The following is a 141923-nucleotide window of genomic DNA, read 5'->3' on the forward strand; positions in this document are numbered from 1 at the left end:
AAAGCTTATCAAGTCTACTTTCTGATCGAGAAATTATCTGTGATTAAAATTGGCATCGCGCCCTCTGAAGTCTCAGGGCTGTGGTGAGACGAGGAACACGGGTATGCACATACTGACATCCATGTCGTGCCTCACGAGCAGCCGAGCCAGCCGGTTCTGTGCGCCTGAATCTACGTTGCCCTTCGCACCTGATTTGTGGTCTCAGTTTTTCTTCAGAACTGGTTAGGCCAGCGTGACGGCCTCTCTGTGAATTAATCAGTGCATGGTCGGTGTTTGACGGCGCTTACAAGCTAATCAGATGAGAGCTGAGGAGCTTCGAGAGACTGATCCTGTTCATGGATGGATTGTCTCTCGTGTAGCTATCATATATGGCCCATGGTGATGTCAAAGCCAGCATACAATAATAGATAACTTCATATTTTTTCCACTACTTCAACACGAATCTCAATATAAATGAACAATTCTGATAAGACGTGCGAACGTCCATAAGGACTAGTAAAATTTTTATATTCTACCCTACATGCACGTGTAATGTCTTTTTCTGACTAAAAAAACTTCAGAATTAAAAAAATAGAACATTGTTTGGCGAAGCTGCTGGAATCGCCGCCCCACGAAAGAGTTGCTTGATTAGACTATGGAGTCGCTCGGCTGAGTGTTTTTTCTTTCTTCGTTGTCTTGTTGGCAGTGAAGGCCCCACGAAAGGTTTATTACCAAGAGCTCGTACTTTTCATGTCCGAAATGTTCGGAGTTCAGGGACTTACTCGCCGGCCGTGGATGACGCCGCCGCCGCCGTCGTCAACGATGGGCTCGTCGCCGTGCGGGTGCGGCTGGCTCCCCGGCGGTCGTCTCCAGCCAAGCGGCGCGGACCCGACGGCCGAATCTGCAAGCGGTTGCAGTGGGCCGAAAGCCAGATTAGGCCGAGGTGCCACAGGATTGGCCTGTACGATTTGTCATTAATGGGCTCAAACTCCCTCGATGGCGACCCCAAATTGGATCGCGATCCGATTACCAGGCCGAGATGGCCCCTGATGCGGCCCGTTTCTGAATTTCCACCGGGCCCATTCAGCTGAGCGCCAGCACTACAAGGTTTATCGGACGGACTTTTTATTTTTATATTTTTTTAAATCGAAAAATTGTAAAAATAGGTGTTTGTTTTGAAAAATATGTTTAAAAATAAAGAATTCTATATTCCGTTGCTCTCAAAATTCAAAAACCATAGAAATAGTCAGAATTTTTTTTAAAAAAATGATGATGTAGAGAATACTATTATCCAACTTTAAAAAAAAATTAGATAAAAATAAAATCTGTACAAAGAGAAAAAAAAAAGGCATGATGGGGCAAAACCGTGGCCCATTTCCTAGGAAAACCCGACACGATGCCAGCCGTACAAGCTTGATCGGACGTCTCTCGACTCTCGAGACACGATGTGGGGCAACACCTGCGATTCGTGGCTCCAGAGGTCATACCTGCAGCCCGTGCCTCCGTTCGGCCTTCCCGAGCAAGAGCTCGCCGGAGTGGATGCTAAGCTCTGACAAGTGAGCTGAATGTATAAACTCAAATGGCACGAGCTTAACTTCTGCAAGTTGGTTATTTTTATTTCATTCTTGCAGTAGCCACTCCACCTCTCCAACGAAAACAGCACAACTAGCCATTCCTTTTCTCTTCCGCCATGGCCCATGGCCTCCAGCTGCCCTCCTCAAACCTCGCCGCGTTAGCTCCGAATCAACTCCACCACCAGGATCTGAATTTGATGCGGGACCGAGGTCCTGTTTGGTAGAGTTATTTCTGATTCAAATTCTATACGAAAAATGATTTTTGTGTAGAAGTGATTCTGTGTCTAAAAGTATTTCTCTATAATAAATTATATGGAGTAAGTAATTCTATGAGGAAAATAAATTAGTGGAAACTATTTTTTTTCAGCTATTCAGCTTTTAGTTCATTTCATATAATCACACTTACGAATTTCATTTAAGAAGCTAAAAGCTGAAAGATACTGTTTGACAAAACTTCTCTGACTCTAACCGAGAAGCTGCTCCAAAAACTCTGCCAAATAAACCTGAATCTCAAAGTAGTGTTGCGGGCGGATTCCTACACGTCGAGCTCGTACATCCTTAACTTCAAGGATGGTGGCTTCCGGTTTCACCTGCTCAGAAGCCCCTACGACGAGGACTGCTTCGGCGAGATGGCGGCAGTCGGCTGGCAGCGCAAGGCCCTTCCTCTTCCGTTTGCAAATTTGAGCGCCCCCCTCTGGATGTGCCTTTGTCGCAAACATTATTTAAATTTGTCGTGAGCATTTGTCTGAAATGTTGCAGATGTTGTTTTTATTTTTTGCAGATCTTGCGTGTTGTAGATGTTTATCTTACACTGTTTCGGGCATTCAACCGAATTGTTGCAATAGTGAATTTGATTTCTTGCAACGTGGTTTTTTTGGGCGTGGTCGGTATTGTTGCAACAGTGTCTTGGTTTGTTGCACAAGACCTGATTTCTTGCCTTTTTGCTGCACTGGGAGATTCGAATTCTGTTGCGGCGCCATTTCCCTGTTGTTTTTAATAGTTTGAAACAACAGATGTTGCAAATGATGATTATTCTTTTTGTTGCAAATGACTTTCACGAATGTTTTGATGGGCTCCTGCTCAAGGAAGAAGACGATTCACGGTAATGTTGCAAAAACATATCAGTATATTACGGTGGGATATTTTTAGTTGGAATTGGATAATGTATAGTTACCCATCTTCGACAATATAACGGTTGTGCATGCGTCCAACGCTAGCACCCGAGAGACGCATTGTAAATTATTAGCAAAAGCTACCGTGTTTTTCATACATAAAGGAATCACCTCTAAGAATTCCAGTTCCTTGCCTAAGACAACCGATAAGATTTTTAGTCCCTGGAACTCAACACGTCGTTAAACAAGCAATTTTCTGGGCCATGGCATCTGATACGACTTCAGTTATTTCTGCCGAGAGCTACAGTGTTTTGCCATCAAGAACTGTCGCGATTTTACCGTGTGATCACTGCTCATGAATAATACTTTATTTGTTTCACTCTGCACAGAAACTATAGGAGAGAATATGAGCCATACAAATCAGACCATACAACGCAAAATAGTGTGAAGTTCTGGTCTTTGACTTTACCTCTTGAAGTTAGAGAATCCCAATCCAGCTTTACAAGAGAGCAAAATAGATTTTGAAATAATTTTTGGTCCCTTATTCCAACATAAGTTTAGCCATTTTTCTGGGTCACACCTTCAAACACAATCACAGGAAAAAAAAAGAGAAATTCTACTATTTGCCATCGAATAATTACCGATTCTACGATTTACCATCGAATAAATTCCGTTTACTTCTATACCATCGAATAAATAGTTCAGTTACTTATCCGCCATCGGCTCGTCTGATTTTTTAAGAATTCTGACACTACCCTCCGCTGACTGTTCAGCTCATTATGAACAGTACCTAAGAGCTCAAAAAAGTCAAAAGAAATATGTGGATTTTTGTGCACACTCTATAATTCATAATCAACCCATTTTAACTGTATTCACCTAAAAATACTGTATAGAATTCAAACTAAAATTTCTCAAAATGTGATACTTTTGTAATACTGTGCATTACAAAGAACTCACTTTTTCACCGCGGGAGATAATTTTAGAAATTATTACATCACATCAGAGGAATATTAGTAAATTTTCTCAGATTTTTTGTAAATTTTTATGAGGCTTAAAAATTGCAAGAAGTTACAAAAGTAGCGCATTTTGAAGAATTTTAATTTGAATTTTACACAGTATTTTTAGGTGAATACAGTTAAAATGGGTTGAGTATGAATTATAGAGTGTACACAAAAATCGACATATTTTTTTGACTTTTTTAGCTCTCGGGTACTGTTCATAATGAGCTGATCAATACAACGGAGGGTAGCGTCAGAATTTTTAAAAAATCAGACGAGCCGATGGCATATAAGGAACTGAAACATTTATTCGATAATATAGAAGTAAACAGAATTTATTCGATGACGAATTATAAAATCGATGGTTATTCGATGGAGAATCGTAGAATTTCTCAACAAAAAAAGAGGAGGACTTGTACCCGAACAACTGAAGGATTGTCAATGACTTACTGCTCTAAAGATCAAGTCACGAAGTGATGTCACTAACATTTTGGGGGCCCTGGGCACAACAACGTTGGAAGCCCTTAATTCTAGCATGAATATGGTTAGGGAATGCCGCAATACGTAAGTGTTAGGAAGGCATGTAACCCTAGCAAATATGCATATATGAGGAAGTCAAAATAGTAATAACAATTTCTATTTTTCCATGTTTCTATTTTAGCCCTCCATGTTATGTATCACTCTCTTGCGGTGGAAGGAATTAAGGGCAGTGGTTTATCTGCCTATTTTTGTGTCATGAACATACACAATTTATATTTTTCATGTTATTTTAGTATTTGTTCTTTAGTACCAAGTTGGTTTTCATGCTGATCAACTATTAGATGATCTGATGCAGTCTTTTTTCTAATTTATACTAGATCTCAAGTTCTTAATGAAATATTAAGTTGTGGCCAATTGCTCGTTGTCATTGAAATATTACATTCCTAATTGTGAATATGAAATATGTCTGTTGAGCCATGCTTAAGCATTTAATTCAAAATGCAAACTATGCCACATTGTACCTTGTTGACAATATATCTAAATTGTTTTAAGTTTCATGTATATTCTGATTTGTAATATGGTATGACCAATACCAACAATTTTTGATGTACATTAGCTTATATGCGGTTGTGTGATTGTGCATTTTAAATTTCTGTACTTACTCATTGTCAGTAAGTGCGAGGATGATTTATGAATTATTGTTAGCAACATCAGGTGATGTTTGTTTACTTCAGATACTAGAAGCATCCATGCCAGGAGCTATTCTTGTCAAATTATGTTGAGCCTTCAGAATAAAATGTCCGGCTAAAAATCCTCCATTGCTTTGTTCATGTTTTGTGTTGTCTTGTGTGAGTAAAAGGGGTCACCATATTGTATTATAATGAAATTCTTGTGATAGCTCAATTGTGTAATGTAAGCACATACACATGCAATTCCTAGTGTTGCACACCATACATGTAGTATTGATTAGTGTGTGCTCTGAATCAACCCTGGCCCAATCTATATTGCACAATGGTCTTGAAGACTTAAAACAGTATGCACAGATTGATCCATGCTTTGTAAGTTCCCGTCCTAATTTGTACTTTGTTACATGTATGAATCTTTGTTGTATCGGGAAATCCATGCCAATCCAAATGAAACTTAGGAACTAAAGGATTAAACATTAGGGAGGGGGTTGGATGGTGGGAGGGGATCAACCCAATTCCCCCTTGGGTTGGTTCTCCCTTGGATGATTATCCCTTGTTGCCAAACAAAGCCTCGGTCGGAGTGGGTGGAGTCCAAGGATCCAACTCATGAGGGAACTAAGTCGGTGGAGCATAGCTACTGTGGGTTGTAGCATTGGATGCTCAGGTGGTGCGGCTGTAGTTAAGGAAGACTATTTATATACTAGTTCATGAACATGTGAAAAATAAGTTTATGTTACTATATAGAACAATTTGGCTCCAATTATGATCTTGAAGCATCTATATTAATGAATAAAAGCATTGAACTTTCTTACTAAAACAAACATTGACTTAATGCTTTTAAAATTATAGACGACCTAATTTAGAGCGAGGAATCTAATCGTTTATTCCCAAAAGCTCCCATGTGTGTGTATCACTCCATCTCTTTGACTTCGTTTAGCATATCTGAGCAAGAAAAGATAATCCCTTATGTGATAGTGACATTGTTTTACTGACCTTAATATGATTTTCGATCCTTAAAATAGATAATTAATCATTAGTTCATGCCACAAGCACATGAAACAATGTTCTTTAATATTTATTGTGCAACTATTTACCTTTTTCTTTTAAAAATGGAAATAGGAGAGTCTGAACTAATCAGGACATCCAATTGCTTAAAAACAGAATGACATAAAAATGAAGCAAAAATAGTATGCCCAAAGTTTTAGTTGCCAAGTTTTTTTGAGATAGGAAATAGCTCAAACTAAGCTAATACTCCTTTTTTAGTTGTCTATCCAAACTATTCGAAACTGAAAAATGGGCCATGTGGGAAACAAACTCTGTCTCTTATTGGAAAAAGGGAAAGCTTGAATTTCTTCATCAACAAAGTAAGCTCCTCATCCGGAATGCACTTTAGTTGGTCACTAGCTAAAATCAAAGAAGATAGAGATAACTCCATTGAAGACATGCTGTGTGAAGGGTTAGTTCCAATGAAAACATTACCACCATTACCACTAGCAACACCTTGTGAGCATGAAATCAAAGCCATGCTAGAAGAAGATTGCTTCTCAGAAGTAGGCCTAGACATTCTAGAGAGCTCATGAGATTTCAGTTGCTAAACATTTGCTCACAATCAAGTTCACAATATTTCTTCAAGAATAGAAATCTTAACACACCAAACATTTTGATCAAGGCATAGAGCAATTGCTTAGCTCTCTCATTGTCTGTGTAAGCCAGTTCACCACAAGATCTCAAGTTACTCATAGTAGCCTCAAACCTAGCAAATGTATCATCTAGTGATTCTCCAGGTTTTTAAGCAAAAGCTTGGTATTGCCTACTCTAAGTGTCCTTATGCATTGATTTTATTTGATTAGTGCCCTTAGGCCACTTCCAATGCTTTGTTTTTTATGTGATGTCTAATAGGGGGGGGGGGGGGGGAGAGAGAGAGAGAGAGAGAGAGAGAGAGAGAGAGAGAGTAATAAATAAATGTTAAGAAACAAGCTTCCAATGCATGCATGTATCTTGCTAGTTTTTTTAGTCTTTCAAAGCAATTTATTGTCTTACAATCATCTAAGATTGTTCAAAGAGCTAGATCTTTCATAAGAAATAAGTTCATTCTCTTTTATCTTTAAATTACTTGCCACATCATCTTTTTATTTAGGTGGATACCTAATTAATATCTAAGAAACTAGCATTGAGATTGGCCTTATGATAAGTGGAAAGCTTGGTCCAAATTGCATGTGCGGTGTTAAGATGCAGTCAAATTCTTTTCTACCTAATGCAATAAGTAGAATATTGGCAGCCTTGTAATTGTTCTCAAATGCAGTTACTTGACCAAGAGAGGCTCTTTCCATGTCATTTGGGATTTCATAGTATTGTTGCATAATGTTCCAAATTGAAACCCCTTGATTTAGAATATAAGCCCTCATCCAAACTTTCTAATTGGGAAAATCTTCGTTACTGAAGACCAAAATATTAACGCTACTTTTATCCACTGTCACCTTCGGATCACAAACCGATAAAGGTCAACAGGTGATCATAATTGACTCTGATACCTATTGAAGGACCGACAAGGCAACTAGAGAGGCATAAATAGGCACCTCACCAATTTCTCGAATGGTCTTTCCCGAATTTTCACCTAACACACCTCTCTTCTAACTTTGGACAAGACCATGTTGTAATGAAGGAAATATTGTCCCTAGGATCCATGCTAGAAAAGCTTCGGTGCAAAGCGGAAGCACACATTCAACAAAAGTAACCAAACATGACACTAAACTTAGTTTCAGCGGTCTAACCGAGCTTCCTAGCGGTTTGACCACGATGGGAAACAGAGAGGGTTGAAGCTATGTTCCCTCTGGCAGTCTGATCGTGGGTCCTGGTGGTTTGACCGCTACCCGTGGTGGTCTGATCGCACCTGTGGCGGCTGGACTCCTAGAACAGGCCACGAAACACAAAAATGAACATCCCAGACTAATCTCTTGGTGGTCTAACCCTAGGTCTGGTGGTTTGACCTCAGGGACTTCTAATTTGCTAGTGGTCTTACTCCTAATCCTGGTGGTCTGACCGCTCGGATTGTAGACAGAAAATCAGCAGCGGGGAAAACGAGCTCTAAATGGTGAAATCCAATCAAACGGCAATAAAATTCAATGAAATGTGAACCATATGCACATTTAGATGTGGAGAATCACTACCAAAAAGATCAAAACTTCACCACAGATTTCATGAATTTTAGGGAAATCGAGGTGACGGGTCGTATATAGTCCAGTCAAAATATTCCATTGCATTAGCCTATACTTTTTCTTATGATTATCCCCCTGCCAAAATAATCTGGATCGTATATAGTCCAATCTCTTCAGCACCCCTCGCGGAATCTCAAAGAAAAACATCATAAACATGGGAAAGTTGCTAAAGACTTAGTTTATGAGCACTAATCGGCCCCCTTCCGACATTAGTTTTCCTTTTCAACTGCTCAGTTTCTTTTCAAATTTCTCTTCTAGTCCCCTCCAATCCATGTTCTTCAGTTTTCTATAATGCAAAGGTATGCCAAGATATTTAAATGGGTGATTGCCAATATCACACCTGAATAACTGGGTGTATTGGTCTTCATATTCCTTAGCATCATCATAACAGAATAATTCACTTTTGTGGAAGTTTATCTTAAGCTCAAAGGGTTGTTCAAAGACACATAATAGGAGTTTCGTATTTTTTTTTTGCATTCTCCAAGTTATGGTCTATAAAAATGATGGTGTCATCTGTATATTGCAGGATGGACAGTCCAGCATCCACAAGATGTGGCACAACTCTTGAAATGTGTCTATCATATTTGGCCCTTGAAATTATTATTGCAAGCATATCAGCAATAATATTAAAAAGGATTGATAAGAGATGATCTCCCTGCCTAAGTCCTTTATATGTTTGAAAGTATGGGCCAATTTCATCATTGACCTTAATCCCCACATTCCCTCCTAACATAAAGCTTTATATCCATTCGCACCATTATGCTGGGAATCCTTTCATGAGTAAGGCTTGTTGAAGAAAAGACAATTTAATCTTGTCATAAGCTTTCTCAAAATCGATTTTTAATATCACATCATTCCCTCCTAACATAAAGCTTTATATCCATTCGCACCATTATGCTGGGAATCCTTTCATGAGTAAGGCTTGTTGAAGAAAAGACAATTTAATCTTGTCATAAGCTTTCTCAAAATCGATTTTTAATATCACATCATTTTGCTTTTTACTATGTAGTTCATGAATGGTCTCATGTAGGATAATAACTCATTCCATTATATTTCGACCAGGCATAAAAACAGTTTGTGTAGGTCGCACCACTTTTTCAACAACCCTACCGATCATGTTAGTACCAACTTTAGTGAATATTTTAAAGCTAACATTAAGCAGATATATTGGAAGGTATTCTTGAATTTTTAGTGCTTACACTTTTTAGGTATTAGTGTAATAACACCAAAGTTCAGGCTAAAAATGTGTAATTTTCCTTGGTGGAAATCAGAAAACAGAGCTATGAGATCCCCTTTGATGACCTCCTAAAAGACCTAATAAAATTCTACTAGAAAGCCATCTAAGCTAGGAGCCTTGTTATGCTCTATCTGCATGCCTCACCTCCTTTTCATCAAAAGCTTTAGTGAGAATTTCATTCTCTCTATCACTTACTTGCGAGATATCATCTCGATTAGATTCATCCATTGCAAAAGTATTATGTTTGGACTTGCCAAATAATCTCTTATAGTATTTTATGATATACCGCTTGAGTTCGACTTCCCCTGTATAGGTGCTTTCCTCTTGATCCAATTTGTATATCCTTTGTTTTCAGTGTTTGCTATTGGCCACGAGTTGGAAGTATTTAATATTGCTATCTTACTCAAGTAAGCTTTTTACCTTAGCTCTTTGGTACCATTTGAGCTCTTCTTCCCGAAGTAAATGGGCTAACCTCTCATTGAGGTATTATTTAAGGTGCACTTCATTGGTCATCAATGGAGTAGTTTCCGCTTTCTTATCAAGCTCATATATTTTCATTATCAGCTATTTCTTTTCCTTTTTTAAGTGCCAGTGGTGTGTTTGGCGCATCCCCTCAAATATTGTCGAAGTGTTCTAATCTTATTATGCCACTGTTCAATGGTATTGGTACCTCATTGCTCCTTTTGCCATATATTGGTGACCATGTCAAATAAGCCATCACGAATTAACCAATCAAACTCAAATTTGAATAGAGGTTGTTGTCTCATGTGAAATGATGTTCTTGTATTGAGCAACAACAGGGTATAGTCTGATCTTGATCTATCCAAAGTCTCAATCATGACCTTTAGGTATTTATTATCTCACTCGGTAATCATAAGCACCCTATTAAATTTCTCGAAGGTTGAAGGTTTAAGTCCATTTGCCCAAATGTATTGATGGTTAGTAAGTTATATTTCTCGTATGTCCAGTGCCAGCATCACTGGTTGTGTTTTTGATTTTTTGCATTTAAATAAGAGCTCGAGCGCGGTGCACAATTCAATACGCGATTTTTGCAATCAAATAGGAGCTCGCGGTGCAAGCGTGCAATTCTATAAGCGACTACTTTTGCTTTCAAATAAGAGCTCGTGATGCGATTTTCCATGGAGCACTAGAGGATAGCTCCCTGAAGATCTGCCCCGTTTCCAAAACTAACGAGATAGAAACCAACGGCAACTTCCAGCTTCGCTCGCTCCTCCGGCAGCCGCGCGCGGCCCCGGCTGGGCGGGTCCCACCCGGGTGGGTCCGCGCGACCGAGCAGCGGCGGTGATTCTGTTCCTGGTGGGGCACGTGGAGGACGTGGTGGTCGACGCCGCCGCGCGCGGCTGGGGGCTCGGGCTCCGCGTCGTGCACCACCTCGGGGAGGTCGACAAGGAGGCCGGCTGCTTCAAGGGTTTGAGCACCAGCTGGTCTTCATCTCCTCCAGCGGACCGCCCGACGTCGCCTCCTCGGTCTCCGCCTGGAAGCCCTATCTCTTTCCGCAGGCTGCCCTGCTCCCGCCGTGCCTCCCCTTCCCGTTGGTCACCACCAGTGGAAATGGGTTAGCGCTGGGTGGAGGCTCGTGGTGCGGTGGGAGATTTAAGGCTCTTACTGGCCATAATCTGAAGCTCAAAGATGGACACCGCTTCTGTCCTCAGAAAGGACTGGGACTTTGATGCTGGGAAGACTTTTCAAGCAAAAGTTGCAGCTCGTTTCCTCTCCTCAGTTCATCATCCTTCCTCCTCCACACATGGATGCTTCTTCCTCCTCACATACTTCCGTAGATTTACTTTTCGATTGATGGAAGAATCTGTGAGCTTGGCTTTGCATTCGATCCTTGGAGGGACACCGGCTGGATTTCATGTGCACTATGAGCGTGAAAGACACTTCCGTTTCTCTATCGCATCCAAAGTAGTTGGATTCCATGTTTACTCTCTCAGGAGGGTCATTACAAATCATTTTGATGTTTATTTTCATCTTTGGAGAGATGGCGACGCCAACTGGCAGAGGGAACTTAATGCTTGGAATGCAGAAGAAGAGAAACAATGGTCTAAGATCTCTTACAAGAAACCTTCCAAAAAAAATCGTTCCAGCAAGAGAGTTCTTTTTGCTAGCAAGCTTGTCCAAGATTCTCCGGTCAGAAAATCCTCTCCGGTTCTGGCCTCTCGGACAATCAAGATTGGTGGTATTCTTTGTCCAATTGCTAATGGCAAATCGAAACTCAAGTTTGGGGGCAATCTTTCAGACCAACACAACCTTGTTCAAGCAAGCAAAATCTTCGAAAAGCTGAAGCACGCGCTTCACTTTCAAGTGACAGATGCACATGCCACCCGTTGCAGCCAATCACCTGAGGTGCATGATAGTTCCTCGTGCTCTGCACCCCCCACTGGTGCCACCTCCCTACATCCTTGGTGCTCTAAGGGTTCAGTTGCTTCTCATCTCACTTGTTTTAACTGCCTTGGTTTGGGTCACTTCGCTAGGGATTGCTTGCAAGAAGTGAGATGTCAAAGCTATTTCAATTATGGGCATCAGGCAAAATATTGTTTTAGAAGAAAACACAAAACAAGGCTGATATGGAGGCAAAAGGCCAATATTTGCCCATCTTCCTCCTACGTGGACAAGACCCATTATCAAGGAGCAAGTATTAAAGACATTCCACCAGGTGGTCCAAGTGATAGAGAGAATGGTCCCAATAGGTATGATCAACTGGGTAATGGGACCTTTGAATTCCATGGACATCAACTCCAGCTAGCAGAGCAGGGACTAGCTCAACCTCAGCAGCAAAACATGATGATAGATGATCAGGCTCAGCAGGAACACCATGAGCAAGTAAAGCAAGTAAAACAATTTGATCTCAATATCCCACAGATAAACAATTTGAACATTTCAGAGCTTGTTCCAGGAGAGGCTTTCCTTGAAGCCAATGTTTTTATAGCAGATGATGCTGGGCTGAATAATGACCAGCAGAATGAAACTGATGGTGATCATTTGAACTTATCACTGTCTTCGTCATCAGCTCCAACCAGTGTCTCCTCTGATAGTTTAGTTAACAATGCCCCCCTACCATATCTCAATCTTGATATCGGGGAACCAATGCAGCTTGTATTGGCCCTTCCTATTCAGCAGCCAGTTTCCCTAGCACATGAGGAGCCCCTTGAGGCTATGGTTGAAGATCAACTAGCGCCAGAGATTGTACAACAGCCTCCTCAAGCTCCTGGTTAACAATTTGATTTTCACCTACAGATAGGTGCAGTCCAGCTTGTCAGTGACCAAGAGGCTGATCCAGTGTTTGAATCTTTCTATAATGAAATTACACCATGGGTTCCAAAGAGTAACTCAGATAGCAGCAGACTCTGGGCCAAGCACTTTGCTCCTGTTGGGCTCATAGGTCATATAGTGGATATTCCAGAAGTCTGGGCATCTTTCTTCACTGTCATGCTTCTATCACCAGCCCACTTTGATTGGGCCAACAAATTTCTTTCCTCAAAGGCCTGGACCATCATGAACTCAGTGAACCCTGGCAGCCTATCATGCATTTTCAGCTCCCTTCTCAGTGTCCAAGAAACTACATACCACGTTGTGCTTATATTGAGGAATATATGGAACTTGATATTACTATGCAAGACAGAGGGAAAAGCAAGGCAGATGAGCTGCAGCAAGATGAGGGAATTTCAGACCCTTCCACCCCCAATAATTTCAAGATGATAGGGGACATTACATCTACTAGCACCTCTACTTTATATTTGAAAAAAAGAAAGGTTCCTTATGTCCCTTTGGTTGAATCAGATGTTAGAAAAAGCTTAAGGCTGAAGAATGGTGGTTTCAAGAAGAATTCATGTCCTGATAAGAATTGTTTTGCATGCACAGTTCAGCCTCCCACCCTCTCTACCAAGGTGATTAGAAATCTGGGAACAGATTTTTGTAAGATGGGACCTGTGGCTCTGTCTGATGAAGCCTTGTAGAACAAGAAGAAGCCTGCTAAAGTTACAGTGGGGAAGACATATGTCCCAATCAAGCACAAGTCTGCCAAGGCCAAGCCTACTGTCCCACCTCAAAATGAAGATGCAGTTAACAACAGCAAGAATCAGTGACATGATAAGAGCACAGAAGGATACTTACTGCTTTTGTCAGAAGATAACTTGCAGTGGTTATTTTGGGTTCTTTTGTGTTAGTAGGCTTTCTCAAATATCCTGTCACTATAATGTTGTTGAGTCTCTCCCTCCGTATAGCCCTAATGTAACAATGGTGTATTGGGACTTCTCTGTCTGGATTTTCATTTGGGTCTGTTGGTACTGTGGCTTTCAGTACTTTTGTTCCCTTTTACTATGTAATTGGGTAGAACATTCAGTGGTGCCTTTGGTTAATGGATCAAACTAGTTCAACTCGTGATTGGCGTATTCTCTGCTGGAATGTTCGAGGAATCAATTCTGAGGGCAAATGGAATGCTATCCGAAGCAAAGTTAGAGAGTCTGGTTGTGATATCATCTGTTTACAGGAAACCAAAAGAGAGCACTTTGATTCTGTCTATGTTAGAAAATTCTACCCCTCTGGTTTTGACTGTTATGAATTCTTGCCATCTGAGGGAAATTCTGAAGGTTCAATTGTAATTTGGAAAAGCTCTCGTTTTTTGGGGTCTTTATCTTTTCAAAATGGTTATGCAACCTCTATTGATTTCTTGTCACTACATTCTGGAGCTAGGTGGGTACCGACTAACATTTATGCTCCTTGCACACCTGAAGGCAAACTACAATTTTTGGAATGGTTCAGAAATATTGAAGTTTCAGATGATGTTGTTTGGCTAATCCTAGGAGATTTTAATCTGATTAGAGATCCTGCAGATAGAAATAAACCAGGTGCTAATGTTCAAGAGATGTTTGCCTTCAATTAAGCTATAAGTACCCTAAGGTTGGTTGAACTCCCCCTTATAGGTCAGCAATACACTTGGACAAATAAGCAGCAGAACCCTCTCTTGGAGTGTCTAGACTGATTTTTTACCTCAAATGCCTGGACTTCTAGTTACCCAATCACTCATCTAACAACCCTGTCCAGAGACACTTCTGACCACACTCCATGCTTGGTGAATATAAGCACCCTAATCCCTAAATCGAAAGTGTTTAGATTCGAGAACTATTGGTTGGAGCATTCAGATTTCAACCAAATAGTGCAACATGGTTGGGCAGTCCCTGTCTTTCATGCAGACAAGGCAAAACGTGTGGTGGGAAAATTTAAAAACCTTCGAAGAGTTCTCAGAGCTTGGCAATCTCAACTGTCTAATTTGGCTACGGTTATTGCAAATGTCAAACAAATCATTGTGTTCTTAGACACCATGGAGGAGTCAAGGGATCTTTCCATAGAGGAATGGAATTTTAGAGATATCCTACATCAACATTTAGCTTCACTTCTCAAACAGCAGTAGATTTATTGGCGCTAGAGGGGCACAATCAAATGGGTCAAATTTGGAGATGAAAGTACAAAGTTTTTTCATGCAAATGCAACAATCAAGCACAGAAGGAATGCAATTACCAGGTTGCATAATCATAATGGCAATGCAGTCATGGACCATCACAGTAAAGCATCTCTTCTTTGGGAGACATATAAAGAGAGGTTAGGCAGCACAGAATATCAGTGCATGCACTTTGACTTGGCCACCCTTCTCACTCCAGTTGATAATTTGCAATGGTTAGAGGAACATTTCGCTCATGAGGAAATTAATAAAGTTATTTCAGAGCTGCCAACAAATAAATCTCCTGGCCCAGATGGCTTTAATGGGGATTTTCTTAAGAAATGCTGGAATATCATTGCCACATATTTCTATGACTTATGACAGGCTTTTCATGATGAAAACTTATGTATTCAAAGCATAAATAGTTCCTACATCACTCTAGTTCCCAAGAAAGACAATCCAACCCATGTGGGGGATTACAGGCCTATTTCTCTGCTCAATTCATCTATCAAGCTAATTACTAAACTTTTAGCCGATAGATTGCAGCAAGTAATTTTATCTCTGCTGCATAAAAATCAATATGGTTTTATCAAGTCCAGGTCCATACAGGATTGTCTAGCATGGTCTTTTGAGTATCTGCATATTTGCCATAAGTCTAAGAAGCCAATTGTGATTCTTAAATTGGATTTTGAAAAGGCCTTTGATAAGATAGAACATCAAGTCATTCTAGATATTCTCCAACATAAAGGTTTTGGAACAAAGTGGATTTCTTGGATTTCTGGTATCTTGAAATCAGGTACTTCTTCTGTGATGCTTAATGGTGTGCCAGGCAAAGTGTTTCATTGCAAAAGAGGAGTCAGACAAGGAGATCCTCTCTCCCCTCTGCTCTTTGTTTTAGCAGCTGATCTTCTACAATCAATTGTGAACAAAGCAAAAAACATGGGCCTTTTGCAGTTGCCAATACCTTTAGCAGCTGGAACGGACTTCCCAATTGTGCAATATGCTGATGATACTTTGGTCATCATGGAAGCATGTCCAAGGCAACTTTTTGTTCTCAAAGCTCTTCTTAATACATTTGCAGATTCTATTGGACTGCAAGTAAATTATTGTAAATCCATGATGCTCCCTATCAATGTGTCTGATGACAGATTAAGTTTGCTTGCACAGACCTTTGGATGTCAAATAGGCACTTTGCCTTTTACTTATTTGGGTTTGACTAAGCCAAAAGTTGAGGATTTTATACCACTAGTACACAGAATTGAAAGGCGCCTAGTTTCATGTTCCATTTTCTTAACCCAGGCAGGCAAGTTAGAGATGGTCAACTCTGTCCTTTCATCTCTGCCAACATACTATATGTGTATACTACAGCTGCCAGCTACTATTAGCAAGCAAATTGACAAATATAGAAAGCACTGCTTATGGAATGGATCTGACCTAAATGCTAAGAAGCCTCCTCTTGCAGCATAGAACATGGTCTGTCGACCCAAAAAAGAAGGTGGCTTGGGAGTGATTAAACTTACAGTTCAAAATAATGCTTTACTCATGAAAAACCTGCACAAATTTTTCAATAGGGCAGATCTTCCATGGGTTAATCTTTTATGGCAGAGTTATTATGTGAATGGTCATTTGCCTGGCTTCAGAAAAAGAGGTTCTTTTTGGTGGCGTGACATCATTAAGCTTATTGATACTTATAAGGGGCTGGCAGCAGTACAACTTGGCGATGGATCTTCAGTTTCCTTTTGGCATGATCTGTGGAATGGGATGATCCCAGCCTTCTCCTTTCCACATTTATTTTCTTATGCATCTAATGTTCAGATTTCAGTTCAAGCTGCTGTAAATCTTGATCATCTGCAGCAACTCTTTCAACTTTCGTTGTCAGTGCAAGCGCATGAGCAGTTCTTGCAACTTCTAGAAATAATGCAGGGTTTGATAATTGAACAAGCACCTGATACTTGGAGATAAATTTGGGGAACTAGCAGCTACTCCTCATCTAAGGCTTACAAGCAGACTATTGGCCATACTCCGATTCATCCAATATATAGTTGGTTATGGAAGTCATCATGTCAACCAAAGCATAAAGTCTTCTTTTGGCTTTTACTAAAGGATAGCTTAAACACAAGAGGGCTACTAAGAAGGAAATGTATGGATTTACAATCATATGCATGTGAAAATTGTATTCTGCAGAGAGAGGAAACTCTGCCTCATCTTTTTCTTAGATGCAACTTTGCTCGAAGATGTTGGGCTACCTTAGGTTTGCAGGTGCAAAGGAGCCTCCCTTCTCTTCAAGTCTTCAAGAGATTTAAAGATCAATTATCAGTTCCTTTTTTTATGGAAATTATAGTACTCATGTCTTGGAGCATTTGGACAGTAAGAAATGAATGGATCTTCAATGGGATTGACCCAACAGTCCAAGGTTGTTACGCTAGATTTAAGTATGTTTTCGGAATGGTTATCCATAGAGCGAAGAAGAAATATTTTCCTCAAATTGAAGTATGGATAGAGTCCTTGTAAATCTTCATTTTTTTCTTTTTTTCTTTTGATGTTCCTTAATAACGTTTGTACGTAACCAGTAGGAGAAGACCCTACTGTTCCATAAAAAAAAAGAGCTCGTGACGCATTATCACAATTAGGTAGTTGTGACAGTACCACTCGTACGATTTTGTCGAACATCAACATGTGACCACCAGCTGACTAGATGATTGATTAGATTAGTTTTGTTCTCTTCTATGTATTAATAAACCATCCTTGATCTGCACACCAATAGCATCATATATATATATATATATATATATATATATATATATATATAATCATTTAGAGGCTTACGGCCAGCTCTCCCTAGTCCCTCATACATGCCAATCCGCCATGGCTCAAGGACAAACTGAGACCAAACACAGCGGCGGCCTTGAGGAAGAAGAGAGCCTTACGTCCACGCTTCCTATGAGAGAAGGATGGAGGGAACCGTTCTTCTTGTTCCAAGGCTACTGGCTCATGCCCCAAGCCGTAAAGAGCGTCGCGCTCATGCAAGCCCAGTTCGCGCCATGTCCAGACGCCATCATCCTCGGCATATTCCCCAGCTGATGCGGTGTTACCAACACTACTCCAGGAGGGCAGGACCAAGGTGATGCAGGCAGGGGAGCTGAGGACCAAGCCAATGCTGGAGAGAACACTGATGCTGAAGAATCGAGCAAGTCTGCATCCAAACACAAGGGCTGGCAAAGGAGGCCTAATTTGAGAGTGTTTGGGCCGGAGTGGAGTAATTGAAGGATAGCCCATGTAACCTTAGGCCTGTGAGTATTGATGAGAAACCTGTTAAGACAGGAAGCTCTGGTCGGATAAGATTAAACGAGAACAGAACGAAGAACTAGAAAGGAGAATAGAGCACGGCTCGTTGCCGTGGCTCTGAACTAACCCTGATCCCCTTTGTTCTTGCTTAGATGCCTTAGCGTTCTCGTAACAATTGGTATCAGAGCTACGATCCTGGCGCATCACCACGGGACAAGGCTCCAAAGCAAGATGAAGACCGACGAACACTACTTGGAGTTGATGGCTGTGTTGAAGGATCAACATGCGGAGACTCAGCAGTCGCTCTCAGAAATGAGAACGGCAATGGCGGAGTTGAAAGTAACCAAGGGGGATTTCGAGCAGTGGAAGCCACTGGTCGAGACCAACCTGGTGGATCTGCAGAAGATCGTCACCGATCTCCGTGTGCAAGTGGAGCAGCTCCATCCGGTGCCAGGATCTGATGGAAAGAGTGCGGCCGAGACCTCGCGTGTTCGGGCATCCGAAGCTGAGGCGATGAAATCAACTGGAGCGCTGGCCACCGCTCATCTGGGGGCTTCCTCACCCGAGGCGGCGTTCGGGCCGATCGGCCACCGCTCTACACCAAATCACCGGGGGTATGGTTTTGGGGTGCACGCCACCCTGACACCACCTCCGGTCACAGGTGCATCTAACTCACACGGATACACTTCTATTCCTCTACACTTGCGTGATTCAGTTGCCCCTAGTGCTATGAGTATGAGTTCCAGTTTATTAGCTGCCATGCCTCAGCTAAATTTTCCGCAATTTGATGGCAGTAGTCCTAAAATGTGGATTAGACGTTGCGAAACCTTCTTTGATATCTATGAAATTCCACCGCATATGTGGGTTAAGCTGTCTACCATGCATTTTATTGGCTCAGCTGCATTTTGGTTACAATCCTTGGAATCGGTCATTCATCAGTGGGCTTGGACAGATTTAAGTCTTGCTGTATGTCATAGGTTCGATAGAGACCAGGGGAATCTTCTGATTCGACAATTCTTTCATATCAGTCAATCTGGGACAGTAGTGGATTACATAGAACGATTTGATGATCTTATCCACCAACTTCTAGCTCATGACCCCTCTATGAATAGAGCTGTTATTACTAATCGTTTCATAGATGGGTTAAGAGGGGACATCAAGTATGTTGTATTACTGCATAGACCCTTAGATCTCGATACTGCGAGTTCTCTTGCTCTATTGCAGGAAGAGGTTTTGCAAGAAATGCTAAGAAAAGAGACAAGGAAATCTGAAGGATTATCTTATTCAAGAACTCTGCTCAGATCCCCTATCACTGGGCCAGCTACAACTCTCAAGGGTCAAAATACCCATGCTATTACTAAAGATAGGAAGTTGAATGACATTTCAAATGTCAGAGAAGTAGGCACAGATGATAAACTGTCCAACTTAAGAGCATATCGTCGAGCAAAAGGTTTATGTTTCAAATGTGAAGAAAAATGGGGTTTAAACCACAAGTGTTCTACAGTGGTACCACTGCATGTAGTAGAGGAGTTGTGGCAGTTGTTACCTGATGACACAAGTGATAAAGATGTTGTTGCACCGTTGAACAAATCAGACTTTGAAGAAGATTTAATGGCCATTTCACTCCAAGCCGTAAATGGAACAGATGGTAATTCTACAATCAGATTACCAGGCTATCTACATCATAGTGAAGTGCTTATGCTAGTGGACTCAGGAAGCTCTCACTCTTTTATCAGGGAGCAGTTAGCAGTATCTATGACTGGCTGGACAGAAATTGGTACTCCTATGAGGGTAAGAGTGGCTAATGGCCATATCCTTATGTGCACTCATGAGTTGCAGGAACTCAATTGGGTTGTCCAAGGACACACCTTCACCAGCAATTTCAAAGTTCTTCCTCTCAGTTGCTATGATATTGTTTTGGGTATGGACTGGCTACAAGCCCACAGCCCTATGCAGGTGCACTGGCTTGAGAAGTGGATGATATTCAAACTCAATGGAAAGGATATCAAATTACAAGGACTTCAATCTCAAGCACAAATTGGAGCACCAATATCAAAGGCACAGCTCCAAGCCATACAAAGAACAGACAGTTTCATCTATATGTTACAACTCAATGCAGTTGAGCTAAATCCAGACAAGTCTGATGCTTGGCCAGCTGAGATAAAGGAATTGATAGAGAAATTTTCTGATATCTTCTTGGAACCCACTGAATTACCTCCACAAAGGCAATATGACCACACCATACCATTGATACCTGGAGCACAACCATTCCGAATTTGCCCATATAGATACAACCCTGCTCAGAAAGATGAAATTGAGAGGCAAGTCACTGAATTACTTCAACATGGTATGATTCAACTCAGCTCTAGTCCATTTGCCTCACCTGTTTTATTGGTTAAAAAGAAAACTGGTGAATGGAGGCTCTGTGTAGACTATAGAAAATTGAATGCTTTGACAGTTAAGAACAAGTACCCATTGCCAATCATAGATGAACTTATGGATGAACTATTTGGTGCTTGTTGGTTCACATCTTTGGACTTAAGGGCTGGGTTTCACCAAATTCGGATGGCTGTTGGTGAAGAAAGCAAAACAGCCTTTCAAACACATCATGGACATTTTGAGTATAAGGTCATGCCTTATGGTCTTACTGGTGCTCCAGCAACCTTTCAAGGTGTCATGAACCAAGTCTTAGCTCCTCTTCTCAGAAAATGTGTAGTGATTTTTATTGATGATATATTAATCTATAGCAAATGTTGGGAGGATCATTTGCAGCACATAAGTCAGGTGTTCACAATTTTGAAGGATCATCAATTGAAAGTGAAGCTTTCTAAGTGCCACTTTGCTCAACAACAGCTCTCCTATCTGGGCCACATAATCAGTGAGAAGGGTGTTACAACTGATCCAAGTAAGATCAGTGTGATCAAGGAATGGCCTACACCCACATGTGTTAAGGAACTCAGGAGCTTTTTAGGCATGGCTGGGTACTACAGAAAGTTTGTGAGGCACTTTGGTCACATTAGTAAACCGTTGACAAATTTGCTCAAAAAGGGAGAGTTCTTTGTTTGGACAAAGGCAACAGATGATGCTTTCAACATATTAAAGCAAGCCTTACTCTCTGCCCCTACTCTGGCTCTACCCAATTTTCAGCTACCTTTTGTCATTGAAACTGATGCATCAGACAGAGGCATTGGAGCAGTATTACAACAAAATGGACACCCTATTGCTTTTGTAAGCAAAGCTCTAGGGCCTCGAAACCAAGCACTCTCCACATATGAAAAGGAATACTTAGCAATTATCATGGCAATGGACCATTGGAGATCCTATTTGCAACAAGCTGAATTTCTGATTAAGACTGATAAAAAGAGCCTGATCCATTTAGAAGAGCAACGATTGTCTACACCTTGGCAGTACAAAGCATTGACTAAGCTGATGGGTCTTCAATTCAGGATAATCTACAAGAAGGGGACTGAAAATAGAGTGGCAGATGCACTATCTAGAGCACCTCATGCATCACTTAACACTCTAGTATCTGTAGCACAACCAGTATGGCTGGAGGAGGTAGTGGCTGGATATCAACAGGATGCTCATACACTAAAACTATTGACTGAGCTGTTGGTAAAAGGAACAATTGGACAGTTCACTCTCAAAGAAGGGTTAATCAGGTATAAGCAACGAATTTGGGTGGCCAATGATCCCTCTATGCAGGATAAGATACTGCAAGCTTTACACTATAGTGCTATTGGGGGTCATTCTGGAATAGAGGTCACCTATCAGCGAGTTAAAAGTATCTTTGCTTGGCACAAACTCAAACAATCAGTCCAGCAATTTGTCGCAAATTGCACCATTTGTCAGCAAGCTAAGCCTGAAAGAACAGCTTATCCAGGACTATTATCACCCATACCAGTCCCTCAAGGTGCATGGCAAGTTGTCACCATGGATTTCATTGAAGGACTCCCTAACTCCTCTAGATTCAATTGCATTTTGGTGGTAGTGGACAAATTTTCAAGGTACTCCCATTTTATACCCTTAGCTCATCCCTTCACTGCCTTTCAAGTTTCTATGGCCTTCATGAACAATATATTTAAATTACATGGATTGCCTAGAGCAATAATATCCGACCGAGATAGAATATTCACTAGTTCTGTGTGGCAAGAGTTGTTTAAATTAGTGGGCACTGACCTGAGAATGAGTACCTCTTACCATCCACAAACAGATGGCCTCACTGAGAGAGTGAACCAATGTTTAGAAACATATCTTCGATGCTTTGTTCATGCTTGTCCTAACAAATGGGTTCAGTGGCTTTCTTTGGTTGAGTTCTGGTTCAACACTAGCTATCACTCTGTTTTGGGAAAAACACCTTTTGAAGTTCTCTATGGCCATGAACCAAGGCACCTTGGGATAGATAGAGTTGCAGCTTGCCAAATTCCTGACTTGCATGAATGGCTCAAAGACAGGAAACTGATGCAAACATTGTTGCACCAACATTTGTTGAGAGCTCAACAACTCATGAAAATCCAGGCTGACAAGCACCGTTCTGATCGCCAATTTGAAGTTGGAGATTATGTCTACTTGAAATTGCAACCCTATGTACAATCTTCAGTTGCAGCTAGAGCACATCACAAATTATCATTCCGGTATTTTGGCCCTTACTTGATTCTCCAATGTATTGGTGCAGTGGCTTATAAATTGCAACTTCCTCCATCAGCTAACATTCATCCAGTTTTTCATGTCTCACAATTGAAGAGAGCTGTGTTACCTCCTAACCTGGTAAGCACAGAGCTGCCTTCGAGTGTCTCTCACATGCAGGTACCACAAGCTGTCCTGAAGCGCCGACTTCATCGCCATCAAAACCGAACGGTGCCACAAGTGCTGATCAAGTGGTCCACTTGGCCGGCGTCGTTGGCTACTTGGGAGGATGAAGAAGCAATTCGCCAACAATTTCCCAGAGCACCGGCTTGGGGACAAGCCGTTGCTAAAGGAGGGGAGTGTGTTACCAACACTACTCCAGGAGGGCAGGACCAAGGTGATGCAGGCAGGGGAGCTGAGGACCAAGCCAACGTTGGATAGAACACTGATGCTGAAGAATCGAGCAAGTCTGCATCCAAACACAAGGGCCGGCAAAGGAGGCCTAATCTGAGAGTGTTTGGGCCGGAGTAGAGTAATTGAAGGACAGCCCATGTAACCTTAGGCATGTGAGTATTGATAAGAAACCTGTTAAGACAGGAAGCTCTGGTCGGATAAGATTAAACGAGAACAGAACGAAGAACTAGAAAGGAGAATAGAGCATGGCTTGTTACCGTGGCTCTGAACTATCCCTGATCCCCTTTGTTCTTGCTTAGATGTCTTAGCGTTCCCGTAACATGCGGCACCGCATGGCTGAAGGCCCTCGCCTTCACGGTCGCCAACAACCGCTCCGGCCACCCGCGCTGCTCACCCACAAGGCCACAACCCTCATGGCCTCGTGCCGTTCCTCGAGATCGATGTCTGACCGAAATTCTGTCGGATTCCGATCGAATCCCTGGTCTAGAGAGTATTGGAACTTCGTCAGACTCGCGGTCGCTCTTGCACGATCGAACTAGCAGCAGAAAGAAGCTCTCTTATATTTTGTGATCGCCTGCTGCCTACATGGTTCCAGCAGACTTGGCGATCGAGTTGCAAGAGTGATGTGCAGCCGGCGCCAGTTCTGTTTTGCGAGGCCGCAATTTGCTTTAGTAGCTTCACGTCACTCTCAAGTCTCATGCCATGCATGCGCCGGTTCTTTCTGCATGGTTTCTTATTTTCTCTTGTTTGTAGTGGAGACGTAAAGGCTAATATACTGTAAGAGCCAAATTTTGAACCCGTAACGTGAATCTGTTAAACCAATAATATACGTAACCTAACGCAAATGATTTTTTAATTCTGCCTTTCATACTTCTCGGAAACGTCAAAAATTTCTTGCATGGAAACAGTGCACGTAAAATCACTAAAATTCTACAGTAGGCTCCAGAGTTTTTAAGCACGTCTGAACTGGATGAAAATCGAAATAATTGTTAGAATTTTCTTGCAAAAAAAGAAATAGTTGTTGGAATTAAATTAAATCGAAAACCAAAAGAAATTAGTATGTTCGAGGCTGAAGCCCATATGAGCACAACCCTATTTTCTCTTTCCTGGGGCCCAAGCAAGCCCACTCCGACCGAGGAATCGTGCTCGACGGCTAGAAAAGCGATTGAATTTTGAGAGGATTTTTTTTTTTGGCGGGTAATGGTCGGAGTCTTGCCTAAATTAATTAAGAAAAGGAGAACACAAGTAGTGTCGGATAACTTTGAGAGGATTTGAAGCCGAACCATATTAGAAACCTGGTCATCTACGACACATCAACGGTGGAGAGCTTATATATAGCAGGAGAGGCAAATCCGCTTCCCTCGTTAAGCCCTTGTTGTGTCTCGTCTTCGTCCTCCGGCCGCGACAGCAAGACATGCCTTCGTCCTCCGGCCGCGACGGCAATGCCGGCTTTCCTCTTCCTCCACCAACACAGCCACATGGGACGCGAGAATGGGCAGCGCTGCCGTGCGACGTCATATGGGACATCTTCTGCCGGCTCCGACACGTCGACATCCTCCGCGGCGCGGGGCTCGCGTGCGCGTCGTGGCGTCGCGTCGCGGTCGACGAGCCCACGCTATGGCGGAGCATCGACCTCGCCTTTGACGAGGACGACCGCATCGACGATCAAGCGTTAGTGGTACGGCTGGCAATGGGATGCGCCGCCGTGGACCGCAGCGCCGGCAGGTGCGAGTCTTTCCGCGGCCCCGCCAATCGCCACCTTCTGGCCTACCTCGCCGCCAGGTACATTTGCTCTGATACGATCCCAACTCTCTCCTTTTCTTTTTACAGAGCGTATTAAAATTTTAAAAGGTTAAACTTTATAAATTTTAACTAACAATTAATCAAATTATATATGTGTTTAATATATATAAGTTATATTAATAGATTGATGATATTAATTTTGAAACGATTATTAATATATGGTAAGAAAAATTAATGGTAAAAACATATTTTGAAGATCTTTTCAAATTCTAATACCCCTATAAAAAAAAGGAGTACATGCATAATCATAAACTCGTGGACATCGCATGCAGCGCACCGTCGCTGAGGAGGCTCCACGTGACGGCGGCCTGGTGCGTGCCCGAGGCGTTCGTCGACAGGGTGATCACGAAGCTCCCGATGCTGGAGCGCCTCGCGCTGTCGGCCGGGCTCATCTCGTTGTCCACGATGCGCGCGCTCCTCAAACACTGCCCCTGCCTCGAGCTGCTCGACGCCGGCGACTGCTGGTTCGACCGAGCCATGGGGTACAAGCTGTGGCGGAGGTGCTGTAGGAAGATTAAGGTTCTCAGTCTGCCAAGGATGGTCTGCAACTATTGCTTCTGCAGGATATGCTATACTGAGAATCACAGAGGAAGAAGATAGGACGTGCCAGAACAGGTACAATGGGATATTTACAGGTTGTGCTTATGAAAAGAAAATCGGGTTTTTTTCATGACAATAGCACATGTGTTTAGACAGAAGGTAAGATGCTTATTTAAGCACCGTTATTTATATTAGTATTAATATAGTTATCTATATTTAAATATATATAGTCTTTGTTTGCATTAAAAAAATACAATTTTTATATAAGTGTCTTTTTTTTCTTAAATATCTGACCATAAACTTTCATACCCTCACAGGTGCGATAGCGTGCATGCATGATTCGTGCAACCTACGTGCGCCTTTAGTTTTGAAAGCATGGAGAAATTATGGAGTAAGAAAGTTACTTAGACTACTCTCAATGCTAAAGCTCTAGCACGGTTTCTATGTTATCATTGACATAACATTAAACACTTATCACCCAATGTATTATTCTACAGCTAGCCTATCTAATAAATACCCCTCCATCACAGTCTGCCTATGATATCGTGCTAGAGTTGTATCTTCTACAAAATATTGGCATCTCCTCTCTTTTTTTAATTGCTCGACACATCAGTCAGAAATCCTACATAACACCTCATTTATGTACATGATACCCTGCACTTATCAACCATCTCAATCTGTTTGAAAATCCCTGACAAATCTTCTGCACGGTAGTTTGTGTTGCTTTTTCTTTAGATTATTTATTGTTCACGGCTAAAAACCCCAGTTCCCCCCTTATGCTAACATGAACACAATACTATAACGGTGCCGATTTAATTTAAAATCTGTCTATAATTTGAGTACAACACACTATTAGATGAGACATAAAAGATGTCCAAAGTTTGGAAAGAACACAATACTAGATGAGACACATCACTATACCATATGGAAAACCGATACCTTCATTTGGGAAAAATGGGGCCGCCGCTGCTGCAGTCATCATCCCAAGAATTAATACAACTCATTAGCTTTACAAATCCAACTATCAAAAAAGGGAATAAGAAAATAGAAAAAAGAGGTACAAAACACTAAAAGGGAAGAAGAACTGAAAAATCAAATGGTGGTGAGGTACTGAGGTTAAGCACCACGTCTTCCCCGATGCATGAAAGGAATGTTGGTACTGGGCCTGTCCATGCACGCTCCACGCCTCATGCTCAACGGCTGCCGTCATTATCGGGAAGAAAATAAATTATCACATGTCACATTATGAATTAGATCTATGCTCAATTACATAAAACCAGGTCTAGGACGCTGTGTGACCTATTTGGCGCGTCGCCATCAGAGCAGAGCAGGAAAGCGGCATCGTCGGGGTGATTCAGAAACGATCCTCCATCCATGCGTTTGGTTGAAGGAATGGATTGAATGAGAAGGGACCGATTCATACACTTTTGTACCAAAAAGCTGCATCCCTCCGTTGGAAAAAATCATCCGAGCGAACGACGCGGTACGTGCAGTGGGAGAACCAATGCCCGCCTACGCGATGACCCTAACGACGGTGGCAACTAGCAAGCGGACCTTCGCATCAGACCTGACGATCGTTTTGGTGCTTCATCTTCATGTAGTTGACATGAGCAGGGTAGTCAAATCGCGCGCATGCATTCTTCATAATCCTTTGGCACGGTGCAGTCCACTCCAATCGATATCGACCCCTTGCATTCTTCAAGGTAGGGCAGTCTCCTGCGATCATGTCTTTCTTTGTCCTTCATCTTCTCGGTGCGACTCCTGTTCTGCCCTGACCCAAAGCTTTGCAAAACAGGCAGCACTTTGTCCGTCTATGGCTAAAAAAACTTGTCTTTTGGTTTACGTTTTCAAGCCGGTTCCAGCGAGGTAATGGCTAGCTAGCTAATTTGTGCCAGGTCTCAACCTTAACCGCCGCTGCTTTGTTTGTGCCGGGTCAACCAGGCCACCCTCTTTCCTGTGAAATTGAAGAAATTTGGTACGGAAGGACTTGTTTGCAACAATAAAACCTATAACTAGGGATGAAAATAGATGAGAACGGTCAGAAAAACCTCCTAACTGTTTACATTTTTTTATTTTTCTCTCGAATACGGAATAGAAAACGGGAAAGTCGAAAACGGGTACGAACTCGGGAATATCGGGATATTGAAAACAAACCAATTCGAACAGAAACACGCCGGTATCGGTCGGGAACCGATAATTCAAACTAGAAACACCAACCCATAAAACCATGACTTAAAGCATCGACATGACACATAATTAATTCATACCAATAAAAGTAATTCAAACCATTTACATATAGACCTTATAATAGTACAAGTCTCAACTGAAAAATAATCATCATGTCGTAACTCGATTACTTGACACAACACACAGTCACAAAAAAGACTAGGGTTAGAGGCGGCCTAGGAGGTTAGACGACATCAGCAAGTCAGCAGTCGACTGAGACTGGGCCACTGGGGTCTAGGTGATATTTGGGCTGACTGACTGGGTTTGGCATGTGGGCTACATTGTGATTTGTGAAGTTTGATCTTAATTAGAAAAACAGGAATCCCGACGAGAAATTTTTGATTAAAAACAGGATACTGACAATACGATCGGGAAAACAACAAAATTGTTTTCGTCCCATTTCCACATAAGTCCCGAAAATCTGAAAATAGTCAGAAAAAATATAAAAAATGAATCAGAATGGGGCAGGATTTATCCCGTCCGTTTCCATCCCTGCCTATAACTAGTGCACACACCTGCCAATGTAGCGGGCTAACAATGCCACGCCAACTTCATTTGCCATTTGGATCGTTCCACGTCAGAATTGCACCCACGATTTAAGATATACAACATACTTACATGGTTGTACCCCTAATTCCTCCGGCAGCTCGCGGACCACCCCCGTGCGTCTGCGGACCAATGTTGGGTTTCTTGACGCCCAGGACCACTCGTCGCAACCAGTTCGTGCTCCTCGAGTACGTGGTCGACCAGGAGCACGACCAGCGACCACGCGATCGACCAGTCCACGCTTGACTACGCAAGCGACCAGCACGTGCACGACCACGTGAGTACGTGCTCGATCACCCTTGTAAGACCCGCGTTGCCGGGATCTCCTGTGCCTCCTGTATCAGTCCCTGGATTACGTAGCTGATACGCACAGTACAACAGTTGTAGTATCACAGTCGAACTTCGTACAATACATTAACGTACAGTGTACTTTAAGTTACAACCCATATTGTCTTTTACAAACATGGCCTAGCGGCCTTCATGAAAAGCACAGCGGAAAAAGGATCCAAGCCACAAGCAGCGAGGGTGCGAACACGACACTTAGACTACTCTTCGTCTCCGGCTTCGCCCCCGGCAAAGTCGGCATTATCTTCTTCATCTGAATGACAACAAGAGTGAGTACAAAAGGTACTCAGCAAGCCCTATACTACTTTCAAGGGTTTGATAGATGCATAATGAAGTATTTCAAGGATAAGGCTTTACGGAATAGTTTTAGCGTAAAGCAATTTATGCAGGTATTCAGTTGTATCATCAATGATTAACTTTAAAACCGTTTTAATAGTTCAAAACAAGTAACAAGTTTTATCTAGGAGTTTTCGGTCCTGGGAGGGGCTATACCTCACTCCGCAGTCCCTTTTATCACAACTGGTGTACCTCTAGTACCACACAGCTTCTAGCGGATCGAGCCAGGAACATTAACATACGGACATCTAGTCCACACACTCACTCATCAAGACACACGCACCCTGAGTCTAGTCAACGCGATTGCTGCTTTCGCATGTCCATAACCGTGGACACGGCTATTCGAATAGTTTTACACTCTGCAGAGGTTGTACAACTTTACCCATGCGATATGCTCAGCCTCCCACGGTTGCATGCAGGGGAGCGAATCATACCGAGACTCTCCATAACACTTTTCCTGCCGGGCTTTTCCATGAGACACGCCCAAGTACCAGAGCTGCATGCTTCCGAAGGCCAGCATCCCTTTTTAAGCCTTGGCCGGTACTAGAAACCTCCAAGCATGCGGGACAGGATAGTACTTGTCTGCTCGTTGCTCTCAGCCTCCTGGTATGATGTCCGACCCAGTCCAGTGAAAGGAAAGTCAAGTCCTGCCCATACAGGACGCATGGTTGTACGTAGTGGCTAGGCTAGACGGGCCGCAATGACTCGGTCCTTAAGCGGCCGGGGTGGGCATCTCCCAGCACGAGTATTCCCACAATACCACATGCCCCCAAGAGCATCCCTTCCCACAGAGGACTACTCTACCTGCCCCCGCCAAAACAGTTTTCACTAATTTTTACACACCACCCACCATATCCCACACACCGACAAGGATCTCACATCCATCACGAAATTCATATCCATCAAGGATTCATGGTATATGACTTGTCATTGGATAATGATAATTTATCATCCCCGAGGAGATGCAATTTTAAAAGCAACGCCTATGAGGAGACGTATTCAATTCTAAGCATGCTAGATATCAAGACGTCTTCCATCGTTAATATAAATAACAATAGGTAATCCTAGGGTGATATGTATTCTGGGTGAAGTTAGTTATGGCATGGCAAGTGTTGATAGGATTAACTACTGCAAACAATTGTAAAAGCGTAATACATAGCACATGCAGTAGTATTCTCAGTTTTAGTTGAGCATGCAGATTATCGGAAAACATAGGTTCAATATGATCAAGGAAAATAGGACTTGCCTTCTCCGGAGTTCTCCTCTTGATTTTGGTCAAAGTCAGGATCCTCCTCAGCCCGAATAATCCCAGCACAGATCTCGCAAAACAAATGTCCTTGTTCCTGCTCTTGCTCCTCTGTAATTCACAATTACGATCAATACGGCTAAACTAAAGAAGAATCGATTAACACCAATTGAAAGCCAAACAAGCCCTAACAGACAACACAAGTTGGCCAATGAGCAGATCTTGATTTTTAAGGAATTTCGGCGAAAGAAACGCCGAAATCGGAGCCAGAACGGAGAAGTTACGGCTCCTGGAAGATTTAACTCAGGAAAATATGAAAAAGACACTATTCATAGGTGGGGCCCACTGAACAGTGAAAGGGCCCATATGAACAGGGACCAGGTGGGGCCCACTTGGGCTCCATCCGGGCCTGGATGGGCCGGGCCTGGGCCGGGCCGGGCTCATATCTACAGTAATGGGCCCGCACAGTGTGGCCTACAGAGTCATCGGGCCGGCGGTCTATGGCCTCTAGAACCTGGGCCGGCCCAGGGGGCACGGCCCATTTGCGGTACAGGCCGGCCTGGCCGACTGGTCGGCCGGTGGGCCAAGTGGGGGTGCGTGGCAGGGCAGCCCACAGCGCACGCGCGCAGCGTGCGGCGGAGGGGAGGGGATTTGGCGTCGGCGGCGAGGGCTACGACGGCGTGGCACGGAGAAGCTCGCCGGAGACGAAGCTCCGCTTGGGTTTCGCCGCGAGAGCTAGACGCCGGAGCACTACACGGCACGACAAACTCGACTGACAGCACGGCGACGACGGTGAGCGGCGGCGGCGGTGTCAGATCAGTGCCGGAGGGGGAAGCGGCAGCGCGGCAAAATTTGGCAGCACCTCCCCTGCATGGGGGAGGCGTTCTTCCTGCAAGAAAACGGGGCTCTAGGTCCCGAAGACCTTGGCACGATGGCCGGAGAACACACATACGACGCAGGCACGCGCCGGCGGCGACCAGACGCTGCGGTGGGAGAAAAATGCTCGGCGGCGCGTGACTAATAGCTTCTAAAGGGCTCGGAAACTCCCACTAACTAGCCTAGGGGGATCCTAGGGGGCAAGGGGCTCACCGGAACGGCAGGGACGAGACGACGGCCGGCGGCGAGTTGCGAAGAGCGGTGGCAACGCTTGCGGGCTCCTCTTCGCGGACGGCTTGCGTCGGTTTCTGACGAACGGGAGGCGGCACGGGAACGGCGTCCGACCTCTGATACTCCTTGACAGCCCGTCGACGGTGTCGACTAATCGGTGAATGACGGTGGCGTAGATTGAGACGGAGGCGGCGGTGTGGATGAGGTACGGTGGGGGGCGAAAAAGGGGGGAAAAAAGGGGAGCCAGAGGCTCATATTTATAGCCGGAGGGGAGCGGGGCAGCGGCAATGGTGTGAGCACGCGGCGCATTGTGCTGGCCCGGTGAGTACGGCGGCGAGCGGCGTGGAGGGCAGCGAGGCACGCGGTGTGGCAGCTTCGCGCTACTTCGGTATGGGCGCGGGCGCAGAAGTCTCCGCGGCAGGGCATGGGCGAGTGGCGCTGTGAGAGGGAGGGGGAGAGAGAAGAGAGAGCGGTAGCTCAGGGAAGTGAAGGACGGCGGTGAGCGGCGTCCTCACTGGTGGCGGGAGAAAGGAGAGAGGAGAGAGGAGAGAGGAGGCACTTGGTCGGGCGGCTGGATGACGCGCGTCGCGGCGAACGGCTGAGAGGAAAGCGTACACGGGCGCGGACGCCTTCATGCGCAGGCGTGCCAGCGGCCGAGACGCGCGGCGGGCTGGGCCGAAAGACGGCCCAGGCATGGGGATAGGAAGGGCGGGGCGGCCGAATGGGCTGGGAGACGGTATGGGCCGCGCCAAGGAAAAGAAGAGAGGCCGATGTGGGCTAAGGGAGAAGAAAGGAAAAGAAACCGGCCCATGGGGAAAATTAGAGAAGTAAAGAGAGAAGAGAAAAAGAAAGAGAGAAACAAACATGAAGTTTGAAAGAATTCAATTTGGCAATTTTTGAATTTGGAATCCTGACTTTGGATTAAGATCAACTTCAATTAAATTGAAGTTGATCCATTTTGGATATCTGGTTTAAAGGGGATTTGAATCTGAAATTGATTTTTTTGAGCTGACCAGAATCTAAGAGTAGGTTTGAGTTGAGAGACATTCACATCAAACCTCCACACAAAGAATCATAAAATCCAATAATGCATGACAGTCAACCTAATGCAGTGATCTTGCTAGAATTTGCACTGGTAAACTTTGGAACAACTAGTCAACTCCATACCTCCAACATGTGTGAAGGTGTATGTACTGGCATACATACACATCCCTGTACATGTACTAGCTTACTTAGTTATCCTCAAAAAGTTTTAATTTGGAGCTAATTCTGTAATTATACAATATGCTAAACACAGGGTGTTACAACCCTGCTCGACCAGGTGAGCGCCTGATCACACGAACAATCCGACGAGAAGCAAGACGGACAATCCGTCAATCTGAACTCGATGAGAGAACACAAGAACACACAAATTTCTAAGACCGCGATAGCTTAGCCTTTTCTTTTCTTCTATTTCTTCCGAAGTCTAGATTCGAGATCCGAGCTTGCTAAGTACTTAACTGAGTACTTCAAGCTTTCCTCGACCCGATTGTAGATTCGAGCTCTCCGAGTACCTAATCAGGTACTTTGAGCTTTTCACGATTCGATGCCCCGAGAAGATCTGAGCTCTCCGAATACCTAACCAAGTACTTTGAGATTTTCTCCTTGATGCATCTAAACTCCTATTACATGCCCTTGCTTATATAGACCCTGAGTACTCAACCCGCCAGACATACAAGCTAACCGACTTGTATCTGGACTCTGTGCTCCTGCACGTGTACTTTGCCATAAAAGCATACAGACTCCGACTCGAACTCTACCACCTGGACACATGCAAGCATACGACTCGGACTTGATCGGCCGCCGTGTATTCCGCGGACTCGTAGACCTTCTATACGAGTACGTATATGACAACTGACCAACTAACACTATCCTAGCTTTCTACGTGCATGCATCTGACTTGCCTATACTAAATACTTAACTTACCTAAAGACATCAAGTCGGAGATGATGGCTTGTACGTCTGGCCGGTCATGTACTCAGGGCCTATATAAGCAAGGGCATGTAATAGGAGTTTAAAGGCATCGGGGAGAGAAGCTCCAAGAACTTGGTTAGGTACTCGGAGAGCTCGGATCTCCTCGGGGCGTCGAATCGTGGAAAGCTCAAAGTACTTGGTTAGGTACTCGGAGAGCTCGGATCTACGATCGGGTCGAGGAAAGCTCGAAGTACTCGGTTAAGTACTTAGCGAGCTCGGATCTCGAATATAGACTTCGGAAGAAATAGAAGAAAAGAAAAGGCTAAGCTGTCGCGTCCTCGGAAATTTATGTCTTCTTGTGTTCTCTCGTCATGTTCTAGTGAATCGTCGAGTTTCGGTTGACGGATCATCCGTCTTGCTTCTTGTCGGGTTGTTCGTGTGGTCGTGGCGCTCACTTGGTCGAACAGGGTGGTCGTGCACGTGCTGGTCGCTCGCCTGGTCGTGCGTCTGCTCGCTCGCGTGAGCTGGTCACGTAAGCTGGTCTCGTGATTTGCTCGTGGGAACTAGTCGTGGTCGTGTGGTCCTGGTGGTCGGGGAAACCCAACAATTTGTTGGAAATTAATCTTGTTTTGGTATTTTTAGGTAAGTTAAGTATTTAGTATAGACAAGTCAGATGCATGCACATAGAAAGCTAGAATAGTTTTGGTTGGTCAGTTGTTGTATACGTACTCGCATAGAAGGTATATGAGTTCGCGGAATACACGGCGGTCGATCAAGTCCGAGTCGTATGCTTGCATGTGTCCAGGTCGTAGAGTTCGAGTTGGAGTTTGTATGCTTATATGGTAAAGTACACGTGCAGGTGCACGGAGTCCAGATACAAGTCGGTTAGCTTGTATGTCTGGCGGGTTGAGTACTCATGACCTATATAAGCAAGGGCATGTAATAGGAGTTTAGATGCATCCGGGAGAAAAGCTCAAAGTACTTGGTTAGGTACTCGGAGAGCTCGGATCTCCTCAGGGTGTCGAATCGTGGAAAGCTCAAAGTACTTGATTAGGTACTTGGAGAGCTCGGATCTACAATCGGGTCGAGGAAAGCCTGAAGTACTCGGTTAAGTACTTAGCAAGCTCGGATCTTGAATCTAGACTTTGAAAGAAATAGAAGAAAAGGCTAAGCTGTCGCGGCCTCAAAAATGTTGTGTGTTCTTGTGTTCTCTCATCGAGTTCAGATTGACGAATCGTCCATCTTGCTTCTCGCCGGGTTGTTCATGTGATCGGATGCTTACTTGGTCGGACAAGGTGGTCGTGCCTTCGCTGCCTCGCTAAGACCTCGGTCTACCCCAGCCCACCGTTGCCTCCCCGCGCTGGCTCGTCTCAATCTCTCGCGGTTGTGTACTTGTGTCTTGTGGATGGCTGGTTAGTTTTTTGTCACAGCTCGCAAAGCCGCTTTAAAAAGCAAAAGCGGCTTCGAAGGCACTCGCAGTCATTTCCTTCCGTGGTGTCCAAGAAGCTAAACTTTCACCACTGTAAAAACTGAAAAAAGAACTACCGATGCTGTCACAGGATTCTACCGCTAATAGAAGCACACATTTTTCGTTACTATCAAGAGGTAAAAACACATACCACCCCAAAGTTTGTTTGATACCAAAGTTTTATTATTATTTTTTAAACAAAACATGCAAAGGAGCTACCTATTTATACTAAAAAGTAGAAGTAAAGTTCAGCCAAAATACAAGTGGCAACAAGTCCTGCAAAAAAAAACTATACTCTCGGGTTTAATCGTCACCCACCGATAAGATCCCCTGCTCTGGTCACATTGTTTACCATGATGATGGACAATTGCGTGGATATCCCTTTGTGTCAACATAAGCCCCGCGATGCACTCCTCGTCTAGCAAGAATCTAAATGTTGATAATGTTTTATTCCACGGAAGCATGGTGCCTCCTCACATCAGACCTATTAATTACACTATTTTGACAATGACCCTCCGAGTAGTCTACCATTGCTCCTTGCTTGCTTGTCAATTGATACCACCATGATACAAACATCAAACTCTTTGGATGCCTCTGGTTGGCTAGGCCGCAAATGGAGCAACCCCGAAGCCACCACTTCTTGTAGGCTGATGACACCTTCTCCAACTAGCTCAATTAGAGATGTTATTCATCTGGAGTACAAAACTAAGTCAGGGCACAATCCAAACAAGATAGGTCATATTGAGATACCACAACCAATTGGTTGGTTGCTGAGTACTTGGTGCTCCTAAACCTAGGGTTTGCTGCGTGACTCGAGGGCGGTGCTAGGTCTAGGGTTTTCCTTAGACAACCGGACTAGTTCTCCCTCATTTTTCCACAGATGTTTGTAATAAAGTAATTTTATCGATGTTCAAATCGCTTATAGGCCTAGATGTTTGTAATAAAGTAGCCCACAAACATGCTCATCTAGGCTCGATGATGGAACCGAATCCCTTGATGTTGTGGCACGAGTCGGCTCCTATTGATGTGATGTCGCTGGTCACCAACGATTTTGCTGGCCCATTGGTTTAATGGAATACAAAGCAATTCCATCAAAAAAAATTGGCTGGTTGCTAATAATCAACAAACATACAGGACTTCATCGTTTTCCTTTTTAGAAAAGCAGCACTTCATCATGAAGCAACGGCCGTGTTTAGATACCATACCACTGTGAAATCACGAAAAAGAGAGAGAACTATTTCATGCATCTACACACAACCTGCGAGATGGTAAAAAACCACAATGCCAACGCATGCCAGCAGTAAAAAAGACACGCGTACATCATATCAAGCACCACCAAAATCAATGGCACGACATTTACCGTTGAATTAAGAAGATAAGTTAGCAAGGACTGAAATAACTTTGGCAGGTAGTAATAAGTACATTTATAGACTACACTTTTGACTGCAGTAGATAAAGTTGCAAAGACACACATACACTGTTCTAAAGTAAAGCAGAACGAATTGGAGGATTTTATCTTTTTGTGTGACTGTTACTGTTTGAATGCGTGTCCTTGGCCTCTTAGATGTGTGGCTCTTTTGCCATATCCAGGGTTGTTATAGCTATGGATTGTTTGCACTTCTAAAAATACATACTAGTTTATATATATATATATATATTTATATATTTATATATATATATATATTTATATATATATATATATATATATATGATAGAGCACATACTTCTACTATAATATACTTAAATAAATGAATTGAATATACTTCTTTATCACTATGAGTATACTCATATACTCATTATAAGATGTGTGTGTTCTTAGATGTGTCATGCCATGGCGGCCGGCAAGTCGAAGGCAAATCAGAGACAGAGAGCATAATCGAGCGAGCACGACACGGGGTAGGTAGGGAGGGAGGGCTACGCTACTTCTTGTCAGGTAATAACGCTAAAACCGAATGGAATAATGGCAAAAGTACTTACTCACTGATGGGTTAAAGAAAATAAGTTGCCCAAGGCTTCAAATTACTTTGCTAGGGTATAAAAATGTAATAGAAATGCATATGGTGCATTACAGGCTACACATTTTAACTGTGGTGGATAAGCATGCACCGAGCAAATCGGAGGCTTTTCTTTTCTTCACATCTGGCTACTGTTTGGAGGCCTCTGTCTGTGAGTGAGGCCTGGCCTCTTTACACGTGCATGTTTCTGCATGCACAGTGCTCATGTGCTGTTTGTTGATTTACTTTGTTATGTCTTGCAGCAATCGTTCGCTTCCGCCCGGTCTGTCTCTCGTTACCCTGGTTTGATTTGATTACTTTACGGTCTCCCCTCCCCGAAAGGCTAAAACCCTGGCCTCCTCATCGCACACCAGCGCTCGAAAGCGGAGGAGAGGGGGAGCAGAGATGGTGGTGCGGATCCGGCTGGCCCGGTTCGGCTGCCGGAACAAGCCTTTCTACTGGGTGATGGCCGCCGACAGACGCTCCCCGCGCGATGGCAACCACCTCGAGGTCCTCGGATACTACAACCCGCTCCTCGGTTTCGTCTCCCTGCTACTACCCCTCGTTTTCCTCCTCCCTTATTAGGCTTAAATTATTTCTACCCCTTAGTTCCGTATGCACGAGTTGCTGTTCTGTTTAATCGTTTCTTGAACGAATTCTTGGTAATTTTTAGTCGACGTTGGGAGCATTTTTAAGAAAATAAGTTGAAATATGCCTTAGTTTACTTGCGATGAGTGATTGATATTGTCATTTATTTGGTTTGATGATCTTTGGTTTTGCATGAGCTTTGATGTGATTTGAATTGATTTGGGATTTTATTTGAACATATTGATTATGGACTAATTAAAATTGGAGTTGAAGATATGTGTTTGCTTGTCTCATGGTGTGCATGTGATGGATGCAACTTGGCGGTCAACAGCGGGATAATCGGAGCCAAACGGAGTGCTTGATGCCAGAATATCAAGGATGCCGAGTGGAGTCAAGGGTGATACTAGCTGAACACGTAGATGTCAAGCAAAGCATTGAAGATAGATGGAGATGACGTGTTGACAAAGTCAAGCAAAAGAGATACCGGTGCAAGTGACAAGGCGATCCAAGGGATCGAGAGCAGGAGAGATTTGCCTACGGTCAGAATCGCATGACGGAGTACACGTGTCGATATCGAAGCGCTTGCTTAATGTGTAAGCAAGACAGTGAGTCACGCTTTGAGAAGCGTGCAGGCGGTTTCACGTTTTGGTCTCAAAACTGTGGGAGGACTGGAGGAGTACATGGCATCATAGTGAAGCTTGCGTCGAGACGAAGCTAAGTCGTGAAGGCGCCGCGGCCGTCCCCTGAATAGAGAAGAAAATAGACTAAAATACCCTCGGTGATAGGTAGGAGTGTACTACAAGAAAGGGGTATTTTGGGAAAAATTTATGAAACTTAGTGGTCAAGTTTCCTATGCCTATAAATAGAGTGGGGGCTATGAGAGAGTTTGAACCAGCCACTTGAGCCATATTTGTGCTACACATTTGAGAGCTTATAGCTAAGGTTTTAAAGGAGTGCTTAGCCTATGTAATATGTGAGAGTTTTGAGAGTTAAATCTTTGTAATCCGTCTAAAATATGGTTGATTTCTTTGAGTAATAAAGTTTATGTTTTTACATATACTTGAATTCCCCTCCTTCTAGTTTCCCTCTATTGGTTCACTTGCAAGTTTTCGGTGTTTCTTTATGATTTTCGTTTTGATTTTTGAACTGAATTTTCAGCACCTTGGGAGGTTGCTCTTATTGTTGCTAGAGGCATAAAAATTCACATACGAGTGTACACTCATGGGTCTTGAGTACACTTGCCTCTAGATCATCAACTAGGAGAGGTTCCTTGTCTAGTGAGCTTTTCTTTGAGCTGCAGTTTTTCACATTTACAGAGTTAGTTTTCTTGATGCTAGTGGCTTAAACACTCACATACTCATGTATTTGAGCGGGTCTTGAGCCTCCTTACCACTAGACTATCATCTTGAAGGATAACCTTATCTGATGACCATCTTCTCTAATTTCTATCTAGTTTCTATGAAAGTTGCAAGTTTTTGTGCACAAAGATACATGGAATAGTTTTGAATGAAACCTATGGTTTATATTCCATCAGTGGAGTCATGTTACCATGGAACTAATCTTATTGTTTTGTCTCTCTGATTCTTTTGCTTCCGCTTGAGCATTTTGAGATGCGTTGGGTGAGAAATAAGAAAATACCATCTATTTCAAAAGATATTTGTTGAAATGGCTATTCACCTTCATCTAGTAGTCATTCTCGGTCCTACAATTTTATCTTGTAAATCATGTACTAGTTGTTTAATTGCGCACTGTTGGTATGAGTAGAGTATATGTCATGGAATTATACGGTGAGTCGGTTTCTTTCTCGAAATGGGGTATTACGCAGCTTCAATGGTTGGAACCAAAATAACAGAATTTCACAACGGACAACGGTGAGTATTGATAAGTTTGCTGTTTTGTGTTGCTGTTTGCAGGGCAGGATGTTGGCAAGAGGATGGGGTTGAAATTCGATCGAGTGAAGTGAGTACACCTGCACTCAGTTGTCCTTTTGTTACAGAAAACGATTATCGAACTAGTTGGTTAATAGTCATGACCTACTTATCTAACTGTTTGAGAACTTGGGATGTGCAAAGTGCCAGAGGATTCCTAGCATTACCTCTTTTTCTTTTTTGGCTTTGTTATTGAACTAGCTATTTGACTTTTTTTCTTTTCTTAGAAGAATACGTTTTTAATCAGTCAGGCTAGCTACATGACTAGTCATTAGTAAAGATTCTTTCTGATTTTTTGACCTTTGAGATGAAGAAAATATCAAATCACGACTAGTTCACCCATCCACAGTTATTGTTCAAAAGTTCCAAATCCAGTGTTGCTAACCTCTAAGTAGTAGTTTCCATATCTCAAATGATTCACTGAGTGCTTAGGACTTTGCATGTCCTGTTGCGCTCCTCTTATGGATATGTTCAGGAAGTAGTTTTTTTGCACGACGCAACCTTGTACCCTTTTCAAACCTATCGACTTGACATCAGTCAGTAGCAACCAGCTTGAAATGTTATCCGCATTTTAGTATCGTATCCTTTCTATCTGAAAGCTCAAATGTTATCTGGAGCATGATAGCAAAGAGTACTTTGAGGTGAATTGCCTGTTGAAATTGCGCTACTACGCATAGACATAACAGGCATAACACACAGAATCAGAATTGTCATTGAGCACTATGTTTTTATAACCCTTCTTCAAGGGTTACAGCAGATGTGTGATCAAACATGCAGTAACTGCTCCCATGGTTCAACCCAACTGATGATTCGGTACCCATAAATATTCCTCCATTGTGTATCATTGTATCCTCTAGGCAACTACCAAGCCGAATGGCATTCCTCCCTTGCTAGCCAGTTTTGTGATTGTTTATGCTGTTGTGATTTTTGAGTTCATTATTACTTTGGGTCCTACAAAGTATCTGTTTTCGTACTTGTTACTGATTAGTGGGTACAAAAAGAAACATATGTTCGGACTGTAGAGACAGTATTTTTCTTTAGAACATGTATATGTCCAGATACATGGCCACGATGTGTAATAAGTGCTGTCTTCAAATGGAATGAAGCTAGAATAATTTACTAAAAGTGTTATTAGGTTGTTATTCTCTGATAACTATTGTCTTGCTGCAGGTACTGGCTGTCAGTTGGGTCACAGCCATCAGATCCTGTGCAGCGCATACTCTTTCGTGCAGGAATTCTACCTCCCCCTACCATGCTAGCTATGGCGCGCAAGGGCGGGCCTCGCGGTAGACATCCTATTGATCTGATGACTGGACGCCCTTTGGATCTTGAAGGTGTCACAATTGTGAATGATCCTAGCACTCCAGATGTTGGTGATGGAGCACCCAATGTGGCTGCATGAATGAGGCATGACAATTCTATGTTTTAGTATAATTCTGCTTGATAAGGACTTGTTTTACCATTTATTCCTTCTGATTGGGCTGTGAGCTTGCCACTATTTCACAATGTGAGAACCTTTTTAGCCAAGTGACAGCTGATCACTACTCTGTGCATTTGAAGTTTACTCTATATATGCTCTTCTAGTTTCCTTGTACTTTAATACTCTTCATTATATCTCAATGGAATTTGGACCTGAAAAATTCATAGGTTGATCTTTGTTGACTATTCATTCATAGGCTGTATGTGAGGTTTAGAGATTTTTATCGTTTGTCGTGCTAGTTATTGTCCTCTTCAAGGGTGGTGTGACGGCTAAGCAAGGCTTATTCTGAGTATGAGTATATGTGATAATATTGAGAGATACTTTTGTTGTGAGGTATATACTGTGGTAGCTGCATCATAATTAATTTCTTTGAAGCATAAAGTTAGTTGTCCATGGATGGTTATTCTTTTTGTCATACCCAGTCAGAAGCGATGCTTTTATCCGATCTGATAGGAAAGATGATATTTTTGTTTTCTGGATCTACAAAGGTAGCAGGTGGCCTCTATTTAGATACCTATGCTGCTGTTTATACTTTATATTGATGAAATGATTCAGTAAAGTGAAGTAGAATGAGTACCATTGTGTGTCAGAGATTGATGCCTTTCTTGTACTGATCTTACTGCTGCAAGGCAAGTTTGCCCACCTGAAAGCAATGTTCAGACTTCAGATTGATCTAGTGTTCTTTTCTTTTGAGGACTATTGATTCAGTGTACTGAAATCGTCATATGCAAGTAGGGGGGTGGTACAATCATACAGGTCGTACTTGTGGATCATACATGCAGAGAACATGAATAAGTGTTGTTTTGGTTATGATCCTTATGTACAATATAGATTGGTTACGATTGATAAAAACAACGTATATCTAATAAGGAATTAAGGTATATACACTGTGACAAGTCCTATTAGTAGGGTCCTAATACCATTTTTCACTTTTATCCCTTGCATTGTTACATAAGGTATTTCTTCTCTCTGAGGCCACCCCATGCATGCAAAATTCTAAAGCAAGCTCACCAAGAAACCTTTTCTTTGGCATCTGCAACCCAAAACATTTTAAAGCATGCACCCATGTCCCAAATCTCTCCTCAATTGCCTCCAGTCCTGTCAAGAACATAACGTGAATTAGTGACTAGTGAAATTCAAGTCAAGAGTACTTCAAGATCTGCAGTCCTGCACCATGGAAGCACCAAGAAGTTGCAGCTCACCATGCTGCTTGCTCATCTTTGTGTTAGCACTGGCCCGTTGGTGCAGCATCTCAATGGCCACCTGTACCTTCACCATATCGAACTACTGCTCCCAGCCCATATGGCCAGGGACACTCGCCGGCGCGGGCACACCGCAGCTGTCGACGACAGGGTTGAGGCTCGACCCTGGGCAGACCGTGCAGGTTCCGGCGCCGACGGGGTGGTCCGGCCGGATGTGGGCGCGTACTGGCTGCGTGTTCGACGCGAGCGGCATGGGCGCGTGCCAGACCGGTGACTGCGGCGGGCGCATGGAGTGCGCCGGCACCGGCGCGACGCCTCCGGCGACACTGTTTGAGATCACGCTGGGGAAGGGCGCCGCCGACCTGGACTACTACGACGTGAGCCTCGTGGACGGGTACAACCTTCCGGTCGTCGCCGTCCCGCGGGAGCGGCAGGGCGGCGGCTGCAACGCCACCGGCTGCACGGCCGACCTCAACCGCTGTACGTGCCGCGCACCATTCATGCATTCATGTCGTGTAACACGTGCTTGTTTTGATATGTGAAACCTGGTATCTGTGTGTGTGACGCAGCGTGTCCCAAGGAGCTGCAGGTGGACAACGGCGGCGGAACGGTGGCGTGCCGGAGCGCGTGCGAGGCGTTCGGGCAGGACAGGTACTGCTGCAGCGGCGCATACGCGACGCCGACGACGTGCCACCCGACGGCCTACTCGTCCATCTTCAAGTCGGCGTGCCCGCGCGCGTACAGCTACGCCTACGACGATGGCTCCAGCATCTTCACCTGCAACACCGCCGACTACACCATCGCCTTCTGCCTCCCTCCCTCCGGGTAATCTCGCCGGCGTCTCAGAACACTGTTTGCTGCCAGTAACACTGATCGGAACCAAGAAACACTGACATGCGCTTCTGATCTCACCAATTCTGACGAACCAACCAAGAACTCATCCTTGACGTCTGCCAAAAGTTCAGACTTCAGATTCAAATGGGCTTTTATCTTGATACAGGTTGCAAAAGTCTGATCCTGTTCCGCTCGGATCGCCGCCGGCCGATGGGCAGAGCACCAGTGGCGGCGGCGGCCCTGTTTACAGCACGCCGCCTCCTACTACCGACAACAGCGGCGTCGGAAGCACCAACCAGCAGCCGCCTCGGACTGCCAATGGTAGTGTTGGAAGCACCTATCAGCAGCAGCCGTGGATGATGCCGTCGTCAGCGAGCACGCGACGCAATCAGTTGTGGCTTCTGCTGCCTGCAATGCTTCTGTTCCTTTCCTGATCGCACTCTCACCAGGAACGTATTCAGGCACAGATCTTGTAGATTCACTGACAGTAGTTCCCTGGACTCCTCGTGTATAGTACAGCAGTGGTAAAATCTGTCAAGCAACTCGATGCTGGTATTTCAATAAGAAGGAAACATGTACAGATTGGATTCATTTATGTAGATTATGGGAAGTAAAATAGAGTAAAAATTATTCATTTATTCCATGAAATTGCAAAAAAAAACCAAAAGTAAAATAGAGTAATAAACGAGCTGCACGTCTTTTTTTTTTTCAAACTTACTCTCCATGAAATATGATGCAAATGATATTATTTTTGAAAACAAATTTCACAAAATGTCTTGAATTGTCTCTAGTTTTTTTTAGAATTTTTTGTGATTTTTTTTTTTGAATTTTTGAGGATGTTTTTGCAACAAAATCAAACCTTTGGGAGGAGGTTGCAACAAAACAATTTTTGGGGAAGTCAAAACCCAAGTGACTTTTGGGGGGTTTTGCATTTTTCCCTTGTTTTTATGTGGATTTGTAATTTTTCAGAGCCCACCTGTGACCTTAACTGTGTTAAATAACTTAAATCCACTGAATGTTCACCGCAGGTTAGTGTTAAATCTCACCTTAACGCTGATTTCTTTTTTCTTGTGAGGAATCAATTCTTGAAGAAATAGGATCTAGGATCACAATTCACAAGCAGACAAAGAACCAAGACAATCAACTAAGTTTACGTAAAAAAACAGCTTTATTATATAGAATCTGTTTTACACGTAATCTACTGTAATGAAGGAACAACAATAGGAGCCGGAGGCACTGACGGCTCCAACGGCCAGCATTCCCAGTCGCCATTCTTGTTCTGAGACAGAGAGAAGTGCTTGGGTATCCAGACCTCTCCTCTCTCATTCCTCTCCTTCTGAAGCTTCCTGGCTCTGTCTTCTACTCGTCGCTTCGCCTGGTGAGCTTTCTCCCAGTCCTTTCTCCAAATAGCCTCACTGACTTCGCCCCAAACCACGGCAGATTCTGAAGATGACAAGCCCTGTAATAACATGATCAGCATCAGCATAAGCATTACTCTTTTGCAACTATGTCAAACTGTTTCTTTCCTAGAGATGACAGATGTGTCAGGCAGAAAGTGTATAATCTCAAATTTTATCTTGCTTCAGACACTCGCATGAACTTTCAAAGAAAAGCATGTAAATTCTACGGTTCCAGTACGCACAACTGACAATGCAACGATTATCAGTAAGACGTTAACGCCATTATCAATAAGACTGAGACAATGTAATTTATGTTCTTACAGAAGAATTTTTTTACCTTTTGGTCTTCAACCACCGGTGTACTGAGGTTAGCAATGGCGCGCTCCGCATCATACAAAACCGAAACCTTCCCAGTGCTCACATCCTTCAACGAAACAGTTCTATCCCAATGCCCATCAATCTCGTAGACAGCATCACCTGATCCTGAACGAAAAATTCTGCCCTTCACGCATGTCGCGTCGCCTCCGAAGCCGAGAAAAGATCGGCTTCTGCAGTAGCTCAGTTCAGCCTCAAGCCCGGAGTCCTTGCAGACGACCCTGACGTTCCCTGACCACTCCACGGACGGAGCCGGCAGCAGCCTGATGAGTAGGTTCGGGCAGTCCACCTCGTACCTCTCGTTGAGCTTCAGGAGCCTGACCTCCCTCTTGCCTCTCACCGTTGCTTCTACGCTGGTGCCTTCAGAAAAAAGGAAAATGTTCAGATATTCAGGTGAGCAAAGCTCATGTTGCTTCAAGGGCAATGCCGTGATGAAAATTGGGGATTTCTTCGCTGTCCAATTGGCGTACCGTAAAATTTTGGGGCTGGGCTTTGGCACCACACGAGCTCAACGTTTCCGCCGTCGTCGGTCGCGTGCAGAGCAGAGACCGGAGGATGATGGGAAACCTGAAGAAAAAAAAACTTTTTTTGTGAATACTGCAGTTTCTTTTATACAAATTTTCATCAAGAAATCGAGTGTGAAGAACTGCAGAAGGACACATGTGCCTGAAATGAAAATGCACCTGCTCGAGGAGGACGTTGAGTGATCCTGTGGAGACGTGGTGCGTCTCCCCGAGCACCGGGTTGTACGGCGCGAAGCCGAAGATGGGGGGCCTCGTCGTCGAGATGCTCCACGCGACGACCGACGTGAGCCGCTGGAGGCTGTCCTTCCCCCCGGCGCACCTGGCCAGGTAGTCCTCGCCGGCGCAGTAGACGCCCTCCCCGTACATCTGGAGCTGCGATTTCGGCAGGTTGAACGTCGCCGGCAGCTGAAAGTTTCAGAGACAACGGCAAGCATGAACGCATGATTATTGTGACTACACATTGTTAAAATGCTATAACGATCGTGATCGTCATTTCCAGTGCAGATTCTCTTTCTGACAAAAGAAAACCTATCACCAACTCCTGACAGTGAGGTGCATGGAAAGGACCAACTACAACACGCTGAAGTCGCATGTCGAGTTGTCGACACCACAACTAGCTCCACATCATCTTGGGAAGTTGAACTCTAGAGCGGTGGTCAGTGAGATGAAACAGTCACATCCAAATTCAAAGTCGTGCATACCGCTACCGTTTTGAAACTGAAACTCGTTTCGTTGCTTAGTTGACCCTCACCTACTCAAAATGGCGTAGCTAGATCTTATTTGACAGAGCTCAGCTCCGAGATCTATATAAGATTTTAAAATTTATATAACAAAATAAAGTAGTTTAAATATTATTTTTAATCTAAAATAAATAACCTGTCTATAGATCTAGCTTCAAGAATTTCTAGAACCAACGAAGACTTCAAAAATTTCTAGAACCAACAAAGACTAACTTTAGAAATTCTTAGAGCCGTAGCTCTACCAAACAAGACTTTAACCTATCAGCATCCCCAAATTATACTGATTTTAAGCGAGTAAATTACTAGTCATCCAACTTGTGTTCTTCCCCTCTCGAGATGGGAGCTCCACTTGGATCGATGCACTTTGGAAGGTTGCTCAGCATTTAGCCAGTAGGATCAAAAGTCTGATAGACCCGTACACAAATGCAAGTTTCAGTTCAGTGAGCAGGTTTGAACTTTTGATAGTACCTCGAAGTGTGATAGGTCGGATCCTGGCAGAACGTTGCGGAACAGGCTGAGCACCCGCTGCACCAGGTTCGCCGGCCGGAGCTCAGCCGCGAGGCCTCCTTGCAGCGATAGCGGCGGTGTAAGCACCGCCGTGCATGTCGCTGCCGCCGCCGCGTCGCCCTCCGACTCAACCTGCATCAATCAATCAACGCTCCGTTAGGTTCTGCAGAGCTTGCTTCATTTCACCATTAGATTATCATTGCTGTCATTAGTAGATCCTAATTAGAAATGGGCGGCCAGGATCCGAGGGTCGGGAAACGGCAGCGGAGGCAACGAGGTGGGCAGGGCACGCTCTGCATGGCGGCGCGGCGCCGAGACCCTGACAGTGTTGGAGCAGAAGTGCAGAAGAAGACAGGAGGGAATAGTGGCAAGAAAATATTTGGCAGGGCATGCGAAGGTTCCAAATGGCAAGGTAAAGAAATGGGTGGCAGACTGGCAGTGTCCCTTGCGCGTTGCTCTCGAGGCAAGGCAAGCAAGAAACGGCTAGGAGAATGGCGGTCGATCCAGAGCGGCCGGTTCCAAGAAATGCCTGGGCCCCGTGTATTGACCAAGAAATCTTCTTGTGTAGCATGTGTACTGTACGTTGTAGGTAAAGGGTATACAATTGGCCCGTGTATGTTTGTACTATTTTTTTTCATAAAGTCTCTTGTGGAAAGGGAAGAGCAAATTGGAAAAGGAATATCACAGATATTATTGAGAGGAAAAGGAATATCACAGATATTATTAGAAAAATGCAATTCTACGAATGTTCTATCTCGATCTACTATCTCTCTAACTTGATATTTATCTATCCATTAATTTTTTCATACCTCTATAATTTATTTATTTATTTCACGAATGTTAAGTAAATGAACGGTAGCCGTCGACGCCGGCGTAAGCCGCGCCGATGGTCAACTGGCCACCGGCGCAAAGGTTCGCGGCAAGGAAAGGAAGGAAAGCAGGTTATTTCTTCCTCGAAACAGCGACGGAAAGCGAACGCCTTTGTCGTGCAATCGTGCCCGTCGCTTGGAGAGCGCTCGGCGTCGCGCTCCTGGTCGGTCGGATTTGCCGGCCGCCGTGTCCGTTCGCTATTCATGCGGCTGACGACGAGGACCAGGGAGCGCGGCTCTCGCCAGCGCAGCCAAGCACTCAAGCGCGGGCCCGGAGGTCGGCGGAAAGCGCGCCGCGCGGCGAGGGGAAAGGGAAGCTAAGGACGAGTGGACGGCGCGGATCCACAAACAATTGGGGGAGCGAAACGAAACGAAGCCTTTTCTTTTAGACAAGGCGAAAAGCGATCGAGGGAAGGAAGGCCACAGCTCGCCGGGCACCGAGGGAATCTTGGAGCTGCTGCGGCCGCTGCCATCGCCGGCGCCGGAGGGGGAAGGGGAGAACGCGGCGTTTCATTCTCGGATTAAACCGTGCTGCTACCTGCTAGCTGCAGCTCGAGAGAATGGAATCGAAGAGCAGGCGGCATATGCACACGTACCATTTGGACGGGCGCGGGGCGAATCTGATTCCAATCGAGCTACCTGTGGTTGATGATCAGTCTCCTTCGGCTTCGATCTCTCTTTGATTTCTTTCTTCCTCCAAGCTAGAAATAAGTCCTCCCCCCCCCCCCCCCCCCTCAACCCTCTTCTCGGCGCGTGTTCGACGCAATATTAAGCTCCTCCAATCCTCTCCTCTCCACTCCTTTCTTTGGCACCTCACTTCGGATGCGCGGCCACGTCTACTTATATACACGGCAAGCTAGTCGCTGAGCCGGCGATGACGTCGTCTCCTTCGTGTCGACTCCCGTGTGAAACCAGTTCTTTGGACCACATATATATATTGGATATACAGATGTATCTTGCTCGAAGCCGAAAGCACGACGTTATCTCTCCTCCATGTGGAAGCTTAGGGGCCGATTGATTGCCCATCGGAGGATCATGTCCCGCGGATACATATAAGGAGTGTTTAGTTTACCTGAAGAGATTTTACAGGACTATATTGTACGCTGACACATATAAGGTGTGTTTAGTTTATTGGAGGAGATTTTATAGAGCTATACTGTATAAGTAGGTTGAGCGAACATGCTGAGTGGGGTTGTTGAAAAGAATAATATTTATTTGGTTGTATTTGTTTAGATAGATTGAGTTGATTTTTTGTTTGGTGGCTTAAATCTGAGGTCACATGAGCGGATGTAAGAGTTAAGATTATGATTAGTTATTCGTACTAATATGATTTTATGACACTGATAAATGAGTGCTGCCTGTATTCTTCGGGCTAGACTGCAGAGTGAAACTTGAATCGAGCTTCACTCTTGAGGTATGATAAGATCGTATATTTGTATCTGTTGTGCCAGGCTAAAACAATAGATACAGATAATAAACACTCTTTTATATGAGATTATACGTATCTATCGAGTTAAGATGAGGAAGATTAAAACAACCAAACATATAATCTTAAGTAGGAACGTCTTTTGTTGCTCGCACGCACTATTCTAGCGTGACTTGATATATGCAAATATATGTTCTCAGTCTGACCTAATGGATGCAGACTACTTTATCCACTCATCTAGATGGATCCACTATCAAAAAATTACCTTCATACAAATAACCTATCACGGTCTTAGTTTTTATATTCATTCATACGACATCAGACTCAGTCAACTAAATAAAAATTCAATTCAAACTATCCTAATAGATATAAACAATCAAATAAAATATTTCTTTTAATAAATATAACTCTACTCGATCTATATATACAATTCATACGAATAACCGATTACACCTTTAGCTCCGTCGTCCTCGTCGTTGCAATCAGATGGAGTTCTGCTCCTATCTAGTTTAATCAAATCTGTATGTGAAATAGACCTATTCCCTGCTGATTTTCTGATTAAACTAGTCAGCCACTTGCTGACTCCTGCATGCCCGTTGTTTGTTCTAGTTCCGGTGCTTTGGTTATTCTAGATCTCCTTTTGCTAAAGCTACGTCGGTTCTTCCAATCCTCATCAGGTGATGGACATCAGGATATGGTATTGTAGCATCAGTACACACTAGTTAGTCATGACGCGCATAGAACTAGACGGCGGATGGATTAGTTACCTGTCTTCTGTTGCTTGGTTCGCTTCATTGCTTGCCCCTGTCTGTCGCCGCGGGCGTTGGTCGGTTGGAAGCGGGCGACGACGCGGGGACGCCGCACCAGCAGCGGAACCGAGGGAGTAAATCTAACATAGTTGTACTTTCTATTTATTACTATTTTTTTACATACGTCTTTCTACTGCATAGTCTACTTTAAAGACTATTTAAAATATGGAACAAGAGTAAAACTCTCACTAGCTCCTTCTAGTTATGAAGTTTTACAACTGAGTTACTTATTACATATTAAACTCTAGATTCGATCTTTAGCTGTTTTGTTAAATTAGATTTTTAATGAAAAATGATGTACTTATGGATAGCGAGGCATGATAACTTTTTCAATCTTCAAATTCTGTTCACTAGATGATGCGGGAATATGAGCATGCGTGACTCTACTTAGTTGTGTACTGGTGTTAAAAAAAGAGGGGATCATGAGAATCCGCAGACGCTAATTATATTTCTTTCATTTCGTTTTTTTATTTATTTTTTTTCGTTCTTATTTCTTTTATTTTCTCTTATCTTCAACAACTTCCTTTCGAAAGAAATAGCGAAGAAAAATAAGAGAGAATTTTGTCCTGAAAGAAATGATCTTGAGAATCCCGTCGTAAAATGAATCGTGAAAGAAAACCGTTAGAGCGCTAAGGGAACGAAAATTCTTTCACGACGAGAATCTCACCCACAAAGAGAAGCTGTTGGGCGTGACTAACTGATCTGGTTTGGTTCGGAGCCACGGCAGTGCATCGCTTCCGGCATGAGTGAGAAGGAATGCAACCAAGGAACGAGAGCGTGGTTGGGAAACACCGCACCGGTCGCCGTGGAATCTGGCTGCTCGTCCGGTCTTTTTCTGTGCTCATGGCCATCGCAGTTTTTCTCTGATTCGAATGCAAGAATTTGGAATCTAGTTGCGAGAAGGTTTAGACTATTCTAACAGTTTTTCTTCGAGAGTTACGTTCCATTTGTGAGAAGATTCTAGTGGTCCTTTTTAATGCTTTAACGATTTTTTAAAAAATCATTTTTTATTTTGTAATTATCTCTATTTTCATTTCGTGAATCTTTCAAAATGAAACTATTGAAGATGAACGAAAATAAAGAGAATAAAAATAAGAAAGAAAATTATGAAGATAAGGAAATGAAAGGAAAATTGTTGGAGATGGCGTTACTATGGCTTGGCTAAGCGTACACAATGGACTGAGCGTAAAAACATCTTACCAATTCGGAATTTGTTTTTTTATAACAAAATTGAAATTTATTATTTAAAGAGAATTTAGAATTTGACATGAGATTGCTTTGGGACTTCGAGCCCATAAGCATAGCTTTCACAATAACCGGCCCAACAGCCCCCCACGAATCTAGGCCGGGCCCAGTTCTCATCCGGTTTTAAAACCGTGACTTTTTATATTATTTTTAAAATTAAAATTTTAAAATATATTTGTTTGTTTAAAAAATTATAAATCTAAACTCCTATCACCCGAAGGTAACAAACAGATTTAAAAATATTTTTTTTATTCCAATACTCTCAAAATTCAAAATACTATTGAAATAGTTATAAAAATTCTTAACTAGTTTTGGTGTAGAAGATGCTATTATCTAACTCTTAAGCAATTAAAAAATGATTTATGTAATAAGAAAAAAATAAATTTTAAGGATCCTGAAATTTGTTTTTTCCTCATTGTACAATACAAAAATTGTTTTTTTTTTCTCATTGCACAAGTAACTTTTTTTTAAGAGTGAGATGATAGCATCACGTACACTATATAATTTTTTAGATTTTTTCATAATTATTTCAATAATATTTTAAATTTTGAGATCTTGAACATAATATTTTTTATTTTTAAACGTAGGATGGACGACATCTGTCAGAGTCTAAATTTACATATTTTAAAACAGGCAAATATATTTACAAATTTTTATTTAAAAATTATATAAATAAAAGGTCCCAAAACCGCCTCCTTCCCATGGGCATCGCACGAATCGCGAGCCAATACAGTCCACCACCGATCCGGAATCCTCTAGGCTCGCTCCGCCGCTCCCTCCACAGAGGCCACCGAAGCCTCCATTCCCCGCCAGATCCGAGCAGGACGACGGCGAGGATGACGGGGGGCGGGGGTGCGGCGTCGCAGGCGTACGGGGAGGCGTGGTACTGGGACGAGCGGTACCGCAAGGAGGCCGGACCCTTCGACTGGTACCAGAAGTACCCCGCGCTCGCGCCCCTGCTCAGGCTCTACCTGGCCCCGCACCGCCGGCTACTCCTCGTCGGGTGCGGCAACTCCGGTGAGTTGAATTGAGTGGGTGAGCTTGCTTCTTGCCGTCTCGCGAGGGGAGCTGGGGAAGGGAGGGGCTTCGTGGCTGGCCGGGTGGTCACCGATGGCCGGTCATCTCCCCTCTCACGGCTCTTGGCTGTCGTGTATAGCGCGAGTGTTGATCAGCGCGGAAGCGGAGCGTCGGTTCGTGCTGTTGGAAGAGGGAGGCTATTGATTCGATCAACGTGGGGCGCAATGTAGCCGTACTGTAGATACTCTGTCCGTTCTTGGATAATTTTGCAATGTACTAATCAATTTTATTGAAAGGCTTTGATTGCATGGCCTTTGACCACCGGTTTGTCTTAATCGAAGCAATACAATGAACGGTCTAATTCGCTCGCGTACCCCTTGTTAAACTCTTCAGCTTTTTACCGGACCGGAGCCTCTGTCGCACTTTTAAGGAACTTGGTTTAGTGTGGCTTGTTTTGAAGCATGCCAATATTTTGGCGCAAGTAAAGAAAAAACAACGAGGGCAATCACAAACATTTGGGTGCATGAGTTATGGATCCCTTCATCATGGGTAATTAAGCAATACAGTGATAGCCCTCACGTTTCAGGGCGCCAGGTAGCATCTCTGCATCATGATCGTTGTGGAATTCGACAAAGTACAATGTGGTGGGTCAAATTAGGAAACCTGAAAGGCAACTAGTGCGTAGCTTTTATGTACTTCACGTGTGCGAACCTACCGTTTTCACCTGCATATTTTGCAATGTTTGCCTATAATTTTACATGTTTAGTGAAAGCATTAATGAATTCTATGATGTTTGAACTTTTTAGTACATGTGAAGCTGAAAACAGTACCTTACCATATTAAGGTGGTGTCTTTGTAGAGCTACAGTAGAGTTTTATAAGGCACCACAGATCACATGTTGCACATGCACTAAAACACATGCGCTGGATCCCTCTAAGCAAAACTGTACTAGTATTTTGACCCTAGCATTAGTCTTTCAATGCAGATAGAGATTCCTGATTGGTTTCTTGACTTATCACTTGACAATGGTTCAAGGGGAAGTTGAAAACTACGATTAATATGGGGTGCAATGACTTAAGAATCATGCACCCCGCCATTCATCTTCAGCCACTGTGATCTGCCACTTATTTTTCCCAAGCTTAACTTTTTGTTCAGGGAACAGGTCTGTAGTTTTTTTTTTTTGGTGGACCATAGGTTTTTCAAATAAAGAAATCTTACCTTTTTCTTTTATATTTGCAATGTATGATAATCTGTGCACCAATTCTTGCTTTGCTTACTAATTATATGGTTTGTAGTACAAACATAGATGCGCTTTCAGCTATTATTTTGAACAAGTAATTCTAACCATAAGTGCTAAGCAGTTTCTGAATTCAGGTGTCTATTACATTAGTTCATGACTCCATGTTCTAGCGGACATCACTTATGTGGTTTGTATTCCTTGGATTGTTGCACAGTCTTTGGTGAAAACATGGTTGATGATGGTTATCAAGACATTGTCAACATCGATATATCTTCGGTGGTAATTGAACAAATGAAAAAGAAATACCATGATAAGCATCAACTTAAATGTATGCTCTTTGTTCCCAACCTTCTTCTGTTTTTGAATTCCTCCGGAGTATATCCTGCTTAATCTGCTTTCATTTACTATCATGATTGGCACAGATATGAAGATGGATGTAAAGAACATGTCAGATTTTGAGTCTGGTTCATTTGATGGTGTTATTGACAAAGGTACCAGTATCATTGCTGTACTTGACAGCATTATGGGAGAAACTGCTACATGCATATGCAACATGGCATTGGGTTCTAACCCCTTTTGTTGTTTGCAGGAACACTGGATTCTATTATGGTGAGTCAATTTTTGCCAAGACACTTTGACATTCTCCAAATGTGATACTCAATAGCGCTTCTTGTATTTCAGTGCGGCCAAAATTCACAAGAGAATGCAACTAAGATGCTAGAGGAGGTCAACAGGTAACGAGTACACTGATATTTATTTTTGAGATCTCTGTTTAATTGACTATAGCTTCTGTTTATTTCTCCTACCTGCAGAATCCTCAAGGAGAATGGTGTCTACATTCTGGTAATTTGACCTGTCTAATTTTCAAATACTTAAATATTTCATACCCATCTGGTGTTTATAACATTTTTTGAGTCCCATAATGCTATAGATCACTTATGGAGATCCAAGTTACCGATTGCGTCTCCTGAAGGACATGCAACATTGGGCAGTAAAGCTTCATGTCATAGGTTAGTGAGTTATGCCACCAGATCAACTTACCCGTGCCCTCCAATATCTCCAGAGCTCCATTCGCGTCGACCTTTTTCTTATACAAGTATTTTTTTTAAAAAAACTTACAAACATTTATTGTCATTCATAATTACTGTAAATGCTTTGCTCAATATTTATTATCATTGCAGTAAAATTCTTGTGTTTTGTAACTTTGGATCAACACTGGGATTATTGCAGATAGATGGGAAAGAAGTTCCAATCAGAATAAATGGGAACTGACAAAACCGTTGCCTCTAGATGATGATAGCACATCAGTAGTTGCACTTCTTGGCCCGAAACCTGATGTTCACTATATCTATGTCTGTGTAAAGGTTTGCCGCTAACAATCCCTTTGGAATCCCCCAAACTTGTTTTCTGAACTCTTCATAATACCATTTAGCTCATTTGTATTCTGCTAACGGATGAATCATTGCAGAGTAACAATGGTGCAAGGGCGGATTCTAAAGTTGAAGAAGCCATCACTTGATTTCACCATATAACCGTTTGAACCCTAGTGCATAATCAATGTAGCGAATAATGTATAAGTATAACAGATATTGTACCTCTAATTGTTGTTGCTTCATGAATTCATTTCATGCTCAGTGAAGTTGTGTTAGATGTTTCTTTTTAGATCAGTTGAATTAGATATTTTCATGGTTCTTGTGATTACCTCTTTCACAACAGAAGGTACTGTGTTTGTGCACCCATTAAATTCCGTCTAGGCATCCATGCTGTTTCTTACAAATTGTCAACCGTGGGCAGAATTTTTTCCTGTTCTCGAAAAACCTTGGAAATGTACGATTTTGTAGGCATCCATTCTGTTTCTTACAAATTTCCTACAAGCTCGTATTTGCCAAAAAGAATAATAAGTTTGAAATGAAAGAGCACAAGAGATGAAAGTAGAGAATTCTTTTTTTAAGTGGAATTCACCACCCATGAGAAAGGGAGACACGAGGAACTCTGATTCTGTTTGTTTTTACTATGAATTGTCACAATCTAAATTTTGCAAAGGAATTCTTTTCTATTAGATTGTAGGTTTTGATTTGTGAATTGTAAATCAATGTTTATATTGTGGTAATTTGTTTTTGCTTTTTTAAGAATATAACTTATAATCAGAATAAAAAAAACAGGGTATAGAATCCCTAAGGAATGAAAGTTGAAAGAAGAAAGAGGGTGGTCCCCATCCAATCCAACGCTTCCTGTGTGGACTTCTCCACAACCTCCCCTGCAAAAATCCCAAAGAGAAACCCCTTTCTCCTTTCTCTAGCCGCCGCGCCGAACTCTCTCTCTCGTCCGTCGCTCGCCGCCTTTTCGCTTCCCCCATCTCTTTCTCTCTCCTCTGACCACAATGGAGGCTCTCGCGGTCTCCGCCTCCTCCTCGCTCCTCCCCGCCCACCACCCTTCCTCCCGCCTGGCCCCAAACTCTCTTGCGCTCCACCCCCATCCCAGCTCCTGCGGGCGCATCCGCGCGACCCCCGCCGGTGGTGGCGGTGGGAAGGACGATGCCCAAGCCGGCGCCACCCCCAACGGGTCTCCCGTCCTCAAGGTAACAATTGCTGTGGTGATATTCTCCCCGGACACGAGGTTGCGGTTTTGCCGGGGTGTAATGGGTTGATGTGAGCCTGTGAGTATGGCAGCCTAAATGAGATGAATCTGGAAGGATTTGGCTTGTGTTAATGGAGTTCTGTTAGATGCCCGATTGGATGCGCGGTATGGGGCATGCCGAGATGGCTGGATAGCTTGGTGTGATTGGAACTGGTTCAAGGGGCCGATGAGATGACTCAAAAGAAGATTTTTTCTCCATTACTGGTCTACTGTTGTAACGTATTCAGTTATCTAAGATTGAGAGTCGTGTCTCTGGATTAAGGTTTACAAGAAATTACTTATCCTCCTGCTGCTAAAAGAACAGTATATGCGAATGCAACAGTTTATTTCTTGTTGGATTTACCTTTTGGTCTGCTATGCATGGTTGATTATACTAACTGCTACTTAACAGCTTAAGAGCGACTCAAGTCAAAATGGAGTTCTACCGATCACGGCTGACAAGTCACAGAAGGCTTCATTAACCAATACTAATACGGACTCAAGTGGATCTAGGGCTGGCCTATTTAGAACACCTATATCTGGTGGTGTGCAGAGTGCAACTTTTGCCCATGGTTTGCCCCCACCGGCTTTGGCTGTTCGCAATCTGATGGAGCAGGTAGGTTCTGCTAGTTGGCCTCTTGACTTTTCTGGTGTGCGGGACGAAGTCTCATATTTCTCTTATCTACTTGACTCTGTGTACCAGGCGCGGTTTGCTCACCTGTGCTCTGTCATGTCTGGCATGCATCACCGGCGTACTGGATATCCATTTGGTTCACTTGTCGACTTTGCTAATGATTCAATGGGCCGTGAGTTAGCTACTTGGTTAACTTTTGGGTAATAATGATACACTCTGCGAGATCCCCATAGCTAATTGTTTGGTGTTGATGTATTGTGCAGACCCAATATTCTCGTTATCACCCTTAGCAATCCATACGAGGAACTTGCTCGCTGACCCAAGATGTACGCTTGTTGTACAGGTACGAAGTTTCTCCATGTGTTGTACTGGAGCATAAGCTTTGTTGGCTATAATACCTTTGTGTGCCCTTTTCACAGGTACCTGGATGGAGTGGACTGTCAAATGCACGTGTCACAATATTTGGTGATGTCTACCCTTTGCCAGCTGAACAACAGGTGTCTATTTAGCTGCCTTTGTTATTTGATGTTGCAATGAGCTAGGTATTTACTTTTCTGTTGATTACTGCCATGCTAGTCTGTCCTACTGTGAAGCAACTGTTGTTTGTAAGTCTTTTCTGGATTATGATATTTTTCAACAACAGCTCCAAATTGGTAACTCCTGTTGAGTTCTGATGGAGTTTAAGGAGTTTAGTTGCTTTCTCATGGCTCTTACTGTCTCACAGACATGATTTGAATTCGGAATGCATGATATCTTCAAAACAGTGAATTTGAAAATGTTGGGTCCTACTTTATTCTTCTGCTCTTGGTTTTAGAACATTCATAAACTAATTGATTACTCACATTCGTTAGGAATGGGCCCATAAGCAATATGTAGCAAAACATCAACAATGGGCATCACAGCAGTGGGGAAATTTTTACTATTACAGGATGCACAACATAAGGTCTGTGACTTAAAATCTGATGGGTTATTCCCTTCTATCATTTCATGTTTGCCGATCCGTTTATCATTTAAGTTCAGGACTGTAGTTTCTAAAGCACATCTTGAAATATGCGCTTCTCTCTTTCATCAGAAAGCATTTTTCTTTTTCTTGCTTATCATTAGCCTTGTGTAAGTTAGAAGTTGTGATGAACTATATTAACTAATTACAGTGACATATACTTTATCGGAGGCTTTGGAACTGTTGCATGGGTAGACGTAAAAGAGTATGAAAATATTCAACCTGACACGATAGCAGTTGATGGTGGTGAACAAAGCTTAAAGGTAACCATATCAGATCACTGATACCTTGTTTATGGTATAATGACCGCATCAGATTAGCTTGATCATTGGGCTAGGTATGTGCCACTCATTGGTTAGTACAGAAAAAAATCTCAACTACTTCTGATAAACGCCCTTTGTGTAGGAGTTGAATGCAATTTTCTCTAAACCACTTCGAGAGTTTTTGTCATCAGAAAGGGAGGTTGATGCTGCTGCTCTTATATCAGTAGACAGCAAAGGGATAGATATACGGGTTCGCCAGGGTGCACAGGTAAAATATACTCATAATTTCTTACCATCAATGCCGTCTCAAGGAAGAATACTTGTCCTTCAATCTGTATTTTCTTCTGCGCAGTTCAACATTCAGAGGCTAGCATTTGATGTCCCTTACAAGGTTGAGACTCTAGAGGAAGCCAAGAGAGCACTCCACAAGATAATCAAGACAAGCAGCAAATAGAGTGAAGATTGCAGAAGCTGGCTTTACTCAATTTTGCTAATGGTGTGAGGTTTTTATTACAATCCAATAATGAGAACTGAGGACGATGTAATGTAGCAAGTAGCATCATAAGCGCAAAATACGCTGGATATCTTTTTAATAACGAACATCTCTGTCCAGTGTGGCGAATATTGTATATATAGTCGTGTTACTAGGTCAATAATGATGCTTATGCTAATGCTGCTTGAGGAAATTGGATATCTGCCGTTGGTTCAGGAAACGGTCGATTTCTGCACAGCAGGCTATCAGCATGCAATTTTGAGCATGCGTTGATACAGCTAGAAGTTTGATTATATAATTTATGTGACAATAATAATGTCTAATGAGATTGGCGCTAATTTTCATTATCGAGCATATTCAAAATGTTGATTAGTTTGCAATCCTGCTGAATGCACTGCATCTTTGAGCAGGACCAATGCACACATTGTTGGTGTGCTACTTTGTTGACCCCTTTACATGCAAACTGTATGCAACAAAATGGTTCCTCTGCAGTTGCGATGAGAATGTTGCCTGGTTGGGGCCTTGGGGGTGTGTAATCCACCTGCGATTGCGCATGAACCTGCATCTGGAAACTGTCCTTGTTGAGAGTGCTACCAACCTGTCGAATCTGCCGTACTGCATGTGTAAAATGTGTCCTGTTTTGCTTTTTTGAGGTGGTAGGATGTGCTTGCTATTTTGCCAAATGGATCGTGGGCTACCGAACAGTCTGCTAATGTTGGGCATGTTCAGAATGCGTGAGTAATATGAATTTGGCGGAAAGAGAAAAATCTTCTATGATTAATATGAAATTCAAATGTTCCAAACGGAGCGTCGTGTAGCAATTGAACCGTCTTTCCCTATAAAATTTCTTTTATTGTTTGGATAGATATAGAACTTTTGGATGAATATCTAACTTTCACTTTCCACCCCATGAAAGAATTCTACACTGCAAATATTTACATGTTTCGTCTGGAAAAACATACTGCATAACACTTTATACCCATCTAAGATGAAGAAATCAGATCTTCAAACTTTAAGCGAAAGATCTCATGCGGTCATGCTTCTATCAACCAAAGCCAAGCAGGTAAGCCCACTTCTAATGCACTGTTTCTTATATGATGTCTAAGAGAAGAGATAGAATAAGAAATTACTATTAAGAAATAAGCTTCCAATGTATATATGTGTTGATAGTTTTTTTTACTCTCAAGATAATTTATTGTCTCACACTCATCTAGGATTGCTCAAAGAGCTAGTTTCTTTAATAAAAAAACAAACTCATTCTTTCTTATATTTAAATTATTTGTCACATTATCTTTTTATTTAGTGGACATCTAATTAATATCTAAGAAACCAGCATTGAGATTGGCATAAGAATGCAAGTTTTATATTTTCTAAGTTATTGGATCGGCCAAAAACTCAATTAAACTAAAAATTCACCTCTACTTAATTAACTTAACAAAAAATAAACTAAATAATGACCCAAAAGATTGACATCCACTTAATTAACTTGCATGCTACAGGAGGGTCAATTCCAGTACAGTATGAGTAAAGAACATCTCTATGCCAGGTGGGCCCAGAAACCTTGTCCCCACACACCAGTCTCCCAGGGACGATTCAATGCCGACCCCGCATGGACACGTCACAAAAAATTTCGCTGCGCGTTCCTCGCACGCTCTCGGCTCCTCGCTTTCCGATTGATTCCGACCCGACCCGAGAATTCCTCCAGATCAAGGCAGCCGAGGCCACCAGGGAGCCCTAGCTAGGATCTCGCTCCGGCCATGGCCGAGGTCGCCGACGCGTCCCCTCCCCCTCCCCCCACCGGCGGAGGCGACCGGAAGCGCGGCCGCGCCTCGCCCGTGCTCCCGCCGCCGCCCCCCGGGCCCCCGCCGCCGGGGCTGCATAGCAAGAGGTACCGGAGGGACGAGGGCGGCGGAGGGTTCGACCGTCGCCGGCTCGGGCTAACCGGCGGAGGAGGGTACGACCAGGACGACCGGAGGTGAGTGGGCGGGGTGGGGAGTTCGGCTTGGTAGTTGGAACGAGCGGATCAGAACTTGCTAGGTGCTTTGCTTGTTACTGCCAGTCGAGGTCGGTCGGTGCTACCTGGAAATCGCGGCCTTAGTTTGGTTTAGCTATGTCAATTAGAGGTGTTGCGACCTGCAGCGTGCGGTATGACCATATGAGGTTTCACTGCATGCCATTTGTGCTAACTGTGTTTTGAGAATTGGAGCAAAGTGAGAGAGGAGGCTTGTTATTTCTAGGTTATTTGTCTATGAGGACATTGATTCATCACATTATGCAAGTGTTCCATTTGCTGAATCCCAACAACACCATCAATGTCCCAAGCTTCCTGCAATGACCGTACTTACTATTCAACTGAATGTGCTATTAATAATTTGTATATTCAAAGGCTCATGATGCTCCTTTTTCCATGTGAAGAATGCATATTTGTTTTTGCTTTGAAACTGCCGTACATGTTTGGTAGCTTTTCGCATTTTTGTATGCATGGGTTTGTTGTTTTGATTTGGGAACCCAACAGAACGCTGTAGTTATGTGCAGAAAGGAAGGAAACTATGTCATGGTTTTGGTATCTGCTGGTCTCTTGAATCCCCCCTCCCCTCCCCCACAGTGGTTTGAGTGTTTGTTGCAATTTTTGAAGTTGTTGAGATTTCTCTCCCAGGCATCGAAATGATCATGGCAGCATAGGAGGAAGAGGTGGTGATGGCCAATACATGAATCGTGCACCAGGTATGAATTAGTTGATGAGGGGGTTGTCCATTCTCCACTACTTGTCATTTTGGTACAGATACTAGTAGTTTTAAGCTTTTTAAGTCTTAAGTCTCCACAGGAGATTTAAAAAGTTGATCTAGTTCATTTGCCCCATAACCGATCTGATATTATTGTCTTGATATTTGTTGAGTCTGTCATGCGTGTGAGTATGTGACACATAATATCTTCATTGAATTGTATCCTAAATCATATAAAATGTTTCTTTCTGAAGAAAGAAGTAACATACTAGAAAAAAAAGTTGGCATTGATTAAAGCATGTGGGGTACAAAGTATTTGTTGTCAGTTTAAGCTACTTACTGATAAAACTTCTTTGTAACGATATTCATTTAATTGCTACCTTTCCATATGTTATATAGATTGGTCAGATTCTGGACGCAATGGATGGAATGAAGGCCCTAATAATGCTCGTAGGTACGTATACAAATCTTGATTGGTTTCATGTGCTTCTATGATTCCATTTCTTATTTATTCGGTGAGAAAATATACTTTCTGAGGATCAACTCTTGTCAGGCTTGTACATGGTATGCATTATGTTATACAAATTTCACTATTTCAGAACTTATATAATTGGTCCATCACTGACGTGATGAGCAGCTGAGCATGTAGTAACTTTCTTGTGGCAATTTTGGCTATAAAGCATGTGCATGGAATTTTCTTGTGCATTGGGATGTAATGTGAAAGAAAAACTAGACCACCTAGGAGGGACTAGGTCATTTCGTATTAAGAAGAAAATAGGCACATAATTTGAGCTGAAGATGACTTGAACCTGAGTGGTCGGGGTGTACATCCACATTTCACACTTGTCATAACGTGAAAAACTAATGGACTCTGCAGTCTGTACTTTATGCAATCTGTACTAAATACTAGAAGAAAAAAGATAGCAGCTGTCCTCATTGCGATATACAGAGTAATTAAAGAAGCAATGATCATTGCAAAACATCTCATGTGAACACTACAAAATCGTGTTTGAACCATTGTATGGATTAAACGATAAGAAAAGAGATGATCGTCGCAACACCTTTTGAATGAACCATGTAGAATTCACATCTTAGTTTCTATTCATCTCTCTTTAAAAATAATGAAGTGTGATCAGGTTTGAAAGCATAATGACCAAATTGGATAATTTTAAAGTAGAGGAACCACATTAACTTCTTAGTAAAACAGAGGGACCTAAATGACATTTTACTAAAGTTTGGTTAGCTCTTACTTGTGTTCCCTTTTCGCACAATATGAAAAACCAGAGTGATCAGCACTGATGCTCTACAGGGAAGGCCTGATGTCGTACAAGCAGTTCATTCAGGAACTCAAAGATGATATTTCACCAGTTGAGGCTCAAAGCAGGTGTGCTATGCTAGACCTCGTTTTTATTGTTGTGCAAATTTCTGGAAGGCATATATTTCAACTACAGCCAGACTTTCTCCCTTTACATCAGAAGAATCATTGCTGCTGTGTGCAGTATGCTTTCTGTATGGTTGATTTGAAATGCAATTTGACATTTCCGTTCATCCTGCTTATCTTTAGATATGAGGAGTACAAGTCAGAGTACATCACGACTCAGAAGAAAGCATACTTTGACCTCCATAAGGATGAAGATTGGTGATACTTCTTTTGGATCACGATGTTGTGATATATTATCTAGCGTCTTATTTTCTTCAATAATTTTTTAATTTCCCATCTCTTGCTTTTGTTGTAGGTTGAGAAACAAGTATCATCCAACAAACCTTGAATCTGTCATAGAAAGGTTTGCTATTTTCTTAGTCTAATTTTGCCATCTTCTAGTCTCCCTTGTGCTGATATTCTGGCATTTTTACAATATCCTTTTCTTTGATATTCTTGCCCATCTAAGCTGTAATTAGCTTTGTTTTCACGCAGAAGGAATGAACTGGCAAGAACTACTGCGAATGAAATTTTCCTAGATTTACAGAATGGAAGTCTGGACACGTGAGATTCTCTCTCTCTCACACACACGCGCACACGCACACGTGCGCGCGCTCACACATGGAGTATGGTTTTTCCTTATTTTTGTTTGTACTGTGCAGTGGTCCAGGATTAATGGGTTCTGCAGCGAGCAAATCGGGAAATAACAGTGGTAAAAGTGTAGATGATGCGGATGCAGATGGTAAAAAAGGGAAACTTGGAAAGGGCCCTGATGATTTATATTATGCTGCTCCCAAGGCTCACCCAGTTAGTTCCGAAGCTCGGCGAATTCGAATTGACATTGAGCAATCTCAAGCTCTCATTTGTAAACTTGATTCTGAAAAAGGTATTGAGAACAATGTTCTGTCGACTAGTGACCATGACAAGTCAGAAAGGGATAGGTCGCATGGTTCGATGGGGCCAATTGTTATAATACGGGGATCATCTACTGTGAAGGGTCTTGAGGGTGCTGAGTTGCTGGACACTCTTGTTACCTATTTATGGCGTATCCATGGTGTGGATTATTATGGTATGTCCGAGACAAATGAACCCAAAGGCCTAAGGCATGTGAAAGCTGATGCAAGGACATATAATGAGGCTAGCTCAAATGCAACCGAATGGGAGAATAAACTTGATTCATTTTGGCAAGACAGGATTCAAGGTCAGGATCCGTTAGAGATATTGAAAGCAAAGGAGAAGATTGATGCAGCTGCTTCTGAAGTCTTGGATCCATATGTGAGGAAGATAAGGGATGAGAAGTATGGGTGGAAGTATGGTTGTGGAGCCAAGGGTTGCACAAAACTTTTCCATGCTCCTGAGTTTGTCCAGAAGCATATTAAACTCAAGCATGCAGACGTAGTGGTTGAGCTTACTTCAAAAGTGAGAGAGGATGTTTACTTTGAGAACTACATGAAGTATGTTTCTGTACTTTCGTCTTTTGGAATAAGCTAATTTTGAAATTGCATGACGATTATGGGCCATTTTATCTTGAATGCAGTGACCCAAAAGCGCCTGGTGGAACACCTATCATGCAACAACCTGCTCCAGTAAGCATCATCACTAACTTTATACTCACTCACAAATTGGTGACCCTCTTGTGTAATTGTTTGTATTGATCACTGTTCAGAGGGGAAAAGGCAGACACCGGCCACCAATAGAGAGTCGGCTGAGAGATGAACGTGGAAATCATAGGTTTGACAGGAATGCTGATTCACCGCCACATGATGGGTCTGGTGAAAACCTGGATGATCCTATTTATGATTCGTTTGGTGATCCAATTATGCATGGTGCCTTTCCTCCAGACATTCCTGCTCCTCCGGTGCTGATGCCTGTGCCTGGCGCTGGGTAAGTCTGCAACTTCTGCTTGCTTATAGTGAACGATGTACTCATGACCCGTTCATCGCCATTGCAGTCCGCTAGGACCGTTTATTCCTGCACCACCAGAAGTTGCCATGCGTATGATGAGAGATCAGGGTGGGCCACCTCCTTTTGAGCCAACTGCGGGTCCACACCCTAGGAAAGCGGGGAGGGGTGGTGGTCCCCCAATGGGTGGTCCATCCCCAATCTTTAATGCTCCTCCTCTTCTGCACGATCCTCGTAGAATAAGAAGGTTAATACTTATATCTCAATCTCTTTGCAGTTTGCACATATGTTCCCAGAAAGTACACACCATTAATGTAAACATTTCGTTTTCATTCTGAGAGGTCAACAGCAACAAAGATCCTGAAACTAGTAGTGAAAAGGCATTCTTGGTTATATGTCTCCGGCCAGTCCTTGACATCGTTGTGTTTTACTCCCTCTATTTCATAATATAGGGTGCGGTTTGACTTGGCACAGTCTCCAAAACCGAACTTTGACCGTTCGTTTCTCTTACTGTATATTGTTGCTCTTACTGTATATTGTTGATAGCTGTTATGAATAGCACTTGTATTCATCATGGGGGCTCTGGGCCCAAATATATACATGTACAGGTGTGGGAAAATATGCAGGAAACCCCTTATACAATGGGGAAGAACACTGAGTTTGGAGAGATAAAACTTGTGCTGAGCTCTCGTCTGTGCCTTTATGAAGAAATCTGCCAACTGAAGCTCCGAAGGCACGTACCGAAGAGCAATCACATTATCCTGTACCTGTGCTCGTGTATAAGAAGCATCAACACCAATATGCTTAGTGAGCTCATGCTTCACCGGATCACGAGCAATACTGATAGCACCTGTACTGTCAGACAAAAGAGGAGTCGGTATAGTAACAGAAACACCAAAATCCTCAAGCAACCACCGTAGTCAAGTAACCTCTACTGTCACAAGAGCCATAGCTCGCAACTCAGCCTCTGCACTCGAACGAGAAACTGTTGTCTGCTTCTTAGTCTTCCAAGCAACGAGGGAACCACCAAGAAAAACACAATAGGCAGAAAGAGAACGATGATCAGAGGAATCACTAGCCCAAGTGGCATCTGAATAGGCCTGAAGGTGTAAAGAGCTGGAGCGCGGAAAGAACAAACGACGAGAGATAGTCCCACGAAGATAGCGTAGAACCCGAAGAAGATGACTATAGTGGAGCTGAGTGGGAGCTGAAACAAACTGACTGAGGATATGTACAGAGTATGAAATGTCAGGACGAGTAACACCAAGATACACAAGACTCCCTACAATGTGACGATAGCGTGTGGGATCAGAAAGAGGCTCACCATCGGTGGCACAAAGATGAACATTAAGCTCCATGGGAGTCTCAACAGTACGTTGGTCAGTGAGAGAAGCACGATCAAGAAGTTCCTGAATGTACTTTTCTTGGGACAGATAGAAACCCTCAGGCGTGGAAGAAACCTCAATTCCAAGGAAGTAACGAAGAGGACCTAGATCAGACATGAGAAACTGCTCACTGAGGCGTGCCTTCACAAATGCAATGTACTGAGAATCATCTCCAGTAATGATCATATCATCAACATAAAGAAGGAGAAGTGTCCGACCACGAGACGAAGTGTGGATAAAAAGCGCCGAATCATGAGCACTGGCAGAAAAACCAGCAACACTAACAACAGAAGCAAAGCGTTGGAACCAAGCACGAGGAGCTTGCTTAAGCCCGTAAAGAGAGCGACGAAGGCGACAAACCATACCCTTAGGGACGGAATAGCCAGGCGGAGGCTACATGTATACCTCCTCACGCAACTCGCCATTAAGAAAGGCATTCTTAACATCAAGCTGAGAGATGGACCACGCACGAACAGAGGCTACAGCAAGAAGAGTGCGAACAGTGGTCATGTGAGCCACAGGAGCAAAGGTCTCATCATAGTCACGACCATGCTCCTGCTGAAAACCACGCGCCACAAGGCGAGCCTTGTAACGCTCAAGAGAACCATCAGATCGGGTCTTAACCTTGTAAACCCACTTGCACGTGATAGGACGAACATGTGCAGGAAGGGAAACAAGATCCCACGTGCTAGTGCGCTCAAGAGCAGCAATCTCCTCTGCCATCGCATGCTGCCATTCCTGATGATGAAGAGCATCGCGGTAAGAGGTCGGCTCGGAAAGAACAGTGCCAGCAACAAACCGGTCTGGAGGTCGAATCAAACGACGATCACGAAGGGCATAGTGGGGAGACTCAGGAGGAAAATCCTCTTCAGAAGAAGACACATCAGACAAAGATGCATTGGAAGAAGGTGACACAGTAGAGAACGGCATGGCAGAAGATGGATGTGCAACACGTCGTCACGTGTGTAGAACTGTGTCACAGGCGGCTTATGATCATAGATAGTACCAACTGGAGCCGGAGAAGAAGGCTCCAAAGATGTCACCACAGAAGGATCAGAAGGAGAGGGCACCAAGCGTGAGGACGGAGCAGTGACAATAGGAGTATCAGGAAAAGTCAGGAAAGAAAGTGGCTCAACTACAGATGCATGAGAAGCATCTGAAGAAGGACGAGGATAGAAAGGACGAGACTCATCAAAGGTAACATCCCGAGAGATCCTCATCCGACGTCCAACAGGATCCCAACAACGATACCCCTTATGTTCGGCACTATATCCCAGAAAGACACACTCAACAGACTGAGCGGTCAGCTTGGTGCGCTCTCGGGGTGTAAGGAGCACATAGCACACACAACCAAAAAGACGAAGGCTGGAGTAGTCAGGCGTCTTCCCACAAAGACGCTCATATGGAATCCCACCATGCAGAGCTGATGAAGGCTGGATGTTAATCAAATAAGTGGCAGTAGAGACAGCATCAGCCCAAAAATGAGGTGGAACAGAAGAGGCAATCATAAGAGCACGAGCAGTCTCAAGAAGATGACGATGCTTATGCTCAGCAACACCGTTCTGAGCATGGGCACCAGGACAAGAGAATTGGGTAAGAGTGCCCTGCTCCAAAAGAAACTGGTGAAGGGCTCCAGAAAGGTACTCCCCGGCAGAATCAGCACGAAAAATCCTAATAGCAGTGTCAAACTGAGTACGAATCATGGTGGCAAAAGCCTTATAGATAGATAAAGCCTCACTACGATGTGTCATGAAATAAACCCATGTGTGGCGAGAAAAATCATCTATAAAAAGAATATAATATCGATGGCCCCCTTTCGAAACGAAGGGAGCCGGACCCCATACATCAGAATGAACAAGATCAAAAGGACGCTTGGACACTGACTCACTAGAAGGATAGGGAAGCTGAATCTGCTTACCTAGCCTACATCCCTGACACTGATCCAACGATACATCACCAGAGACGGATCCCAAAAGATCACGACGAACTAATGTGGACAGACGCGAACGACAAAGATGGCCCAAACGATGATGCCACTGAGCAAAGGACGATGAAGACGAAACAGCAGAAGCAGAGCCAACGAGACTGGCAGAGGCAGCGGAAGGAAGACGAAGCCAGTCAAGCTCCCAAAGGCACTGAGAATCACGTCGATGAGGGCCAGTACCAACCAGGAGACCCGTGCTGCGTTCCTGAACACAACAAGAGTCAGAGTCGAGAATGACACGACAACCATGATCAGTGAGTTGGCCAGCTGAGATAAGCTGCATGGTTAGTTTGGGAACATAAGAAACAGCAGGAACATGAAAAGAGTCAGACAAAAGAGTGCCTCGCCCTACAACAGAAAGGGGTGATCCATCTGCGGTATGAACAGTGATAGGAATAGATGGAGTACTAATGGAAGAAAGATTGGTACGATCATGAGTCATATGAAAAGATGCACCAGAATCAAGAATCCATGAAAAAGTACCTGGGGCGGAAGTGGAAAGTGGTCCCTCAGTGGAAGGCGGGGAAGTAGCAGCAGCAGGATGTGACGGTGCAGAGGCCGGAGTAACAGAACCAACAGCTCCAGGAGGTGCAGAGGTAGCAAGGCGACGAAGCAACATGAGAATCTCCTGTGTCTCAGAACTAGCAGAACCCCTCTGAGAACCTCCAGTACTAGGACTACGAGCACTACTCCCACCCTGTGAAGTACGATCACCACGACGACCCTGAGCCTTCTTCTTCCTGTAACAATAATCCTCCACATGTCCATCCTTATCACAATACTTGCAATGAAGACCGCCACTCCCTCCAACCCTGGAAGAGGGTGCCACTGAAGAAGGCGTCGCGGGCGGAGGAGGAGGCGAATGAACAGCCAAGGCAGAAGGAGACTGTAGCAGGCCTGCATTACGAAGACGTGTCTCTTCATTACGAATAGCAGCAAGAGCATCCATCAGAGACACACAAGGCTGACGAGCAAGCAGCTGAGCACGAAGCGGCTCAAACTCAGCACGAAGACGGGTCAAGAAGTCATATGTACGCTGTACCAACAAAGCATTCTTCTGACCCCTGCAGGACTCACAAGTGGCAACTGACAACTGAGGACTAAGAGAATCAAGCTGACGCCATACAACAGACATCTGTGCATAGAACTCCTCAACTGTGGCATCGCCCTGCTGTAACAGCTGCTCCTGGTGTAAGGCATCAATATACAATGACTGACCAGATGGCTCATAAAGATCACGAAGAGAAGTCCACATCTGATGTGAAAAGTCAAAGTAAACAATGTCCGCAGCAAGACACTCTTCCATACTGGCAACAAGAATAGAGGCAGCACGAGCATCCTCATCCAACCAAGTCCGGTATGCAACAAAATCTGTGTCATAAGCTGACAGATTATCATCATAAGAGGCAAGCAGCTTCGCCTTGTCATCCTCTGAAGCATTCGCGGGAATCAGTGGCGGAATAGGGCATACAGGCTTGGCTGGACATGGTAGATCACCAGTAAGAAAATCCCAAAGACGAAGACCCTTCATGTGCCACGTCATCCGTGGCACCCAGTCACGATAATTAGTGCCATTAAAAAGCACCAGACATCGCGGAACCTGGAGACCACCTGACGAAGGAGTTGAGGACGACATCTTGAAGCAAAACACCTGGCGACGGCAAGTGGGCAGAACAGAAGCGGCGGCGGCAACACCCCTGTTTTTTTTTTTTGCTCTTTTTTTTTTACTTCTTCCTCCTTCTGGTGCGCTCGGCTCTGTTGAGCAGCGCTAAACAACGGCAGCGCAAGAGAGAGAGGAGCAGAGGCACGGCGCCAGCAGGGGAGGGCGATGGAGTCCGGTGGCGGTGGAGTCCGGCGAGTGGCGGCGAAGGACGAGTTCCCGACGGCGGAAACCGAGGCACGACGGGCCCCGACGCAGTGGCGAGAGACTGGCGGCGGAGGGCGAGGCACCGTCGGCGGGGCTGAGGTCACGCAGCCGCGCAAATCGGGCGGCGGCGGTGCTGGAGAGGTCGGCGGAGCTCGTTCGGTGGCGGCGGGATGGAGCGAAGCGAGGTCGGTGGCGCGCGTTCGGTGGCGGCGACGGAGCGAAGCGACGCAAACGGGCGTCCAGCAGCGACGACGTTCAGCAGCGACGCAAACGGGCGGCGGCGGGACTGTGGAGTCTGGCGGCGGCGCAATTGCAGCAACGGCGGGACGGATGCCGACGGCAACGACGAGATCCGAGCCGGCGGAATAGTAGCACGCAAGTGCAACGTGCGAGGGAAAAAAAATCGGCTAGGGAGAGAGAGAACGAACCCTAACCCTAGTTTTTGGCTCTAATACCATGTTATGAATAGCACTTGTTATGAATAGCACTTGTATTCATCATGGGGGCTCTGGGCCCAAATATATACATGTACAGGTGTGGGCAAATAGGCAGGAAACCTCTTATACAATGGGGAAAATACAAATATACATATATATCTAACAATAGCAACAAAATCATACTCATAAGAAAGTACATTCAAATACGAATCCAGCGGTACCACATTTGTATCACAAGTCCACATATCATTAGATTAATTGTTGTTCAAAGATTACAAAGTTTGAATCTTGAAATGCGTGCATTATCATGATTTGCACATTCGGGCATCTTTTTCTTCAGGTTCAGTAACAAATCTAGACACTTCACTAGAAACTTTAAGCTGATCAACAAATTGAAACTCCTTTTGTTACCATTTGATTTCGTAATTTTTGCACCTTGGAAAATGTCCTAGCTCATGACTGGTTAGATTACATAACCGCATCTGCAGTCTGCAGTAATGCAATATATAGAGAGTACACGAGAGGGTCACGGGAATACGAAAAGGACTCTAGTGCATAATAGAAAAATGACTCTAATACTCCTAACAGGACATACTTAACCATGTTACTAGTGCTTCCACATCCAGATTATGATCATGTGGAGCATGACAATCTTAGGGTGTATACTTGACTAGGATTTGTCTTTTTAAGATGGGGAAATCTTTGGTGCAAACAAACAAATGGGTGCAAACAATGAATGCTGCATGGGATTTTTTTGCAATCAACCCTCCACTGGTGGGATGACGGCATCAACCGTAGCATTCTTATAGGGATCGGACGTACGACATTTATTGTTTGTACATTTGCATCTATTTGCTTGTTTTGCACCAAAGATTTCTCCTTTTAAGATATTGTTGTTCCCCTCTGCATGCTTGGGATGCAAAATTTGTACTTTCAAATAAACAGCCTTATGTAAGGGATATTTGAATATTTGTTGTATGTGAACCATCAATAGATATTTCAGGCACGTTTTTTCTATACATTATCTATTTGTTTTTTTTGGGGGTACACCTTCTCACCAGTTTTCACCTTTGCTTCCAGCTATCAAGATCTTGATGCTCCTGAAGATGAAGTGACTGTTATGGACTACCGAAGCTTGTAGACGCGAGCTTCATGTGAGGGATAACTGTAGGTAATATTACACTGCAGAAATACCTTGCCCTGTCTAGAGTTACTGTTGGGTAAACCAGTCCGTCGCCACTCAGTGTTTGTAAAATGAATCACAGTAGATCGGGCATTCGGTGTAACCCCATTCATCCCAAAGACAAGGGTGGTTGCCTGAAATTTTTAGAACGTGAAAAATTTTGTACACCAAGTCTCATTTTCTTTTTCCTTGGAACAATCTCTTTTAGGTACGAGTATGTTCTATATGTTCTACCTTACTAGGGAAGTCCAGTCAGCCCTGACGTACCTAGTCCAAATAGGATCGATTCTCCACTGTGTATGAACTACTTTAGTACTGACTGCACATGCATTCATGCAAATGGCTAGTGGCTTGGAATCTGATGCCGCTGGCGTGTACTAAAGCTTATGAGGTCCTATTTGTTTTTTTATTCCGATAGGGATTTTAGCTTCAAAAGCAAAATTAAAAGCAAAAGGTCATGATATAGAAGTCAATTCTTGCAATTCACAAATTAAATTGTACTATTAAATCTTACAATCTATAATTCGATAAAAATAAGCTTCTATGAATTCTATGAAATGGATTGGATTCTTGTAATCTGAAACTAAAATAAATAGGCGCTTAGTGCTGGAGTTGGGCCGTGAATTCTGGTCAGTTAGTGGATGGAAACTGTTTGGAAACGCATGCGGTTGATAAACAAGACATCAACTTCGCAACAAATTTGGATTAGCATAATGTTAGTACCGCGGCAGAAAGATTACCAAGTTACGAATACTATATTTCTCGCGAATCAGAAAAATACTATATTTGAATTGAATCCCCGTACCTTGGCGGCATATCACGCTGTTTTTTTCTCAATTCATTTATACACGGAGAAATGTTGTTCCAGACAACAATCTAGTCAAACTTACCGGAACCTTGAGTAACAATATAATTTTTTAAATATTTAGTAGAATATATGAAAAATCAAATATGTAGATTTATCTTGAAAATTACATATAGAAGACCGTGTTGACTGAGCTAATTAACTCCACCGCTCATCAGCCTCTTGAGTCTTCCTTACCCTCTTCTACAATACCGAGTGGGCTACCAAGAGGAGCACTAAAGTTTGCCGCGGATCCACCCGAGTTCCCTCTCATCTCCGATGGCTAGAGGAGAGGGGGAACCCAGATCATTGTTCTCTGGTGTAAATACCCTCCTTCTAGTTCTCCTACTAGCTAGAATCAGGGTTACATGTTGATTCCTTCGATAGGGTGTGTAGGCTATCTACTCCTCCTTCCCGGCGGTGGTGGCGATGAGGAGGCATGGAGGTTTGATCTTTTGCCTCTTTCTGGATTTGCGACGAGGGTGCCACTGCTGCCGATGATGACCTGGAGGTGATTTTACTCCTCCGTGGCGGCTTGGTGACGATGACAGTGTTCGTGCTGACGACTTATTCGCCGTTGTCCGGAAGAGGTTTGTTTTGCTCTACCTATATGTGATTGGGTGGGAGCTTTGTGTATTCCCCTTCCGTGGGTTTCAATTCCACGTCGTTGGCTTTGCCGGCGGCGGTGGATGCCGTCTTTGGGCTATCATTTCCAATGAATTGATGGTGGCGGCGGTGCATTTGTGCTCCCTCTATCAATGCGGATGATGAGATTATCGATGCTCGTTCAAGGTTTTAGATGCATCTTGGCGAGGGTTCTATGGCGCTAGCTTTTGTGGTGAACAAGGAGTGGAGTCCTTCATGGGATTTGGTGAGAGGTTACCGATGCTCGTTCAAGGTTTTAGATGCATCTTGGTGAGGGTTCCATGACGCTAGCTCTTGCGGTGAACAAGGAGTGGAGTCCTTCGTGGGATTTGGTGAGAGGTTTTAACTCCTCCCTCTATATTCTGCTCTGCTTTGCCTCGGTGAAGCAGCGTGAGAGTTGCGGAGGAGAACAAAAATGAAGGAGACCTCAAGGCTTCTTTGTAATTTGTTGTTTGTTCAGGGTCTTCTTTGTAAAATTGGTTGTACCGGCTCATCACCTATCCATTGAACCTTGAGCCTTTCCATTCCCGTTTCAAACTTGCCAGCTAAACACGCCGCGCCGAACTCCGCTGCCTGGCTCGATCCGATCGTTGCTTCCCGCCAAACAAGCCACACTGACAGGTGGGCCAACGCCACGTTCCCGTCCGCCAATGCGAAGACGACGCCTACATCTTAGCCCCCCGCGAGGTGGCGGGGCGGGCCCACGTGTAAGTGGGACGAGCCGCGAGAACGAAGAAGCTTCGTGGAAGCTTCATGCCGCAACGTCGTCCTCGAGAACAAGTCCCCCATTCCCGACCGGAAAAGCGGGGCGAGGAGGAGAGAACAAAACGAAGTACGAGGCTTGAGAGAGAGAGAGAGAGAGAGAGAGAGGGAGGGAGAGAGAGAGAGAGAGGCAAAGCGGCGGGGTAGCTGCGGCGGGGAACCCGCGAGACGGCCCGTCGATCCTTCTAGAAGCTTCGCGGCACTGAGGTGAGGCGACTGGGTTCCCCTGGCTTTCCCGCCTGCGCAGGGAGGTTGGCGCGGCGGCCTCGTGATGACATGGGTGCTCGTGTTGGGCTGCGCAGGGGTGTGGGCGCTCGTCGGCGTCGTCTCTCCTGAGAAGGCGAAGGTGGCTTGCTGCCGGGGTTTGATTGGGCATGGCGCTGGGGAGGTGGTCGCCGCAGGAGATCCGCTCGCCCGGCGAGCGGCGTGGCGCGGAGGAGGATGCGGAGGCCGAGGAGGAGGCCGAGGTGTTCGACGACGCGTTCGATATACCACATAAGAACGCGTCGTACGATCGGTTGCGACGGTGGAGGGTACGTGATCCCCTCGCCCTTGCCTCTCTCCTGTGTTGCTGTTCCCTTCGAATTTGGACCGTTGGTTGGGTCGGGGATCCGAACTACGTAATTGCCCGTTGTTCGTGGGATTTGGGAGTGATCAATGTACACGCTGTACTCTGGTGGTTTGCAAATGCTCGAGAAATAGAACAATGTCCGGATGATCTTGACTGGAGCCTGACGGCATCGTTTGGAGATTTAGGGCGTGGCATTTGAGGCGAATCCCCCTTCCGCATGGCTTCTTCTGAAGAATGTCTGGATTATGTTACGAACACATTTTCTATTGAAGAATTATACTTCGGTGAAATGTTTCAATGCTGCTTATTCTGATTTGGTTTGTTTAGCAGCCTCTTTACTGTACCAATCGCTTGCATGTTATGTGTGTTTTCTTTCTACACTACGATTGCATTGTCGCCTGTTCGATGACAAACACAGTACCTGATCCCCGCTACTGGTATTCATGCAGCCACAAGTCCTCGTAAATCGGTGACCAAAAGTAGCGCATACTGATAGTAGAGGTCTGCTTGCCTAGCATCCATTCAACCATAGATGAAATTATAGTCATAAAAAAAGAAAAAAAGGATGCAATGGTTATGCATGTAGTTTGACAGGTTTACCCTGTTCATACACTGGGGAAATTGAAAAGGAAGCAATCACCAATTTTACTACAGCGAGATGCCAGCTTTACTTAATAGTTGTCAGTTGGGTCTGGGAGAACTTGTCATAGTAAAGGTGTAGGGACCCTTGGGATAGAGGAAGTTTTCTGTGAACATTGGATGGACACAGGCTCCTATTTAAGTATTTGTTAGTATTGACTTCTGACAAATATGGTTATTCTCTTCGTTTCAGCAAGCTGCTCTTGTGCTCAATGCTTCACGTCGCTTCAGATATACTCTAGACCTTAAAAAGGAGGAAGAAAAAGAGAATATAAGAAGGAAGATCCGGGCCCATGCACAAGTTATCCGGGTACTGTGTCATTCACCTGCTACGATATCATATTCTCTCTTCTGGCTGTTTAATTTTTTTTTCATTCTAAATTTGTATTCTGCAGGCAACATTTCTTTTCAAAGAAGCTGGTCAAAAGGACATTAGAGGTTTGTCTACTGATTCATATCGTTAACCTTTGTTTTAATGCTCATTTTGACCAAAACCGATGATTATGCCAGTGTATACAACAACAACAATAGCCTTTGTCCCAAGCAAGTTGGGATAAGCTAGAGATAAAACCCACACGATCTAACTAAAAAGATGATAAGAAAACAATAATGATAATAAACGTAAGAGTAATAGTAAAAAAATAAAAATAATAACAGTACAAGAAGACTGATTCATAAGTTATGGTTCTAGCACGTGGATTGCTAAGTTACACGCGCTACTATCCGTAGATAGTTCTTCGGGAATATTCTATTCCTTCAAGTCTCTCTTTATAAACTCCTCTCATATTAGGTTTGGTCGATCTCTACCTCTCTTCATATTATCAGCACGTCTTAGTATCCCACTATGCACAAGTGACTCTGGAGGCCTTCGTTGGATATATCCAAACCATCTCAACCGATGTTGGATAGACTTTTCTTTAATTGGCGCTACCCCTACCCTATCAATCACGTATATCATTATTTCGGATCCAATCCTTTCTTTGTATGGTCACAAATCCATCGCAACATATGCATCTTTGCTACACTTAACTGTTGTATATGTCGCTTTTTAGTTGGCCAACATTCAGTGCCATACAACATCACGGGTCAAATTGCTGTCCTATAGAATTTACCTTTCAACTTTTGTACCACCCTCTTGTCACAGAGGATGCTAGTGTATGCTTGAGTAAATTTTCTTCTTTAATATGTTGGGCTTAGTCGGTGAAATTCATGGTATTGAAATGTCATCAGTTATCATTTCATCCTTTTGTATAAGGTAGTAACATATGCAAATGCAATTACCATAGCAGTTATCAGAGGTTTGTAAGCCAGTGATAAAAAAAGGGAAAGCAACTTAAGTTTTCGTGTTTTGTGTGCAATTATCATAGCAGTTTCTGGTGGCAATGTACCAAAGGGTGCAATTCTATAAAAATAGACACAATATTGTGCTTAAATTGCAGCAATAACAGTCAGAGTAACTCGTCTCACTTTTTTTTGTTGCTAATTTTCCACTTCAAATTATTTTGTACTTTAACTTGTACAATATTACCAGTAAAATTCATTTTATTTGTTGCATAAGCTCTTACTTTGATTGTATATCAGCTCAGTTCTCTTTCTTTATCTAGCTGCATAGTGATTTCCTCATGATATATCAGCATGGACACTAGATAGTCCACTTCTGCTCACACTATCTGAAGTTTATTTCTGCTATGCCAATTTATAGTTGTGTTTAATAATTCTTACATGTTCCTTTATGCTTATTTTGCTTACATTATAATTTATATGTTTATGTTATTTTTAATGTCCTTGCTCTAAGCAGAAGCTTATACTGGTATAAATCTTGCAACGGCCTCTCGCAGTTTCCCAATTGAACTGGAAAAGCTTATAACATTAAACAGGGAACATGATAGTGTTCTTCTTCAAGAAGTTGGAGGAGTAAGTTAATACTGAGATATATCTGCACTTTCCCCCCACCTCTTCTCATGCTAAACTTCGTTCATCACTGATGGTATCCTTCTGTTCAGGTTAAGGGACTGTCCGATTTATTGAAGAGTAATTTAGACAGGGGAATCAGTCCAGATGAGGATGAGTTGTTACAAAGGAGGAATGTCTACGGAGCAAATACATATCCACGCAAGAAAAGGAAAAACATACTGGTATTTTTTAAATAAATCACACAAGATTCATGTATTATTTTCAAGTATTGCCAATAATCTTTTCTAGTAACAACTTCCTTCTGTTAGCACATGTGTTGCAATTTCCTGCTGTTACACATCTTTTCTTTAATTTTTTTGTCTGATAAAATTTGTTATAGTTTGCTGCTCAAAATTTGATCAATTTTAACATTTAAATTATAGTTGGCATTGGTCCTATGAAAATTTGATTCTTTTATAAATTCATATCAATCTTGTTGCTTCAATGTTTTCAGTTCAAAATTTAACCCTATTATGTTTGGTTCACAGCGTTTTGTATTTGAAGCATGCCAAGATTTAACTCTTGTCATTCTAATGGTAGCTGCTGCTATATCACTGACGTTGGGCATGACTACAGAGGTATTATGTTACATTATCTACTATTAGATTGGGTTTTCATTTCTGTCACTCTACTCTGGGATAGTTTTGGACTAAAAGAACTGTTGTGCTTTATTATATACATGACCATATTTTTTTGCTTTAGGGCGTAGATGAAGGATGGTATGATGGTGGAAGTATTTTCTTAGCAGTTTTCCTTGTGATACTTGTTACCGGTAACGGATTTGGATTTACAAGTTATTTGTTTTTAGCTGTTTTTCTCGGTCGGGTTGTGTTATTTTCTAATGTGTATCCTTGCAATTTCTCCAGCAATCAGTGATTATAAACAGTCTCTTCAGTTTCGACATCTGAATGCGGAGAAACAGAACATACAAGTGGAGGTTAGTATGGTCACATCATGAGTGACCATTTTGGTGTTCAGTTCTAGGTATGAAGCATTAACTGGCATTCGTTGGCTGTATTTCTGATTTGCTGTCTCTTTTGGTTAGGTTGTTAGAGGTGGTAAAAGATTTGGAGCTTCAATATTTGACCTTGTTGTTGGCGATGTAGTTCCCCTCAAAATTGGTGACCAAGTAAGATGGTATATTATTTTCTGACTTCTATATTTAATTTTGTGTAGAATAGTCTGCTTATATTTTTTTTCACCTCCAGGTTCCTGCTGATGGTGTCCTGATATCTGGCCATTCTCTTGCAATAGATGAATCAAGTATGACTGGGGAATCAAAAATTGTGAGTCTATGGAAAAAGAGCCAGTTGCTTTTGTCAACTCTGCCATTATCATATTTTCATGATGCTGTATTATTTTAGGTTCACAAGGATCAAAGGGCACCATTCTTGATGTCCGGTTGCAAGGTTGCAGATGGCTACGGTTCTATGTTGGTGAGTCTGGCAATCTCAAGCATTTCAACAACATCTGGAGTAGAGCAAACCTGTTTTTCATGTCACTGTGCTCTGGATTTTTTTCTTACTTATTATGCTTTCATTATTGTTTATTTCATGACTAAACTGACGATGTACCTTATATATTTTGCTTATCAAATAAAAAGGTAACAGGCGTGGGTACCAATACTGAATGGGGTCAGTTGATGGCTAACATTTCAGAAAATAATGTCGAAGAAACACCGTTACAGGTTATTCTCTTTAAGGATAGTGAATATTCTTGAATGGATGGATACTGATGTTTTTCTTTGATTTTATGCTTTGTTATTTTTTAGGTTCGCCTGAATGGTGTTGCAACTTTTATTGGTTTAGTGGGATTGTCGGTAGCCGGTGCAGTACTTGTTGTGCTTTGGATAAGGTACTTTACCTGATAATGTAACTATCACAAATATACTCTCTAACTAATTTAAACCTGAACTACAGATATTTTACTGGACATACCGAGAATCCTGATGGGACTCCTCAATTTGTTGCTGGAACTACTGGTGTGAAACAAGGATTTATGGGAGCAATTAGAATTTTGACGATTGCTGTATGTAATTTTAATCTAATTAGTGTAAAACTGTACCATCGTCAGTTCTTAAAGTGTCCACTGATTCTTTTCTCTTGTTTATCCATAGGTGACCATCGTAGTTGTTGCTGTACCTGAGGGACTCCCATTGGCAGTAACACTGACGTATGCATCTCTTACTTATCAATTATCATGCGAATTCTTTTGATTTTTCAGTGACATGAATATCTGCATTATTTTTTCAGGCTTGCGTATTCAATGAAAAAGATGATGCGAGACAAAGCACTGGTAAAAAAACATTTGTATGCATGTGTATAATAACTTTGACAGCACGAAGTGTATTATTGTATTTAATTTTATCTAAATAGGTGAGGCGGCTCTCATCATGTGAAACGATGGGATCAGCTACTACAATATGCAGTGATAAGACAGGAACTCTTACCTTGAATAAGGTACGTGAAGTTAATTACCAGTCATTTGCCATGTATTGTTCTGTCATGATATATTCCCAAGATGCTGCACTGACAGAATATTAGTTCAGGACTTTCCATTCAATTAAAATGCTTGTTATCTATCACAATGAGCATATGCTCCTCTGATGTTTATGTGTTAGTTGGGACATCTCATAATTGCTAGCATCATAATTTGTTTGGTAATAATCGATCTTGTAGATGACAGTTGTGGAAGCATATGTTGGTGGAACAAAGTTGGATCCCTGTTATGATTTTAGCCAAATGTCAGCCAGTTCAGTGTCACTTACTATTGAAGGAATTGCACAGAACACCACAGGAACTGTATTTTTGCCAGAGGTATTATATCTTTTTTACATTGGAGATCATTTATGTTTACTCATTGTTAAATTCTGTGTCTGGCTGCCTGCATTGTCCATAGTTCAGAAAATAACTCGTAGGGTGTCCAGAACAACCAGCTGTTAACAATTTTTCAATTAGACCCATTCAATGAAAACTGCATGAGTTTCAAGCACAGGTATTTAACAGTGTGAAACTGTGAGGCAACAAGCTCATCACCAGTTTAAGATCTGAAACGATTAGGTTACCCCGTTTTACTGGTTCCTGCCCACAACAATTTGGAAACCTGAACTGGGCAGCCTCCTGGAGGCAGCCATGGGAGACTGTTAAAAATCATCCATAGCACTCACCTTTATCAATTGTCAATTTACCTTGTTCCACACAAATTATATCCAGGATTTTTCTTTGTACAGGATGGGGGAGTGGCAGAAATCACAGGTTCACCAACTGAAAAGGCCATTCTTTCTTGGGGCCTTAAGGTATTACTAATGTTTGCTTCATTCTTCAGTTTTTCTTCAAGTTTTTTTTTGTTCACTTGACTTTCCACCTTGCACAGATAGGAATGGATTTCCATGATGTGAGGTCAAAAACTTCAGTTCTTCATGTTTTTCCATTTAATTCAGAGAAGAAACGTGGTGCTGTTGCAGTACAGGTAGTAAGTTCAGTTATGTATGTGAACCTTAATGCAATGAATGTGTGTCCATGAATAGTTCTCTATATCTTTATTTTAGTAATCCCTTGTAGTTGGGACATTAGTAATGTGATAACGTACACCTGAATTTTCCTATTGATTTCACATGTGGTTCTTTTTACATAATATTTTTCTATATTATCAAGTAAGATTGAAGTACTGATTAATATCATCCCTGGTGAGAGTTGATGCCATCAAGTTTAGCAGTTATAAATAACATGACATATCTGCCAGTGGGCTGCTACTGTTTTCCAGCCGGCTTGCTGCTGGAACTAGCAAAAATCAGCCAAATGGTTACCACTTACCACCTGGTTACAAGCTGTTACCAGCTGCCAGATGTTTTTTCGATTTTAATTTGAATTGTGAAATACTTCTAAACTAGCCAGTTTTGGAGACACTGCTCCCATTTCCGGGGTGACTGCTTACCAGTTAATTGCCTCCTGAATCCTGAGTTTTTAGTGTTCAATGTCATCGGCCATTTCTTCTCATCCTTGTATCAGGAGATTTTTTTCATAACTTTGTCTTTTGATGTGCAAAGATCTATAACCTGTTTCTCCAATGAGTTCCTTGTCTCAATGAAAACGTCTGTGCTGTATAGCTTCTTATCCCTGATTTGGTTCATGCTATCTGATTGATGGAATTGCAGTCAGATGATGGTGTTCACATCCACTGGAAAGGTGCAGCTGAGATAGTGTTATCATCTTGCAAAAGCTGGCTTTCTGTCGATGGTTCAATTCAGCCAATGACTGCTGAGAAGGTAAAACACCGCATGTAACTTGTTTATTGGTTGTTCTGAGACTCACTTGATTTTGCAAATATTTGTAGCATGATGAATACAAGAAATCAATTGAAGACATGGCAGTGAGTTCATTGCGTTGTGTTGCTTTTGCATATTGTCCTTGTGAGATTGAACTAGTCCCGAAGGAAGACATAGCAAGTTGGAAGTTGCCCGAGGATGACCTGACTCTGCTTGGCATCGTAGGAATAAAGGTTTGTTATTGTTATTTGGTTGACTCATTTTAAGATCGACTACGCCTGCGTATTTCACAGAAATTATGGAATCATGTCTGCCTGTTCAAATACTTAATTATATAGGACAGCATTGTGTATCTAGTTCTTCTGTTTTCTACTTGTTTGTGTCATGAATATGGGTTAGTCTTATTCTGAGGGAGGAAAAGCAATAAGGCGTAACACAGGGAGTCTTATCCTCACATCTGGTGTATACTATTATTCACTATGACATTCTTGACAGCGATTCCTTCTTCAAATGATTTATCTCCGACACACTGTGCATACACACAGAACATACCTCGGTTGCACACTGGCCGGCCGACCGAGCCATGCTTCCTTCCCCGCATACCCTCGGCTGAGCTAGCCTCCCTCCCGAGCACCTCCGACCTAGCCTTTCTCCCTCCCGGGTGTCTCCGACCGAGTTACAATATGGTAGACATTTTAGTTACAATATAGCGAACACTCTAGTTACAACATGGTGAACACTACAGTTATAACATTGTGAACACTACAGTTACAACATAGTAGATATTCTAGTTACAACATAGTAGATACTCTAGTTACAACATGGTAGACACTCTAGTTACAATATGATAGGCACTCTAGTTATGACATGCATTTTTTAGTGTAGACTACTTATAACATGGTAGATACTCTAGTTACAACATGCTGACCACTACAGTTATAATATGGTAGACAATCTAGTTACAACATGCTGAATAATACAGTTGCAACATGTTGAACCACTCTATGTCTTTGCAACTAATAGTTGCAATCACTTTATACTATATGTTGTAACTTCTCTATGCACGTAGTTGCAATTGCCGCTCACATGGTGGGATTGCCCTCAGTAATCCAGTGGGCCCGCGGGGTCAATGGGTGGGACCGCGCTCTATGCCTATAGTTGCAACATGTAGTTGCAATCACCATATGCTTATAGTTATAACTACTTTATGCACGAAGTTGCAACCGGTTGCAATCGCTGCTCGGTCTCTAGTGGGCCCGCGGGATCGGTGGGTGGGAGCGCACTCGGGGCGCGGGTCGCATGCGCTCGGCCTGTGCGCATTCTACAAGTACGTTGCGTGTACCTGCAAGAATATATATACACACACAAATGCTATTCTACATCCTAGGTGTCGCATATTATCTTACACCTATTGAATAAAATTCCAGTACTACCGAACAAAATTTCAGTAGTAAAACGTGATTCAGTAGTTATTACTGAAATTTTGTTCAGTAGGTGTAGAATAATACGCTACACTATAGGTGTAAAATAACACTACCGTATATGCATATGAGCTGGCGTAATAATACCTTCTTCTGTCTAGTCACCCCATGAAACTGTTATCAGGATTATTGATAATAGCATTCAGCAATAACTTGAGTTTATTCTCCTGTAGGACCCTTGTCGCCCAGGAGTCAGGGATGCTGTACGACTATGCACCACTGCCGGTGTAAAGGTTTGTCTTGCTTATATTGCTTTTTTTTTTCTCCCTGGGTTATCTTTTAATTGTAAAAAACAAGAGAATCATGTCATTGACAGTATGAAACTCAATACTTTGTGGCACTTCATTATTCAGTGTTGTAGCACCCCATTTTTCCTTTTTCTTAAGTATCACTGAGCCCTCATTGTTTCAATTTTTCAATATTCAAAGAGCAAATAAAGTGGCAGACCCAGAAACTAATATCGACAGTAGGAAAGATCATACTGTAAATGTGAACTGATGATATAGAAATTTGCAAAACCAAAAGAAAACAGAAGGATTACAAAACAAGCCATGTTTGAGCATGAAGATAATTGCTAGCCTTTGCCCTATGGATAAGTGGATGACCATGGCCAATTCCTTCCTAAAATACCTTGTCCACTCCTTTATGATGGTCATTATTAAACACCATGTGGTCATTATTAAACACCATGTAACTGCGCGTTAAACAAATAATGTGAGATGTACGTTGTTCATCTTCCAGCCATGGGATGCATTTTGTATTTTTGTTCTATTACTAGGTGGTTATTATTCAGGTTTCTTCCCTGGAAATGATATTGCTCCAATGCTATGCCTGATAACTGCTGTGTTTGCAATTTTAGGTGCGCATGGTTACAGGAGATAATATTGAAACAGCTAAAGCCATAGCTTTGGAGTGTGGAATACTAGATGCAAATGGTGTTATTTCAGAGCCAGTTGTAATAGAGGGAAAGGTGTTCCGTGAGATGTCTGAGAGTGCAAGAGGAGAGATTGCTGACAAGATAATTGTAACTCTCTCTCTCTCTCTCTCATGTATGTACGATGTACAGTGCTGAGCATTTGCGACACTACAGTTTAATTTTGTTATACACAAAAAATGCTTGTGTCTATGTTATGATTAAGTCTAGCTTTTTGTTTCAGGGTCTTTTTTAGGTTTGTACATTTTTCAGTGTTTTAGAGCTAATTGACCTATTTCAGGTGATGGGAAGATCATCTCCAAATGACAAACTTTTGCTTGTCCAAGCTTTAAAAAGAAAGGGCCACGTTGTAGCTGTTACTGGCGATGGCACAAATGACGCCCCTGCGTTGCACGAGGTGCCATGTTTAGCTGAAGATATTGATGAGCTATTAAATATTGCATACTGTCATTCCTTTTGATATTGATGAACTTATTGTCCTAATTGTTTGATTTGTTGTACAGGCCGATATTGGTCTTTCAATGGGCATTTCAGGGACAGAAGTTGCTAAAGAAAGCTCTGACATTATAATCTTGGATGATGACTTCACGTCAGTTGTCAAGGTTGGTTTAGACAAAATTTTACAAGAGAACCTTCCAATGAGCAATCAAGGATAACTGCGCTCAACACTGATTTTCTCTTGTAATGAATTATTCCACTTACAAGTGGCCTGCATTGATAAATGTACCTTTTGAGGCTATGATGTTGTGCTTCTTAATAATTTATAGCAGTTGACACTATTAAGTCTTGAACATAGCGCACATGCAAAAATTCTTGGTTGAGCGTGCATTTTTTGGCAATAATTCCGGTTGCATAAGACTTGTTTTTTGTGAGATTTAGGGTATGGATCTATGGATTTAAACCTCTTCTTCTCCTCTTTCAGGTTGTTCGTTGGGGACGATCTGTCTATGCGAATATTCAAAAATTCATCCAGTTCCAGCTTACTGTTAATGTTGCTGCACTTGTGATTAATGTGGTTGCTGCTGTGTCCTCTGGTGATGTGCCCCTAAATGCTGTTGAGGTAGGGACAATCTTTCCTTGTTTTGTGCAAGCAATTGCTTGACTGCAGCCATGGCCTCTTTCGTTGAAGCATTTAATTGTCATGTGGCATGAAAGATGTGCTAAAATCTTAATTCTGAATATCTATGGAACTACGAATCCTTCTGGTAAAAAAAATTATATACAGATCAAGACATCTAGTTTGACAACAATGCAACATTTTCCCCAAAAACACTTGTATATCCAGGCTGCCTCTCATGTACTTTGTTCTTTTATCACTTAACAGCTTCTCTGGGTAAACCTTATCATGGATACACTGGGAGCTCTTGCATTAGCAACCGAGTCACCAACAGACAACCTTATGAAGAGAAATCCTGTTGGCCGAAGGCATTTAAAATTTTCCTAGTTAATTGTTGACAACATTATTGTTCCATACTGTGCTTTCTACAGAACTGAAAATATTTCCCCCATATCTTTCTACTGCAGGGAACCTCTTGTTACAAATATTATGTGGAGAAACTTGTCTGTTCAGGTTACAATTTACGTGGCTTACACATATTCCTTCATTATAAAATTGGATTCTGTTTAATCTTCTCTGTTGTGCTGATATGTTTGGGTTTTTGTGCAGGCCCTTTACCAAGTAGCAATTCTTCTCATCTTTGATTTTGCTGGAGTAAGGATTCTGCGGCTGAAGAATGAAGGTCGATATAACGCTGAGAAGATAAAGAACACCTTTATTTTTAATACCTTTGTCTTTTGCCAGGTGGGGAAGATCTTTGCTCATTCAAGAATCATAACAGAACATTACTGCAGCACTAGTCTAATTTCGCTCTTTAAACAAGTGGATACTAACAGTGGCTTATTCTCAATCAATGTTGAGTTGACTTGGTTTTTTTTTTTTTTGAGGGGAAGTTGACTTGGTATATTGGCAGTAGTTTTTTCACAAAAAGAACTAGTGTGTGCGCTAACCTTGATACTTCCATGGATAATGTACTTCAATTTAGGGCTTGTTATGGGCCAATTTATGCTGAGCATAGTCATGTTTCATATTTTCTTACAACTAGTTAGAGTCATCGCATAAGGAAAATTGAAGCTGCTTAGCTATGGATTTTGACCTGATACAAGGCAAAACTGGAAGATCCGTTGGTCTAAAATAAAAGGCTGGAATGTTTTTGATCAATTCTCAACGAATTGCTGGCTTTCTTTTCATCTCTGTTTGTTCCAGTATTTTAATCCGACCGATTTTTCAATCGCCCGAATTTTAGGTCCTTGACTGACCATGTTTTTGCTTCTATAGTCTTGCTTGTATGAAGCCAGACTATCCTGAGTAAAATTACCATGAATATTTTTGCATTATGTTGATATTTTACTTATTTCTGTTAACTTGGTTGGGCTTTTGATTCCAGGTCTTCAACGAGTTCAATGCACGCAAGCCCGAGGAGAGGAATGTCTTCAAAGGAGTTACAAAGAACCACCTATTCATAGGAATAATTGGTATAACTACAGTATTTCAGGTAACAGACAATATAGAGCCTTTTTAATTTTCGTAACAACCTTGTCCATGAGGTGCTTATAAATTGCTCTCCTCATGGCAGATACTAATAATTGAGTTCCTGGGGAAGTTCTTCAAAACTGTGAGACTTAACTGGAGACTATGGTTGGTTTCAGTTGCTATTGGCCTTATAAGGTATGCACTTCAAAATTTATCAACCTCTTATGGCTTTCTGCAACAAGTAGTTCATCGATCCTTTAAATGTGTTATATCCTTAATGCATTGCACAGTTTGGCTTTAAATGACTTCCTGATATGCGTTTTATAAACTTGCAACTATGATGTCAAATTCACTTTGGCCATATTGCCTATAATTTTGTTGTAAAATTAAATGTTAATGCCCGTTTTAATGTTTTGTCGTATACTAATGCTGCGAGGAATTATTTTGGTATGAATTCTGACCTCCTTTTTCCTTCTTATGCGATGTTTCTAGTTGGCCCCTGGCATATCTCGGGAAATACATTCCTGTGCCCATAAGACCCCTCCAGGACTATTTCAAGCCTATTTCTTGCTGGAAAACATCGCGCCGAGGTGAGTCTCCATGAACTAGCTACTGATCTCTCCCTGTGTTTATTTTGATCCAACAAACTAGTCAATCGGTAATGCAGACGAGGAGGAGGGTGGACAGACCTAAGCTGCAACGAGTAACCTGTGTAAATAGCCATGTGATAAGAAAAGAGGACAAAGCCTCTGCTGGTTAAGCTGCAACGAGTAACCTGTGTAAATAGCCATGTGATAAGAAAAGAGGACAAAGCCTCTGCTGGTTCCATGGGAACAGCAGCTTGGGGACAAGCTGCCAACTAAGTCGGCCTCGTAGTTTCTTCTACAGAAGATGCAAACTGTACAGAAGCTAACTCCTGTAATAGGTGCTATGCAGCAGCGAAGGGGCAAGTGCAAACCCAAGCTACTGGAATACTGGTTATGTGCTTCACTTGATGGACATCAGTATAATTTACAACTCTAAATTGCGATCTAACCTTTTTGCTAGAAATCTAACTGTAAATTTGTAAATGTTTATTAGCTACCAGGCAGATTGGCACACCTACGCCACTCCTATTTTTTATTGCACAGAGGATGATAAAAGAAAACTAAAAAAATTGAGTTCACCAATTTTAATCTTCTCAATATTTATTTATGAATTTATCTATATTTAATATATCCATTTAATTATGAAAAAAAACAGTGGTATTTTCATACATGCACATAATTTTAACATGCAGACGATAGTAATACGAATCTAACTAAATTTGTTTTATATTTTTTTTTAGTTTTAGATATTTTCCTATGTATTTTAGATTATTTCAACCTATTTATTAATATAACTATTATTTCTTTCGCTAGTTTTCTAGAATTTCGAAAATTATGTGTAACTTATCCTAGAATTACTCTATTTCTTGGCCCTTTAATATATGTAATAGACTAGATGTTGGCATTTTTCTATGTAACTAGGACATATGTTGTGGGATTTAGCCATCTATGCCTTGGGGTGTTCCTTCTTTATTTCCCTTTGTTGGGTTAATAAACGGATCAAGCAATAATGATTCGAGGGTGCAGTCGGAGGACAAGCAGTTTGTAGTTTTCTTGTAGCAGTGCTATGCAGAGTGACACTATTTTTTTAACACCGATTAGGGCCTCTTTGGCATTGGGGAATCTGGAAGAAAAATTATATGAATAAAAAAATTCTTCGGTGTTTAATTTGTACAGTGACTTTGGGCAGCTTTCAGTTGGTTGTTTTATGTTGTGCTAGGAATTTAGTTGCAGTAATTTTTAGCACCAGTATAATTTTTTGTTATGGCTCTAAAAATTATAACTATTCAGCTCACGGCTTTAAACACAAATGGTAGGAAAGAAATACTCCATCTATTTCTTTTTAGAGGGTGTATTAGGATTTAAGAAAGTATTTCAAAATATACTTTGACTATTAAATTCTCTTATAATATATATTAATTGTTACGAAACTAATATCTTACTAAAACATATATGAAATATGAATCTATTGATACATCCCTTATACACTAAGTATGCATATAATTTGATTAATTGTTGATCAAAATTTACGAAATATGACTTTATCGAATCCTAATAGACCCTATATTTTGAAATTGAGGGAGTAAGTACTTTTGAGATGCCATTATAATATCAAGTAGAACCTACAAACCACTCAACCAAAACAGACCATTCCAAATTCAACTGCCCAACAGACTTCCTGAGTGCTCTGAGCCCAACCTGTTGCTCAGGATGGCGTCGACCTGCCTGTTACCAATGCCCGCATCTCTATCCTGTAACCGGCGGCGGCGCCTTACCCTAATTCTGAAGTTAAGGGCAAGTGAACCCAAGCCCTTAACCTGCCGTCAGTCTGTCACCAGAAGAAAAATACCTAGCATGCCGGAGGCCACTCTTTTGCAAACCCAATGGCAGAAAGTTCAATTTTGAAATCACATAAAATTCAGCACAATACTCTTGTATAAAATTCGCTACAATGTTGCTGACCAACTTACCACAGTTTTGTACAGCGTCGATTGTCAACGGCTTTTCCAAAAGTTTGTTCATGTTTAAACAAGCCTCCTTCCAAGCGTCTGTACGTCGCGCCATCTCAAAAGGTTAGGCTGTACCACTACCACATCCTGTATATGTCAAAACGTTCCAATTCACAAACAACACAGGGAGGCATGCTATATTGCTATGCCAGAAGCTACAATTAGCGTTCTGCTACTGATGTCATTAGAGATACAAATGAGTATCTAATAGATAGTTTTGGATCATTACTTAGATCATTTTTTTCCTTAGCTTAATTAGGTGAGAGTGAATATTTAATTTATTTTTTTAGTTTTAAATCAACCTAATAACCTAAAAAGTACAAAATTTGCATCCTTGGATGTAATACATCGCATGGAGCCCAGCAAACAAGCTTAGACATTGCTCTCGTTACTCTGTCGAACACAAGAATTTCGTATGAAACTATTCTACTCAAGCATGATGAACACGTAAAAAAATCCCCACGTGTCAAATTACCTAAACAATGACGTCAAGAGGTCGATGCTACTATTACTATGATCGCTCGATCGTCGGTTATTCCAGTGGTAGAAGAAGCTCGTGTCATGGAAACACGAGCCAATGAAGCGCACTCGGTCCGCCGGAGCTCAGAGCCGGCCATCGAGGTCGAGGAACTCGTCCGGGTCCATCAACGGGGCCTCCTCGTCCTCCTGGTGGTGCACGGCGACGCGATGACGACCGCCGGTGTGCACCGTTGCAGCATGAGCAGCAGCAACAAGAGGCGGCGGAGGAAGAGGAGACAGTGGCTGCGCTCCTTGCCGTGGCGCGCTCAGCTGCGTCGCCGTGCCGCTCATGTGCATGACGGCGAGCTGCGCCCGCGTGCTGGCGAGCTCGCGCTGCACGGCACGGATCTCCTCCTGCAGCCGGTCGATGATCCCCGCGCAGCCGTACACGGGGTCCTGCACCCGCCAGTGCGCCTCCGTCGCCATCGTGTCCGCCGCCCGGCCTCGCTCCTGCACCGGCAGGCTCTACACGCACAGGGCACAAAGAAATGGCGGACACATTTTAAATTCTAGTATACATATTAGCTAATTATATCGAGAGCTACCAATTCCCTAAACAAAATGCATGGGATTACAACTAACTTTGATATAGTTACTAAGTACTATGGCTTAAGCATCGGTCAGTACTAGAAACTGATCAATCAACCGTGATATATATATATACAATGCTCCAGTATAAAACAAGGTGAACCACCTGGAGCACTCTGGTGACGTTGCTGGTGCCGAAGATCGCGTGCACGTCGGCGTATCTCCGAGGATGCGACGCGGGGAAGTACGGCGCGAGGACGCAGTCGGGGGCGCACCTCCGCCGTAGGTACTTGCACGCCGCGCACCTCCTGGGATTCGCGGCGCCGTGGTCCGGATGGCCCGCTTCCATTTCGCCACCGCCGGCGCGCGCCGGCCCGTCGACACGAAGATCTAGCCAAGATCTCGAGGATCGAAGAGAGATCTTCGTGGGAGGCGTTTCCTAGCTCCGTTGGATCTTGGAAAGATCCGGAGGAGATACGAGTGATCTTGCGTTCTGTATATATGGCGAGCTCCATGCATGCATGCGCGCGTGAGGGGAAGGGGAAGGAGAGGGAGCCAGAAATGGCAAGCTCAACGGCTATACGGGGTGCCAAATGAGGAGCGAGAAGAGGAGGCAGTGAGCGGCGTAACAATGGAAACCACAACGGCTGTTTTCTCCGGTTGGCCTCCTTTGTGCCGAGTACGTAACTTGTACTGTTCTACAGCTAGCACACATGGACCTCAAGCTCAGTTGGGCTTCGGCCTGATTGTTTCCATGGAGCCGAGCCGAGCACGTACTCATGATCGTACTCATGAGCAGTCGCAGATTGTGGGACAAACCGGATTCACCGGCCTCACCTCTCGCATGAATGCAACCTTTCGTGGCTGCAGCAACGGGCGATTTGCAGCACAGCATCTATGTACATCCAAAGTCCTCTCCCCATCGTCAAATACCATCCGAAATATTTATGCGGTAAGAATACCATGAAGCTATGATAAAAAACATGCAAATGCAGATGTATGAGGTACGGGAAACTCATTGACAAAACAGAGAGAAAGAGAAGGTGCTTGGGAGAAGTGTTTACTATATAGAACACGAGTTGATTATCACGTTACATCTTTCCTTACTCTCTTTTTATCTAATAGAAATATCTAAAATTTAAATAATTTATTCATTTTTGTCACCTACACTCCTTCTCTACCTTCCCCTTCTTACCGACTACTGATATGAGACTCGTTTTATTAATAAAAATAAATAAAAGATTTAGAAGAAAAATTAACGATAATCTCTTTTTTTTTATCACATTTGAAAATAAACTACGACATCGCTCCCTGCGTATTCGTTCGACGATATTCTCATGACGATTCCATGTCTTGATATTTTAAGTTTATAATTAATATTATTATATTTAATATTTATATTTTTATTGTAACGTGCGGGCATATGCTAGCGATTTATAAAACCTGAATTGCTTGCAAGTATGGTTTGGCTGGAAAGACTGGCAGGTGGGTCCCCGAGCCAGGAGATCACAGCAACCAACTACCAGCAGCTGCCTCGCCCGAGGAATATTTTAAGCAAAACAGGATAAGATCAGATCGGTACTAGTACAACACAACACACAACTACACGTCTACACACACCTTCCCATCCGACACACAAGGGCAGACACACCCAACGTGCAGGGTTCGGTCCTCTCTCCTCTCTCTCTTTCTCCTGACCACGCCTTATCCCTCTCTCTCCAATTTCTCTCTCTCTTAATAAACACACTGATACTGCTTACGCACACAAAGCCATATCTAATCACACACTCACCACACCAGATTATCATAATCATACAACTCACCACACCAGATTAGCAGCATTGAGCAAAGCAATTTGGCATAGGATTCTCCATCAACACTGCCATTAGCATATATAGATAATCACGAACAAAACGGGCTGGCTAGCTCATGTTCTTTACGACTGTGAATCGGTTTCTAGGCTTTCCATCACTCTCACATATCTCCCAAAAAATATCAAATATAAATCTGCTTCGTGAACCGTTTACGTGGCAACTCGCCGTTGTTGCTATCGCATACTGTATTGGTTTGATTCTCGCTTTTGTTCCTGTAAAAACTAAGCTACCATCCATTATAAATCATGGACGGCCGTGTTTGATCTACAAGCAGCTAGCTGTTTTATAATGGGCCTTCTTTTTGGAGCGAAAGCTACCTTCTGAAAAAAAATTGCTTTATTTTCTTGTGCTATATGCTTAGAATTGTCGATGGCTCGTGTATTTCGATGTTTTACTTTATCTATTTCTTGTTGTAAAGGGCACCAGAAAGAGGTACTCCTATTTTCCAACAACTGGATGATACTAAGAGGGATGGGTGATCAGATGGAGATGTAACACGATAGAACACTAAAATCAACTGGATGATACTAGAATTTTCCAACAATTCTAGGCTTCATTACCCACCATTTTTGTCTGCTCCCACAAGCCACACCACCAAAGCACTAACATCTTTCGAGAGAACACTAAAATTCCACTAGAGCACGGGACATATGGTTTATCAAATTTCACGGAAGCATACGGGTTATCGAATTCCACTAGAGTAGGTGGACGTATCATTTATCATAAATGTTTATTTGTGTTAAGATTTATGTTAAAATATAAGTAAAAAAATTCATACCATATACAAGAGAATCAACAAATAGATAAATATTATGTGGAAGAAATAAAAAATCTATCAGGTATAATGGATCAATGACCAGATAGACTATACGTGCACAAAGACATGCAGAGTTGTATTTCCGAGAGAGCAACAAACCACTCGCCCATCAATAGCATATCTCAACATGACCACTCCTAATATGTAGGATCAAGAATGGTGACCAGATAGAGGTGAATAGGTACTCAATAAATTTCTTTCAAAATCAATAGACTTCTCCAATCACCCAACACACCTCAAAAACTTAAGCGAAAATAATTATAGAGAAACAAAGAAAAAAACCGATAACATGTGACTCCATAGATGAGATATGAACACAAGGTTCTATTTAAAACCATTTCATGACCCTAGTCATAAAAAGCTCGCAACTTTGAAAGAAACTCAAGAAGAATGTCACCGGGTGAAGAAACTCCCTAAGTTGACTTTGGAGAATACACACATTTTGATGACTTCGAGGCAAGGAAATATGCACATTGTGTCTCCAGGTGAAGAAACTCTCCAAATTTATACTATTGTACGCATATTTTATGCCCCTAGCAATAAATAGATCAAATTCACAAGGGTGAAAAAAAACTGCAGCTCAAAAAGGAAAACAAAAATCGTAACTAAAAATATAAAAACTTGCAAGAAAAACGAGGGAACCAAAGCAGGAGACTAGAAGGAGATGATCACAAGCTCATACGAGAAAATCAACTTCATTAAGCATGAAGATCAACCCTATTTTAGGAAGATTACAAAGAATTTTTCTCTCACAAAAGCTCTAATCTATTACAAAGGCTAAGTCTATCATTTCATCTCCTCCAAAATCTATCACTAGAATCTCAAATGACTAGCTCAAGGCTCCCCTATAGCTCTACCCCTGTAGCGAACATGCCCTTAGGGAGATTGTAGCGGAATATCTTTAGGGTATGTATGTGATTTTGGTGATTAATGATAACATAGTTAATGGGACTAACATGTTTGTTAAGTATATGTTTTAGTAGGTCTCATTGATACAATAAATAAAGAAGCCACCGCAGTCGAGACAAAGTTTGATTGAATTGAAGAAGTTACAGGAGAAAAGCCCTCACCTGATAGTCTGGTGTTGATGAAAAAGATACACACCTGAGTATTCTCAGGGAAAGTTCACAAGTTGTGCACTAACCGGATAGTCCGGTGATAAAGGGTATAAAGCACCAGAGCAATTCTTGCTGAGGTGCTCCAAGTGGTGAATAATAAAGATCATGCCATCGGATGGTCTTATGAATGTATTGTGTACACCGGAGCATTTCTTGCAGAGAATGTGTCGGGAGTTGAAGATTGAAGCTTAACTCACCGGATGTTATGGTGTGAAGAGGAAGTGCGCTGGAGGCTTGCACCGGAGTGTTTTACACAGAGAAAAAGTGGCACGGTTTGGCTGAAGTTAGCTCATAGGAAGGTCTGGTGATGAAGTTAAAGAATCCACCGAAGTATCCAGTGTTCAGGATAACTTTGAGTGGAATCCAATGGCTAGTTAATGATGGTGTACTCACCAGATTGTCTGATGATTGTACTTCTGTTGTCACCGAATAATCCAGTGTCAACAGATTTTCTGAGCCGTTGGATTAACGACTAGTGCACGAGTTTGAGGCTATAAATACCCCTCTACTCAGTCATTTGAATGTGCGGCTGTCCAGAGAAACCCATATAAACTTGAGAAGACATCTAAGCCACTAAAATACTTAAAGTGATCATCCAAGGTGATTAAGCACAAGATTAAAGAGTGTTTAGTACTTATAGGTCTCGAGTGAGTTGTAGCTAGGTGCTGCAACTTGAAGAAGGGATCAAGGAGTGATCCTAGATTATACCAAGTGGTACGCCGACGCCTTGGAGTCTTGGTGATTTGCTGGCAACTTGAGCCAGAGTTGCTCAAGCTTGTTGATCCTCCGACTTAGTGTATATGTACGGGGACGCGGAGACCCTTGCCTTTGTGGCTCAAGCTCCGAAGTGGTCACGGCGGCAAGAGACCGGAAGAGAGGCTAGTAGTGAGACCTTGTCTTGATGGCTTAGCGGCTCATTTGACTTGAGGCCTTGCCTTGGTAGCTCAAGACTCATGACTGGATGACGAACGGGAACATATCTTTGGTGAAGCTCCAACGTGGACTAGAGGTGGTATTCATACCATCAATACCATGAGATAAAAATCTCTTATGCCAAGTTTACTCTATATACCTTATTTATGCTTTCGTATTTACATTCTTGCAATTTACTTTCTAGAAAGGTTGCAATCTCTTTTGAACGGTAGAATAGATACACTAGATAATCCTAGAGCATATTTAGATAGAAATTAAGATAGATTTATCTTGTGAAAATTTTGGAGTCATTTTAATTAGTTTTCTAAGTGTCCTAATTCACCCCTCTCTTAGGACATCACAGATTCTCACAATTGGTATCAAAGCCTCGTATTATTGATTAGGTTTAACCGCCTAGAGTTATGACGTCCGAGGTTTGGATAGATACCCATAATGCTCCACTTTTCGATGGCACAAAATTCTCCTGTTAGAAAATTCTAATATCTTGTTATTTATAAGACCGAGATTTAGATGTTTGGAGGGTCACCGAGGAAGGGATTAGACAATGCATCACCAACAAGGAGAGGCAATTAGATGCATTAGCGAAAAGTATCATTTTATCATCTTTAAATGTTGATGCATTTAATCGTGCTTATTCTCTCACAAATGCACATGATATTTGGACTAGTCTCATTGAAATACATGAAGAAATAAAGGATGTGCGCAATAAGAAATATCATGTGCTTGTAACTAAGCTTAATGACATCAAACAACTACCCTATAAAAATGCTAATGACATGTACTCACGTTTGAATATTCTTGTTAATAAGATCAATGTATTAGGTTTAACTGATGATGATCAAGTGGTGCGAAGAATATTTCAAGCTCTCTTCTAAAGTACAAGTTTATAGCCTTCATCATCTACGACAATAACGACATCAAGAAGATGATTTTAAGTCAAGTGTTCGGCAAGATCACCGCCCATGAGATGATCATAAATATAGGGGTAGAAACTTCTTTTTCATCCGACGCCAAGAACCTTGATTTCACAAGCAAGTAAGTACATACCAACACATGAAGGCAAAGATGAGGAGAAAAGAGCAGGAGTCAAGCTTAAGCAAAGATGATGAAGATGAAGAGAGCAATGAAGATGATGAGCAAAGCACATCAAGCGATGAAGAGATAGATCCCGAAGTCGCCAAACTCATTTCTCAAGTGGAGAAGAACATCAAGAAGATCAACGCCAATATTTATTATCGAATCTCCATGAAAGACTTAGTCAAAATAATTGATCACATCAAGAAAGAGAAAAAGACCAAGAACAAGAAGGAGAAAAGGGGAAGAGTCAAAGTATTTGCAAGTATAGAAAGATGGGTGAGTGAAGATGAAGATTCAAGCTTAAGTGATGAGAGTTTCATCATCCACTCCTCCAATAGTAGCTCTTCGTCAAGATCGTCATCGCACAAGTCGTCATCACGCAAGTGTCTGTGGCCAAAGATAAAAAAACAATGTAAGTGATGATGAATCCGATGAGGATTTCCCCTCTCAACAAGAACTTCTTAATTTTATCAATGAGCAACAAAGGGTCATTTAGAAGCAATCTAAAGAACTTAAGAAATGCAATGCTCTCAATGACATTCATGATACCTTTGTTTCTAATTATAAACAATTAGTTAGAAAATTCGAATTGCTAAATAAGGAGCATGAAGAACTTAAGCAAAACTTGAGAGCATTGAATCTCAAACTAAGATCCTTTTAAAGCAATCTACCTATATATTTAATTTCAATCATAAGGTAAATACCTACATTTCTTATAATGATTTAATTGATCTATCTAGCTCACCCCTTTACAATGAGATATGTGTTAAGAATGTTGTTGTATAAACATATGATGATCTCATTGGATAAGAAAATGATGAACTCAAGTAAGAAGTGGAGAAGCTCAAGAATGACTTGGCAAGATTAAAGAGCAAGAATCATATCCTACCTTCTCAAGATAACAGTGCAACCATGCTGAACAAGCTTGCGGAGGGGTCCATCGTGATATGCTTCAAGTGACATCAAGAAGGCCACAAATCTTTTCAATGTAAGCAAATCAAGATGGAGACCAATGAGAAGAAGAAAACAATAAGCCACTCCAACAAGACCTTCAACATTTACACCAAACCCAACTACAAGACCAAGGCCAAGAGCAACCACTATAAGCTCAAGAAGAAGAACAATGGTAAGGTGGTTGCACACAAGGTTGGGAGAAAAGAGTGGGGGTGGAATCAGCCCATTTGGGTGCAAAAAAATCATCATCAATATGAAGGGGCCCCAATCGGTTTGAGTTTCAAAGAAGACTTGAAGCCCAATGGTTGGCTCGGGGGAATTGGAGACTTAGCACACAAAATAAGATAAAGATTCAAGCAAAGAAGTCAAGTGTATAAGTTTAGATGCATTAATGAAGATCATCATTATCATATACCCAACATCCTTCATCCAAAGGTAAAAGAGGTGACAGTAGTTAGATTCTTGTTCATGCATTTTGTATTGTATCTAGTTACTTTGACTTGTCTATGATTGCTTATACTTATTTTAATTTATTGCAATACCTAGTGTTGGTTTTCATATGGTATATTATTTGTGCTTCCCTCTAACCCATGAGCAACCTATATGGTTTATTAGTGGTAGATTTCTTTCATGGCACTAGTCTTACATTTGATATCATTTATGTGCCATGAGTTATTTATAGGGTAAATTCCCTATTGATATCAATGATAAGTGCCTATCTCACAAGTATTCAACATTTGTATGCACACATTTAAGAGGAGCATATCCTATATGTTGTAATTTTGAGACTAACATGTGTTTCAAGTAATATCTTTTGTAGTCTCATGGAGTGACAATAGGTCCCTAAAGGTATGCAATGTTCAAAGGATTCAATTGGTATCATTATTAATTCATTTGTTTATTTAAGCTACCTCCATACATAATACGGCTTAAACTTCTATCTTGACATATTGTCTAGTTATGCATATGTCTCCCTCTTATCATATATATGCACACATATATAGGGAGTTTGAATCATATTATGTGAGTTTCACGATTTATGATCCATGTGCTTTTATTTTAATTGGTATCATATTCTTAAAATTTTATCCCTACAAGTGGTATCTTTTCAATTGGTATTATTTTATTAGATCATGATTTATGAAGCTCTCTCCCATGTACTTAGCACTCTTCCTCGAGTTCAATATGTATTTGTAGTACTTTTTGAGATTGTTGATAAATGGGGAGAAGTTTGACGACCAAAGAAAAAACAAGATGATTAAGAGGCATACCTAGCGGAGAAAGAATATGCCTAGGGATGCCAAGACTCACAAAGGGGAGAAGCCCAAGATTTACAAAGGGTGACTTATCTACATTTTGCATCAAGAGCATGCAAATGGAGAAACTCTTGCATGGGTCGTTCAAGTGAGATAGTGACAATAGAGAAAGAGGAAGCCATAATAAAAAGGGACTAAGTGGTAAGAATATACATCCAAGCAATGTGGTATGGCCTTGTACTATTTATAATTGGTATGATTTGTTATTTTTCACTTGCTTTGGTTGTGTTATCATCAATCACCAAAATTGTGAAAATTGCAACGAACATGCCCTTAGAGAGAATGTAGCGGAACATCTTTAGGGCATGTTTGTGATTTTGATGATTAATAATAACATAGTCAATAAGACTAATATGTTTGTAAAGTATATATTTTAGTAGATCTCATGGATACAATACATAAAAAAACCACCATAGCCGCAAAATTTGATTGAATTGGAGAAGTCCCAAGAGAAAAGCCCTCACCGAATAGCCTGGTGTTGGTGAAAAAGATACACATCAAAGTATTCTTAGGAAAAGTTCACGAGCTGTGCACTAACTGCATAGTCCGGTGAGAGGTATCAAGCACCAGAGCAATTCTTGCAGAGGCGATTCCAAGTGTTGAAGAATGGAGATCATATGTCCGGATGATCCCGTGAATGTATTGTGTACGCCGAAGCATCATCATCGGAGAATTTCTTGCAGAGAATATGTCAGAAGTTGAAGATTGAAGCTTAAATCACCAGATGTTATGGTGTGAAGAGTAAGTGAATTGGAGGCTTGCACTAGAGTGTTTTACACATAGAAGAAGTGGTGCGATTTGACTGAAGTTGGCTCACAGAAAGGTCCGGTGATGAAGTTAAAGAACTTGCCGGAGTATACGGTGTTCAGGATGACTTTGAGTGGAATCTAACGGCTAGTTAGTGATGGTGTACTCACCGGATTATTCAGTGATTATACTTCTATTGTCACCAAATAATCCGGTGTTAACAACTTTTTTGAGCAGTTGGATTAACAGCTAGTGCGCGAGTTTAGGCTATAAATACCCGTCCACTCAGTCATTTGAATGTGTGGCTGTCCAGAGAAACCCATATACACTTGAGAAGACATCCAAGCCACTAAAGTGATTAAAGTGATCATCCCAGACGATTAAGCACAAGATTAGATATAGGCCCAGAGTGAGTTGTAGCTAGATGTTGCAACTTGAAGAAGGGAAGAAATGATCCTAACTTGTACCAAGTGGTACGCTGATGCCTTAGAGTCTTGGTGACTCACTGGTAACTTGAGCCGAAGTTGCTTAAGCTTGTTGACCCTTCGACTTGATGTAGAGCGACGACAAGACACGTGGCTTGGCGGCTCACCAGCTTGAGGTCTTGCCTTGATACCTTGATGGCTCAATAGTCATGACCAGGTGCCGACCGGAAGCATATCTCTAGTGAAGCTCTAACATGGACTATGAGTGACATTTATGTCATCGATACCACTGGATAAAAATCACTCGTATCGAGTTTGTTCTTTGTACCTTATTTATGCTTCCATATTTATATTATTGCAATTTACTTTCCTAGATATGTTACAATCTTTTTTGAACGGTAGAGTAGACACACTAGATAAATTTAGAGCACATTTAGATAGAAATTAAGATAGGTTTATCTTGTGAAAATTTTAGAGCCAATTTAGTTAGTTTTGTAAGTGTCCTAATTCACTACCACTCTTAGGACATCACTGATCCTCACAACCCCTCTATTTAGAGGCCTAGGGAGATGCCTTAACCCTTAAGTTTCCTTATTCTAAAAATACCCCTTGCTTACAATGATCTCCTACCTACTACCGGGGCATTTTGGTTAATTTTTTGCTCTGTCCATCGAACGGCCGTGACACCTTCACGGCTTAGCTTTGCCTCGACGTTTGCTTCGCGGTGATACCACATGCACCGCATCCCTACATAGTTTTAAGGATAAACCGTGAAACCGCCTTGCATGTTTCTCAAAGCGTGACCCACTGTTGCTTGACCCCAAGTATGCATACCAATATCGACACATGTATGCCGTCTTGCAATCTTAACCACCGGCAAGGCTTGTCACTTGTACTAGCATCCCATTCGTTTAACTTTATCACAATGACGTCTTCATCCTTCCTTCCATACGTTGTTTGACCTCCATGTGCACAGCTAGACTCACCCTTGACTCCGCTTGACCTTCTTGATCGTCCGGCACCAAGCACCCTGTCAGACCTGACCAAGTTACACCTGGGTTAATCAATAATTAAGTTGATTAAATTGGAAGAAATTTCGGTAGTCCCGATATATGCTCAACAAAGCTTAAGATCACAGTATATACCATTTACAACATTGTTTCATCATAAGATATGAACAAAGTACAAAAGTTTTAGCTTTTATTATAAACTTTGTTACGAGTACAGTGTCTACTTAGTAACAGAGTTTTTAAACGTAGCGAAAAGATATTAGTAAAACAAAAGACCAGCGGCACTATTGCCCATAAGGCACCAGCGGGACTAACTTAGATATTCGATCTCTACTCATGGGGATCTCTCGCGTGAGCAGGATAAAAGTACTCATATACGAGTTCGTCGTTACCTCCATCAACTTAAGTACAGCACCCTGAATACGAAGGTACTCGCAGGACTTACACAATATGAGTATATATATTCCTGACTATAAGGATAATGCATTAAGTTGAATAGCAAGGAATAGTCACAAAGTTAAGTTGACTCAATGAAAAGTACTTTAACCAGCATACAGATATGAACGACTAGCCTTTACTGACAATAAGCAACTCTTCAATAAAGTAATCTTTCTCATCTTAAATAAGTATCAGCCCATGCTTCTCCTAGAAACCCACATACTTTCCCTTCCTTTTTCCCAAACTGAACAAAACTTTATGACTGATGTCCAATAACACTCAACCATGCTCAGGACTAAGAGCGTGGCAATTCGAATTGATCTTACACCATATAGAGGCACATCTTTACCCACACGACTCGGGTCCAACCTCTTGGCCCCTGAGACAACCTTTCTCATACCCGAAATGTCACGTCCCAAAGCTATAATTACGTAATTAAGCCTAATCATGCTTCATAAGCATTAGGTTTAATTTTGAGTAATTCTATTTCGAAGTATTAAAGCACTTGACTTTAATTCAGTTGGATGAGAGAAGGAAATTCGGGAGAGAAAGAATTGAATTCACAGTTAAAACATGTTTCTTTCTCTAGCATGTGGGGCCCACATGGGTGGCCAACCTCTTGGAGCAGCAGCCCTACCAACTCCCCCTCTCTCTCTCACTTCCACCGTGCTCTCTCTCTCCCTCCCATTTCCAACTGGCCAAGGAGAAGAGCTCCTCCCTCTCTCAAGCTCTCTCTCTTTCTTCCTCTAGAAGTTGAATCGAGGTATACATGTGGTATTCACATGATCACTAGCTCATAAGCTTTCCATCCACCCAATTCATTTGTGTTTTCCCAGAAGATTCGAGTTGTTCTTGACGTTCTTGGTGTTTTTGCTTGAAGCACGAGGAACCGCGGTTGGACTCCTCTTCCCAGGTGATTTCTTCGTTTCCTTCATCACCTAGTGCTTACCAACCTCCACAAGCACTATGGGTAAGTCTCTTGGACTTCAATCGGCAAGATTGCGTGAATTGGTGGGTCGATTTCGAGTTTGGAGCTAAGTTTGCGTAGTTCTTGAGTTCTTGAGATTTGAAGAAAAAGAGAGGATTTGGACGAGATTGTGCTGGAAATCATGTTGCTAGGTTGGTGAGTGAGTTCTAGACTTTATGAACTATCTCAAACATATTTTCCTTTGGTTTGGAGAGGCTTGCAAACAAAATCGACCGAGTTTTCCCCTCGAAGTAACCTCTCTGTAGAACCCGGATGGTCTGAGTAGCCTAGTGAAAACCCCGATGATTTGTGCTAAAGAATCGTTAAAGTTTAGGGTGCAAGTTGAGTCTAGAGCCCTTTGTACAATGTATATGTATGTTTATATAGGATAGATTTAACATGCGAGTCGAATCGACCGAGGAAGATCATCGAGAAGTGCAAGTCTGCCTAACCTGGATAATCCAGGTTAAACTTGAAGGATCTAGGTTAATTTGATTTAGATTTAACAGAGAACCCTCGCTCGGAGCTTCACCCGGACATTCTAACCTAACCCAGAGGTTCCAGACTCAGTCTGGACCTTCTGAGTTAATTCAAAATGGCTAACCAAAAAACCCCGTCCGGAGTACAACCTGGATGTTACGAGTTCGACTCAGAGTCTCCGGCCTCCTATTAGCTTCCTAAAGTCGTTTGGATCGCAAAGTTTGCTATTATTTCGCATATCTTGCACTTTTAGCTTATTGTTATGCATATTGTAGCATATTATTGTACCTCATTCATACTCATCATTGCATGTGTTTTTCTTTAATGAACGAGGATCCAGAGCGTGACGCGGGTGTGGTCGAAGGTGACACTGAGTCACGCGGGTTCTGTGAATTCTGTGTGGATAGCATAAGATAGGCTCCTGAGCAGCAAGGTATGCATCTAAGTATGTTTCTCCCATTAATTTGGATCATATGTGTATAATGTGATAAAAATATGCTTTATATATGTTATGCATATTGTTGAGTCGACGTCAGGTCTTATATGGGTAAAACCTATGTCGATGCATTATACCCCGTCTTGAGTTATTGATAATCTATCTCTTTGTAACCAGGGTTTAACTTGATGATGGTCTAGTTTAAAATTTAACTAAAATACTTAGTCATGTATAGATTCTTTGGTAGAAGTCGAGCGGTGGTTCAACTCCGTTCACGAGCTACAGACTTTAATTACTGTCACATTGATAACAATATTGGGTTGATGGTGTTGGTTAGTTGAGTAGTGAGGATGAGACGAGATGTGTGAGGTGTTAGGGGTGTTTCTTCTACCTCGATGTGGAGTTCCCCGAGGTAGGTTGGGAGAGGAATCTAGACACCGTAGACCGCTTGCGTCGCTTAAGCACCAATCGGTGTTACAGTTGGCTCTAGCACTTACTATACTAACCATATGTCGATTTAATAGTAAGATAAGCCGAATACCTCTATAGCTGTGATCATTTGAGCTCGCATATTGACGGTGTAAGAGGGTGAGCTTGTAAGAGACACTTGAGGTTGCTCCAGGAGTTAACTTAAGTGGGCTCCGTATCGAGTGACGCCTGATTCAAATGATTAGGGTTTATTAAAAAATGTTAGCACGAATATCCCCTTAGGTTGACCTATGTGGTCACTCAAGCCGTAGGGTCTTCGAGTCTTATGGGTAAAGTTATACCCCTGCAGGATGTAAAAATATTTTGATATACCACGCTCTTGGTCATAAACATGCTTTTATCCATTTACAATAGTCGTAGATTTTTTAGCTTGGTTTGAGGTGATAGTTGGGTTGAGATGTTTCTTTATATATATTATTACTATGGTTCCTTTTAGGGGCAATTTGCTAGGTACTATCGTAAAAGTCGTAAAAGTTGAAAAATATTATCAAAATTTACTTAACCATGTGGTTGTATTCTTGCTAACATCTCAATTCAAAAATTTTGGAGTTGGGTTATCTATAAGTATCCAATATGGATTAAGTCTTGCGAGTACCTTCGTACTCGTACTGCTCTTTCAGGTGCTAACGGCCAGGAGGAGCTGGTCGTTGGCTATTTCACGCCCGCTGAGGGTGGTGACGAGCACGAGTAGTCAACTACTCTGAGGTCGTACTTTTGTGATGGAGCCTAAGAGCAAATGGCTCTATCCTCCTTTTGTTGTTTATAGTTTTAGCTTTCGCTACATGTTGAAAATGCATGTGTTCCGATCTTAGACACAAAACCCGTGCCAGGACTACCGGAACGATATTCTGATTAATCATTAAAGTCATGATTAAGTAAATGATTGATTTAATGATTAATTATAATATTGTTTGGATGGCTCCTTACATGGCACTACCCACTTGCACATGCCTCTATAGCACCAGGGTTACCGCGAGCATGTCTCGAACACCTCTGGCTCCTCGCCACCTTGCATCTCCTCATACTTTTTCTTCGCGTCATAGGGTCATAAGTCAAGTGTCAACATGACATACGATAATCGGTTTATCTTACCATTAGATCGACATGTAAAAGTACGAAAAATGCTTAAGCCAACGACACCAACGATCGGTGCTTAAACGATGCAAGCGGTCTATAGCACCCGGCTCTCCTCTCCCGAACTGCCCTTAGCACCCGCTCACATCTCGCCTCAACTTTTCCAACTCACCATCCCAACTTATCATTCCTTTCTAATTATAGTTGAAATTCCTGTAACTTGCGAACGACAGTGACATCCATCGCTCGACTTCTATCAAGGGCTTATACAAGGCTAAGCAATTACCGTATTACTTTTAAGTTGAGCTATGTCATGAAAATACCCAAGTTATAAGGATCAGGATTAATAACTTCATCAAGGTAGGTGTTATACAATAAATAGGATCTACACGATTCCTGACATCGACTTATCATCACAAGCATATACGACATATAGCAAAATCTAACAAATTGACCAGTAATTTACCAAAATATAGGAGAAATATGATAGATACTTGTCTAGTGCTTCCTGCGTAACACTTACAGAACTCCGCTTGTTTGTTTGTGATTTTAACCACGCGACACTCTGAATCATCAGTTTCTAAATAAAAATGACAGTGTATCGCAATGAGTATGATAACATACAATAAAGAGACTCCACAGTATATGACAATAGTGGAGATGCAATGCTTCATGACATGAGTTTAAATCAATAAGGATTTCCTTAAATTTAGATTATCGTTAATCATTTAATATTTTCCTGGATTAATTAAGCTTAGCTCAAAGCTTATACCAAAATAGAAATTTAATTTATACTTAACATGAGTGTGATTTATTTTAATGAATAGGGCATCAATTAATAAGATTTACAAATCATTATATTTAATGAAGCTTAAACACATTTTATTAATCAAAGAAATATCAACACATATTTCATGGATCCTAGTATTTTTTTTTTAACATGTAGAGAATGAATAAACAAAGATAACAAATTTGGTTTCACAATTTTTGAAGCTATATTTAATTTTCTATGCATTTTACAAGTTTTTAGCTGAATTTACAATGCAACAATAAATTAATTTCATCATTTTCTAAATAATCAGATTATTAAATGACCCTAATCCTTTTTGTACCAGCGGCTGGCTAACCAGAGTCGCTGATTGTGGGCCTGGGCTTATTTGACTCGGGTCAAAATTGACCCAAGGCGATGGCGCACAACGACGGCGGCTTAGCTGGCCCTCGTCGACAACGAGCGACGGCAGAAACCAACCAATCGAGAACACCCCTAGTACCAGCACGATGCGAGGAGCACGTTGGTGTCACCCGTGGCGGTCGACAATGAGCGAAAAGCGGCCAACGACATGCACCAGGTGGCAACTGGACACTGGAGGCTCGGTCTAGCTCACCGGTGGCGAACGACGACCTAATCGGCCCGACCGAGGACACCTACAGAATCTACATGAACATGTGGACGCAACGGCGTGCCTAGTTGCCAATGGGCCCAGCTACGGCTTGACCGGCGACATGCGCTGAGGCGGCGGTGGCGAGTGGCTTACGTGGACATGCGCGCCAGCGATGGCCCAAGTACCAATTTATGCGCACGAAAGGGAGAGATGAGCTCAGGGAATCTTACCGAGCTCTGAGTTGGGCCAGAGCGGCAGTGTGGTGGCGTGTCGACGATAGGGTGGTGGAGGAAACCATCGGAGAAGAGGAAGATGGTGCGGGGAGCTCAAATCCGACGAGGAAGAGATGAATTCGCACGAAGAACCGCACCAAGAAGGTCCTGGATCCCTCCTCCGTGCTCAACGAGGCTCGAGCCTGGCTAGATTGGTAGCGAGCATGGCGAATTTGGGCGACGGCGTGCGTGCATGTGCTCTGTGCTCCTCGACCGAGCGTGTGCTCTATGCTACTCGGCCGGGTGAGAGAATGAGCAGAGAGTGCGAGAGAGGGTTGATAAAGAGAGAGACATGCAAGAACAGAGAGCAATGGTCAATCTCTCACGAAGCAGCTCGTGCCCGGCAACCTAACGCTGCCCGCGAAAGTCAATAAAACCAGTGACCACCAACGACGTGGCTCGATAGAGACAGAGAGGCATAGAGGGAGGGGATGATGAAGAGATCTCGTGTGAATAGTAACCAATATGCAAAAATATCTCCCCTCAACTCCACTTATCCAAAAATAGGTGTTTCTGTGGCCCAAAAATTGTGGGACATTTTTTTAAAACTATAATTTATGTGCAAAATATTTTAAGTGTTTTAGCCAAAAAAAAGCCGGATCCAAAATTAAATAAAAATTCGCTAAATTTGCAACTTTTAAAACTAACTTTAATTTTTAAGGCCTCAATTTGAATCCTAATTTTTTTTAAAAAATCACTAATATTCTTTACATGCCATAGAATAATTTTTGAAATTATTTCAAACCCTATGTTGCATAGCATATTTGTGAGTTTTTTTCGTAACGCATCACTTTCCATTAAATTTATCAAAAAATCAACTTCTATTGAATTAATTATTTGCTCAAAACTTCAATTATAATGCTAATGATGCTCATGAATGCTTAATGATAAGATTAAGGATTTTGAGCTATCACACACCCGCTTAGCTCCGATCATCCCGCCATCTACCATCAAGTTGCATTCATCACTTACACATCATGAGACAAACAAATATGCATGTTCAACAACATATAACTCCACCTACAATTAGTCTAAATCGAATACTCTGCAGAAATAACACATCTTAAGAAAATCAGGAACATCGAATATTCTAGTGTGTACCCATCTATAAACATCGGATCATCTGATGTGTGCAGTGATTTCTCCGTTGAAAAACTTCTAGAAAACCCTCCGATGAAGCCTCCTACGTGTACCAAACCTAACACCGAATTATTCAGTGAATACATCTGCATCAGACCCCATTCTATAACCTCTGATAAATGATTTGGTGTACCCTCTAATATTCACTCTGCTCATCGTCAGACTATTGGATATGCATCTTCTCTCTGGCTCAAAAATAGACTTCTCTGGAAAAAATATCCAATGTGTACTGAGCTTTATCGCTGGATCATCCGATAGATCGAACTCTATCTGGCACCAAAAGCATGCCTTTGTAGAAAATGTTCCAGTGTTCAGAGACCATCCGATGGGTCAAACTCCATCTAGCACTAAAAACATATCTTTTTAAAAAATACTCCGGTCTTTATATTCCCTGAACATCGGATCATCTAGTGCACAGTGCAAGTTTTGCCTCAATATACAAAAGGCTCCAATGTGCACCATCTCTGAGCATCAAACTATCTGTTGTATAAAATTTCCTACGCACCATACCATCTGATGAATACAATCTCCCTAGACCCATAGACAAAACAAACTCTATCTCCTTTTTCATCTTTGATCAGACATGATTATATTTGCAATATAGAGACATGCCCATATAATCCAAAACTCATCAAACTAAAACTACAGTCTTATCAATAAGTCATCACAGATAAACAAGTCATATTTGTCGTATTTCCTAGTTTCTCGTTATGACAAGTTGCTTGCTTTACATTTGTCTTGATGGTTCATAGAAATGTTCATGCCAAGAATCAAGATCCAGGATCATCCACAGGCAGGCAGCCGGTAATAAACACAAGAAATGGGGGTTTGTTATATATATCTTGATTATATAGTAGTGGCAGGAGCAGTAACAACATCTCTCGCACCTAAAGATCAAGAGAGAGGAGAAGCAGCAGCAGCAGCCTAATTTTCAGCTAAGTTATAGTAGCTTGCATTTTGGAGATCAGTCATGGAGAATGACCTGGGGGATCTAAACGAGCTCGCGTTCGGGTTCCTCATCATCTGGGTGGTGTGCACGCTGAGCCTGGGGGGAGGGAAGGTGGGCGGCCGCCGGCTCCTGCTCGTGCCGGCGCCGCCGTTGCTGTCGTCTTCGTCATCGGAGCGGTCCGCCCCCTCCTCGTCGTCCTCCTCCACGACGGTGTGGTCGAGGGCGAGGAGCGGGGGCAGGTAGGTGGTGGCCAGCGCGCTGCACGAGGCCCGCCGCCGAGACCAGGCGGCCAGCACGCGGCGGCGCTTGTTGAAGGGGTTCTCCGGCTTGGCGATCTCCTTGGCGGCCGCCGTCGCCGCGGCCTCGGCCAGGCTCGTGAAGGACTTGGACTTGCCGGCGTAGTAGTTGGACAGTCCCCTCCTGCGGTTCATCAGAGATCTGGTCAGTTCAGAGTTCTTGCAGAGGAATTTGGTCTAGACTACATCGTGAGCTCACGAGAACAAAAAGATTTGAGTATAGTAACAACAAGATGCTACCTTTGACCATAGTTGGTACTAACGAGGACGGAGAAGACACGTCCCCCCCCCCCCCCCCCCCACAAATCCATTGCTGCGATCTAAAGCTCGATAGTTCCACCGGAAGAACAGTAACCACTAAAAATCGGATTTTTTTTTTTGTCGAAAAGAACATTTCTAATCCCACAGCAACTTTGCAGTGACCATTTGTACTACCGAGATCGGAGAGAGAAGCTTCAAGACAACAAAATCACACATGCAGGAAGCTCACAAAAAGCAACAAGAGATTACTAGGCTTACTTGATGGGAAGGACATCCTCCAAGGAATCGAGCGTCCCCAACCCCACCATCTCCAGGCCCTCCACCTCCGCCGCCGCCTTCACCTTGCTCTCCACCTCATCCCCGTCCTCTTCTTCCTTCTCCGACGCCGAGTTCTCCCCGATCGACGAGCTGTCCGACGACGCCGCCCCGATCGACGAGCTCTCCGACAGCGCCTCCTCCTCCTCCTCTTCTACATAGAACCCATTAATATTCCTCTCCTCGGAATCTCCCTTCCCCTTCCCCTTCTGTGACCCCCGGAAGCCGCCATGCCGCGGTGGCATCCCTGCCGCCACCGCCGTGGACATATATGGTCAGTCAATCAACCCGCCAGGGTTCCGCAAAACCTACGACTCCGACGCCCGGATCGATCGCGGGAGGAAGAACCAGAGCAACAGCGAAGCGAACAGGCTGGGTGAGGACAAGAAATCTTGGTGTGAGCAAGAGAGAGAGAGAGATGGGAAGGGGAAAGGAAGGTGTCAGGATTAAGGAGCTGAACCTGACTATCAAGGCGAATTCTAGAGAGAGAGAGAGAGATGGGGTGGCGTGGGGCAGTGCACCTGGTCCACGAGGCCGTGCGCGCCTGACGCTGCTGCGTGCGGTGGATGAGGTAGCCGGTCTCCGTCGGCCCCGCGGTGGCTGACGCGTGGGGCCCCTGTGGTGGCGCGACGAGCTGGTTTGACACAACCCTGCCGCTCGTGGTCGCGGCCCAGCCGCACAAGAACAGCGAGGTAGACCGGGTCGGGCTACGGCTCAGAGCTCCCGCTTCGTATATTTGTGGAGCTAAAGCTATTATACATTCAAAATATTTAAATAAGCTATTTATTTTTATTTTTAAAATAAAAATAGAAATTTAAATCACTTAATTTTGTCTTACAAATGTTAGATCTTATATGGAGTTTGACAGAGCTCTAACTTTTAGCTCAATGTTATATCTCAGACTTATAGTCTAAGATAAAGTAATTTAAATCTCTAATTTTAAATTTAAATAGAAATAAAATCACTTCATAAATATCTTTAGTGGTAATTAAAAAATAATTCACACAAACATCTTTAGCGTATTTAATTTTTAGAGTTAAAAATATCTAGCTCTACGAGAATTTTTGAGCTAAAACTCCGTCAAACCGGCCCTATACACCTGTATTCTACAGTATTTCTTTCTCTACTCGTGGGCACACGGATACAAATACGGCGTACCGTATAGGTCAGACCGTATACAGACACCTCGTGCGTGTGACGTGGCTGGTCTTCTCGCTTGTGGCCGTGGACCGGTGGTGCTGCAGAAGTGTATGCGGTGGCGGCGGCGAACGGGAGTGGGATTAGTACGCGGTCGAGCGATCGCTTTCCGTTCGGCTGTTGGTATATAAACGGTAACACTAACAGGAGAGTACGAGACGGGCGGACAGGTTTTCCAGACGATGCCGCTGCTGCCCCGGTATTGCTCCAAAACTAGCAAAGCGGTATTAGGCACGGCCTCACAGGTTACAAAGCGAGTGAAGCGGTTTTAGTTTTGTTTGCGTGGCGTTTGTTTAGTTTGGAAGTCAAATTTGGTTTGTTACTGTATGCTACTCTCATCGTTTCAGTTTAATTATCACTATTTTTATTATAGTAAATTTAACCAATTGTTTTTTCAAAGAAGATTTACAAATACTTGAAAATATACCATACGAGTAAAATTTGTTTCATAATAAATCTAATAATATAAAAGTTTTTATCTATAAATTCTTTTAAAAAAATGCACGGTTAAATACGTTACAGTAAAAGATAGTAACAAGTGAACTGAAACAGAGATAGTACTAGTCTATTACTCTGTCCATTTAGAAATATTTCCTCCGATCATAAATACTAGATGTTTTGACTAAAATTCGATTAAACTTTTAAAATTTTGATCATCAATAGTTTTTAAAATATTTAATTTAAAAACATAAAAATCATATGTATAGATTTATCTTGAAAAATACTTTATAATATTATATTTTTAATTAGATATTATAACTATATTTAATATCTAATAAAAAATAGTGGCCAAAGTTACACGTTGAAGACCATGAAAAGTCAAAAATATCATGCATTTTTTACTGGAGGGAATAGAAGGCGTAGTTTGTTGCTCCGTTTTCGAAGTTAAATTTTGATTAAGATTTTCTTACTACACATATCATTTATAACTACAAAACCTATATAATGTGAGATTATTTTAAATTATAAATTTAGTTGTATAATTTTTATACACTGGATATTCATATAATTTAATTAAATCTTAGTTAAAATACATAAATTTTGACTTTTAAAATATTTTTACTGAGTACTAGTGTCAGCCATCAAAAGAGTCCTGTGTTACACTTGCAAAGGAAATAAATGTTTCAGTGCTACGGTCACAGGATTGGCCCTTTTCATTTCATGGAGTGACCGAACGTTATTTGCTCGGATTAAAAATCGGTCAGTTGTTTGTTGCTTGTATTTTTGTAAGTGCTATCTCACCAAAATAAAAAGGATTATACTGCTACCACCCATTATCCCTTTCCAATGGATACGTGAAGTTCAAAGTAAACATGCCCTAAAAAAGTTCAAAGTAAACTTTGGCGGAGCTGATTAAGTGTATATACTAGTTTAAGAAACATCTAGCTAAGGTTAATTAGTTTTTTTCCACTCTATCGGATGACAACTTTCCAAATATCACTCACCTGAGCTGTTATGCTAAAATACCACATATGCCCTACAAAACATTTTTGTTTGTCACTTTAAACCTTTTTTCACCGTCACCTGTTATTTTTTATTTATTTTTACCTTTGGTGACTTGGTATCTAATAGAAAATGCCCATTCTACCCTCTCTCTCATTTCTGTCTCACATCTTATCTCTCAGTCTAGCACCGTGTGTAGTGAACATGTCCTTAGAAAAATTGTAGTAAGTATCTTTATAGTATGTATGTAATTTTAGTGATTAATGATAATATAGTCAATGTGATTAACATGTTTATCAAGTATATATTTTAATAGGTCTTATGGATGCATCAAAAGAGAAGTTATCAAAACCGAAACAAAGAGAGAAATGAATTAGACTTGTTTTATGATTTTTGATGTGATCAAATGGTATAGATTTCTATATGATCTTGTAGAGCTCTTCACAAGCTTTCTATAGAGCCTAAGATCATCAAATCGAATTTTGGAGCGAAAAGTTATACCCAAAATACATAGCGATGTTCGGCTGAAATTTGCCTGACCGGATAATCTGGTGCTCACATCAAAATTAGTCTGGTGCTACACTGGATAATCTAGTGAAAACAATGAAAAACAGTCCGATGTTCACAAAAAGTTTGAAGCGGAGTTTTTACCTCACCGGATGATCTGTTGTTCACAAAATGAACACACCGAACTATTATTTGCAGATGGCTTCAAAATGAACAAATGCACATATGATGATCTGGTGTATGTGTTCGATGTTCAGTGCGTCATCATAGAATGATCCAGTATTCACAAAATAAACACATTAGACTATTATTTGTAGAGGGCTCCGAAAATAACATATGCACATAGGATGATCTGGTGCATGTGTCCGGTATCAGTGAGTTATCACAGGATAATTCGGTGTTCACAGATGAGTTTGAGTGGGTTCCAGTGGCTAGTTTCTTCTGCTGTACTCACTAGATGATTCGGTACTTGTACTACTATTATCACTGTATCATCCGATGTTCACAGTTTCTATGAGCCGTTGGAGCAACGGCTAGTCCGCATGTTTGAGGCTACAAATACCCCTCTACTTGGTTATTTGAATGTGTGATATGCTGTTGGAGTCTAGAAAATCTTATAGACACTTGAGAAGACATTCAAGCCACCAAAGTATTTAAAGTGATCATCCAATGCGATTAAGCAAAAGATTAGAGAGTGATTAGTGCTTACAGGCCTAAAGAGAGCTGTAGCTAGGTGCCGAAACTTTGAGAGGGGATCAAGGAGCGATCCTAACTTGTACCAAGAGGTATGCCGAGACCTTGGAGTCTTGATGACTCGCCGGTAAGCTTGTTAACCCTCTGACTTAGTGTGGAGCAGCGGCAAGGCGATTGTGCAGGGACGCGGAGACCCTTACTTTTGTGGCTCAAGCTGCGAAGTGATCACAATGGCAAGTGATCGGAAGAGAGGTTAGTGATGAGATCTTGCCTTGTTGGCTCATCCAGCTTGAGGCCTTGCCTTGGTGGCTTGGTGGCTCAAGAGTCGTGACCGAGTGCCGACTGGGAGTATATCCTTTGTAGAGCTCCAACATGAACTAGAGGTGACGTTTATGTTATCGATACCATGAGATAAAAATCTCTTGTGCTGACTTTGCTCTCTCTACCTTATTTACGTTTCCGCATTTACATACTTACTATCTACCTTTGCATATTTATCTTCCTAGAGTAGTTTGCTAGGATTGGCTATATATTGCAAAACTTTTTTGAGTGGTAGAGTAGACATACTAGATAAACCTAGAGCATATTTAGATAGAATTTGATATATGTTTATCTTGTGAAGTTTTTAGAGCTAATTAAGTTTTAAGTGTCATAATTCAACCCCTCTTTTATGACATCACCGATCCTCACACCATACGACCGATCTCCACACTGCCACCGCCAAATCTTGAACCGTCGAGCACATATCCACTAGGGTAGAGCCAAGAGAAGCATTGAGGAAGGTCGCTACGGTCTTCTCTGGATGATTCCTAGGTAAATACCATTGTCTTTCAGTCAAATCAAGCTCTGCACCTATCTTCTTCCCTGGTGTCGACGAGCCTCTCTGCCACTTCACCAACGCGCTACTGTGTTCCAGCATCTTCTTCCGATTCAAAGCCACAGTGAGCTTCACCTTTGTGTCTGGCATGCTTTTGTGCACGCTACCTCGGCCCTGGACCGTCGGCAGCGTGGGCCGTGCGCCACCGCACCATGGTGCACCCCGTCAGCTGAGCTCCAATTGAGCCCGTCAACCGAGACCCACCCAAACGAGTTCCTCATCATGTGTCGATTCTGTTGTTGCCCTCGGTCGGCCAATTCATCGTCGTGAATGTCACCAACGAGGTTTGATTAGGTCCACCGTTGGGCCCAAGCTCGGCGTTGTAGTCTCCTTCTTCTAGCCATTGATTGTCTCCATGTGCTTCTTCCTCATGGTGGTTGTCGTGCTACACCATATCTTGCCTCCGCCCTCAAGCGCCAATGAGTTCGGCAAGGAGCTCATTGACTTCGTCGTCGGGTGCCGCCTGGGGCACATCGTCCCGAAGTTGGTCGCAGATGTGAGGGGGAACTTAGAGAGAGAGAGAGAGAGAGAGAGAGAGAGAGAGAGAGAGAGAGAGAGAGAGAGAGAGGATATTTCCTGTAAGATTCCACGTCGGCAAGGGTAAAAAAATAAAAATGGCAGGTGGCGGTAGAAAAGGGCTCAAAGTGGCAAACAAGAGTGTTTTTATGGGGCCCATGTGATATTTTAGCATAGCAATTCGGGTGGATGTTATTTGAGAAGTTTTCATTTGATAGAGTGGTCAAAAATTAATTAACCTGCTATCTTTGACTGGCACAGTGCATGGTTCCAGATTGGCTTTTGGCTTTTTATAATTTGACTAGGAGACATGGATGGATAGAGATAATAACCAAGCACTAACCCTCGTACATATGCATTTGAGTACTGTTCTTCTGTCTCAAAATAGGTGATATTTTAGCTTTTTCTACAATATTTAAAATATATGATGTTCTATAATTTTGAGGTAACTTTAGCCTAAGTTTTTTCATCTTACACCTCTATTATGTAGCTTCCTTCCCGATATAAGTCTTATTTTCCATGCAATTAATGGTATTAAAAAAGAGTAAAATAGTCATTTTAACTTTGATATGAATACTTGTGTTTAACTCTAAAATATCATCTATTTTGAGATGGAGAGAGTATGTACCTAGCTTGACCCAATCGAGCTGGCTACTGTTATCTTTTGTTGATGTCTTGGTCCAACCTCCCAATCAACCAGGGGCGAAGCTACAGGGGGGGCCGGGGTGGGCCGGGCCCCCCCCCATCCGATTTTGGAACCCCCCTAAGCCCAGCCCACACAACTACACAAGCCATTTGGTCATAGGCTTCACTGGCTTGTCCCCCCCCCCCCAACCTCAAATCCTTCACTGGCTTGTCCCCCTCAACCTCAAATCCTGGCTTCGCCCCTGCAATCAACCTAGTCCTTTCCTGGTCAAATGCAATTAGCCATGCATGCATGTTAGATGCTGCCTAATGTGTGGGAAATCTGATGAGAATCTTATCCTGGATTATTTTATCTGCATTATGCCTTGTGTGCTGCGTTGGAGATTTTGCAAAGCGAACTCGTTCTCCTTACTTTCGGTCATCAGTAGTATCCTCGTCGGCGTTCTAGAGTTGGGGTTGGATCAGTACTCACAAACCTGATTGCCCCAACATTTATCATGAAAAATATCTTTCATAATACACTAAATTTATTAATTTTATTAAAGTTGTGTATTGGAGACCACGTCGATGTTAAGACGTCGTACGTTTAATAATGTAGTGAATATTCAGTAATGCGTGTCCAATGGTGATGAAAAATCAAGAAAAACCCAATTATTTGCTCAACATTGTGATTTTCCAATTCCCATTGGTAGATGTAGACATTACAGATGTAGGTGTATGCTTAGCTTGGATTGATCTTGATCTCTAGGATGGATAGGATGAGGTCGGAACGCAAAGTACGGTGCATTACATATATACAAGTCAAAACGCTAACATGGTAAAGAAAGGTTAAGTGTGGTTGTAAACTTACCCTACTTTACTTTTTCTTGTGTTGATCAATGAAAGAGATATTCTGAGCATCTTGTGTTTATAATATTGTTGTGCTCAGTGGAGCTGTCGATCGAGAGAAACTAAAGGAATTCCTGTCCTTGTGGGTTGGCTAGATTTGGGTCAAGGATCATGATTCGTGAAAACCAGAATTAACAAAGGGATGGGTGATCGATAATGGTTAGGTTTGGCTGTTTGAAAGGCACACTATCACAGACTTTCTAGCCTGTGTCCAATCGAGAGGATTCTTGTGGTGTCTGTTGCTTCATTTGGCAGTAGTGTTGCTGACACTCCAACAGAAAAAGTTACTCTGCTGAATTGTTATCACTAATCATCACCATGTTATCTCCTGTCAGTCTAAAAAATTCCTGCGTTATTTTAAGCGCGATCCGAAGTATACCTACTATATAGCAAGATGCTTACTTTTGGCTTCGAAACTTAAGCGCGTCCCTTATTTCTAGCATTAAAAAAGGAGAAATGATCTTGTATGGACTCAGTAATATTTTATTTCATTTTTTCCAAGTTGAAGTCTCCACAGAGTTGTTTCATAGGTAATGGTCCATCCGGTAGTTTTGTCCCCCACTTAACTCCAATCTGCACCTCTTATCGCGCCGGATGCCATGCGAAATCTTCGTCCATCTTGTCTTGCAATTCGCCTGCGGTTCAAGATGCATGCAGCCAAGAAATACAGGCCAGCTCGTCTCTTCCAGTCTTCCCATCTTTCACAGATTCACAGTTCACAGGATGGATGAAATGCCAGCTTTGGGCTCGTCTTGGTTTCTTTTTTTTAGGAACTCTACCGAAGGGACAGACAGAGGTCGACCTGAGCATTGCCAAAGCATAACATCGGCAGCTGCATTAAGGATGGTTTGCTCTGTACTCCAGACGGGCTCGCGGAAGACTTTGTTGTTCCTGTTCTTGCAGGTACTCCAGAGCACTGCTGTGATGGCGGCGTCGCGCTCCCTTGCTCGCGGTGATTGCCGGAGATGTTGGGTGGTCCAGATGTCGCTGAGGGAGGCTACTTGGGAGACGTCTCCGCCTCCAGCAGTTTCCCATACTTGACGGGCGTGGCGGCAGCTGAGGAGGAGATGCGCCTGGTCTTCAATGGCGTTGCAGAAGGGACATCGGTCGCTTGCCGCTTGTTCTTGGACATCACCCATCTCATCTGAAGATCCGGATTTTTTGCAGGTACATTGTGCCTTCGCAACTACTCCCATCTTTTTTTTTTGGCGAAAATTGGCAGGAATTCTGCCTTAATTCAATTCGGAGGTAGAGTCAAAAGAAATAGACTTACAAGAAGTGCCGTCTGAAACGGAGCCAAGAAAAGCAACCAGAGCAAGAAAAATTACAAACTAACTCACGTCCCATAGCCAACGCTCGACGCTTCTGCTTGATGTCATCGACAGCCAAAGTTGTAATTTCTTCTAGATATTTTGTGTTGTTTTGAAAGATACATCGATTTGACTCTTTTCAGATATTCCACCAAATATAAATCATAGCACATTGAATTCTCTTATAGCTACTTTAGGTGTGGCCCTGGCAATCTCAAACCACCAGTCTTGCAGGTGAGATGCTATCTTTTTGACACGACGGGGAAAAGTTTTTTGAATTCCAAATAAATGAGTAAATTTTAAAATCTATAAATTTTGATATATATTACGAAAAACAACAATTTATGGTGTCTATTTTAAAAATATATAATTATTTTGATACATGTTGTAAAAAATTATATCTTTTTTACCGTGAGTTCACCTGTTATCATTTATAACATGTAATGTAATAGGAGGATTAAACTTAGACATATCTGTTGCTAGAGGATGATAGGTAGATTTAATGTAAGAAAATTGTAATTTTTTACAATGTGTATCAAAATAGTTATAGATTTTTAAAATTATCACTCGAAGTTGTAGTTTTTTAACCTGTATCAAAATATTTATAGATTTTTAAAATTTATTCTAAAGAAATACTCGTCCCATCGGTATGGCTGCTGTGATTGAGTGGGCGTGACAAATCACTGGTCACCACCCAACCCACAAAAACTGCAGGGGATAAACGGTCAAAGGAGTCGAGTGGTGCAGAATCTACCAATCTCTCCCACCAAAATCCCCAAATGCGAGCGCGAATCCGGGAGAAACGAGTGGGAATTTGCCTCGCGAAAGAGGACGGGACCTGATGCGCGCTTTGGCTGCCACTGCTTCGGATCACAGGGCAGGAGGATCAGGCTTCGATATCGCCCTTGTCCAGTTGCTGTCACATGGCCACGGTCCCCGTCGAGCCGATGGAGCCATGGAATCTCTTCGGCTGCTGCTCCTGGAACATTTGGATATTCTTGTCTAATCTCTCGCTTCCAATCACCTCATCATCGCCATTAATCCACTCACCAGCCATGGACGAAAGCTCCCTTGCCCCCAGAGCCTTTCTGCAGTTGGTCTCCACTCTCTTGGCTGGATCGATCACTGGGTGGTTGGTTGGGATATTTGGCGGATTGCGTGGCTTCGATTGGCCTGTGCTTCTTGGTGTGGCCAGGGGCGGAACCAGGAGAGGCCAGTGAGGGTATATGCATCCACTAAAATTCTTGTTTTTTCAATGAACTTTAGTAATTTAGATTTTTTTTTCGTAAAGTTATAAAGCCTCGATCATTGTTATACCCCGATTAATTTTAAGTGGGTCCGTTAGGAATCCTTGTTTGAACGAAGATCGAGTGAGTGGACAAGAGACAGAGGCCTCCGTTATTCAGTTGCCACTGAGGCAGCAAGATGGCCACTATGACTTTGCCGCACTTTTGTGGCTTGAGCCTTTGACTTTGCCGGGTTGGTGTCTTAAGGATCTGGCACTCACGTAGGCAATCCAAATCATGACAAGGATGGAAAAAATAGGTATCCGATTATCCATGTGTTAGTGTTGCAGATGCTTGCTTGGAGAATCCGTTCCAACTCATGTTGCCCATGCTGATTTGCTGTTGGGACTGCGCTGGGACATTCTTTGGGCAGTTTATCCCAATGCTGGACTGTCCGGCAGGATACAGTCCGTTTAGGTATGATCCGGTTAGATCTGTTAGTTAAATGGACCATGTCGAGCCTTCAATCCAGACATGATTCATTTAAGATCGAGTTGTATCGTGTCGGTCCATAGCATGATAGGTTCGATGGTATTTTTTGACCTGTTAACTCGCTAATATATGAAAAATTAGAAAACATTAAAAAATAGAAAAACTCAAAAAAATTAGAAAAAATTAAACGGCAGCCCGACTTGATTAAAAACGAGCGTGCCATAATTGAATCGTACCTACCGTGACAGATCTCAAGATAGTCCAGTAGGTATGACCCATCTAAACAGCGCTAGTTTATCCGAAGGCCCTACTGCAATCTACAAGGTTTCACTTTTGCTTCCCTTGACGAACTTGCCATTTTCTTTTTGGCAAGAAAAAAAGACGGACCTGCCATGTTGTGAAACCAAGGCCACATGATGCGCGAGAACGACGCAGGAATCACGGACTAGCGGGCCGTCCCTCATATCGTCAGTGAAGCCTTTTCTGAGCCCAGCCTGTTGGACCATGGGGTCGACCAGGCCGAATTCAAACTTTCTCGCGGCCTACCAAGAGCGAGCAGGCCCTGTCGTGAAGTCCATGTGACCAAGACCAGACAAGCATGGCTGGGCGTTCGGCGTTCGGCTAGGACCGCACTACCGCACAACCGAAGAAACTTTTAATACTGTTTGGGTTTTAAAACCCTATTTACTATTAGTTTTAAGTTGACAGTGTGCAACAGGTAACGATAGTCTTTGATTATTATTATTGATTCGGGAACCGACAGTGAAAAGATTATCATTGCCGACTGAAGGTTTCAACCGACAGTGATAGTCGATTATCACTGCCGGCTAAAGACTTTAGCCAGCGGTGATTGTCGGTCTCCGATTCAACATGTTTGTGGTCGAAAAAAGAAGAAAAAATATTTTTTTTCACGTGATCACCCGATCGATTACTGCTCACCCACCCTTGATCAAAAGCTCGAGTACCGATAACTGCTCACTCGCTATTTTTTCACGCAAGTTCCAGGACTCGAACTTGATCAGAAGCTCCGCGCGTGTGACATCTCTAACAATCTCACCTCTCATTCGTTTTTGAGTATAATAGCAAAATTAATCTTTTTGATATCTTCTTATCGAACATTTAAATAACTATTTGCACATCTAAATGATCCTAAATGAAAAGGTTATCAACTACAAAGTTGTACATCTCGTCAAGTTCTATAACGTTAATATAAAGTTTGTCTCCATTCGATTTCGTATGAAAAAGTTTGTATCTAATTCGTGCAGTATTCAGTAAAAACAGCCATAACTTTTACATACAGAGTCTGATTTTGACGTTCGACCTCTATTTTTGAAGCTAACGAGGAGCCACATCTTAAAAAATACAGACTTTAGACCTGCAAAGTAGCTAACCGCTACTGTGCAGGGTTGTTCCATATAAAAAAAACAGTTGGAAGCATGCCCTTGGCGTATATTTTTGGATCCAATGCGTAATTTTCCTGCATATACAAATGCCAACCCTTCGTCCCTTTCCTGCATGTGCGTTTGATTTCCTCTACCCTGTCACTCATGCATCAGCAATTCAGTATGCTCCACCGCGCTGGGGACGTCCATGAACGCCCGACAAGGCACTGCATGCATGTATGCAGAGCAGAGTGGCAGACTGTGCAGTGCAAGCAAAGAACCCGCGCGATCGAGACCTCGACCACCATCTGGTGTTTGCTTCGACCCAGTAATTGTTGCGAATTGGGTCGCCGATCGTTTGGGAGAGATCAGTAGTTCAGTACCGGCACTGCGCCCCGTGCAAGACAAGCAGTCCCATCGCGCTGTGATTTGCAGAGAAAAGTTCTGCGTTACCCTCGCTTTTTCAAGTTTTCCCGAAAGGCAAGCCGTGCATATATCTTGTCTCCACGCTGGAAAGGTGCACGCCTCATAAACCAAAACGTACATGGCTGCACAGTACACATGTTTCCCGGCAAAAATTCAAAAATAGACAGCATACTCGACCGTATTTACCGAAATAGATAACATATTATCGTATTTATAAATTTAGCATACGTATTCGGTACCTTATTTACCGAAAATGATGAACAATGACATATTCGACACATCAAATACCAAATATGATACTATTTACCATTTTCGACACCCGAGATGCCGAATATCAACTGTATTCGACACTTAGATACCTATAATAAACAGTATCATATTCAGCGCTGACCATACGAATACAACCAGCCCAGTCAACGTCATGAACAATACCGCGTTTATTAAATTTCGTCTTCTCTCTACTTTAAAACGGTGGTCTTGTGTTACTTCAAAAAATTTAAAACTTTTTGTACTTGTTCCATAATCCATGTATAACCCATTTTAATTAGATTCATCCAAAAATCCTTTGTATATTTTAAACTAAAATTCTCCAAAAAAAACTACTTTTATAACTTCTAACCATTGTTAGTGCTCAAATAGATTCCAAAAATCTGGGAAAAATCATTAATATTCTTCTTATGTGATGAAATAATTTCTAAAATTATTTCTAGCCCTAGGTTATATGATGAAAAAATAAGTTCCTTTGTAATGCTCTATTTGTATGCATTTTTATCATTTTATGTGATATTCTTATTTTAATTCAATTTGAATTTAAACAAAATCCAACTATCTCATTATTTTTATCCCGTTAACATGCTAACCTGTTAACTACATTTCTAAAGAACTACTGCTTAAATATAATCATACTTTAAGCAACTACTGCTTGTACCGTTTAAGAGACGCGCAAGCTCGCCCACCGTTCTTCAGCTGCCTGTCAGTGATTCCGGTACATCCTAAATGCGTGGTACACAGCATCAGTTCAGTGTGAACAAAAGAGGCAGCAGGTAAACGATAGCTAGGCGCCATGCATGCGCTGATAAACGCACAGTGTTTGCTTCAGCCCTTGTTCCGATCACATTGTACAGGTATAAAATGCATGCGTTCCCGGTCTCTGTGTGTAAAGTTTGCCGTTTCAAACACGCAGCGACGCACGAATTAGCTTTTTGGACAAAGATATATCGTGTGTGCTAGTACTAGATTACGTATGATTATGCTTTAACCCACCAAATCCAGTCAATTTTTGTTAAAGTTTACGTGCATGAGCATTGGATCCTCGCTTTCATGGAAAGATCGACAAACAAACAAGCATGAAGCATCGCGCAACCATCACCCATGATCAAGACGTATGCCCGTGGCCCACATGGTTCCCATGAGACGACTGACTGTCCCACCACCTTCTGTTTCGTCTTCATCAACTCATAAACTATATGCTAAACTGGGTGTTCATGACACACACTATTACTGAAACTGCTTAATAAACTCTTAAACTGAGCAAAATTGTAAACAAAGACAGCTAGCGAGTGTGAAATAAAAGGCTTCTTCAATATAGCGTGTGGAGCATGCACGATGTAGGCATATGTGGGCACTTGCTAGCTACTTTTTGTTGGCAGATTTAATTGGGAGCACACCCAGAGGCAGACCAGTAATGTGCTATGTATGAGTACACAGAGATATGGCCCATATTTTTATGACCACATAGGGAGGTGCTAAAAATCATGTGACTGATTTTTAAGAAATTATCAGTCGATGAAGGCCAGCCGTCGGATGACACCCATATCTCTTTCTTTAACCTCCCGCTCAACGCCCTCTCTCTCTTCTCCTTCATGTTGGCACACGCTCTCCCGCCTCCTGCCTACCTACAATCGTCTTTAGCGGCGTCCCCGCTACTGAATCCGTGACTGCTACCCCCGTCGTGTTACGCCTCCGCCCTGAAACTAGTCCATCAACGGTACTTTGCCACCCGCGGTTGGTGGCGTCACCTCTGTATGCCTCCTCCGCCTGACCTACCTCCCTTTCGAGAAGCTTCTCAAAGCCCGAAGAGCCCACCGGAATCAAAAAAAAAAATCTCTAACCTCTCCGGCATAGGATTGAAGCGTAGGAAATACTATTTATAAATCATAGTAAATGTGAATTGATGAAGAATGCATGCAAAAGGGTGTCGTGCCCAAAGCAAACGTAATTAAATAGGGCATTAGAAATGTTAACAAAGCCATTGGAAGCCAGCAGACCCCATGTGTCGTCATCAGCCGTTGTTGGTGCCAACTAACTCGAACTTGCGGTGGGCCGGCCCGGTCGGGTAGGAGATCTGGTCCGCTTCTCCCTCCCCTTCTCATCCAAGCCAGTGGCAACATCTGTATTTCTTTCATAATTGGAGGGCATTATTATTTATCCAAACGAATCCATCGTCATTTTCTTCAGAGAAGAAAGAAAATGGAAAAGGTCATATATGCATTTCATTGCAAGCAGCCTTAGTAGCTGAAATTTGAAATCATCTAGTCATATATAGAGCGTTGATAAAAATAGCTGTGACTGGGAGACACCTTAATTTCTAAATCGATATCTTGGCGCGCTGGACGAGCTAATGATGCGTACGTCTTAGTTTTTCAAACACTACCAATCACTGAGTGGATTTGTTGGCGTTTTGCATCACCAGCGTGTCTCTCTCTATTCGGCGAGACGTTTTCGTTTACGCAAATCCTACTCATCGTAGTCGAACTCCCAGTCAATGTCAATCCATCTAAGCCTACCGAAATTGAAAAAAATATGGGAGCCAAGAAAGATAGAGAAAAGAGATAGGACTCCATCCCTCCAGCTAGGCCATAGCATAATGCTGACTGCACAAATTATTTCGAACCATCCATGTTTTTTATATATATGGAGCATTTTCTTTACTCTCGGATGTATATACTTCTCTAATGGGTGTTTAATATATATATATATATATATATATATATATATATATATCTTAAAAAATTATATATTTTACCTATAAAGAAGTATATATTTTAATTATAATAAGATCAACTATGAATCTAAGACGAGTCTATATATATCAAGAGAGAGAGAGAGAGAGAGAGGGGGGAGAGGAACTCATGATCAATCGCCAAGACCAGACCAGCAGGGTCCCCTGCAGGAGTGCAAGCAACATTATTCACCTCAAGGCTCTTGTACTAGCCCTTGCTTTGCTTGCATTGATGTTTTTCTTCTTCTTCTTTCCCATTTGATTTGCTTTATTCACACCCTACTCTACCCCCCGGTGGCGCCTGCTGCAACTAACTGCATCCAAGTTGTGCGAATTGATGCTGCGTGCCTGCGTCCATGCTGCTACTTCCAAGCTACTCTACCACTGCGCTTTTCCTGTTTCCACTCCACCTCCATCTCTTTTGTACGGATAGAAATCTTCTTTGACTTCCAAGTATCAGATATGATCCATCCGCTTTAAATCCAACGGTTCACGTTAATTTGAAATCGTCAGTGGATCATATTCCTTTTTTACCAGTGACAACTTTTTTTAAACCCAGTACAACGCATGCCAATGCGACGAATGCAATACATGCCGCTTTTTTTTTCTTGCTTCCTCTATGTTATTCTTCCTCGCACTACCATTGCCTAGCCTAGTATTGTTTCTCTCACACAGGGAAATTGCTTGGTTCTCGACGGCCACAGCCACCAGCACGTGCCGGGCAGTAGGAAAAAATGCAATGCGTGAGGTTTGACAATGTTCGTGCCTGCCTGCATGCGAACATGCAAAATTCTATACATGTCCATTTTTTTTACAAAAGAGTCTATCTAATCTACGTGTTTTTTTGGCGGGAAATCTAATCTACATGTTGGTAACCTTGGACAAAAATTAATTTGAATGGTTCCATGCTTACTACTATTATAGATCATTGTAGACGATTTTATTTCGCATCCACCTCTATTCTACTAACAATCGACTTCGAAAAAATAAAATTTGAACTCTCCCCTACTTTGCAATCGCTGAGCGTTAAGAATGCCTATGATAATCAACCATACCATATTTTTAGGAAATATATACCACCGCTCCAATCATTAAATCTGGGATTTTTTAGCTGGACTAAAATTTGATTTTTTTAGATGATTAAAATTTAGAGTTACTCTCTCTGATTATAAATACATGTCATTTTAAATAAAACACGGTCTCTAATATATAGCTTTGACTACTATTTATATTAGAATACACTTATAAAATCCATTAAATTTGTAATATTATATTATGAAAATATTTTTCAAGATAAATCTATACATATGATTTTAAGGTTTCCAATCTAAATATTTTGAAAGCTATTATTAATCAAAATTTAAAAAATTAATCAAAACTTTTTTAAACTGATAAGTATTTAGGACAGAAAGGAACAGTAAGTTCTGTTTTATTTAGACCATTGTAGCTTTTACGTGGCCAAACTGTCAAAGGCGACGGGAGTAATAAAGCTGGGCCCCACACAACTCAAGCCCTTCCTCTTTTTCTCTCTCGTGGGTCTTGACGGCAACTATTTAACAGCCCTTGGCGCCTCCACCTCCGCCTCCTCCTTCTCCCTTGCCTCGTTTCACCTCCTCCTCCCTCCCCAACCTACAAGGGGAGGGCTCCTCTCCTCCTCCGCCCTTGAGGCCTTGACCCAACCCACCGCCGCGCGTCCCCGGCCAAAATTACGCGCCGCAGATGATCTTCCCGGCCGCTGTCGCGGGCGACGTCCTCCAGGCGCTGCCGCCGATCAGGACCACGCCGTCGCCGGCGCCCGAGCCCGCTCGCTCCTCTACCTCGGCCTCGCCGTCTACAACGCCAGACGCGGAGGCTCTGCCGCTGCCGCAGGTGGCGGAGGAGGAAGAGGGCCAGGAGCCCGCGACGCCCACTTCGGAGGAGAGCAGGCTCCGGCCGCCGGCCGAGTGCCCGCCGGCGCCGCGGAAGCCGGCGTGGGCGCCGCAGACTCCCGCCAAGCGGAAGTTCCCGTCGTCCTCGGCGCCGTCGGCGCCGCGGGCCTTCTTCCCCGTCGCGCGCGACCTCTCCGCCGTGTTCCGGTCCCTGCCGCCCAAGAAGCGGATCCGGGCGGGCTGACCGGGACCGATCGGCGCCGCAGCTCAATTGGTCGTGATTCACGCGCTCCATGGTACCATGGTCGATTTACCGGTGGATTCTTGGAGTTCTTGTCTTGCCTCTTATTTCTCTTTTGCCTCTTTTTCTTTGGTTTCCACTGCCATGGCATGGTACAAAGCTCTCGTACAAATAATGTGTTGGTTTATTTTTTTTCTCTTTTTAGGGGGGGGGGGGAGTAGAAATTGTAGAATTGGAAAAGGTTGTTATTCATAGGGATGATGAATGGGAAAAGAAAAGTTTGTAAGAGAATTCCCAGAGATCTGTTAATTATTTATTAAATATTGTAGCTCACAATTATCAAGATCATGAGCTCAGCTCCTTTGCTCTGTTGCAAAAATGTCGTTTGCTGTAGATAGCCTTGTTTGTTGTGTGAATTGCAGCTGAAAATTTCAGCACATGACGAACATTGTCAGAGATGGGGTGAGAGAAACACTTGTGGGTCCAACTCTTCTGCACATGAAGAACAAACAAAGATATCCCAATTTTCACTGAATTTGACAGGCCAAGATGGCGGATCCAATCGCGCATCGCGTTGCCTGGCGATAATTAGATATTCAGAACTTTGTGATATTATAGATGGATCGATGGAGCACTGCTGTTTTTCCAATTTTTGTGAGCTGCTGAGCTGAAGAAAACTCCACCGGTGGGTATGCAGGGGGTGTACTTTGGGCTCTTTTGTCCCAGCACTGGTAAGAGAAGATAAGCAGCAGCAGCAGCAGCAGATCTTTCTATTCATTAGAACAACATGTCATGGCATAGTTTTTCACCCTCCCTCTCCCTCCAGTCCTTATTTATCTCTGTAAATTTCGTGCCTGCCTGCTGTCCATGGTGCATTCCTCTTGCTTGCCTTGTTAACAGCTCAAGTTGCAACAGCCGTCTGTTCTTGACATGCATGGATGAAGAAGAAGCCTCTTGCCTCTCACAGGCAGCGGCAACCTCACAGTCACATGCAGGCATGTGGAGCCATGGATCCATGGGGGAGGAAGGGAGGTTGTGCATGCTGGATGACTGACTGATTCTTGCCCTGGTCAAGTGGAGGGAGGGAGTCAGGGAGAGGAGAGAAACAAGGGGAAGAAGCTGAAACTTTCTTTCCCTCCCTCGCTTCACATGGGCTGTTACATCTGCTGCGGTTACAGCCTTACAGGCAGCTCTTGCTCCCCTCACGAAGAGGGGCTGTTTGGTTCATTATCATATATTATTATATTTTTTAAAAATTATGTTTAAGATGTAGCGAATAAATTGTTTGTCACGTGCAAAAATTAAAAATAGATAATAAATATTATTGTATTTATTAAAATAGATAATATATTAGCGTATTTATAAATTTAATATCTGCATTCAGCATCTCAAACACCGAAAAATCGATTCTGATACCTGAGGTATAAAAAACTCCGGTATTAGAAGGTGCCGAATATAGCACTGTTTAACGTATTCGGCACATCATGTGCCGAAAACTTTCTGTATTTGTTACTTGAGGTGCCAAATACAGTGAACAGTATCTATTCAGTATCTTAGATGCCGAATACAAGCCAGCTCTGCTTCGTCCCTCATGTCGCGTCTTGTCATGTGTTATTTCGGGGCTGAATAAAATACAATTGCATAACTTGTTTTATTAGGGCACAAACGAATAAATAAATAAAGAAACTTGACGAGTGAATGTGTGTTATTTTGTGTCATATTTCTACATAGAGTGTAATACCTACTAGTGATAGTAAGGCTCAATAGAGTATAGTAGCACAATTTAGTTTTATCATGACACGAGCGAATAAATAAAGAAAAGAACTGGATGAGTAAGTGTGTAAATTTATTTCAACATAATTTATCGATATTTTATTATTTATTTAATATATTTGTGTAGGTAACTTTTTAGTGAAGTAATGTCGGGAGGATACAAAATCTAATTTGTCAAAAAAAATAATAGTTGTGAAGTATGATTATCATATAATCTGATATAGAGATTACATATGTCGATAAATATTATATGAGATATATGGTTTTTCATCGCTGCGCGAATGGACTCTAACCATAAAGAGATGACAATAATAAATATTAGCATATACCGTACGCCTAAAGACTAACTTAATAGCGTGCCACTGCTAACCAAACATGCCTTAGGGATTGAAAATAGACCAGGTTATAATAGATGCTCTTTGCTAAGTGCACCTAGGATTTTTACCCATTTGCAGGGCATCGGGGCCCTCCACTTTAGCGCGGTAGATCATCTCCCGCTTACTTTCCCTCTTTGCTTCGCATGCCTCAGCCGTAGCGTGCTCCTTCGCTATCTTCCTCTTGCGCTCCTCCTCCTGATGCTTGAGCTGTAGTTCCTCCTGCTGTTGCTCGTACTCCCGGCTTTCGTACGCTTCCCTCCTCCACCGCATGATCATGTCGATCCACTGCTTTTGATGCGCATTTTGCTCCATATCCAGCCATTCCATGAAGTCATAGATAGGTGGAGCAGATTGGACAAATAAAATAAGAGGGTCAATTAGTAAGACATGGCATGAAATTGTACCAAAAGTGTCACATTAGTGATATACGTCGCTATACCGGTGGGTACTTGTACGGTTCATATCGAGCCTTGTCGCACTGGTAGTTGGCACACATAAAGAAGTATAGGCCATAGGTGTAGGAGATATACTAAGACTCGCTAAGCCTACAAGGGTCGCCACAGAAGCATATCAGTGGTTCGACCCCCTGGAGGATGAAAATCTCCAAATATTTCTTGGGTGGGCTTAGTAGAGCTGAGGAAGACATTGCAGTTGAGAGAGTTGAGGAAAGAGTGGTCTATCCATGAATGAGGGTGGAGTTATTTATGGTGGCTAGGGGCTGGTGCATGGACTGAGTGCATAGGCTTGGCTAGGGGCCGAAGCATAGGATTCCCTGTGAAAGCTCAAAAAGTTATGATATTGATGCTTGGGAGAGATTTCTTATGAAAGTTGTTGCTTGGTGTTGGTGTATAGGGGTACCCTGGCACGGGTCCCGTAAGGGATATAATGGTCAGAGACGTATATTTTCTAAAATAGGTAAGTCACGCGATAAGGGTATGATTCCCGCGACCAGTACAAGGCATACGCGACCAGTCTCCCTACACCATCATATAAACCCGTGACCGGCCTCACTGGTCGCAGGGTCGAATCTGACACAACCTGTCCAGTCGCATTTATTGGCATCCATCCAAGTGTTTTCCTTCCCCAGGCGCCAACTCCAGTGGAAGAAGTCATAGACAGTGTAGAGAGGTATTGTCATATCTCATAGCATTAAATGCTACGAAGTGGGACTTTTGCAACTCGACGCGGCGCTGCATGACGCATGGGACATTGTCAGCAGGCCGATCAAGCAGGTGGTTGGGGATGGCACAGAGGGGCATTGCCTCATCTCGTAGCATTAAATTCTGCAAAGTGAGACTTTACAGACCAGCACAGTAGGGCACGACGATGGGATATACTGAGCCCTCGAGCAAGTGGATACGTCTAGTCCTCTGTAATGATGGTTTGGTTTAGATATTAGGATAAGCAGGGTCTTCTGTTTGGACCCACATCTAAGTTCTCATCCTCTCTACTATATAAAGGGACGAGGACCCCGTTTGTAGTGGAACGCAGATCAAATCTGGCAACCAACTAGAACTACACCTGTAACCAATTGAGATCCTCCATAACACAACACACAGGACCTATGGCTATTATCCTCTGACAGGTCTGAACCTGTATAACTCTTTGTATCCCTGAGTCCATCGTACGCGCACACATCAATTCCTAAAACACCATTCACGCATCCGCTGTCCAGCATACACCGAAATCATTGTCAAAGACTAACCCTCGACACTCGGTGTGATCATTTCATTCTGCAAAAGTTCAACAATGAGTAATTGTTGCCTCTGTATGGAGGTATAGAATCCTATGAAAGCATTTCCTATGAAATCTATTGATTTTGAGTGGGTGCAAAAGTAACATATATCCCTTCTATCTTAATCCAAAGTTAAAGCTTGCCAAGTATTTATCATAAAGCAAGCACAACCCGAGGTTAAACAGTTCATACAATCGCATTGTTGATTTTAGAGTTACAATTAATGTTAGTCCCCAAGGTGCTGGTGGTACATTGGCGTGATAGTGAGTTCTCAAATACCTTTCATATGTTAGAAAGAATTGTGCTTGGATAGTGCGTTAATATAATAAACTTACTATCACATTGATTAGACAAATAGTTCATAAATAAAATAAATAGTCATACCTGCCATTTGCATAGTTCATAGTGCATAGATGTTGAATACCTAGATCATCTCAAGATGACGGAGGAAATTAGTGACGCAAATTAGCGTAAGAATGCCAGATGTACCAGTCAATCCTATCAAGGTAAGATGTTTATCGTCTCCGAGGTGGTAATGAGAAGTTCTAAGAATGGGTACCAGCAAATCCACCATCATTTTCAGGGTCATGAATGTCCTCCAGAGATAGAGGCCTCAGAAGGAGGGGTTGTTGTGACTTGAAATCGTCGTCGTCGTCGTCGTTATCTTGAGCTATCACAGTAGTAGCATGTCCTATTTCCTTATCGGTTGTACACCATCTCGATGTGGTGCGTGAACGTCCTCTTGCAGTGATCATTGAACCTTATCTTGTATTGATGCTGCACGTCGAGGCATTGAGGGCATGAAATAATCAACCTCATCGTCTCCGTCATTTTCTGGATGAGTAATAGAGGGCGCCCTTGTACCCCTTAGGTTCGCTGATCGTTGTCGTCTTCTACGCGAACCAAGCATGACACCCCTGCCGAAGAGCATATACATCACTACGAAGTTTGTGATGTCTTTGTTGATCAATTGTGCGTCTTCTGGGAACGCCTAATGCAAATAGGAGTAACCAGATCAATGGGAAAAAGATAAGTAGGGTGAGTACATAGAAAATTACAAACCAGAATGTGGGATGCATACTGGTCGGGTAACATCACTATCGTTCTTTGTCTCCTAGAGAAAGCTAGAATAAAAGAATGGTCGGCCACTTCGCACACCATGAAATACGTTTAACGTCGCTCGTACAAGAGGGCCTTAAGGTCCTCAGTGGTTATATGTTGGAGCAGAGCGGTTAACGTATAACAGAAGGGTATTGCATGCAATTTTGTCATGGCTTGGATTAGGTTGCTCGCCTTGAAGGGGTCATCATTCCCTTTATGTACTACCTGCAATGAGGCATTAAGTGTTATATAGATCGTTGTAGGTGTCTATTGATCCTTCACTACAACGTTATGACTCTGCACCAAATTATGAATCCCTGATTATTTAAGAAACATTGAACAAGTATTAAATATCATAATTATTTGACCAACATTACATAAATTATGTGCCAGAATTATTTGACAAATATTACATTAAAAAATAATTAACAATACAATGAATAATACATAATAGAATGACTACAACAATAAAGCCAATAATACATGTGTCATTAACAAGTACAAATACACTAAACAACTGCACTGGTGACTCAACGATGATGCCACACACAATCCCTAGGAGTGTACGCGTCTGGTGGGTGTGTAGCTCTCATCCCAGCGGCCTGCGCTAGCCCCTGCCTCATGTTCTCTTGCTTGTCATTATCATCGTCCAGCCCTATGGGACCCCCACCAAATATGTATCCTGCCTTATGTGATACAATAATTTTAGAATGTCTATTTGTATAAGAAAACATACAATATAATCATTTAAATTCTATGTGCTAACCTAGCGCCATGAGTATCATGGATTAGGACCCAACGCTCCGCCGGCTTCCCCTTTATTCACTAGCTAAATGTAGCATGTAACGGCTAATGATAGTTTGTTCCCTAATCATTTGCGTTTGTAGATGGTCCTCCTGTGCTTGTTGATCTGCCATCATGTTCCGAGTGGTCTCATTTAACTCTATATCTCGTTGAACTTCGCCTGCTGGTTCTGCAGACATAACACTTTGAATCTCTTTACAAGAGACTTGCTACAGTACCTTGTGTAAAGGTTCACTCCTAAGTGTCGCATGCACCATCTCCTCTCCACATCAGGCCATGCAATGGAGTTGTTTGTGCTATCATACAACACATTCAACGCATGCAGAAGGCCCTTATTACGGTATGATATGATGCAAACTTGTTCCCTATTTCCCATGACACGACTCATCTTCAAAGTGAGGAAGCATATCCAACTATCATTGTTCTCACTCTAACCATTGCAAAGACGAGAGGAATGATCTGACTATTTGCATCCACTGTTATCGTTGTCATAAGGGTACCATGGTACTTGTCGCTCAGAAATGTGTTATCCACACATACAACCAGCCTGCAATATCTGAAAACTTCGATGCATTGTACAAAGAACCAGAATAACCTAATGATGCATTGGTCAATGTACTGTATGACCCATCCTCTAGCTTAAACGGATCATCTACCATGGCCTACCGAGTCCTTGGATTCATCCTGGCAATCTTCTGCAGTAGCCTCGGAGCATAGTTGGAAGACTCCTCGAAGCTTCCAAACAGCATCTTCAACGCCTTCTGCTTCGCTCGCCATACGGTGTGGTAATTGATCAGCATACCCATCTTAGTCTGCACCTCATCTATAATGAATTTTGACGACAAACAAATATCCGTGCCAATAAGAGTGATGAGGAATTAGGCTATTAACCTCGTATCAATGGAATGGCTCACATTCCTAATAGCCCCTTCGCTGCATGTATGTGGGATATGTCTACTGGTCATAAAATAGTTCTCATATTTCAGCATATGTGTTTGTACAAAGTAAGGACAATTTGGGTTCTTGATACACCTGATCTCATACTCCGTAGGGTTAGATCGGACGCACTTGTGGTCCCTTCTTATCATTCCAGCATAGTTGCTAATAATGTAGATGACCTCCTTCCTGTTACGAAACTGTTGTCCAACCTGGATGTCACTATTTTGGTATTTCCAGTTAGATAAGGTGTTGTACTCAATGACGGCACAATCCAACAGCCCAGCACCATGAAAGTATTGGATCGCAGGCACCGCATCATCGTTGTCAGCAGCTTCTTCATCCTCGCTAGCACCGGCTTCATCATCTATGCATCCCGCATCTACCTCAGAAGGGTCCACTCTAGCTCCCTCTGTACCAAAACCGCCCTCTCCGACATGCCCTCCATCATCTTCATGCATCATTGCCGACCTGATCCTTCCATTGTAGTCACTACATCACCTTGCACCAGTCGTGACACTATATTTACGTACACCCTCATATCAAAGTTCTTCTCTAATATCTTGAGTGAGTACAAATCCCATGCATTGTTACTTCTCATCTTGAACAATGTATGAACAACAATCGAGCTATTTGGAACAAGCCGTGACCGCGCACCCTCCAGGATAACAATATGAGATTGCTGGTTCACACGTAAAAGGCTCATAATATGTGATTTCAGGTCATTCAGGTCATTAGGTATCTCAACTAAACTCTCTATATGCTGTCAGTTCTGAATTGTTACAAGCCTCCCGTGCAAAACTACGGGACGTTCTCCATAATAAATATAGAAAGTTATATCGTATCTGCTAAACAAAAATACATCTAATAAAATAACTACTTAGATGTATGTACGATAAACAACTAATTACATCTCCTGATAAATAATAAATAAATTAATAATGCAAATTAAATATTACTATACTTAAAAATGCTAAATATTTAAGTAATTAACTATGCTAATTAGATCATCAATATTGAATTCAAATGGAATAATTAATATTTAATATTGAATAAAAATATTAATGAAACTAACATGAAAGTTATATTTACCAAATATTTAACCTCATTATAAACTGACTTCAAAACTATTTTGGAAGCTAGTTTTGCTAGGTTTTTGTTACACCACATTTACTCTTCCAGAAGTTAGAAGCATCAGCATGTCGCTCTTAACCCAGATGATCATCTCCTTTTTACTGTAAATACTACTATGCTTATAGTTCCTAGCAAAATTTCAATGCTCACATTTGATAATGCATTATTAACCTATTCATATATTTCTTTATGCTGAGTGAGTTAAAGATAGAAATAGACTAGTCTATGATGAGCAGAAGATACTAAAAACATTGCTCTATTTGACTTTATAGCCGTTTCTTTTCTTTAACTAAAGGCAGGAGTTCTTATGCATACCACTAATCAATAGATTGAATTAAAATACTAATTAAACAGGCGCACACCACTATTAATTAAAAAATTCAATTTGATAATTTTTAGGTGCATTGTGATTTTAATCAAATTTTTCTGTCTAACCCAAAAAAATTTATCTTTCTAAAATTTATTTTTTTATCTTTTACCCTTTCTTTTTTTCTCTTTCCTCTCATTGCACAAATACCTTACTTACACCTATAGAGAGCATGCATGCACTAGGCCACCACCCTACGCCACCACTAACACAAAGTGCTATCACTAGATCATTATATTATTAAATTAATTAAATAATCTAATTACATTGACTAATCAAATTCACGCTAATTACTATTATACAATATACTTATTCTAACTAAGCAAACAATTACTATTATACAAATTCACGCTAATTACTATTATAGAAATTCATGCTAATTAATATTACACTAACTAAGCAAATAATCAAATTCATATAATCAAACTAAGCAAATAATTAAACAAATGTAATTGAACGAATTAAACAATCTACTTACTCTAATTACTATTATTGCTGTGAGTATTAATTAAATACATAATTTACATACTACTATAACTCGTGGTACTGTCTAGGTTCAGGGACAACATCGCGTGGGTTCAAAAAAACAACAAAAGCAAAACGATGCGACCGGACGCACTGAAAGCAGCAACATGACGCGATGTGAGCAGAGCTGGCCTGTTTTCGGTAACTGAGGTGCCGAATACGGCAATGTTCACTATATTCGACACCTCAAATGCTGAATACAGGGTGCTTTGGCATCTGAGGTGGCGAATACGGTGAACAGTACAGTATTCGGCATATCGGGTGCCGAATACAAGAGTTTTCGGTGCCTTAAGTACCAGAATTGATTTTTTAGTGTTTGAGACGCTGAATATAGATACTAAATTTATAAATACATCAATATACAATCTATTTTAATAAATACAATGACATTTGCGGCCTATTTTTGGATTTTTGCCGCTGCAACGTGCGGCCGCTGTGTGTTTGTACGGTGCTGGTCTGTGATAATTTTAAGGTGAAAAATGGATAGCAAATGGTCTGTGATTCCTTTAACCTGCGGGTGCTGTGTGTTTATACGGTGTTGGTATGTCATAACTTTAAGGTGAAAAATGGATAGTAAATATATGTATGGTCTGATATTCGTATTTGGTAAAATAAAAATGTAATAAAAATTATATTTGATTGATAGGCGGATACTAATATGAATATATCCAACGTTTCTTGTATATGAATATGGATATATTCGAATCCATTTTCACAGAAATAGATATGTGTATGGATAATATCCATATCCGAATATGTATAAATATTTTTATGAATATAAATTTGAGTAACATAAAGTTATATTTTTTTTATCATGTTCTCTTACTTAATTTTTTTGATCTACTTATTATTTTACTATTTGATATTGTACCACACATATTGTACCGATAAATTTACCTATTTCATCTCACATCTAATGGTCTAAAATCATCTAATGTCATGATACTTTTTGCCTTAAGATAGATGACCAGTCTACTAAAAATAAAATTTCTTATGTTGAATTGCCATCATGCTCGTATCAAATAAATTTATTATTTTACAATTTATCGTTAAAAGATGTAGGATATTCGTATATAACTGAATATGATAGTATTCAAATGCAGATTTATATTCAAATAATCTGATTTTTATTCACATTCAAAGATATTTAAATTTATAGTCATATTCGTGTTAAAGTATCGATAATAATGTGAAAAATATACCATTCGATTCATATAAAAATCTGTTTTTACCCCTACATGTAAGGATGCCCGAGGTTGGGGTGGCTAGATTCCTGTAGAGACAGGGGGCATATGCAGATCGAAGTGGTAATGGAGAAGGCGGCACGGAGAGGACACGACAGAGAGACTAACATGGTTCAGAGAAAGAGAGAGACTATCCATCGTGTCCCTCTTGTCTCTAGTCTCCTCCTATAAGAGTATCTCCAAGAGACTCTCTAAAACTCACTCCCTATATCCTCATATAGGGAGCCTTCCCAATAAATTTCACTCCCTATATTGCTACCCTCTCCAGCAGACTCTCTATACTCCAATCTCTATATTCCAACAGCTCCCTTTCCTATCTCACCGACAGGTGGACCCCGACCGTCAGCTCCATCTCTCCCGAACTGTTCATCTGCACTGCCATCTGAATCGCCGGTCCGTCTGGGATTGCGTAGAATCTTCGGCTGCGCCGCCGCTCACCGTTCACACAGCGGTTCACCTTCATGAACACGAACATGTTGAGCAGCCACGGCAGCGCGCAGGCGATCAACCAGATGACAAACGCAAGCACCAACGCCGACGGTGGGGCGCGTACACTCAGGAGGATGACGAGGTGGGGGTGGGCCCAGGGGCGGGAGAGCGTTTTGGGAACCAAATGCGTTCCTCAAAAATGGAGAGCGAGAGAGGTGTTTTTGGGACTCCCTAAAGATAGGGAGTGAGATAGAGATACTGTTGGAGATGAATTTTGGATCAAAATCCCTATATTTAGCTATAGGGAACCATTTAAAGAGTCTCTTGGAGATGCTCTAACGGCCTAAACTGCAATCATGAGACTGCTTGCTTGATGCTAATCCAGCGAGGGCACTTGCGCATAGCGCTTCTGGAGTTTGGGTACTGAGATTTGGCCTGATAATCACGTGAAAAAATTTATTAGTAACAAATGATAATTGATATTACTGATAGGTTATGTATCTATCACTCTTATCACGTTATTAGTGATAGGTCATTAGTAACTGATGATGACTCGTCACTAATGAAATTTTTAGTGATGGATCGTAACCGTGATCCGTCACTGTTGACTGAATATTAGTGACGGATTGTAATATTGACCCGTCACTAATGATCGATAATATCTTTCGTATTTTTTGGAGAAAAAAATAAAAATATTTTTTCACTCGAGTCATCTCAACGCTAACTCATCTCATAAAATTATTGATGGGTCCCAACTTGACTCGGTATTAATCACTGGTCTAGAACGACCCGTCACTGATGATCTTATTATTAGTGACGGGTTACAAGTTGATCCGTCATTAATAACTGGTATAGGATAATCTGCCACTAATGACCTAGTCATCAGTAACGGGTCACAACTTGACCCGTCACTATTATCATTAGCGACAGGTCATGTTACGATCCGTCACTAATGACTACACCAAAGATGTTTGGGCATCCATTGTGGGATGGTATGACCTACATGGTTTACCAAACCTGAGTGATCACCACACAATCAAATGATGGTGGCACATGCAAATAAGAAGGTGGTCAAGCATAACAGGAACGAGTTCAACGGTGTGGTGTGTGGCGATATACTTCCGATGAAATATTTAGAAAGAGCGTTACCAGAGGACCTTCCAAAATAAAAGCCCTTCCACCAACACAAGTTGCATACAAGATAAAGGAGGACATTGATCAAACAAGGATGGTCTATGGAAATCTTTAAATCGAGTAGCATGTTAGGGCTCTTTCTTCATTGGTTGCTTTTGATAATTTTCGGTTACCGAGCTGATGTCTGTGGAGGCCTCTCTTTAGTCAGAGGTGGATCCAAGATAGAGAAGCATCGGTGTCAATGGTGTTGATATCATGGTCATTTGTGTAGGTGTGTCTTAGAGCTTTAATGCTTTTGTCTTAGATTTAAAAATCTTTTGGTGTCAAGTGACACAAGTGAAACACTCTGGATCCGTTCGTGTCTTTGATGGTGTGAGGTAACATATGGATTCTCTAGTATATTTGTATTACACCCTACAAACTCTTTCATCTTTGTTTCCTTCTAATATAAAATCGACAAAGCTTCTACCATCCGTTCGGTAAAAAATATCAAAGCTGTGAAGTCAAAGAGCAAGTAGCCAGGACGCCACACAACACGCAGGGCAGGGAGGAGCATGTCAATGGCAGTAGCCTATAACCTAGGATTCTTTTGGAACGTTTATAGCCTAGGATTCCTAGGAAATGATATAACGCATCATTGACATTCTCCCTCGCACAAACGCAAACTTGCATGTTTACAGCGGCAAAAGTTAGGACATGTTTTGCAGAGTTTTTAGAGTAGCTTTTCGGTCGAAATCAGTGAAAGCTCTGATAAACAATAGCTTTCAGATTTTAGCTCTCCCAATAAAAATTATAGGAGTGATTCTCTGAAATAAACTAGGACCTAAAGAGTAAAAAACAGATTTACCTGATTTACTTCCCGCATAGAATTATTTTCTCTATATATTTTATTTTAAAAAATTATTTTCAATTATAAAATCACTTCATCTTAAAAAAAATTAAATAAAAAAATTATACCAAACAGACCTACTACCGCACCATTGGTGAGTAGACACCGTGGCTCTCCTACCAGCTAACGTGCGAGTAATGAAACGACAAGGCGTACCTACCGAAATGAATGAATAGGAGCAGAAACGTCTACTCGTGCCTCGTGTCCTTGGCTTCTGCGGTTCAGACGTTCAGTGTCCCGTACATTCTCTCTGATCTGACAGAGCCACAGAGGCAATCTCCCTGCTGCTTGGCTTGGCTTGGCACACTGTTACTTATCCGTCCCTGACAGCGCATGTTACTGGTTTACCGTAGCTGAACCTGTCAGTCTGGGGATCATCCCAGCGTAAATACTGTAGTGAGACATGTCACTTAACGGTTAATAACTGCCTCATTACCTGTCTCTTCTCTGCCCAGCAAGTTCACTCTTCGCTGATATATGGACCCATGAGAGAAGTACATGGGATTGTTGATCGTCACCGGCACAAATATCGAAGTAATGCAAGCAGCTTGGGATCTGAGAGCAGCTGCATATCTTTCTCTTTAATCTTGCTTTGCATCCAATGCAGCATTAAACAAAAGGATCAATTGTACAGTAACCACCCTCCATATGATTCCCTTGGAATATTTCTTTTGTTAAGGCCGACACTGTAGTGCAGATCCAGTTGTGGCCACTCTACCCTCCGTTCCAGCCAGCTTCCCTTCCAAGATGGATCATGGAGTAGTTGGGCAAGGTATCTTTGCATGTTTCTGCAGTTGTACGCATCCACGAGGCAAAAGGTACAGAGGGATGCGTGCGATGCTAGAAGACCTTAGATCTTGTACATGCAATGCGGTTCATTTCCACGGCAGGAATCCTATGGGGTTTTCATCGTGGAAGATACTACTTTTACATTTAAAAATAGTAGACGTATTTCTTTTTTAAAAAATTAAAATTTGTACACTTTAACTAAATATTTAATTAAATTATAAAAATATTTAATGTATATAATTATAAACTAGGTTCACAATTCAAAATGATTTTATATTATATAGGTTTTGTAGCTATAAACAATATATTTTATGAGAAAATATTAGTTAAAATTTAACTTTAAAGATCGAATCCAAAAGAAATACACCTATTATTTTTGAATGAAGTGAGTATAAAATATATTTGGAGGAGATGTGGTATTGCTTGCTTCAGGTACTAACAACACCTTTATGAATATGCCGATAAATATTTTCGCGCAACAAGCAGGTTGTAGCTTATGGTACATACAAAGCAAATTTCATTTCTTTGATACTGCTGGTACTAATTTATTTCTCTTTTAATTGAACTAGCAAGTGAAAATTGATTACTTGTTTTTTTCTTCTTCTCTCCAGGTTTTGTTCCTGCAAATTAGATCCAGATGGCGACACTGCCATCGGATCCTGCATCTGCCTTTGTCAGGGTGTAGTGAACTGACATGAGTGGATCCACATCGCAACCTCACAGCAGGGGTGAGTTGCCCTGGATAAGGATAGACGACCTAAGTGGCAGATCTAGAAGGGAACAAAGGTGCAGCTCAATGTGATGAACACACTTGCCATTGCCCAAAGGGACCCACTTCCCCATTTTTCTAACGCTTCCATTTCTTAAAATACATACAGGATAAAAGAAAGAATTGCAGAGAGCTCAACCTGCATCACTGTTTCAGGATTGTGTTCTTCTCTTTCTCTCTGTTGAAGATTGACTGTGATGCGATAGTAGCAGTGCTTTTGAGCTCTGCCAGGACAAACTGGGTGGAAAGTGGAAAGCAGAATGCATACAGCATACTGTTAGATTGTTAGTTACAATAAATTACTTACCAATGCATTATGGAAAAAAAAGATAAGCAGTTAACAATGCATACAGCATACTGTGTGTTTTCAGTAAAGATGCAAGTGAATGTCCTTTTCACATCTTGCAACCGAAGCAACTCTGATGAGAATCGATCCCACTTGCTCTGGCACAAGTCCATATCTTGATTCTTAAGCAAGGTCATACATGTCCCTGCCCTCTCTTTCTCTTTGTTTAGCCTTTTGACCACCCAGGCCTTTTTGGGGCACACATTGCATAGGATCCAATGCCGTCACTCCCCTCTAGGATGATCTGTGACGGTGCTGAAACTGAACCAAAAGCCTGCAGCTGGCAAGCCAACGAACTGATGCTTCTCTTCTCCTCCCCCACCATCCTATGTTTGATATTGTTTCTGACCTCCTCCAAAGTTGTGACGCGTCATCATGATGTGGAGCAAATTTACAGACCCCCATCCATCTCTCTCACTCTCTCTGCAGAACCGAAAATAACGACTAGAGTAAGTAAATAGGTGTCATAATAAATTTCTTTCGAAATAAATTCTTTTCTCTTACTTTATTATTCAACACATCTCAAGAACAAAATACAATATAAAACACAGAGCTCAACCCGGAAGATTCGGCTAGAACATAACAGAAACTCAAAGAATTCAAAAATTAAACTAGAAAGATCCAATTAAAGGTGGGGCTTATGGTTGGAATCAAATACTAAGTTTCACATCAAACTAATCCATAATTCATCCCCACACAAAGTTTGGAGCTTGAGAAAAAAGATTCAAAAATTAAAGATAAAGTCACCGTTGAAGAATTTTTTCAAGTTGATGATCTAGAGACAAGAGAGTTCAAGACATATGAGTATATATTCTATGTGATTTTTATACCTCTAGCAATAAGAAGAATGACTTCACAAGGTGTTGAAAATTTAGCTCAAAAACTACAACGAAAATCACAAGAAACATAAAAAAAACTTACAAACTTGCAAGAGAACAATAGAGAAACTAGAAGAAGAAAAATTCAAGCCAAAAATATAAAGTTCATTACTCAAAGAGATCAGTCCTATTTTAAACGGATTACAAAGATTTTTCACTCAAAACTCTCACCTCATACATAGACTAAACATTCATTATTACTCTTCTCTAAAACTTTAGCACTAGACTCTCAAATGAGTGACACAATAGACTTAAGTGGTTAGTTTATCCTCTCCTATAGCTCTATCCTTTTATTTATAGGTCTAGAAAATTTGACCCTAAATTTTCTAGCTTTTTTTCAAAATATCACTCTCTTGTAATACACTTCTACCTATTACCGTGGACATTTTAGTCTATTTTCTTCTCCATTCATCGAACGGCCACGATGACTTTACGACTTAGCTTTGCCTCGATGCAAGCTTTGCGATGGTACCACGTACTCCTCCAGTCCTCCCACGATTTTGAGGTCAAATCACAAAACTCAAAGCGTGACTAGCCGCCACTTACTTCCACCTGAAGCAGACGCTCCGATGATGACGCGTGTCCTCTGTCTTGCGATCTTGACCGTCGGTAAGTCTCTCCCGCTCCTGATCCCTCAGACCGCCTTGTCACTTGCACCGGCATCTCCTTCGCTTAACTTTGTCAACACGTCATCTTCATCCTCTATTTTATGTTTTGCTTGGCCTTTATGTGTACAACTAGGATCACCATTGACTTCATCCGACCCTCCTTGATCGTCTGGCACCAAACAACCACTTAGCCTCAATCACCCACCGTCGATCGCCAAGTTGCATTCGTCACCTGCACACTTTAAAATAAGCAAACATATTTCTCCACACTTCAAAAAATCTCCAGATTAGCACAAAATAAAAACTTCAACTCAGAGCATATCCTATAGAAAGCGTGAACATCGGATGTTCTAGTGTGTTCAGCTCTGAACACTGGACCATCTGGTGAGTGTAACACTATCTGTTACAGAAAAATTTTGCTCTTTGCAAAAAAAGATCCGGGGAAAGTTTTCGGTGATCTCATGTCTATCTCCGGATAATCTGATATGTGCCAATCCACCGAACCACTCTTCTGTAACCTCTCTGCAACAAAAGGTCCGGTGCATTCTACTGTGTTCACAATCTCAACACCAGACTATCCGGCGTACATAATCAAACTTGACGTCAAAAATCTCCTTTCTGCAGAAAATACTCGGACGCTCTCAAAGTCTATCATCGGACCATCCGGTGATTATTTTCATTTCTGCTTCAACACTGAAAATGCTCCAGTGATACCCTTCGGTGTAGCCACTATGTTTACCGGACCTTTTAGTGCATTGATCTTCAATTTTACCCAAAAAATGCTCTCTGCAAGAAATAGTCTGACGAGTATACACTGCTCACACCGAAACTTTCGATGAACACCGAAACATCCGATATTCACACCAGAACTTTCGGTGTATGTAATTTTTCTACGTACAGAAAAGAATTCGTTAATTCCGAACACCGTCAACTCAAGTTAGTCATGAAAAAGAACAAACATCCACAAACACATGCTAACTAAATTCAAAATAAATCAACTGTTATCAATACCTCATCACATATAAACCAAAATACTTCTCCACTTGATTTGTTTCTCTCTCCTACGGAAATAGAAGATGCCTTCTACGATGCTTGAGGAAAGGTAGTGCCTCGGAAGTCGAGTAGAGTGTATCTAATTTACCAGCTGAGCTATGTATGACCGGTAATACAGTTTAACACAGGCAGTTACTCCTTTGTTTTCTCTTTGGATCAGAAATGCGCAGAGACAACACGCAAGAAATTGAGCTAGACGCTCATGATTTACGAGCCGAGTCCAAATTCGAGATCGAAGCGGGTGAAAAACATAGGATCGATTGATTCCTTGCTTGCCTCGATCTGGACCGTCTGACCGGACGGCCAAGGATTGATTTTCCGCGTAGGATGCTGAAAAGGAAGCAGCTACCAAAGCAGTAACGCAGGATACGGCCTGTCCCAAAAGCAAAATTAATCTCTACGGAAACGATGCAATACGGACTAATCGCACGCTTAATTAAGGGCCCATCATTATGCTTCACGGAGGGCAATATGGAGAGGGATAGAAATGCTATTGTAAGTGTTGAAAGAAATTGAGAACGTAGAATTCAAGTAGATGGAATAGGAAAAACGTTCATATACATGA

General features: G+C 42.2%; 12 protein-coding genes across 16 annotated transcripts; 9 read left to right on the top strand and 3 right to left on the bottom strand.

Moving 5' to 3' along the window:
• Window positions 1-17604: 17604 nt before the first annotated feature.
• On the top strand, window positions 17605-22547 carry LOC133898652 (uncharacterized). Its single transcript, XM_062339333.1, has 5 exons — window positions 17605-17803; window positions 17846-17930; window positions 18177-21639; window positions 21785-21937; window positions 22479-22547. Exons 1-5 carry the CDS (start codon window positions 17605-17607, stop codon window positions 22545-22547), a joined length of 3969 nt encoding a protein of 1322 aa, XP_062195317.1.
• Window positions 22548-24478: 1931 nt separating this feature from the next.
• Window positions 24479-25467, top strand: LOC133898653 (putative F-box/LRR-repeat protein 23). The gene is made up of 2 exons (XM_062339334.1): window positions 24479-24846; window positions 25140-25467. Exons 1-2 carry the CDS (start codon window positions 24479-24481, stop codon window positions 25465-25467), a joined length of 696 nt encoding a protein of 231 aa, XP_062195318.1.
• An 11566-nt stretch (window positions 25468-37033) lies between these two features.
• On the top strand, window positions 37034-40546 carry LOC133898654 (small ribosomal subunit protein bS16m/bS16c-like). Its single transcript, XM_062339335.1, has 3 exons — window positions 37034-37166; window positions 39130-39175; window positions 40315-40546. Exons 1-3 carry the CDS (start codon window positions 37034-37036, stop codon window positions 40544-40546), a joined length of 411 nt encoding a protein of 136 aa, XP_062195319.1.
• A 1252-nt stretch (window positions 40547-41798) lies between these two features.
• Window positions 41799-42804, top strand: LOC133899064 (pathogenesis-related thaumatin-like protein 3.5). Its single transcript, XM_062339978.1, has 2 exons — window positions 41799-42306; window positions 42396-42804. Exons 1-2 carry the CDS (start codon window positions 41799-41801, stop codon window positions 42653-42655), a joined length of 768 nt encoding a protein of 255 aa, XP_062195962.1. The 3' UTR covers window positions 42656-42804.
• A 1001-nt stretch (window positions 42805-43805) lies between these two features.
• Window positions 43806-47870, bottom strand: LOC133899063 (oxysterol-binding protein-related protein 4C-like). 2 transcript variants are annotated; one of them, XM_062339977.1, is made up of 6 exons: window positions 47672-47870; window positions 46168-46338; window positions 45119-45364; window positions 44906-45002; window positions 44398-44795; window positions 43806-44119 (listed from the first exon to the last, which is right to left on the bottom strand). In XM_062339977.1, exons 1-6 carry the CDS (start codon window positions 47672-47674, stop codon window positions 43859-43861), a joined length of 1176 nt encoding a protein of 391 aa, XP_062195961.1. In that variant the 5' UTR covers window positions 47675-47870; the 3' UTR covers window positions 43806-43858. The 2 variants fall into 2 exon arrangements, with proteins under 2 accessions (XP_062195961.1, XP_062195960.1); XM_062339976.1 differs by lacking the exon at window positions 47672-47870 and having other exon boundaries at window positions 46168-46344.
• Window positions 47871-51244: 3374 nt separating this feature from the next.
• On the top strand, window positions 51245-54498 carry LOC133898910 (uncharacterized). The gene is made up of 9 exons (XM_062339719.1): window positions 51245-51572; window positions 53027-53140; window positions 53235-53303; window positions 53402-53421; window positions 53494-53546; window positions 53625-53655; window positions 53744-53822; window positions 54043-54176; window positions 54281-54498. The coding sequence occupies exons 1-9, from the start codon at window positions 51257-51259 to the stop codon at window positions 54329-54331; spliced, it is 867 nt and encodes a 288-aa protein (XP_062195703.1). The 5' UTR covers window positions 51245-51256; the 3' UTR covers window positions 54332-54498.
• A 543-nt stretch (window positions 54499-55041) lies between these two features.
• LOC133898909 (uncharacterized) lies at window positions 55042-58169 on the top strand. The gene is made up of 9 exons (XM_062339718.1): window positions 55042-55390; window positions 55841-56044; window positions 56132-56234; window positions 56326-56405; window positions 56482-56559; window positions 56914-57005; window positions 57214-57325; window positions 57468-57593; window positions 57678-58169. Exons 1-9 carry the CDS (start codon window positions 55193-55195, stop codon window positions 57777-57779), a joined length of 1095 nt encoding a protein of 364 aa, XP_062195702.1. The 5' UTR covers window positions 55042-55192; the 3' UTR covers window positions 57780-58169.
• Window positions 58170-59464: 1295 nt separating this feature from the next.
• On the top strand, window positions 59465-70981 carry LOC133898933 (serrate RNA effector molecule-like). The gene is made up of 12 exons (XM_062339759.1): window positions 59465-59793; window positions 60475-60542; window positions 60941-60995; window positions 61851-61925; window positions 62106-62180; window positions 62278-62325; window positions 62457-62525; window positions 62624-63415; window positions 63499-63547; window positions 63628-63845; window positions 63913-64110; window positions 70617-70981. Exons 1-12 carry the CDS (start codon window positions 59576-59578, stop codon window positions 70675-70677), a joined length of 1926 nt encoding a protein of 641 aa, XP_062195743.1. The 5' UTR covers window positions 59465-59575; the 3' UTR covers window positions 70678-70981.
• A 1983-nt stretch (window positions 70982-72964) lies between these two features.
• Window positions 72965-86377, top strand: LOC133898932 (calcium-transporting ATPase 5, plasma membrane-type-like). 4 transcript variants are annotated; one of them, XM_062339755.1, is made up of 35 exons: window positions 72967-73177; window positions 73273-73503; window positions 74374-74490; window positions 74576-74618; window positions 75979-76094; window positions 76184-76315; window positions 76622-76711; window positions 76836-76905; window positions 77000-77070; window positions 77179-77262; window positions 77342-77419; window positions 77498-77569; window positions 77737-77820; window positions 77905-77987; window positions 78053-78161; window positions 78250-78305; window positions 78386-78428; window positions 78509-78592; window positions 78812-78949; window positions 79363-79428; window positions 79506-79601; window positions 80287-80397; window positions 80466-80630; window positions 82052-82111; window positions 82738-82902; window positions 83093-83209; window positions 83316-83414; window positions 83735-83872; window positions 84137-84237; window positions 84337-84382; window positions 84479-84613; window positions 85257-85364; window positions 85446-85537; window positions 85835-85932; window positions 86010-86377. In XM_062339755.1, the coding sequence occupies exons 2-35, from the start codon at window positions 73345-73347 to the stop codon at window positions 86033-86035; spliced, it is 3252 nt and encodes a 1083-aa protein (XP_062195739.1). In that variant the 5' UTR covers window positions 72967-73177; window positions 73273-73344; the 3' UTR covers window positions 86036-86377. The 4 variants fall into 4 exon arrangements, 3 of the variants coding, with proteins under 3 accessions (XP_062195739.1, XP_062195741.1, XP_062195742.1); XM_062339757.1 differs by having other exon boundaries at window positions 75982-76094; XM_062339758.1 differs by lacking the exons at window positions 72967-73177; window positions 73273-73503 and having other exon boundaries at window positions 74395-74490; window positions 76019-76094.
• A 2164-nt stretch (window positions 86378-88541) lies between these two features.
• Window positions 88542-89334, bottom strand: LOC133898655 (LOB domain-containing protein 24-like). Its single transcript, XM_062339336.1, has 2 exons — window positions 89152-89334; window positions 88542-88922 (listed from the first exon to the last, which is right to left on the bottom strand). The coding sequence occupies exons 1-2, from the start codon at window positions 89332-89334 to the stop codon at window positions 88542-88544; spliced, it is 564 nt and encodes a 187-aa protein (XP_062195320.1).
• Window positions 89335-106605: 17271 nt separating this feature from the next.
• Window positions 106606-108255, bottom strand: LOC133899383 (protein OXIDATIVE STRESS 3 LIKE 4-like). The gene is made up of 2 exons (XM_062340374.1): window positions 107699-108255; window positions 106606-107303 (listed from the first exon to the last, which is right to left on the bottom strand). Exons 1-2 carry the CDS (start codon window positions 108022-108024, stop codon window positions 106859-106861), a joined length of 771 nt encoding a protein of 256 aa, XP_062196358.1. The 5' UTR covers window positions 108025-108255; the 3' UTR covers window positions 106606-106858.
• A 15667-nt stretch (window positions 108256-123922) lies between these two features.
• LOC133899059 (predicted GPI-anchored protein 58) lies at window positions 123923-124810 on the top strand. The gene has a single exon (XM_062339973.1). It carries the CDS (start codon window positions 124078-124080, stop codon window positions 124468-124470), a length of 393 nt encoding a protein of 130 aa, XP_062195957.1. The 5' UTR covers window positions 123923-124077; the 3' UTR covers window positions 124471-124810.
• Window positions 124811-141923: the final 17113 nt, after the last annotated feature.

The sequence above is a fragment of the Phragmites australis genome, chromosome 18, assembly GCF_958298935.1.
Source record: "Phragmites australis chromosome 18, lpPhrAust1.1, whole genome shotgun sequence".
In the NCBI taxonomy this organism is placed as follows: domain Eukaryota; kingdom Viridiplantae; phylum Streptophyta; class Magnoliopsida; order Poales; family Poaceae; genus Phragmites; species Phragmites australis.

Bases quoted from the DNA above. Each gene is read 5' to 3' on its own strand.
- LOC133899383 (XM_062340374.1), bottom strand. From the start codon at position 108,024: ATGTCCACGGCGGTGGCGGCAGGGATGCCACCGCGGCATGGCGGCTTC. The intron at 107,304-107,698 runs GTAAGCCTAGTA...GATGAACCGCAG, and splicing joins GAGGATGTCCTTCCCATCAA to GAGGGGACTGTCCAACTACT.
- LOC133898652 (XM_062339333.1), top strand. From the start codon at position 17,605: ATGGCTCAAGGACAAACTGAGACCAAACACAGCGGCGGCCTTGAGGAA. The intron at 17,804-17,845 runs GCATATTCCCCA...ACACTACTCCAG, and splicing joins TCCAGACGCCATCATCCTCG to GAGGGCAGGACCAAGGTGAT. The intron at 17,931-18,176 runs GTCTGCATCCAA...GTTCTTGCTTAG, and splicing joins GATGCTGAAGAATCGAGCAA to ATGCCTTAGCGTTCTCGTAA.
- LOC133899063 (XM_062339976.1), bottom strand. From the start codon at position 46,344: ATGCAGGTTGAGTCGGAGGGCGACGCGGCGGCGGCAGCGACATGCACG. The intron at 44,796-44,905 runs GTACGCCAATTG...TTTTTTCTGAAG, and splicing joins CCCAGCCCCAAAATTTTACG to GCACCAGCGTAGAAGCAACG. The intron at 44,120-44,397 runs GTAAAAAAATTC...ATGTTATTACAG, and splicing joins CGGTGGTTGAAGACCAAAAG to GGCTTGTCATCTTCAGAATC.
- LOC133898932 (XM_062339755.1), top strand. From the start codon at position 73,345: ATGGCGCTGGGGAGGTGGTCGCCGCAGGAGATCCGCTCGCCCGGCGAG. The intron at 78,593-78,811 runs GTACGTGAAGTT...TCGATCTTGTAG, and splicing joins GAACTCTTACCTTGAATAAG to ATGACAGTTGTGGAAGCATA. The intron at 80,398-80,465 runs GTAAAACACCGC...AAATATTTGTAG, and splicing joins AGCCAATGACTGCTGAGAAG to CATGATGAATACAAGAAATC.
- LOC133898653 (XM_062339334.1), top strand. From the start codon at position 24,479: ATGCCTTCGTCCTCCGGCCGCGACGGCAATGCCGGCTTTCCTCTTCCT. The intron at 24,847-25,139 runs GTACATTTGCTC...CATCGCATGCAG, and splicing joins CTGGCCTACCTCGCCGCCAG to CGCACCGTCGCTGAGGAGGC.
- LOC133899059 (XM_062339973.1), top strand. From the start codon at position 124,078: ATGATCTTCCCGGCCGCTGTCGCGGGCGACGTCCTCCAGGCGCTGCCG.
- LOC133898910 (XM_062339719.1), top strand. From the start codon at position 51,257: ATGGGCATCGCACGAATCGCGAGCCAATACAGTCCACCACCGATCCGG. The intron at 53,141-53,234 runs GTATGCTCTTTG...TGATTGGCACAG, and splicing joins TGATAAGCATCAACTTAAAT to ATATGAAGATGGATGTAAAG. The intron at 53,422-53,493 runs GTGAGTCAATTT...CTTGTATTTCAG, and splicing joins GAACACTGGATTCTATTATG to TGCGGCCAAAATTCACAAGA.
- LOC133899064 (XM_062339978.1), top strand. From the start codon at position 41,799: ATGGAAGCACCAAGAAGTTGCAGCTCACCATGCTGCTTGCTCATCTTT. The intron at 42,307-42,395 runs GTACGTGCCGCG...TGTGTGACGCAG, and splicing joins CACGGCCGACCTCAACCGCT to CGTGTCCCAAGGAGCTGCAG.
- LOC133898909 (XM_062339718.1), top strand. From the start codon at position 55,193: ATGGAGGCTCTCGCGGTCTCCGCCTCCTCCTCGCTCCTCCCCGCCCAC. The intron at 56,560-56,913 runs GTGTCTATTTAG...CACATTCGTTAG, and splicing joins CTTTGCCAGCTGAACAACAG to GAATGGGCCCATAAGCAATA. The intron at 57,594-57,677 runs GTAAAATATACT...TCTTCTGCGCAG, and splicing joins GGGTTCGCCAGGGTGCACAG to TTCAACATTCAGAGGCTAGC.
- LOC133898933 (XM_062339759.1), top strand. From the start codon at position 59,576: ATGGCCGAGGTCGCCGACGCGTCCCCTCCCCCTCCCCCCACCGGCGGA. The intron at 62,326-62,456 runs GTTTGCTATTTT...GTTTTCACGCAG, and splicing joins CTTGAATCTGTCATAGAAAG to AAGGAATGAACTGGCAAGAA. The intron at 64,111-70,616 runs GTTAATACTTAT...CTTTGCTTCCAG, and splicing joins GATCCTCGTAGAATAAGAAG to CTATCAAGATCTTGATGCTC.
- LOC133898655 (XM_062339336.1), bottom strand. From the start codon at position 89,334: ATGGAAGCGGGCCATCCGGACCACGGCGCCGCGAATCCCAGGAGGTGC. The intron at 88,923-89,151 runs GTGGTTCACCTT...CTGTGCGTGTAG, and splicing joins ACGTCACCAGAGTGCTCCAG to AGCCTGCCGGTGCAGGAGCG.
- LOC133898654 (XM_062339335.1), top strand. From the start codon at position 37,034: ATGGTGGTGCGGATCCGGCTGGCCCGGTTCGGCTGCCGGAACAAGCCT. The intron at 37,167-39,129 runs GTTTCGTCTCCC...TGCTGTTTGCAG, and splicing joins ATACTACAACCCGCTCCTCG to GGCAGGATGTTGGCAAGAGG. The intron at 39,176-40,314 runs GTGAGTACACCT...GTCTTGCTGCAG, and splicing joins TTGAAATTCGATCGAGTGAA to GTACTGGCTGTCAGTTGGGT.